The sequence below is a fragment of the Xiphophorus hellerii genome, chromosome 5, assembly GCF_003331165.1.
Source record: "Xiphophorus hellerii strain 12219 chromosome 5, Xiphophorus_hellerii-4.1, whole genome shotgun sequence".
Lineage (NCBI taxonomy): Eukaryota > Metazoa > Chordata > Actinopteri > Cyprinodontiformes > Poeciliidae > Xiphophorus > Xiphophorus hellerii.
The window spans coordinates 20,184,867-20,329,045 of NC_045676.1; the positions used below are offsets into that span (position 1 = coordinate 20,184,867).

The 144,179-nt window shown below is 39.1% G+C and overlaps 5 protein-coding genes and 1 non-coding gene across 14 annotated transcripts; 3 read left to right on the forward strand and 3 right to left on the reverse strand.

Annotated features, from left to right (window-relative positions):
- Window positions 1–1,128: 1,128 nt before the first annotated feature.
- htt (huntingtin) lies at window positions 1,129–40,428 on the reverse strand. Of its 7 annotated transcripts, none has more exons than XM_032563911.1 (67): window positions 40,022–40,428; window positions 39,099–39,182; window positions 38,054–38,174; window positions 37,160–37,219; window positions 36,967–37,046; window positions 36,071–36,209; window positions 35,823–35,964; window positions 34,918–35,096; window positions 34,639–34,843; window positions 34,259–34,306; window positions 33,976–34,053; window positions 32,040–32,422; window positions 29,837–29,963; window positions 29,650–29,765; window positions 29,460–29,571; window positions 28,257–28,394; window positions 27,108–27,266; window positions 26,925–27,022; window positions 26,709–26,848; window positions 26,564–26,627; window positions 26,356–26,456; window positions 26,105–26,251; window positions 25,897–26,017; window positions 25,284–25,429; window positions 25,001–25,185; window positions 24,646–24,863; window positions 23,722–23,848; window positions 22,904–23,028; window positions 22,696–22,806; window positions 22,477–22,554; window positions 21,894–22,117; window positions 21,421–21,499; window positions 21,149–21,310; window positions 21,004–21,059; window positions 20,774–20,922; window positions 20,466–20,602; window positions 20,260–20,376; window positions 19,962–20,084; window positions 19,522–19,781; window positions 19,226–19,368; window positions 18,711–18,936; window positions 18,411–18,555; window positions 18,036–18,215; window positions 17,746–17,922; window positions 17,535–17,611; window positions 17,305–17,440; window positions 17,083–17,205; window positions 16,745–16,952; window positions 15,953–16,098; window positions 15,130–15,307; window positions 14,917–15,015; window positions 14,648–14,832; window positions 14,221–14,347; window positions 13,984–14,087; window positions 12,732–12,886; window positions 12,501–12,640; window positions 12,339–12,421; window positions 12,127–12,257; window positions 11,875–12,007; window positions 11,060–11,215; window positions 10,785–10,975; window positions 10,370–10,484; window positions 7,606–7,819; window positions 5,418–5,628; window positions 5,090–5,252; window positions 4,691–4,851; window positions 1,129–3,112 (listed from the first exon to the last, which is right to left on the reverse strand). In XM_032563911.1, exons 1-67 carry the CDS (start codon window positions 40,117–40,119, stop codon window positions 2,899–2,901), a joined length of 9,558 nt encoding a protein of 3,185 aa, XP_032419802.1. In that variant the 5' UTR covers window positions 40,120–40,428; the 3' UTR covers window positions 1,129–2,898. The 7 variants fall into 7 exon arrangements, with proteins under 7 accessions (XP_032419802.1, XP_032419804.1, XP_032419806.1 ...); XM_032563913.1 differs by having other exon boundaries at window positions 5,418–5,526; window positions 22,904–23,031; XM_032563915.1 differs by having other exon boundaries at window positions 22,904–23,031; window positions 40,018–40,132.
- LOC116720865 (small Cajal body-specific RNA 14) lies at window positions 22,301–22,430 on the reverse strand. The gene has a single exon (XR_004339479.1).
- A 1,364-nt stretch (window positions 40,429–41,792) lies between the features above and the next one.
- Window positions 41,793–98,943, reverse strand: grk4 (G protein-coupled receptor kinase 4). 2 transcript variants are annotated; one of them, XM_032562310.1, is made up of 16 exons: window positions 98,608–98,943; window positions 74,696–74,791; window positions 65,145–65,257; window positions 63,391–63,468; window positions 62,351–62,451; window positions 58,171–58,263; window positions 57,686–57,749; window positions 57,443–57,583; window positions 51,195–51,385; window positions 50,409–50,446; window positions 49,914–50,003; window positions 49,507–49,715; window positions 47,909–48,046; window positions 46,667–46,804; window positions 46,363–46,494; window positions 41,793–45,342 (listed from the first exon to the last, which is right to left on the reverse strand). In XM_032562310.1, the coding sequence occupies exons 1-16, from the start codon at window positions 98,657–98,659 to the stop codon at window positions 45,286–45,288; spliced, it is 1,731 nt and encodes a 576-aa protein (XP_032418201.1). In that variant the 5' UTR covers window positions 98,660–98,943; the 3' UTR covers window positions 41,793–45,285. The 2 variants fall into 2 exon arrangements, with proteins under 2 accessions (XP_032418201.1, XP_032418202.1); XM_032562311.1 differs by having other exon boundaries at window positions 46,317–46,494.
- Window positions 98,944–107,195: 8,252 nt separating this feature from the next.
- LOC116720742 (target of Myb protein 1) lies at window positions 107,196–118,179 on the forward strand. Of its 2 annotated transcripts, none has more exons than XM_032564146.1 (15): window positions 107,196–107,412; window positions 111,814–111,898; window positions 112,099–112,177; window positions 112,404–112,553; window positions 113,307–113,441; window positions 113,531–113,683; window positions 114,873–114,989; window positions 115,559–115,692; window positions 115,783–115,825; window positions 115,954–116,089; window positions 116,318–116,384; window positions 116,870–116,945; window positions 117,032–117,091; window positions 117,179–117,218; window positions 117,314–118,179. In XM_032564146.1, exons 1-15 carry the CDS (start codon window positions 107,340–107,342, stop codon window positions 117,457–117,459), a joined length of 1,494 nt encoding a protein of 497 aa, XP_032420037.1. In that variant the 5' UTR covers window positions 107,196–107,339; the 3' UTR covers window positions 117,460–118,179. The 2 variants fall into 2 exon arrangements, with proteins under 2 accessions (XP_032420037.1, XP_032420036.1); XM_032564145.1 differs by having other exon boundaries at window positions 107,197–107,412; window positions 117,176–117,218.
- Window positions 118,180–127,946: 9,767 nt separating this feature from the next.
- Window positions 127,947–132,941, forward strand: get3 (guided entry of tail-anchored proteins factor 3, ATPase). The gene is made up of 7 exons (XM_032563809.1): window positions 127,947–128,139; window positions 129,204–129,351; window positions 129,999–130,147; window positions 130,245–130,395; window positions 130,522–130,629; window positions 130,949–131,146; window positions 131,677–132,941. The coding sequence occupies exons 1-7, from the start codon at window positions 127,997–127,999 to the stop codon at window positions 131,803–131,805; spliced, it is 1,026 nt and encodes a 341-aa protein (XP_032419700.1). The 5' UTR covers window positions 127,947–127,996; the 3' UTR covers window positions 131,806–132,941.
- Window positions 132,942–134,600: 1,659 nt separating this feature from the next.
- Window positions 134,601–142,568, forward strand: best2 (bestrophin 2). The gene is made up of 9 exons (XM_032562008.1): window positions 134,601–134,784; window positions 135,938–136,032; window positions 136,599–136,832; window positions 137,502–137,656; window positions 137,855–137,932; window positions 139,878–140,030; window positions 140,118–140,198; window positions 140,296–140,450; window positions 140,646–142,568. Exons 1-9 carry the CDS (start codon window positions 134,633–134,635, stop codon window positions 141,427–141,429), a joined length of 1,887 nt encoding a protein of 628 aa, XP_032417899.1. The 5' UTR covers window positions 134,601–134,632; the 3' UTR covers window positions 141,430–142,568.
- The last annotated feature ends 1,611 nt before the right edge of the window (window positions 142,569–144,179 follow it).

Here is a 144,179-nt window from a genome sequence, read left to right on the forward strand (position 1 = left end):
AACTCCTCTTTCTGAAACTCTGCCTTCAAGAAGTCATCACAACATGGCTCCTCCGTTAACTCTAACAATGTTTTTACCAGTGTTCACTGAGAAGTCACTCGTACAATGACCTCTGCTTGGTGTTTGCCAATTGCTGCTGGCTAGTCTGAAGGAGCTGAGTGGAGGAGTTGCGGACGCTTAGAAGTAGGAAACTGCAGCTCAAAAAAAGGAGCTGTACTTCAAAGGTGGCGGTAGGTCCACTCAGGCATTTTGCACCGCTGAATGGTTACCACTGGAGAGCAAAGGATTTCTCAAACATGCATGAAATAATCAATCAAAGGAACACTCCAGGTATGTTTTTGATTAGAATAACATAACATGATGCAAAGCTCAAGAATTTTTTTTTTTTACATAACACTGCCCCTTTAAAACAATTCTTCCAAAGACTAAGGAAATGGATGACAGCTTCAGAATTTGAAGAAAGCTACAAAATAAAACAAAAGAATAAATCTACATGTTGGTGTTAATCAAATAAGAATTTTGATAATCTTAACTGGCCTAAAGCAGGAAAGGTTTGGCCTGGTTTTATTTCAGGCAGCGATTTAAAAAAAAGACATACTTTTATCAAGCGTAGTTAAATATCTGGTTTCAAATCTATATTTTAAAAGGAGCGAGTAATAATTTTCTTTTAGTCATAATAATCAAATGGAATGGACAGAAAAAGTATGACTTGGCTTTTTTTCACCTCAGAAAAAAACAGGATAAAGTTTTCAATCAGTTCAATGGGGTAGTTCATCCACAGACCAAAAACCAAACTCAGAAAAGATTTGTGGGTAATCGCATTACCCCCCCTGCAGGGGTCCTTTACACCTCTTACGCAAAAGTCAGATAACAAAATACAAGCTGTATAAAAGAACATACTGACGTTCATCCTAATACTTTCATTAGAAATGAGTAGTTTTGAATACAAATACATCATTTGCATTCTTATAACCCCAGAGGCTGAAAAAGACACTGAAAACAGGACGTAGACAGCTTCAATCTCCTATAGAGAGGCCTCGCATTGGAATTTACCCAACAGCTGCAGCAGACTCCTTTACTGTCTGAATACATTATTTTAACTTGACCAGAGGAAACCAGTCATAGCTGTCAAGGTTGGAAATGGCTAGGATCTTTTATTAAGTGCATAAGGGGGGGGAAAAAAGCACTGAACATGTACACAACTTCAAGTTTTTTCCGTAACGGTCGAGTGTGGTTGATATTGGTGTAATATTTATGTCAGAGACAAAATATTTAAAGCTTGAAAAATAAAGAAAACTGTGTTCATGTGGCATTGCTACACTTTTCTTTTGATTTGTCGAAGCTGCTGTCGGCCTCTGAGGTCCCCTTTGGATTGTGTTGCATCTCTTCCACTCAACGGTATCCACAAAAATACAACATTAAACACAGCAGTAACGTTAGCATGCAGTCAGTGTACAGGACACGTTGAGTCTCGTCTAAGGCAAGTGTATCTACAGAGCACAGTCACAGGCAGCTTGAAGTCTTTAATAAGCTTGTATGTTTTCTGCATTCACTGACTTTTACATTATATTTTGTGTGCTGTGTTGAGACAGTGTGGACACACATCTTTACATAGTTCTTATTTTTTATCATGCACCATGGCTTTCAGATTACTGTACAGTTGAATTTATTTTTTTTTTTTTACATATATCTTTTTTCTCTTTTTTTTTTTAACATAATAAGAAGATAGCTCCATGTAAGACTGGAAACTACTTCCAGTTTAATGACAATAATAAAGTCACACCCAACATCCTGAGACTTAAAAAAGTAGAAGTAATTGGGCAGGTGGAATCATTCAGATCTGCAGTTAATAAAAAAAAAGTTGATAGATTTGAGTGAATTCATAAAATCATAAGAAGAAATTCTTTACACCCACCTGCAACTGGATTTAAAAAAAAAAAAAAAGGCAAGAAAGGATTTTGGTATTTTTCTTACTGAACAGTTTGACGACATAAATTGGGGGGATTTAAACTGTTAAAATGATACAACTTTCACAAAACCTGACCTTAAATTATGCCCGGCATTTACCCGTTTCACTTTTTGACTCTATGTGAACCATCCAGAGTAGGTATGGCCTCTTGCTGAAATAAGTTACACTTTCTGCAGTGAGAAGTACGTCTCAAGTTCCCCGCTTCGATATAACGAGAGGGCGAGGGAGAACAGGACATAATGATTAGCAATCTTACATAGAAACTAGTTATCTTTTTGCTTTCTGCATGTCTGGATAAACACAAACACACAACTCAAATATAGAATTTTTAACAACATTAAGCAGACGTCTCTGACCCTTGTGTGTCAGCCTCATTTTCAAAGTCCCAACTAAGCACTTTTTACCAAAATTCACTGAAAAATAGATGCATTGAAACTTTAAATATAGCAAATACTTTGTCTCTATTTAACTTTACTGACATCACAATACTTAAGCAAGTCCTAAGAGCAAAGAAACAAAGCCGTTTTGTATTTGATTTACATTATCTTCTGTTTGTTTTTAAAGAAAAAGGTGCTGCTGTGTGGGGAGGAATCTGCCAGAGCTTCAACCCGCGTCCTTCACATCTAGTCAGGGGCTTCCTCTTCCAGAATTCAGCATTATGTACATTTAACAGACCTAAAGTCTCATTCTTCATTTTTACGCACCCGAACGCCACTGAGCTCGCACTTGTGGGTTCAGCGGTTTACATTTTTCAAAGCTGAAAGCGGGGAGAGAGAAATGAGGCTTCAGTAGCTCAGGTTGGATAAACATCCTGTTCTTTCCCACCACCGCAATTTATCAGGGAGCCGAACATGCAGATTCAATTACTCATCTCTCTAATTCACTTTGCCTACTCGGCCTTCTCTCTGCGCCTGACTGTCTGCTGCCCTTCAGAGCGATGCTTCCTGGTGGATGGACTGCAGACAGCCCAGCAGCTGGTGGTAGGGGCTCCCCGGCGATGCCACCGTCTCAAACACCGACTGAAAGGCCCTGCGGTCCAGCTCCTCGTCGATCTGGTGCCGATAGAAATCCATGGCGACCAGGCAGAACAGATTGACGTCCACCGTCTCACTGGACCCCATCCGGCTGATCACATGTGGAAGACTGGTTAAAGGAGCAGGAAGTTAAGGACGACAAATCACAACATTTGAACAGCAAGAGAGTTCAGACCGAGCTGCTTTAAACAGAAATCTGGGAGAGGGTTGTTTAACTCTTAACGCAGTTAGGAGGTGGAGAGTGTCCCAGTAGGACATTACGCTGCTAAACTAACCTTTTCCATAGTAATGAAATCAACAAATTACTGACTGAATGAAGAACTCGTGTGATTTGAGAAAATTGTTCATCTTGATATAAGATGAGCATCATGACAACAACTGTACTGGCCAATTACTGAGACTAAAAATTGCTGTCTAGTCCTTCTTGATGAAGAGAGAAACTTTAATTATTTCACGGCTGTATGAAGCAGAGAAGTGTTAAATAACCCTTCATCAGACTCCTGCTGCACACTGTTGGCCAGTACGCTGAAATAAGAAAGAAAATTTTCTTGTTACAATTTTAAAACCATGGGAACACTACCCATCGCACTTTGCTGCTATTCTTCTGACTCAACGGTTTGTCATCTCTTGTGACAATGTAGTGAAAATCATGCAACAATGTTTTCCAGCCGACTGTGAATTTCACAGAATCTCCTAAAGATGCTGAAAGTGGATGAGGTAAAAGATAAAGTTTTGATTTCCTTAAACAAAATAACAAGACAGCAAATTTACTTTGCTGTTTTGCTTGGAAGGCTCAATATCAAGCAACAAATTCTTTTTGCCAGGGCTCTTTGCTGCTCTGTATTATGGAAATTGTAATTTTGCCAGAGAGTCATAAAACAATTTCTAGTAGAACAAACTATTTCTGCCAGATAATTTCTTAAGTGAAAAAAAATACAAGAACTAAGATGAAAAATACTTTCAAATACTTCAAAAGTGATTATATTTCAAAATAAATCAAATGATTCTTTAAGAAAGCTAAATGGACTGAACTTATATAGTGCTTTTCCGGTCATTTTGACCACCTAAAGCATTTGATACGAGTCTATTTGCACACACACATACACACAGATCTGTACGCAACGTGGGGCAAAGTGTCTTACCCTGGATTTTTACTCAGGTATATCAAATAATAAAAGCTTCTATATAATTGTAGAAGTCAATGTTTAAAAAAGTGTATTATTCTGTTTTTTGTAAGTAATATGCTACTGGGAAGCTGTTATTTTTACTGACGGTGCTCATACTGTGAGAACCTCCCACCTGGTTAGCGTGTGTAACCCGCATCAAGTTTACAGGCAACATTAACTGAATCTTGTAGATTATTTGATCAACACCAAAGAAACCAAACAGAGACCAGAGTCCAGTTACGATATGAAGTTCCAGAAAAAGCCTAAAAGGATGAGTTTGAATTGATTGACTGGACCCAAGATGTACTCTTCTCCTTTCATGTTTTAAGGAGCTTTGATCTCTAATGGTCAGCCAGTCTTCCTCTCCATCTGTTTAAATACAAGATGGCTGATGATGTAAAAATTGATTATGAAAAATAGTCAGAATATTCCAGCAGTGGGCTGTAATAATTCCCCAGGACAAAATGGAAAAATAATCACTGTCTTATTCATTAGCTCTACCCCACATCATGTAAGGATACAGGGCAGAGATCCACTGGGAGGTGGAAGCAGAGACAAAGAAGCAGGACAGGCTCCACATGGCCATGGCTACTGGTGTCCTCTGAGTGAAGTTGGACAAAGACAGCAGCACCCAGTCGCGTACCATGGAAGACTGGCCAGTGGCGTGGAGCGTCTGGAAAACCTGGGCAGCGTCACAATGGAGACAGGAAAAAACAGATGAGAGTGAAACAAGAAAATGTACCAATGGGAGGAGGAGGAGTCCAACAACATGATACGATTATTTTTCTAATGTGTGTTAAAGAAATTGCTTTCTTTAAAGTGGATTTAAAGAAATATTAATCGTGAAAGAACCTTTGATTAATCCAGCTCTAGAAAAGAACATAATGGGTTTGATTTTATTCCTTTGCCTCGTTGCTGACCTTGTAGACAACAGTGGCCATGAATTGTGGGTACGGCTGCTGATTGGACAGGAACTCTCCAATGACTTTGTTCATGACGTCCTGTGGAGGGAAGAAGTCGTCCAGAAACTGGGGCAAAATCCTCGACACGACCCGAGCCTCACTGGGCAAACCCTTCCTGATCCTGCAGGAACGGGACAGAATAATATGGACAGAATATTATATAAAAACCAACAGGTGTCCTCTGGACACAATGTCCAATTATTGGCTATTTACTTTCTACTTACTTTTGTTTTAACAAATGCTGTGTATGTATTATACAGTAATTCGGAAAATGAAAAAGTTTTACCTGTCAAAGAGCACGGAGACCCTCTCCATGGCGACAATGACCGACTCGCTGTCCGGGGCCTGCGGGTCAGAGTGGGCGGGGCGGCTGGCAGGGCTGGCTTTCTCCTTGCCTGAGGAGAAACCAACATGACCCGCCGTGACGCCAACCGCCTCCGCAACAGAGTCAACCTGACCTCTAACCCCTGTCGCATCTGAACAGGACGCGAGCACCGCTGAGAGGGCGAGAGGGATGGGTGGCGCCGGTTGAAACCGGGAGGGGGAAAAGTTAGAGTGGGGCTTGCAACCGTGATCACACGACTCAGAATGTTGAACAGCAAAACCCAAAAGAAAAAACTGAGTTTCTGTGAGCGTTAATATTGGAGAGTTTCAGTAAGAGACTAGTCAGAAACTGCTTTGCTCATAAGATACGACTCATAACATACTTGCAAAAGTATTACTACCACTTGAACTTTAACATTTTGTGACATTATAACCACAAATTGTCAGTGTATTTTATTCAGACTTTACGTGATAGCCCTTTAAGAGTGCATTATTGAGAAGTGGATCGTAAAGAATGCATCGTTTTATTTATTCTTCCACAAATACAAATCTTAAAATATTTCAGTTCCCCCGAATCAAAACTTTGCACCACCTGAAGAATAACAGTGGCAGGTGTTTTAGGTGAGTTTTACCAGATACAGTTTAGGAAAAGTTTTGTTCATTCTTCTCCTCAAAATGGCAATAGTTCAGTCAGATTGGAGAGTATCAGTATCTGAATATCAGTTTTCTAGTCTTGGATCTATATAAAGTCCATTGGTTCTATATCTGGACTTTAACCGGGACTTTCTATCTAAGGACTAAACTCAAACCCTTCCTCAACAGCTCTGCTTGTTTAGGGTTGTTGTCCTTCAAAGTGGGGATGGTATTTTCAGGGTGATTCAGTGTTATTTTAATTACCACATAAAGCTTTTTGATTGTAAGCCAAATAGTCCTCTACATGCCATTTCTGTTAATAATGTTCTCCTTACCTGGCATGTTCAGCATACCTGGCATCTCTCAGTGTAATTTACTCACAAGTTTTTAGTTATTAAGTGAATTTGGAAGTCGATAGCTTCCACTGGGTTTTTATTGGGGGTATTAAAGAAGTCTGATTACTAAAAAAAGCCAAGAAATTTCAGGTTTAACATAGAAACATTAATTATTTTCTGTGTTGAACTATCACATAAAATCCCAATAAAATATATACAATTAGTGGTTTTCATGTTACAAAATGTAAAAAAAAAAAAAAAAAGTTAGTGGGTAAGAATATGAATACTTTTACAAGATACCGTAAAGCATAAAGGATATATGCAAAAATTAAGTCTGCATATGCAAAAGCGAGAACGTAATCTCAGAATCTGCGAGTTTGCGTTGAGCAAAGGAGAAATATTTGTGCCATTAGCACATATTAAAAAAATTATCTATGGTTAGTAGGGGCTACTGCAGGGGTTAGAGGTCAGACATACTTTAGATATACAATTGCTAAAACATGCAGGAAGCAAGAAGGTAAGAGTATGTGATGATTACTGATGATTACTACTGGTTGAGATAATTAAAGATCTTTTATAAAGAGATAAACATACAAAGACAATGGTGAAAACATGCAGAGATGGATGGTAGAAGTGGGGGCAGATGGACTGGAGCAGATTTGTGAAGTAGCCAAGTACAATAAATAAATAAATCACAAGTGTTTTCTCAATATTTGCGACCGTAAAACAGCTAATGCTGGATTCATTCCCTGGCTCATAAACTTCAACATCTGTCAACTGATATAATTTGCAAAGCTTGGCTGAAAATACAGTATTACGAATATATTTTATAGTTCAACAATAGACTGAAAATAATATCTGTGTTTTTAATTACCTAATGAAAAGAAATTGTCCAGCAGCTGCTTCACCGTGAGCTCTTTTATCTGTAAGAACATCTGGAGCTACAAAGAGAGCAACCTCAGTGAAGCGTTTTATTCCTATGCTGGATTTCTGCTCTTTATGTTCATATGTTCAACTCATAATTAGACTGTAATGGAAAATCATGTGCGTTAGAAGCAGTGGAGGGACATGCATGCTATTAGTTGGAGTTGAAATAAGAATGAATGCAGAGAATGAAACTGGTGGCATCAGCTCACAGCAATGAAGTGTTCAAGTTGGCGGTCATGTCAAAGCACGGCTTACCGGTGTACATGCAGGTGAGCATGAGGCCCAGGGCGGCCATGGCTCGGTGAGGTGACGGCATGTTGACTCGATCCACGCTGAGCTTGACCAGAGCTTCTCCATCGACGCGGGACAGCTGCTCCGACAGCAGGAGGCGCTCCAGTCCGCGCAGAACGCAGTGATAGATGATGGAGGGAGTGGAGTCCTCGCTGGCTGACACCATCACACCACAGAGCTGCAGAGGACAGGAGCAACAGATGATGCCAAGGGAATCCAATGCTTTGACGTTTTTCAGCGGCGGTCATGATTCCTGCATAATCTGCATAAACATTGAGCAGAGGTCCTTTTGACAATAACAGGAAATACAGTGAGGACATCCTACCGCCCTGGAAACACATTACAAACTCAAACGTCAGTGTATTTTATTGGGAGTTTGTGCAATAAAGTACAAACACAAAGAAGCACAAAGTTGTTTTTTTGGGGGGTTTTTTCAAAAATAAAGGTCTAAAAAGGGCATTAGCGCTATTGATGCTTTACCGCAGCATCATGCACTTTACACTTCAGGCCAAATAAGTAAAGTTTATTCCCATCTGTCTGACCAGAACACACACACTACCTCATGTTTGTTGTGTTTCTGTACAAGACTCATGGCAAACTGGAAATGGGACCACATATAGGGCTGCATGATACAAGAAAAATATATAATTGCCATATTACTGTTGTCAAGTGTATTGATATTGATTGTGAAAAGATTTAATATCACAAAGGATCTATGCTTTGTGATAGATGTTACATTTAAGCAGCAAGACTAACATTGAAATGATAACTGATGTGATATGTTGTGCTGCACAAATTCAGTTTTAATGTGATTTGAAAAAGGTGAGCTTTATTTGTGAATTTAGCGACTTCTGTACAAGATTTTAGGACTGCACTGACAGGGTAGGCCTGTCACGATAGCAAATTTTGCTGAGCGATTAATTGTCTCAAAAAATTATTGCGATAAACGATAATATTGTTTGAAGATCTTTTTACACTGATTTAATGGAAATGACGTAATAATGCATGTGATTTCCTGCCAAAGATAGATACACTTTATTTTCAAAAGAATATTTAACACTGGAGCTGATAAACAAAATAAACAAAGCAACCAAAAACAAAATGGATTCTCAGTCTCCATTAACAAAAAATGTACTTGATAAAAACTAAACAACATAAAGCCAAAGTGGAAATAAATACTGCATTCAACCAAAAGAGTGCAGATTATGAAGTCTGTATATTATGTTGCCCTTCAGTAATAATTAGATTTAAATAGAGAAGATGGGCACAACGACTACCTGATGCAATAGTTCACACTACATGATTTTTTGCTCCTATTTTTCCCTTTACAACAATCTTAAAACGTTGATCTTTCTAAGATTGTGTGGTGTGTTACGGTAGATCGTCGTTGCCGCTCCGATCTAAATCAGGGATTTTCCCCGACTGGGATCTTAACGCAGCCTGTTGAAAGTGACAGGCAGCCAATCAGAAAGCGCGGATTCTCCTCCGTGTTTTCTGAGGGGAAATTACGTCGGGGAATCCCAAACAGCTGACAGGCGCAACACGAAGTCCAGCCGACGTGGAAACAACATTAATGTTTATTCAACATGCAAAGAATATAGAAATGACAAGAGGAGGAGTTGGAGCGAAATTGCTGCCGCAGTTGATAAACCCGGTAACTTTTCAGCTGTTCTTCGTTAACGTGACGTAAATAGGTTCTAATGATTTTCATTCAGGCAGGACTTTACGCTGACACTAGCCACATGCATTGCAGGTAGATTGTAGTAAAGCATTGATTAATGCCTGGTTTTAAAATTAGTTAACTGGACTTGTAGCCATTATTTTGTGCCCATTGTTGGACACCACACGGCAGGAATGAACCCGATCGAACCGTTATACCTAGGATTTCTGTCGGCTCATGTGTGATCTGTCAGGTTTTGAAAATGGGCCGACAGCTCTAAGATCGTGTAGTCTGCGCTGGGCTTTACACTGAGGAAATGAGGAAGGGAGGAGTCAGTGGAGAGCACCGGAGTTGAGCCTTTTTTCATTCGGTGTCATTAACAGAAAGAGAAAAAGGTCGGGAGAGACGATATAATTGAAATGACGTCGATAGTTTTAATTTATTGTACGATTAATCGATTTATCGTTTATCGCGACAGGCCTATGACAGGGTTTCTGCAGGTTTTACACACTCACATTTTAAACATTTTAAGACATTTTCAAAATCAATATACATATAAATAGAATTTAAGACCTGTATCACAAGAGAAATGTACAAACTTCATTCAGCCAACTTGGGATAAATTTGCACTAACCCGTGATAGACGCATGGGTATATCACGCGTCTATCTAGCTTACCAAACTAGTTAGCTAGTTAGTTAGCCAGCGAGGGTATTAGCAGCTAGCCTCAAGAACGAGATGAAGATGACTGAGTGTGACGCAAACGTTTGAATGGCAGAAAAGTGAAAAAGAGAAAGAAAATACATACAATATACAAGATAAAATAATTCTGTCAAGACAAACTTTAAGACCTGTGATGAACATAAATGCCAACTTACTTTTAAAATTAAATTTAAGACCTTACTTTTAGATACATTGATATAAGACTTTTAAAGACTTTAAGGATAAGCGGACACTCTGTCTAAAAAAAAAAAAAACATTTAAAAAAAAGCATGAAATGTGTATCTTTGTTCACACTGAGGAAAATATTACGCTTATTCAATTTAACTTTATTCATCTTCCATCTTACTTGTATAACTGCAGCCATAAACTCAGCTCCAACATCCAGAGGGTAGTTCTCCATCATGTAGAAGGCCACTGCACACATCACCAACACATGCTGCTGGTTATGCAGGTTCACACAGCTGCAGAACAGAGACACAAAGCAAGCAGGCAGAAATTACAGAGATGTGAGTGAAATGTCAACAGCAGCATCTTGAGGAAAAAAGAAGCACCGATTTATTTCTTCTATTATGTTATTACGCTGGATTAAAAAGAAACTAATTGAATAATAGATCCTCTTATATTACAGGGGGAGGAGGATTAACACAGTGACATTAAACACTTTGGCTCCCCGAGAGTCTTTCATCACGGCTTAAAGTCATCAGAGATGAACTGAGGTCAGCGTCTGTGTGTGTGTGTTTTAGAAGGAGAGCAACACTCACTGAGCAATGGCCTTGAGGTTTGACAGAAGGTACTCAGAGACTGTGGGGATGAGCTGTTTAGCCGTGTCATCCAGCAGGTCACACTCCAACACATAGAGCACCCCGTGTAGAGCCCCCATGCGGCTGGGCAGGTGGGTGCTGCGCAGCGTCGTCTCCAGCAGGCGACACACCGGCTCGGCTATTGCTTTGTCCTGGAAATGTCCGAGCAGTTATCAGAGTCAGGGAGCAGTCGGCAGCAGCCTGAACGGCCTCCAGCGGCATCCCGACCCACTCACCATGCCCAGCACGGCAGCAGCCTTACAGATGGCGGGCACCAGGTACTGATTCAGGATCTCGTCTTCGGGCGGGTGAAGCTTCTGAAGCTCCAGCAGGGTGGAGAACATCATGTCAAACTGGTTCCTCTCTGTGAACAAGTCCGACACCGCCAGCAGCTGCAGAGAAAAACACAACACTGATTAAAGCCTGGAGAAGCATTTCTCCCAGGAGATGCAGATGCATCTTAGTACATTTAAATGTATAGATAGAAAAAAGGAATTTAACTTGTAGCATACATCTTTATTATTTCATTTCATCCTTTATTTGAACAATCAAAATGAAAATGGAATACATATATTGACGTAGAAAAAAAACAATGCAAGTTGTTCTACAGGAATAGGATGAAGTCTTATATTCCCTCCTACAATTAGGAATTATGCACAACACCGAACATTTCCCCTTATTTAGCAATGATCTTTTGTTTATTGTACATTTTTCTAAATCAGAAATCAGCCTTTTACTGGTATGTAATATCATAATTCTCTGAGAAACTACATCTTGAGTTTTTATTACCCGTTAGCCTCAATCAACAAAATTTACAAAACCAAACACATCAAACACATTACTCTGTGTGTGTTGAATACATAAGCAGGTTTGTACTTCAGATTTCTTGATATCCAGATAAACGCAGACTTTTGTTTTCACCATAGAGCAAAAATGGCTGTATAAGTTTCACCTTTAAATCAGAAACAATAGACTCTTCTTATTTAATTTAGTTGAACAGGTCTTTTAGCTGAGCTAATGAGAAGATATCTACTGGTGGTTTCCAGCTTACCGATCGGACCACTTCACTGAGGAGGATGGTGGGCGTCCTCCTGTTGCTGGGAGAGCCTGGGATCAACCACTGGCTGTAGAGCTCCAGAAGAAACTGGGAACATGAATGAATGTCTACACCTGCACGGTGCTTCCTGAAAGCACAAAACACGGGTTTAGAGTGTGGATGGTTCTCTGGAGAAGGACGTTTTATCTACACAACAATCCCTCAAAACAGAAAAATCAATAACAGATAGTAAAAACTCAAACGGACCTTGAATTTATAGGCGATACAGGTGGGGAGGTTGGCACTGGAGTGTCTGCTTCGTCTTCTTCATCCTCACCCCATTCTTCCTCCCTAAGAGGAGTGATGTTATTACCTAACCAGACTGAATGGATGGAGACCTGGAGAGGACACATGCCAAATAAAACACACATTAGCAACTGACATCGTATTCCTCAAGCATTACTATTTCCTCGTCATACCTGCCCCAGTTTGTAATCCATGTTGCCCAACTCCCTCTCTGTGTTGATCTGAAGCAGCAACTTCTCATGGCTGATCAGCGTGCCTGCCGAAAGCAATCAGGTGAAAAAAGGTATTCGGACATTTTCCAGAGCAGAACAGGGTCAGTCTGGAAGGAGGGCTACCTGCAGAAGCAGCTGAAAGTGAGGGCACAGGGTCCCAGGCGTGGTACGGGTGGTGTGTACTGACGTTGTCCCTCTTTGACACTAGAGCCTGAATTTCTCGCTCCACTTCACCTCGAATCACAGCGAGTTTCCTTCCAAACCTGGACAGGGAGAAAACGCCATCCATGAATGACCCTGTCTGATAGTTAAGACTCCCTGTGATCAGACAGATAGAAATGAGTACAAAGTTACCGTGTTTCCAGAGCTTTAAGACTTTTGTTTCGGGGCTGCTGTTCCAGACAGCTGACTGCAGGGTTGCCAGCAGTGGGCAGGGTCATGGCACTCAGCACCAAGCTGGTGATAGCCTGCACTGCTAACACGTTTAACTGGGTACGCTCCAGGTCCTCCTGGAAAACGGATGAAGAGGGAATAAAAGACAAATTCTTTACACCTCTCATTCTTGTCATATTAAAATCATACACGTTAAGAATTCTTTATTAAGATTTTATGTGACCAGACCAAAACAATTTACAGCCAACTGTTGGAAGGATGTGATACATGGTTTCAAATCCTCTGACTAATAAAAGTCTGAAAATGGTGGCATGCATTTGTATTTCACACCCTCTACTCCGACACCCATAGATACAATCCAGTGAATACAAATGCCTTCAGATGTAACTAAGTGTTTTAATCTCAGCTGTGAGATTAGAATACTTCTCGAGTTTCTCCTTGTAACGAGACGAGCTTTATATCTCGTTATGTCAAATGTCTTGTTTTAACAAAGATATAAAAATGCAGTCCTCTGACAGATTATGACTTGTTAAAAAGGCATAAAGAAGCTCGCTGTGACTCAAATTCTTCTCACCGTTTTGTCCAGATGACCTCTAAAATGTCCATGATGAGTTGCTGTTCTTTTTTTTTTTTTTTTTTTTTTTTTTTTTTTTTTTTTGTAACCCCTCCAGGGGGTCTTTTTGTGGGCTCTAGTGTCCCTTTTTATGAAGTAGGCTGACAGGAAAGGGGGAGGGAGAGGGGGGAAGACATGCGGTAAATGTCGCCGGGTCCGGGAGTCGAACCCGCGACCGCCGCGTCGAGGACTTGAGGCCTCCAAATGTGGGTCGCGCTAACCCCTACGCCACCACGGCACGCCCAATGAGTTGCTGTTCTACTATCTTTCCTATTAAAAGAGAAGATATTTTGCTCTTGAGAAATAAATGTTGCTATAGGTTTTTTTTTAACCTTTAAGTTTTGCACCTTTCTATAATGAGGAACTTTTACAAGATACTGCTCCTGAATTTATTTTTAGGTTTTGGCAGTTTAATGCCTCCGTAATAAACACACCCCATGAGAGTCGCAATAAAATTTGGATATGTAAATTTAGGCAAATCAAACCACATCAATATAAAGCACAACTCTGTGGTCGTCATTCCCCTAAAATTAGCCTGTCCATTTCCTTTCTATACATTACTGCTCAAAAAGAAAAGTTCTTGCTTCCAGCTGCATTGACCTCTTGTTGAGTCTCTTCCTCCTGGTCCATTGTGATTGGTTGAGTGACCAGCACCCCCAGCAGAGTGGCCCAGGTTTCCTCAAACTGAGTCCTATTGCTCCAGCCTGAAGAAAAATCCCAGGTTAGTTACAAAATGTACATTAAAATTCATTTAAAAAACATCAAAGTAAAAATTTTGTCATTATTGTTTTGGAAAGCCCCATATATCCAGTTAATTGTAACTATGCATATCTGTACCCAATGTGTTGATGCGATAAAGGAATTCCCTGAACACGTCCTTTTCCTGCAGGAAGTCAACAGGGATCTCAGGCAGCGTTGTGCCAAATTCTCCACCTGGTTGTGGGGACCAGCCCAGTTTCCAAACCTGAACATGAGTGCACATCGATAGAACAATATCAATTTATTTAAAACCGAAGTGCTGCACAGTATTTTTAAAACCACTGATAAAACATATAATACAAAACAATAAACTAAACAAAAAGGACAAGTAAATTACAACGTTAGGCCTTATGTAAATGCCAAAGAATAAAAATGAGTTTTAAGAAGTTATTTGAAGTGTTCAAGACTACGAGCAGTGACAGCACATGTCCGGTCTCAAACAATACATGCTATCCAGTTATGCATCTAAACTGCAAGACTCATTTTCTTTCTTTCAAACACCAACCAGTGGAGGTACTCTGGTGTAGCTGTTGACCAGAGGCAGGCGTGAAATACTGATGACGATGTTTCGCAACGTCGGCGTGAGGAAAACTGGAAACGCACAGTTCCTCGGGTGACCCAAGGAGAGGATGCTCTGCAGTCCTTCCACCAGTTCTGCCATGATCTCACATGCTTGCCACTCGCATTGGTCTGTAACAAACAGCTATCACTCAGCAGGACCAAAAGACAAAATGCACTAAAACGAAACTACATTATTTCTGAACCACTTCGTACTGTTGAGAAGAGCCGAGTCCAGCTGATCTTCACCGTCTTTTTCTCCTCGAGACTTTTTCTTCTCTGGATGCAGCAGCCGGTCACCAGGATGAACAGCCACTGAAAAGCAAAAATATAAATGTATATTTGTGTGATATATAAATGTGACTGCATATAGAGAGTATAGAAAAAAACAACAGTTGTACAAGAATGCTTTGCAAAAATGCTCCTCACCAGCAGCAATGATAAGGTGCAGACAGTAGATGAGGGAGCAGGTGTACGTCTTGTACTCCAATGTAGAGAGCTTGTTCCACACACAGGGCTGCTGCAGGGCCAGGCACAGGCAGGACAGAGCCCACTGCAGGTCCACGCTGAGGGGCAGCTGGTCCTGAAGCAGCCGCCACACAACCACCTGCACAAACACATTCACACGCACAAATAAAAGACAGGGTTTACTGAATATTTATATACTAATTAAGATTTCTCCAGGCTACACCAAACCAAATTCAAGACTTTTTAAGACCTTTTTTTGGTAGTATTATGAATGGAATTTAAGACCTGCATCAAGGCAGCAATGTACAAAAGAAAATCACAAATCATATGGGTTGGCAACAGAAGCGATTAAGTGGATGAGATGAACGTCGTCCAACCAACTATCAATAAATTTCCATCTAACCGCGATAGACGTAATAACATTTTTTTTTAAAAACAGCTAGCTCGCTTTACCCTGGCTAAAAACTAAATCGAAAACTATACAGAAAGTACAAGATTAAATAGTCCCACCACGACAAAATGTAAGACCTGTGATTAATGTATTTAAGGCCAAATTATTTTTTTTTATTTTTGATTAGGTTTTTTTAAGATCTTAGCTTTAGACAATTGAATTTAAGACTTATAAAGGATGCACAGACACCCCGACTGATATAAAAGGTTAGATTTTTTTTTAAATATAGTATCAGCAATGTCTGGTAGTGTTTCTCAAATCTAACTTCTAGTTAAATTACTCTGAAGTTTTTAAAAGGCTTTCAAACATCTATCATGTTTGTCCTTATTTTACCTCAGCCGCCATGCAGGTGAAAGAGGTGATGAGGTGCTCCTTGTCAGAGGGAATTTGTAGTGATGAAGGCAGCTGATTCACACTCAACAGATACTGGGACAAAGCTCTGCAGAGGGCCAGAACCCTGGGGTAGAAACCCAGCTCATCTGAGGAATAAAGGAACATACAAAGAAGAAACGTCAGAGGACAGTGAATGTTTTATTGTTTTTTTGACAATCAACTAAGATCCATCTTTATTATTTTCCTTATCATTACTAATATAACACAGCACTACATTTTTCTCATTTAATATTATTGTAACCATAATTATCATCATCTTCCAGATAAAAAATATTATGTATTTCCATAGCAAAAATTTTTACAATTATTTTCATATCATATTTAATGATTAGAATTTTTCTATCATTATTATTATTCGTAGTAGTATCAATGTTACTAATATTTTCCTTTTATAATAATTACCACTAATATTAATCATAGTTACTACATTACAGTATCATCATTATAACCATTATTCATCATTATAACCATTACTCATGATGGTTGTGATGATATTTGATGATGTGATATTAGTGATGGTATTTATATCATCACTATTATTTTTGTTAACATCACTGCCAATTCCTCCACAGGCAGTTGGGCTATGCTGTTCTGTAGCGGTGTAGATAATTTTACAACCAGCATTATTATTATTATCACCATTACTTTCAATATAATGGTCATTATTGTTATTATTAACAGTCTAATTTTTAAAGCCCTGCTTCATATTCTGGCTCCTCTCCCACGTCTCACCGTACACATCACCCAGCTGGTTCCAGTACGGCTGGGGGTGAGGTGGCGGCAGGAAGGACTGGTGTGGGGCAGGAAGTGACCCCGTAACCTCTTCTAGCTGATTGAGGGTCACCTGCAGGGCCGTTTCCAACAACAGAGATCCCTGACCCCTGGTTAACCTCTGCACCCCCAAACCCAGGCAGGGACACAACAAGCTGAGATTGAAATCCTGGAAAAACAAAAAGTTGAGATGAAATTAAATTCACTTCTGCAGATTAATATAAATATGAATAATTGCCACTATGATCCACTGGGTGTTTTAAGCCGGTGCTTTGGGTTAACGTAATTGTTTTATTTACCTTGCAGCTCATGACAGAGAAAAGATCAGCAGCAGGTAATTTAGTGAGGAGCTCTGTTGTTTCGAGCAGGGACACATCTCCATGGAGACAGCACTGCGACTTCACCAGAGCAACATACCACTCCTAGAAAAAAAGGAAACGGTTTCCAACAAGATTTTGTTTTTATTTTCCCCATTCTCAAGGACAATTCTGATGTCATTTACTTTCGATAACAATCATTACCTTGTCAGCAACAACCTTTTCAGGGGCTATAGGTGGGTCCCCATCCAGAGGGTGGGACGTGACTGGAGGTGCTGGGCTGCTGGTGTCGGCAACAGTGGCTCTGAACCTGTCCAGCAGGGAGTAGAACCTCTGATGCCTGCCGCGGGAAAACAGAGGAGACAACATTATTCTTAGATTTGTTTCTTTCCTTATTTAAAAACAATAAAACTGAACCACGTGTGAAAGAATACCTTTGAGCTAGTCCGCTGGTCTGGAGGTATTCCTGAATTCTCTCCAGTTCCTCCACAGGCAGCTGGGCTATGCTGTTCTGTAGAAGTGTAAATATGGAAACAATCAGGCCACTGCTCCATTATAACATTGTTTTAAATAAAAAAAGTTGACCTCTTAGTATTTATTTTCATTACACTTCTACAACACATTTCCTGCTGCTCTGGATCTTACCTGCAGCGTCTCAGCCAGCAACATTTCCACTCTTCGGCACGCCAGCGTGTCCACCATGCGAGCCAAAACCCTGAACGGCGTGTTGAGCAGCTTGTCCACATAAAGCATGAGCAGAGAACCAGACTGACTCAAGTGGATGCCTTCCAAACACTGTAAAGTCTTCTTTAACATGGTGGGCTATGGATTTAAGAAAAGCAAAGTAAATAAGGAAAACGGGGAAGTAGTAAATAAAATAATGTAGATTTTCAGCAGAGGAGAAGAAGGAGGAAAAAGGACGTTTTTAATCTTACAGTGGGGAGATTGTCGCATCGAGACTGGATCGCCTGAATGAAGAGGCCGCTGGCGGCAGAGTTGCGGTGGACAGCGCTGATGAAATCTTGTACTGGAGGCTCATGGGAAAGACCGATGAGGTCACGCACATGGTTGACGATCAGCCAGGTCAAATGCTCCGAGTCGTGGAGATTCTGACACTAAAAAGTAACGCAATTTAGCAAAAAAATTGGATCCACTTTCTGCCACAGACTCCAAGAGTCTAAAGGTGACATCTTATGCTTCCTTGAACAGATTAGGATGCAGGCTATACAAAAGACTTTTACTACTTACTCTTTTTTTTTGCACAAAAGCATACTTAGATAATGATATTTTAATAATAGTTGTATTCTCACCACGTAGTCACAGAAGAGAATCAGAGCTCCCCTGCGTACAATCTCCCTGTTGACCATTGCTAACCGGGACTCTGGTTTTTCTTCCTCTTGTCCTTCACCAGAGGAGTGTGGACTTAGCAGCTTTGTGCATGAGAGGCTGTGACCTCTGACAAGGAGGGGGGAAAATGCACAGCAAGAAAGTGTGTCTTTTAATAAATTCATACAATGAACCACAGCGTCATAGCTTTTAATCAGTTCATTTACAGAACATTTATGAGAGTGATACTATAAAGTAAAGGATCCCATCTTGTTTCTCCTCACCTGGGAGTCTGATGAACCTCGGCCCACCACGAATAGTTAGTGTAGTTAATGATGAGAAGCACCTGGCACCACAGCAGCACCAAAGGCGGGTGGGTGGTGACGAGGCTCTGCACCATGCTGTTCAGCCCCTCTAAAGGGTAGTAGAGGCCGGCCTCCTGACCCGGCTGTCCGCTGCCCTCGCCCTTCAGGAGCCGACTGGCTGCAGCCGTGATCCTGCGAAACATTCCTGGAAACACAAAAGTTGAGACGCACTTTGTGAATTTCATTGTAAAAACATGAGACATACTTTTTACAAACTTTAACTTTGTAAAGAACTCTCAACACTGGAACTGAGAGATCTTTTAAATATCCAAAATACAAACACAACACCAGAAACAATAAACAAAATAGGAAAAAAAAACACGGAAACAAAACCATAAATAAAATACATTATGATGGATTGCCTTTCAAAAAACATTAATTATCAGAATGGAAATGAACAAACTCATTTAAATTTTTGCGACAAGCTTACTCACCGCTTTTAAAAATATGAATGAAACACATGAGCAACGTTCCCAGCTGCTGGCAGTAAAAGGTGTGCTGTTGCTCCGTAATGTCCACTTTGACCCGTCTGCTAGAAATATCGTCAAGTAACACTCCGACCAGCTGTAGCAGGAACCTAGAGGGACGAGGAATTTTTTTTAAAGTTAAAAAAGCAAACCAAGAACAAACAGGTAGACAATTGAATTTAAAAAATGAAAGAAAATAATACGGTTTACTCATTATAAACAGTTTGTCATGTTGCTTTTAAGAAACTCAAGAGTTTACCCACCTTGCAAAGGTTTCTTCAGGTGGAACCTTCTGTGCATCTTCGTTGGCTTCCTGGTCACAGCTGGCGTCAGTGGCGGGTGGGTCGCTGGGGGACGGGTTCTGCTGATGCAGGCGGCGAATCGTGTGGCAGGACAGGAGGTGTGGGGAGAGAGACAGCTCGTGGACCCGAGACAAGACGATGTCCTCGGTGGACTGGGACACGAGTACTCTGAGCACTGCCAGGATTCCAGACACCCACAGCTGGACTGTAGCGACAGATGCCTACAGAGGTGTGGACATATTTTTATCATTTTCTAATCAACAGACGAACTGCAGATTTGTTATTGGAGCACAAGATGAGCGTTGGAAAGCAACGGCCAGGCCAGAGAGTGACCCATTTTTTCAGAAATGTTTGTAGATGCTTTCTGCACAACTAGACTACTTTTGGCAATGTATTCTCACCATGGTGATAGGGACAGTGAACATGCTCTTCAGCAGCATGTCAACTGGTCTGAGAGAGGAGGGGGCCACCGTCTCAAACAAGGTGTTCAACACTCCTAACGCCTCTGGAGAGTCCAGCAGCATCTGTGACGTAAGAAAAACAGGACACAGAACATCAGGATGATTAATCTTGCCTTATTTAAGATTAAGGCAAGATGGTGCAGTACCATCAGGTATGCAGTACCATCAGGAATCTATATACCTGATGGTACTGCACAAGTCTGAGAAGCAAGAGATGAATATTCTGCTCAACAATTACCTGCTGCTTCGCAATCATAGGAAGAATGACATCTGCGATCTGCCTGGACAGTCTCTTCCATTTGTCCTCATTCTCTTTGTGACACTGCTGCAGAACGAGAATGAACATCTCCAACACCTGGAACAAAAGGCATGACGGCACATTTAGGTATGAATACTAAAGAACCTAGGATAACGTTAGCCTGCTGTTGTTGCCTCTCTGCATACCTGATGGTACTGCACAAGTCTGAGAAGCATGGACACCACCACTTCCTTTTGAGTGTCCAGCTCTTTGCCTGCGTCTGCTTTATTTGAGCCTCTCAGCACAAAAAGATCATAAACTATAGGCTGCAAGGCGGGAATGGCTGTAAAAAAAAAAAAACAAATAAAAAAAAACACACACACAACCTGATTACTCATTAGATTTCTGGAGGATTACTTTCAAAAATACACACTGAAAGAACAAAAAGTTAAACTGTGCAGAAGAGATGTCAATAATTGTGGTACATGGCAAGCTTTCTTGCGTGCCCCCTCACCGTGGGTGACCGCTTTCCTGCCGCTCGCCATGATGCCGTCGCACAGCTGGATGATCTTGGGGATGCTGATAATCTGCTTGGAGTGGTAACGTTCGTAAGACAGCAGCACCAGGAAGAAAAAGATGTTTGGGATGATGGCTTCAGAATCCCTGAGCAGGAGGAGCAATGGTTAGATCAGTTGACAGATTCTGAGTTTCAGAGGAGGACAAGAAAAAAGAAAAGATTAAAACCTGAACTGGCCCACTTCAATATATTCAAACTGCTTCAGGACAAAGCCTATGAAAACCTGAAACATAGAAAAAAAATGGTTGCATTACGGAAAACGATGATGGTAGTTGAAGATACGAGTATGAAAAAAAAACAACTGTTTTTAACCTGATCCGAGTCCAGCAGGCAGTAATTGACTCTGAGCTGCACAAGCTGGGCCAGCAGGTCCAGAACCTGTCTCTGTAGAGCCACAGAGGTACTGGTGGTGTACTGCTTCAAAGCTTTGATCACAAGTGGCTCAAACAGACGGATGTGGTTGTGAATAGCATTCTGAGAGAAAACAAGGTATTAAATTAATTTCAGGGCAAAAATAGCATGCATCAATATATGAAAAATCTAAATCATGCTATCAACCGTCAAAAAGAATAATTTAGGTGCACCTTGTCTCCTCTGTGACGTGTAGCATTGGCGATGTTGGATCTCAGCTGATTGGATGCTTTTTGCATAACATCAAACCATCTAAACATAGAAGAGAGCAAAAATAAGTGAACTTGGCAGATTTTATAGTAGAAACATTCATACAACTTGAACTTTTTCACATTTTCTTTCTACATTTCATGTTGTTTAGCAACACAAAGGAGAATATAATGCATTTATATTAAGCCTTTGTAGAATAACTTTTCCATGCAATTGCAGCTGCAAGTCTTTTAGCAGCTGCAATTTAGAGGGTTTTTTTTCCCAGTGCAAATAAAAAGTACAGAAAATAAAAATAACCACAACATAACTTGTAGCATGTAGTTACAATGTGACAAAATGTGAAAACGTAGCTCTGGCATTTAAAGTCTATTGTTCTCTATGCAAACAAAAACAAATAATACGTGTCATACGATCAAAACGAGCAAGGCAACGTTACCCCGATGTATCTTGCTCCTGTTCAGCCTGCACCATGTTACGGAGGCTGGCATCAGCCAGAGCCTGGGTGAAGTGCGTGTACGGAGCCATGAAGCAGTAGTGGTAGAGGCCCGGGCGCAGGCTAGACGAGCCGAGGCGCAGAGCTTTGCCCTGGGAGCGGCTGGGTCCACTCAGCACACTTTCATACTGGGAAGCCAGGTTGGTCCCAAACAGCGTCTTCAACAGCTGCAGAGTAAATCCAAAACCTTTCAGAGCACAAATAAACTGAAAATCTGCAATATAACCAAAATATGAACATGATGTTTCACTTTAACCATCACCTTGACTTAAACAGTGATTTTTTTTTTTGCTTTTACCTACCTGACAAAGCAGCCAAATAAGGACTACATGAGTTAGTTCTTATAAAGCAGTGTATGGAACCATCGCACAGGGAGACCAATGCCTTTACAGGCCCTGTCGGCAGGAACCAGCCTCGCTCTGTGTGGAGGAGTACCGGATGTAGCGCACCGCTCAGTGCCACAACCATGAGGACCTCCACACACAGTTACTGTGAGAGAACCACATCTAAACTTAAGATTACAAACCTGCTGCACACAAACAGTGGCCATGGTCGGTTCTCTGGAGAAACAGGACTTCAGGTAGCCCAGAATTTCCTCTACACACTATGGAAAAACAAAAAGACAGATTATTACTTTCTTTAACAAAATAATCATCTCATTCTCTGCCTGTTTCTAGTTAAAAGAAGCATAACATTAACTTTTTCAATCATTTATACAACTGTTAGAATAAAAGACAGACTTGACCTTTCCGATGTCATGTAGTGTGGCCAGCTCCAGCAGCTGGGACAAAACATCCAAGGCAGCATGCAGAAAACCTCCAAACTTCTCCTGGCTACTGTAGAGATCCAACGTCACCTAGTAGGGAAAATATACAACACAAACAATTGTAACAACTTTTGCAACCTAACAAGAAACGCGCAGAGCTTGGCTAAAGCAGGACAAGAGGTCTGACCTTATAGTTGGCGTGTGTAGCTTTGAGGACATCGTAGAGCTTGAGATAGGGAGGCAGGTGGTAGAAGCTGCCCAGGGTGATGGATTTGTTCACAGCTGCTGAAGTGGTGCTGTCCGCCTGCCTGCCTGCTTTAAAATGACAACGCACAATTCATGGTTCGCACACCTTTCCCACAGTAAAATTCAAGGACTCTTCAAGCATCTTCAAGGTAGGACTCCAAACTTTTAAAGCACCACACTTTGAATATAAAAATAATACAAAAGACCTGAAAAAAACCCAGTTTCAATTCACTGTTTGATGACATTATTCATTACTGTTATTAATAATATATTGAGATAGTATTCTACATTCCCCAACCGGGAGAAATTAAACTAAACTAAATAATTTGTTTAATGTCTCTATAGCACCTGACCTGGTTCAAGAATGTTCTTCAAGAAAGATCTCTAAAAACATTTCTCACCAAGTTTTCTGGAAATTAGCAAATAGAAATAATTTTGGTAATTCTAACTAACCTAAAACAATTGAAGTTTGGTCGGATTTAGCTTCAAAAAATGAGAAAAAAAATGTGTAAGTGGCTTTTTATTATCCTTAAATATCTGGTTTAAACTGTAAAAGTTAGGCCGTAATCAAACGTTAGACTGAGCGCAATTACAAAACTGTGCAGGTTGAATATAAAGTACTTTTAAAGGACTTCATGCAGAAATCAAGAGCTTTTTAAATCTTTTTTACCTTTTCTAAACCTTGAAAACTTTAGTTTTTTAAACAATTTATAAACTATGAAAGTTTGCATGTTGGAGGACAATGATTTGTGGATGGACCTGTGTTGATCTCATTGCTCTTCTTTGGGCTCATGGGCGCAGCGGTGGCCTCGGTCGTCTCCTTCTCCTTCCCTTTTCTGCGGATAGGACTGAGGGACGGCGTGTTGCTCAGAGAGGGGAGAGCAGCCTAGAAAAAAAAAGATACAAAACAGAAAAAGGTTGTGTCTTCCTTGTTCCTAAAATCATTCCATTTTTCACATTTCTCAACAAACTTAGAGAATCCATGTTCAATGTAGGATAAAAATATTTTATATTTTGGAAATAAAGACAGTTGGTCAAGATTTTTTTTTAAACTGAATTAGCCCTTTACTTCACTGCTGAATCAGAAGCAAACATAAGCATGTTGTTGTTTTGTGATTTGTCAAATATGGAGCAATAATATAAAAATATATGAAATAATTTAAAATCAAATTTCTAAACTCTTGTAAGAAAATCAAAAATTTTGAAATTTTGAAATGGAGAATTTGTCTGAACCTCTTGATCTGATTTGTTGTTTGGTCTCTGATATACTGTATTTAGTTCATTTCAAAGTCAGTTTAAAAATCCCAATATTTGATTGGCATCTAAAAATAAAAACAACTTATTTCAAAAAACACTTGCCCAGGTTAACTCCATGATCCAGGAAGTATTTAGGGTGAAAAATGCAGTGAGATATCAATTATTTTTCTCTTAGTACTCAAATGATCACATAGTTGGAAAAAACCTTAAGTTATAATACAACTCTAATCATTTTCTTTAGTGTTGTTTTATTTCTTCATATTTTGTGCTAACCCTTTATCCAAGTTAAATTTAGAATAAAACTCAAAACCCATACTTTTCAAAACTTTGCCTAGGAATCTTATAGAATACTGCTAGCAAAATGGGGCCATAATACAGTTTTGACAAAACTCAAACTTAATATAAGCTGTTTTTCGTCGGGCTTGCCTTAGCTGCTGGTCCTGGCGGCGTGTCGTCCAGAACGTGCGCACAGATGTTGAGAACCTTTAGCAGATGAGAAAACAGCTGTTCCACCATGGCCACCAGGGAGCGCTCTGACAGGGCTGTCCAGGGTTCCTCTGTTTTATTTGGGCCTGCACCAGTGTTCCCAGCGCTTCCTTCCTCCTCTCCAGCCCAGGGGTTGCGTAAGCATTTAGGAGCCACAGCTGAGAACAGTGACATCTATTAAGAATCAATACTTTTCTCTTTATTTCAAAAGATTAAGCAAAAAGTGGCATAAGTTTTAATAATAAAAAGGACCAATTCTGCAAAACAAATGGAAAATTTAACACAAATTTCTCACATGCAAGCAGGTTCCCACAGAGCACAAGTGCATCTTGGTGTGCAGCGAGATCCAGAGGAAACCACGCAGAAGACAGCAAGGAGAGCACCATGTTGGCCGGTCCCACGGTCAGCGTCTTCCGCTCAGAATCCAGCGCAGACGAGGAGGTGGCCAAAGAGGCTGGAGCGTTGCTGCTCTGAGACAAACTATAACAGGATTATCAAAATTTTTGCTTAATGGTTTACTGATGAATGGAAAACAAAAACCATTAAGGGAGATTTTATTTTAACAAAGGTTCTCAAACCTGAGTGTCCTGCCTCTGCTGCGGTTGAGACTAGAACGAGAAGAAAAGTTGCTGCTAGAGCTAACGTAGCCACAGTGCCAGCCTGTACTCCAGGTACCAACAGGAAAATTTGATGCTAGAAGACACAAGGCCTCACAGCAGCCAAACTGCAGAGAAAGAAGGAGAATGTTTAAATACCTTAAATGGGTAGCAGTATGTATTTTCCAGGAACATAGTGCCATTTTACAGCACAATCAGGTTGCTGTTACTTTCAGTTGTAATAAAAACGCTATACATATATGACTTCAAAGAAATTTGACTTTGCAGTTTGACACCTTGAAATTCGCCTCTGTCTATTTAAGAAGCTCCTGCCTTCAGCAAGTCATCACAGCAATGCTCCTCTATTATGCCATTTATGTTTGTAAAGAGCATAATGGAATATTTCTTAACATGCATAAAAGAATCAAAGCAACACTCCAAATATGTTTCTGATGAGGGAATAACATTATAACATGATATAAAGCTAAAAAAAAAAAAAAAAAGATTACAAATAACATCCCCCCCCTTTAAAAAAACACCATCAGAAACTTGCAACAGAGATAATAAATGACTGAGCATTTTTCTGAAAACTTACAGTTAGCGCTCTGGAGGTGGAAGATGTGAAAGCATGGGAGACTGCAGTAACAACTCTGGACAGGTTGTTTTCCAATGAGACATCGGACACAGAATTAGAAAAGTTGTAGCCTCGATAAGTCCTTAAGGAAAGAGAAAAGTTTTCTCCCATTTACCTTGAAGCTAACTTCAACATACTTGACACTGTCCTTCAGTTTCATGAACAATACCTTGTGATTGTACTGACTGTGAACTGGGACGGGGGTTGTGTCTCATGCATAAGTAGCTGCAGGTAGACTGAACTCTGGTCCCGGGCGATCGCCACCACTGGATCTACCTGGCCTTGGTCACAGTCGAAGAACAATCTCGGAACGAGTCTAGAAGGAAGAGGCGCAGGAGAAAAAAAATAGAGATTTGGGTTAAGATCTTGGATTATATAGTGGTGTGGTCTTGTTGTTCAAATACAAAAGAGCTAGCATACCTGCTAACAACCGAGGCTGACACGTGTCGCACTCTTGGATCGTCGTCTCCCAACAGATAGATGACCACATTATTCAGGACTCTGTCCTGAATCCGTAATCGCTAAAAAAATTCAAACAAATTTAGGACCGCGACATGTTTCTCGGAATAAAATCTCTCAATGATCCACCTTTACTTTCAAACAAAGAAAAGCCAAGGTGGCAGCATACCCCAGTGAAGTGATGATCTCCTTTGTGCAAAGTTTCAGTTTTTCTCTCCAAGAAATTAATTAATCTAAAACAAGAAAAAAAACAACCAAATGTACAATGGAAGCAAAGACACATGTCGGTAGCAGTCAAAAGGAACAAATCTCACCTGAAGTCTAACTCGGACAGAGTTTCCAGGAGCTCAGTGCGAACGAGCCAGTAGGAAGAATCCCGCAGAGCAAAAAGGTCTATCACCAGCTGCAACCCGAGTTCACTCAGCGTACTGCTGCACAGCGTCATGATGCAGTGCTGGAACGCACCACAAACACAGACTCAGTAACACAAACGGACACAAACCACTGACGCTCCTGCAGGCCCATCCTACCCTGACTGCAGCACACGCCATCTTGCAGGTGACCGAGGATTCGTCTTTTAAAGTTTTCTGGAGCAAAGGCACCAAATCCACCAGGGACAGAGGGTTACCTGAAGAGCAGAGTCCAGGAATAACATTCAGCCTCGTATCAGCTCAGCAGTAAGTTCAACACAAAAAAACAAAAAAGACACAAACCTGTTGTACTTTGCACACCGGCCAGCCAGGTGTGAATATTGTAACGTGTTTTGGTAAGCGCAGCTTGGATGATGGCTCCACAGAGGATGGCTGTGGCTCCTCTGATCTGGGGGTCTCCGTGTTCAATGAGGCCCAGAACATCACTAATGTATTGCTGCTCTGCAATGGCACAGACCAAACAGCTGTCAGACTACAGCTGGCAGAAAAATGATCAAAACTGTTTTCCCTACTCAACAGTTTTGATAATTATCACTAGGGCTGAATTGTGATAATTATCACATTCAATCATCGATTAAATGTGATTAATCGATGATTGAAATAATCATTAACTAATTTAGTAATTGTTTCATTGTTAACGCAATTATATAGGCTCAAGAAAAAATCATTTTCTGAAAGAAGAACACAATCGTAGCAGTAATTAAGCCAAAACTGTACATAAAATATATATATATTGTAATTAAGATTAAAAAATCTTCTCTGTTAGCAGATACATTTTACCCAGAACTCCTCAAGCGGGATAGTTTTAGCTTCACTAAGTTCAAATTCTGTAAAAAAAAAAAAATCACCTTTTGCTACCCAATCATTAATAAGTTCATCTAAAAATAAACAGATCAACACCAAACTGTACTGATGTTAAGTTGAGCAGAAAGGTCTGAGCTTTTCACATGTTGATTAAAGAAGCATTTTTTAATGATCTACCATTTACTAAATGAATGCTACTTTGTTGCATTTTAGGCATTTTTCCTTATTTAAAAAGGAATTAAATCATTTATTTGCATCTTCTCACATCTTCTCTCTGTATCTAATATTTTATAAAAGAGGCTTAAATAAAAAATCTGCAGAATGTGCCAAATGTTTTATCCAATTAAATCACTAGAATAATTGATTGATTCATCAATATCTAAATCAATCGTTTCTTCTGTCTTTTGATGTATTTATTTATTTTTTTTACAGTTTCTATCAATACTTACACTTTTGCTGGCAAAGTCTGAAACTCCTCTGGCCTTACCTTCCCACCTGCATTAAACCAACTTCACATGTATTCACCTATTATGGGATTAGGACGACAGCCAACGTTCTTCAACAGATTATAATTTTTTAACCCAAACACAATCAAAAGAGTTTTGACAACTGAATTTGCCGTCACACCTGCAACTGGGACGCCATCCAGTGGCTCCAGGTAGAGAGAGTTAAAGAATGCTTCAGGATGCAGCGCTGCTGCAGCTCCTACGCAGCTGACCGCCAGCGCCTTCACGCTCACTCGAACCTCTTTATCAGGAATCAACCCTGAAGAAACAACAAACAAACACTTGTATGGATAGACATAAATTGACAAATATTAAAACTCATTTATTCAACCTTTTGCAAGTTAAAAGCACAAAATTGGTTTCATTGAAATTTTATGCAATCCATAAACTACACACCATCTACCATCTACATTTTCTGTGACACATTCATATTGTTTAGTTAATCATTTGTAAGTCATATTGTTACCACAATATTCATCAATAATCTCTGGCAGTCCTACGTAAAATAAATTGTGTAAAGTTAGGATTCTTAATCTTACAAAAATATAAAATCTCTTCTTTCCAGTCAACTCAGTTTTGTGTATCATCACAATGCAATGAAACCCACAAGGCTGAAACTGTAACATGACGATGTGTGAAAAGGCTTAGGAATAAGAGCATTTTAGGGCTGAAATGATTAATAGATTATGGGAATAACGCTCAACTAATTAAAAAAAACAACATTAATTATTAACTGAGTTAATTGTTAGCTGCATACTTTTTTTTTTGAGTATACAGACTAAAAAAAAGCCCATTTGATGAAACAACAGCCACAGGGAAGTAACTAAGCCAAAACTGTGCAATAAAATATAAACATTTTGCATATATGAAAACAAGAAGAAAAAAAAGTAAATGTTCTACCTAGAACACCTCAAATGGCATAGTTTTAGCTTCATCTGATTCAAATTGTGTAAAGAACAAAATGTCCTATTAAGCACCTTTTTCTATCTTCTAATGTATTTCTAATATTTTACAAAAAAGGCTGAAGCAGTTGAATGAAAAATCTTTAGAATGGGCCCATTTTTTAAAATCCTGATTTTCCAAATAATTGATGGAATAATCGATTACTAAAATCATTAGTTGCATCCCCAACGTATTTTACTTTGATAGACCGGCGTCATAAAAACTTTCATTATACTTAGATTTTTTTTTTTTTTAAATCCTAGGTTTATGTTAATAAACTCTTAAAATATTAGAAAAGATAAAATTGTAGTCTAGTATCCAGCCTAATTTTGCAAATATAAACATATTCAATTTCAAGCCGTGGCTTGAAGCAGCTGCTCACCATTCTTGTGTCCTGTGAGAAGAAAGGAAGCAGAAAGAAGTCGCACACAGTGAACCAGTGGCTCCGCCCCCTGGTCTGTGTAGTGTCCAATCGGACCCTTTATCCGTGACGGCTGCCAGACATTTAACAACATGATCAAAAACAAATCGTGATTTACTTCTTTGATCACTGACCACAGTCGTGGACGTACTTTATTGTCAGGCTCGGGTTCAGCAGGCTCATCCTTGGGAATGAAGCGGTCCACGCTGCTGTCTGAACCCTGCCGATTGTGACCTCGGCCATCAAACAGATGAGGCTTACTCAGAGCTGGACACAAAAACATCTTGGTTAGGATGACAGAGATCTACACGGGTTTTCATATTCAGCTGCCTGCCTACCGAGGGCCGACTGCAAGAACGGCTCTGAGGGTTCTTCTTGGGAGGAAGATGCTGCTCCTTCATCTTCTTCATCCTGTAGTGTTCCTATCTGCATGCCGGAGTACTGGCTCTCGCTGCCATCCAGGACCTTAGTTTGACACACAAAACGTCTTCATGAGAGAATTAAAAGTTCAGTTCACAAGCAAAACTCCAACAAAAGCCCAAGTTTCTCCCAGTAGGAAAAACACCAGCATGCAAAAGAAACACGTCAAATTTCAAACTACTGAATCCAATTTGCTGAAAATAAGAAGGGTACATGAGAGAGAATCCAAACTTTACATGAAACACGCATTTTGGAAAGGTCTACTCAATCATGCTTGAAAACACAATTTACAGCAAATCAAGTACATACAGTAGAAAGCAGGGGGCTGGTGACTTCACACAAATGCAGCTTCTATAATACAGGGAAAATCAAGCTTTTGCTTTTATTCTAACAGGAATAAGTTCTCATTAGAATATTTTAAGCTAAGCTTTATTTTTAAAAATGTTTGACCAGATGAAGGGACTTCAAATACATGTTGCTTTAATTTTGCTGTTCTCACTGGAGCAAAAGTCTTCTGCAGCATCTTCAAATAACAGAGAATCTGATCTAAGGATGAACAAAAGAAGGAAAAGCTCTTCATGCTTCATCTTTTACAACTCACTGCAAGCCAGTCACATCCTTGGTCATAACCGCAGTCTTTCAAAAGCATCTGCTTTTTGAGAGAGAGTCGTTCAAAATTAGGGAAAAGTAAAGGAGGCATAAGCTACCGTCCATGACAACAAGAGGAAAAGATGCCATCACAACCCAGGAAATTGAGTGCAGGGGTAGAAATGAACAAGCCAACGAAAGAAGAACGAAAGAGGGAAGCCAAAGATTTCAGAAACAAGCAGGCGCCTCTCTTTCTTTTCAAATCACCTGACCTTGTCACTAGTGCTAGAAGAGGAGGTGGCATAGAAGGAGGAAGAGGACGAGACAGATAGAGAAGACGACGAGGAGAAAGAAGCAGTGTAGACAGAGGAGCTGCTGCCTGGCGCGTCGGGACCTTCGGTGGGAGTCGGCGAGAGCGGAGGTGGCTCGACTACCTGCTGCAGGGAGGGCCGCGACTGCGGCAAGGTGTGGACAAGGATAAAGAAGGGGGAAGGCAAAACCATTAGAGAGGACAAGAGTTGGTTTGGGGTCTTGTTTTGCGGGAAGAAAATGTTGCTAACCAAAGACTTCAGTGATGACTGTATTAGAGGTGTTTTATGAGAAAACAGGCCTGAAAAGGAGAAAAACATTTCTGACAACTTGTTCCGGTTCTATTAAAATGTATTGTTTCTTGACCCTCACGCGGTCTCAGGAGGAGCACAGAAAATGTCATGGACAGCTGGAAAGCGTGGGGGTTGTCCCGTCAGACTGTCAATTTCCTGAACTACACACATACAAAAAAAAAAGCTTGTAAAAGAGCACACGCGGTCAGTGTGACCCCGCCGGACCTCGCACAGAGCAAAAAACTTTTGTGGTCTCTTAAGACCACGGGAGGGTTAAAGATGAACTTCATGGCTTTTTTCCAGGACTAAATCTTACATTGGTATTTACAGTTTGAACCATTTACTGAATTGCTGATTCCAGTCATTTACAGTTATGTAGCTAAAAAGTTACATTTTGATCTAGCCATTAGGGTTCCTAAACATTTGCTAAGTAAAAACTCTAGACTTTTTCAGACTGATCATCCCAAAGTTTTCTTCCACTTGACCATGGAGAGTCCCACATGCCTTTTGGCAAGCTGTTGTCAATTTGATCTGACTTTTAATCAACAGCGGCGTTCTCACTGCCTCTCTCCCATAAAGCTGTGACTGGTGAAGAACCCGGCCAACATTTGTTATCCGTCAGCCACTGAAGCTTGTCGCTCCATCAGTGTTCTGCTGATGTCTCTCCTAGTCTCCTTCTTGCTTATTTTAAATGTCATTGGTGAATACTGATGGAACCTGTTCAGAAGTATTTTTACCCAAATTCAGTTTTTTTATCTTTACCAAAAATGGTTTCACAGGGAAATAGTAAGATTGTGATTTTACTGAGCTAAAAACAAAAGCAGCTTCCCTCACATGTCAGAGTTAATCAGTGTAACTGTAGTTTCCTGTAAACACAAAAACACAGCAGATACATAAGAAAAGCATTTCATAGCAACAGAGTTCTACTGACCAGTTCTGCTACATCCGAAGGTGTCACGGCCGAATCCGGTCCCTCTGTGGTCGTCTGAGAGGAGTCGCTTGGTGGGAGCGATCGATCATTAGTGCCCAGCGCCATCCCGCCTTCGCCGAGCGGCCCCCCGCCTTCAGGGGTGGCGTTTTCTGGTGTTGTGTAGTCGGCTGTCTCCGGGGTGACGTTGGCGCCGCTGGAACTTCGACTCAGCATTTCCTCCTCGTTTTCATTGGGTGACTCGGGAGTGCCTGATGCGGATGTGCCGCCTCCGCCACCCTGCTCAGAGGAGGCGCTGAGGTCCACAGAGTCACCAGGCTGCAGCGTGTGCTGCGAAGAGCGAGGCTGCTCTGTGATGATGTCGACCTGAGCAGCAGACGAGCCGTCTGCCGAAAGAACACGGGAAGAAACTTTAAAAACAAAGGTCGTCTCAAAAACTTAGAAAGGAGAATTAACAGACTGTTATGTAAAAAGATAAATAAACAAACACTGGAGCACGTGACGATATGTTCTTTGCACATTCTCAAGTTTCTTAACAAGTTTACATGAGGTCCCTCAACACAAAATCATAACATCATATTTTAACATATTTTATTTAAAAATGTTCCACGTGTTGCTTTGCTTTAGTTTGGGTGTACAGGGTTTCCCCCAGAAAATTTGCTACGCCCGGTGGTCGGGGAACCGAGGCGGTCCACCGGTGGTCACCATGTTTTTGTATTAAAAGATGTTAAGTCGACAAGAAAAGTAAAAATATTACTGGATAGTTATAAGTTATGGGAAAACATCGCCAGCGAAACGCTATTTAAACCCACAACTAGTCTTAAAAACAACTAATCCAAAAATACAATTAAAATGAATATCAATTATTTGCACTCCTGTTTAATCCAAATTAAGTCAGAGGCTCCATCAGGCCCCCTAGAGCTTCAGGGGCCCCATAAAGACTAATATTTTAACACAAACCAGAGATACATAAATGTAACATTTGTTTATTGACATTATCAATGCTGCTAAATTTGATTTAATGGTTTCAGCATACATAAATTAAAATATTTAAAATTATTTAACATTTAAATTTAAGATGTTAAGGAGCTGGCAAGTTTACTTAGTAAAAGTTCAAAGAATAATCTTAACAGTTAGATTGTTTTGTTACCATAGCTACAATCTGATGCTGTGAGTTTAATCTTTGAGTTTGAGCTCTGTTTGTTCCCAAATACAAATTAGTAAACTGCAATTATAACTTATTGCTTTTTAGGTTGGCCAATTAATCTACTTCCCCTCCCTCTAACACAGGAGCTGTTAGAGGTGCTGATGTTTTTAGCAGGAAGAGGGGCCCCTAGGTCAAATTCTGCTCCAGGCCTCATACAGCGTAGGACCGGCCCTGCATGATGAGTCAAATGCGCTGCACTGCGCAGAAACAGAAACTGTTGTGGCTGCTCAAGTTTGTTGCTCAAGTTTTTCTGATCTCCGTGCGGCCGAGCGCATTAACTCTGTCTGACTAAGTGGACAAAGCATTTGATACGGTTTGATGCATCGTGTAACCGGAAAAATTATACTAAAAATAATTTTTAAATAATATAAAACCAGCGTGAAGCATGACATTGAGACGAGCCCAAAAGCTCCGCAAGTGAAAAATTGTGGTGCGCATTTTGAATCCCATCCAAACTAACACTACGCATCCTCTGTAGTGGTGGTGGTAGTATCATGCTACGGGGATGCTTTTTATGACAGGGAAGATGGATGGACCCAAACATAGAAAATCCTGTAAAAAACGCTGTTAGAGGCCAAAAAGAGTTTAACTTAAACTTTCAATTAATTACATCAAGGTTTGTGTGAATTTCTGCAATGCATCTTATTTATGTTCCTAGAGCACCTCCTTCTGTGTTTGCAGAATTTCATATTACAATTTTTTTTTTTTTTGCAGACAATGGAGATGTCTCACCTGTGAAGGCTCCAGCGTTGACTTCTGCTCTTTCGGGATCGTCTTCCAACCCATCCTCTTCTCCAGAAAGAATTTTACCTGGAAAGTTCAGATTTATTCTCAGGTAAAGAGTTTATGATGCATGCAGCAGGAAGATATGGTTGCATACTCTTTTTTGGAAGAATCGAAACACGTATGGAAATCTACGGCCTTAAGAGACTAAATTGAAGGTATGGTTGCCCAGGACCTCCATTAAACTAGAGAGTGTAAGTCGAGGTGAGCACAACATAAACAAACAAGTCACCTCTCTGTTTCCTGAGAAGAAGTGGACTGCAGGAAGACCCTCCCCCCGCTGCATAAGTCAGGAAAACAGCAAACAGAAACAAGACGTAAGAGAAAAAAGCAGCAAAAGCCGATGGAGTGTTGCAGGAAACAAAGATATTTATACATGGACAAAAGGAGGCGAGTTAAGGAGCAAAGACAGTGACAAAAAGTTATACCAAAGCAGAAGTTGGAATGGAGAACAGATTGACTAGATCAGTGTGCATGAATGAACTAAAGGTCACCTGAGACAGCCAGTCAACTGGTGCGCTAAGTGCTAGTTGACTGAGTAAATATTTGAAGGCCCATATCGCTAAGCATTAGAGGGATGAACCATCTGTCCCAATAGATTGATGGGATTACCGATGAACTCCAGGATGCTGCCCGAGCGTGCGCGGCTCTCCGTGTCCTGACGAAACACGGTGGCGTGAGGAATGCTGCCGGCCGTGATGAGCACGTGCAGAAGCTCCGGCGGGGGAGTCCTGAACATCTGCTGCAGGAGCTCCAGGGAGGCTGTGACCACGTTGTGATCCCAATGCTGCGTGTAGTGCAGCGTCAGTTCGTACACCTTCAGACACAGGAATTATTCAGCCAAAGAGAATGAAAACACAAATACATACAAATAAACACAACTGATCTGACCTGTAGGAGTTGCTCAGGTGTTGGCTGGACATCGGCCTCCTTCCTCATCACTCCAAAGCTCCCTTTGAGGCTGCTGGTGTTGACTTGGTGCTGCAGCAGGGGCATCAGGTAGCGAAAAGTTAGCAGCACCCCCAAAATAAGATGGCTAGGGTGTTCATCATCGACTGGAAGCAGCAGGCCTAAAGGAGAAGACGTGGCAGATTATGTGTGAGTTAGCTTATTTTTTCAAGTAAAGCAGGGCTGCAACTAACGATTGTTTTAGTTATTGATTCATCTATCAATTATTAAATTTTATTAAAAGATGCAAATAAGCAATTAAATTCCATTTTTAAATAAGAGAATAAACATTTCATTACCTAAAATGCAATAACATAGCACTCCCTAACATAACAAGTGTACACTTGATTATTTGTAGAAAAGAATGCTTCTGCAGATAACAAAAAATACTAACAACATATTGTTAGTATCTTACTAGCAGAAAGTTCAGCCCCTTCTGCTCAACTTATCAATAACATGTAGATGTGGTCTGTTGCTTATTTTCTGGATTAACCAATTCATAGTTATATATTTTCCTCATACAATTTGAACCACATGAAGCTAAAATTATGACACTTCAGGAGTTCCAGATAGAACATATTTACAGACAAAAATAGTTTTGGTTTTTGTTATCTTAAAAGCTAAATGCTATCTTAAATACAATACTGCTCTTACTGTATTGTTCTTTCAGCAATACTCCAGTTAACAATGAATCAATTACTAATTTTGATTACAATTATTTCAATGAATGATTCATCACGATCAATCGTTTCAGTTGCGCTGTAAATCAACAAAATTGATCCTTGTGATAGTAAAACAAAAGAAAATCACACATCAACTCTGTGTGTTTCAGTCTGTGTGTGACCTACCCAGCAGCACATTAAGGAGCCATGTGTAGAAGTAACTTGTGCGTCTGGAGTGTTGGCACACGCAGACGGCGCAGCTGGCCGCTGTCCGTCTGATGGTGGAAGAGCTGGACTTCAGGTTGGCAACAAATGACTTCAGCAGCACCTGAAAAAAACCACAAAGTTACAGTACTACAATGACACGTTTCAAAAGTGTGAGGATCACTAACAACAAACATCCAATGAGGAATAAGCTCATCTGAGTCGGATACCTTAATCTCGCCATCGTTAGCAAAGTTTCCCAACGCTGACATGATTTTGGGTATTGCTGCAGCCAGCGTCTCCTGCACGGTTTCCTCCTGACGCTTGGTGATCCGACTGAGGCATGGCAGCAGGTTGACCAGGTAAGGTCTGGACCACAGAAATACATGGAACAAACATGACAAAATTAAAAAGATTCACACGATGATGTTTTTCATCCTTACTTGTAAACAACATATTTCCTACAACAACATATTTCAACTCAAAAGAGCAAAATAATAATGGAAAACAAAAACAAGAAGGATAAAAATGTAGGTCAATAAAACTCTATAGTTGTTGATAATTGACACTGCAATTAACAACTATATGTTCTAATTATTTGTTTTCCTAATGCTAGCTTTATGCAAGTTTCTAAAACTGAAATTTAAGATCTTTTTTAACAATGAATGGAATTTAAGATCTCTGTCACAGCAAAAATGATACAAAAGAAAATTGCAAATAAATAAACCATATGGGTTCGCAATAGAACTGAGTCAATGGCAAAGACGAACACCATCCAGCCAACCGACAATAAATTTGCACTTTTCAAAAACAGCGAGCTGGCTTAAATCTTGTTAGCAACGGTATATTAGCAGCTAGTTACCAGTAGCCACAACCGCCTTGAGTCACAGAACACCGTACAGATGAGTGCACACGACTAAGTTATGCGTAATAGTAAAGTACTGCAAGAAAAAAAAAAAAACTACATAGAATGAGACAAAAGAGTTCTTTCAAAACAAAATTTAAGATCTGTGAATAATGTATTTAAGACCAACTTATTGTTTCTCAATTAATTTAAGGCCTTAATTTTAAATACATTAACTGAGAGTTTGGTGTCAAAATAAATATTAACATAAGGAAGCATTACCTGCATTTCTGGGGTCGGATGAGGTGGGCGAGTTCAGCAAACCTCCACAAAGCTGCCCTCAGACTCCGTGAGGCACCGTTCTGTTGAGGCATGAGAACCACATTAAACAAAGCACTGAACTTTTACATTTCTCTTTTGTGACTAAAATGAACTAAACAACAAAACATAACCAGGTCTGAGCCTTAATTAATACCTTTTTAATTTCTTTGTACAGCTCCAGCTGCAGTCTAGGCAAGTTCGAATCCATCAGAGCCTGGGGAGTAAAAAGAGTCTAGTAAGTAGCAGAAATGATTCAATAATTATTGCAATAATTATAGTTATTATCTTAATAACTGTTCTTCTAGTATAACAGTTATTAAGATATTCTGCACAATTACAATTGTATTTTTAGAACAAATGGAATTTACCATGGCTATTTTATTTTTTTTAGTTACAAGCAATTTTAAGATTAAAGACTAAAGTTCAACAAAAAGATCACAAATCTTTGGATGTTCTACTTTGTTACAGGCATGGCTATTCACAAATGTATGTGGAAAGATAAAGGTTCAAAACAGGAACAATTATCACATCAAGTTCTTCCAACCCCCTATACAACAAACTGCACACTTGCAATCAGGGAAACGTCTTTCTCCAGGCAACAGGCAAAGTCTATTACTATTCTATTCTATTGCCAAAGAGAAGCACATGATTTATCGCTCCAGAGAACATATCTCCTTTAATACTAAATGTCGCATGTAAATTATCCAAGTTTAGATACAATGTTCACACCTGGAAAAACAACACTAATATTTTAGCAGCAGTGGGAATAATTGTTGCTTTTCTGTTTTGAATAAAAGCTAATAGGTCAGGTTATCCGATTTTTGTTTCATATTTTTGTGCAACTGCATACTTTTTCCATATTATCTTATACAAGTTCAGTATGAGTTTCTCTCTTTTCATGTTAAATAAGAAGAGTTGGTCCAAAAAAGAAATTTGCTAGGTGTCAGATTTTCTCCAAGTGGAAACTAGTTAAAAGTGAACATGAACACAACAACAAAATCCAGCTTCAAAACTTGGACAATGACAAAATTAACAAAATATTACTCACTTTGATGATTTTGTTCAGGCACTCATCAGCCACCATACGGACATCTGATTCACTGTCATCGCTGCAGAGAAGAAACATCTCCATGGCGATCCCGAGCAGTTTCTGAAACTCTGGAGATGTTCTGTTTCCAGGCCCCAAAAAAACACAAACAGTCAGGCAATTATTAAGCATGAAGACTTTTATAAATGACTGACTGACATAAATTACTAGAAGTTGCCTCCATTCCTTCTACTGATCCACTAGTAACATAATTAGGAAGATTTGGTCAATGTTACACTAAGGATGCCTTTGCATGTCAAATATTGTAAATGCAGGAGTAAGCAAAAGCTGTCTATAAAAACAAAATGCAACAAAATTGTCTGGGGCTAGACACTTGAGTGCTGTCATGGTGTGCTTATAAAATAAACCAGTCAGTGCAGCGGTAACTAAATTCTTTAATTTGATCAGGACGGGGCCAATGTTTTTACAGAAATCTGTACAAATAACTAAAATCTTATCTTCAATTTCAAGTTTTTTAATTTTGTTTTTTTCAAGATTTTTTTTTATCACAACCCCTTACCACTGATTTTTGTTCCTGTACCAGTTTTGGCCACGCTACTCTTAAAACACATGACTGATTATTGTCGCTGATAACAAAAATGTAAAAAGTTGTGTAATATTAATAAAACTTTCTCCTTCTAAGGGAACTGGTTTGTTGTGGTCAAAAACGCATTTCCTAGCAGTAGTTATTTTCTCTGCCTTTGGTTCTAAAACAAATCTAACTCGAAGGCAGCTCTTCAAAATCTGAAAGAGTATTGTTCCTTCGTCACGTTGTCTTTAAAAAAAAAAAATCTCTTGATTTAGGCCATATTTTTGCATGTGTGTAGATATATACAAACATTTTAAATGAATACTGCCAAACAAAAGAATCTGGTTGAGCATTTACTTTCTATATTTAATCTGAAAACATAAACTACAAAAACATTGTAGTAGGATTTCTCCACTGTAGAGTGGATGAGAAAGGCCACTAATTAGAAGGCATTTTAGTCCTTTTATCAGGGCCTACCTCAGAGATTGAGCCACAATGTTTTCACATATCGTCAGGCAATGTGTCACTCTGTCCTTCTTTGTTGCAGCTTGCTCCTTTTTTCTGTAAAAGCATCACAAATTCACAATGTCAAAGAGAAGCAGAGAAGGACGGAAGAAAAGCAGTTATTAATTTCTTTGAACATGTCTTTACTTGCAACCCAACAGATTATAAAAAAAACTATGCAATAAAAAAATAAATGTTAATACATACAGTAAGAGACAAACAGAAGCAAGAAAAGGAAAGACAGTGTAATTCAAATAAAAATGGGATTAGAAATACAAATCTTAAATTTCTCACTAATTTTATTCTGCAGGACTACAAACTTTAATATTAAAATCTAAAATTAATGACTTTGCACCCATAGCTGTGGGCATGCTACTATAAGTCCAATTAACTTATATCATCCATCACAAAGAGCCAGAACAGAATCCTCCCAGCTCTCCATCAGGATGGTACCATTACATCACTCCAATGAGTGAACCTGCCCCCTTTTATGAAGCTACGTTGGTCTGCAGTCGTAGTTTGAAGAGTGTTATACATTTTAAACAGATCGTTCTAAAGCTTTCTGACAAATCTAGTTCACAACACAATCAAAGATGCTTTAAATTGGTCTTTCTGACCCCGCACAGGTGCGTGAGCGTCAGTGAATCGGCTTAAGCGTTGATCACAACACATATAAGCTTGGCTGTAACCATGATGAGAAATAGCCCCGCTAATATAATAAAGAAATATTCCTGAAATTTCTTATGAGATTAAACAGAAGATCAGATTATGTAGTAATATACAAACTATCCTGGGGAGGAGGGAGAGGAGGGGGGGCAGACACTGGCATCGCTAGCGAGCTAGGCTAACTGTAACGCAGCGGTGTCCGTTTTGTGGCATCTAAAAACCACACTTACTGTCTCTGAACGAGCTCCTCTGCTGTCGGTGGTCCCTGCTGTTGTTGAAATGACTTCAGAGACTCAAAGGCCTTCATTAGCTTCTCCATGGTGGCCATTTTAGCAATCCACAACGAGAAAGCTCGCCCGAGAAGCTAATATTTACTATTTGCGCTAACCAGCTAGCGCTGTGGAATAAGGTAGAGGGGGCAAGTTAGCGCTAAGAGAGCAGGAGGTGCGTAGCGCGACGAGGGTTAACGCTGCCCGCGGCAGCCGCCACCCGCTCTCCGCTTTCACTTCTGTCAACTTGCCGCTTATTTTCCTACAATGTTAACCCTGACAGAACCAAATACGTGCTGAGAATGTCCCATCTTTGATGCAGCAGCAAATGCGTTCTACCCAGCAGTCACACCAGGAAGTGGTGACAAGTTGCAGCGTCGGGGAGGGACGTAAAACTCAGTGGCCAATCAGTGTGCGGCTTTCTTTTGGCTGATTTGTCAGAGAGCCAATGAACTGCTGCGTTTTTCTGCCTCATGTTATTGTTGCTGTCATGGGACCGTTGAAATCAGGAGGCTGTTTCGCAAAACCCTAGATAGGATATTAAACTGTCAACTGTGATTTTTCTGATAGTCACATGCAGTTTCTTTTCTCGCTTTTTTGAAGGCAGCGCTTAACAAATACCTGAGATCATTGTTTAGAGCATAAGATTAGATTTTAGATTAGACTGACACTCCTTTCGCCTGTCACGCGGATCAAAAATGGCTTTTTGTACAGCCCTCTTATCTATTTCCTCTCTGTTTAAATCGTACACCTTGGCCTATAAACCTGAGTTTTACTGTCAACTTATTAAAGTTTTATAGGCTTACAATGACTGTAGTTATACTTAATGCACACAGTGATCAGAAGTTTACCGCTTATCACTTTTACCAGTGTAATTCTAAAAACAACTTTGAAGGACTTTAACAAGAAATAAGTGCACAAGGTTAAGTTTATTGTGACTTTTTTTCCCCCCGAAACCACCCGGACTCAAAATTATACAGGCAGATGTGCCTTAGCATAAATCAGAATTTTTTGTGTGTGTATGGACATCAACTATTCTGGCATAATTATGACTATAAATTTGACCTCTTATAATGTCAGGTACGTTTGGACTGCTTGTGGTTGTAGAATACTAGGTTGTAATAATTTATTTCAAAACTAGAAATCCCAGCTATTTCATTTTGGATTGGCATTCTTAAGAGTGTTGTCCTGGATGGTGTAGTGAACCCCTAATAGAATATTGTCTAAACCGGCTGCAGTTTACCAGACATTGTAAACTGCAGCCACCAGAAAACAGAGCGGGTGCAGTTTACCAGTGTGTTCATATACCACACATGCCAAGAATCGTATTGGAAGGATTTTGTTGCCATCCAGATGTCAGAATCATGCCTAATGCAGCTAATTTTCATACCAAATGCCTAACTTTACCACTATTTAACAGCCTCTGCCTTCAGAGTAATATTTTCACACTAACTGCTGTAATAAAAGCTTATGTTCCTGCAGGTGGCAGTGTTGTCTCCTCAGCTGAACAAATACAGAATAATGAGAGTTTAATTACATTAACATGCTGCATAACTTATTCGATTAACTGGTTAAAAAGACATACGGTGAATCCGTTGGTCTTATTTCTCTGCAACACCTCCAGTCAGATGAAGGAGTAATCTTTCCAACATCAGCTGATTAATTAACATAGTGCCACAGGTGAAAAGTTCATCTCTGGGAGAAAATAAAGAAAACTGTAAAGACAATCAGCTGACAGGAACAAATTAACTTTAATTTACAGTGAGCAGAAACTGTAAAGAAAGTTTCACTTCACCTCCGCCTTTCATTCACAAACAAGTCAACAGAAGAAAAACAAGTTAAGACACCTCTTTTAATACAAATGGCAGTGTATTATTTCATAATTACAAATGTCAGATATGGTACAACAACCAGTGATATAACTTGTACAAGAATTAACAATGACTGCAGTGGTTGAATAACATGACTGTACAGACTGAACAGGAAAAAAAAAAAAAAAAATCAACTCCCTGTTTGAATACCAAAAATCCATTTGTTCATCCTCCTTTTGCTGTAAATATTCCACGTTTCCTTTTTCCCCTACTACAGAAATAAAACTGCAGAAGATCTGAATTTGTACAGGTGCATTACCTATAAACTAATTCAAGTGATATTCCACTTTGTAGGTGCTTGCTGGCGAGCCTCATCCCAGTTTTGACTCGCCATCAACGCTCCGACAGAAAGGCAGGAACAAACCAGGAACATTTGTTATCCAACAGGCCAGCTCCGCTGGTCACTCCCGGCCATTCACAAAGTCGTCCTCCGATAACCAGCGACACATGTTGGCACAAGAAGGTCATCACTTACATACACAAGGATCCTGAAGTATTACAAATTGATACATGCTTGAGTAATAAAACATGTCTTTTTGTTTTGTTTTGTTTTTTTAAAACAGGCATTACAATGCACTTAGTGCGGACATTCAAAACAGTTGAGCTGATTTAAGTTTTTACGTTTTTTCTTTTCTATATGTATATGAAGAAATTTCAGTGGATGGGAAGTAAATGAGGTAAAAAAAATATATGAAGGCAGGATGTCAGAAACTAAATTGGTAATTGGCACATTTAATAAAGGCTGTTGGTTTTTTCTTGAGTAAATTCTTCTTGAAAAGGAAAATGTTTTAATCTGGAGAAGGTTGCTTTTGGTATCATTGTCTGAACAGTTAAAAGACACTTCTCAAAGTCATTGTCAAAACATATACAGTGCAATGGATCTGATAGAACATCTTCACTCCTATGTGGATTGATATGAAATACCTTACAAACAAAGATACAGGCATGGGTGATGGACGCAGTTAAGTTTTCACCTTGGATTTTTAGTTACATGTTAGAAATACAGAATTTACAAGTTTGCTTTGAGGCTAAAATCTACATGAATGAAACCAGCTTCAAAGTCTGCCTGAGAGCAAAGCAAATTATAGATTTCTTTTTAAAAGGACAACAAAGACAAATTCAAGAATCAAATAAATGAGAAACTACTAGATGTGATTTCTGGACAAAAGAAAAATTTCAGAGCACATCGGTTTAATAGACTGGGAACTCAATGCACACCTCATCAAACGTATGCAGCCTCAAAGTCTGAATGTATCTGGGAGATGTTCAAGTTCAAATATTTTTAAAAACTGCAATGAATAATTACAGACTGCTTTCATGTGAATTGAATTTCTCTTTAAAGTTGCTGAACTGTACAAAAGTAGAGCTAATGAAGTCTAATTCACAAAGTGGAGCAAAGCTGCGTCATCGAACGGTGAAATATACACAAATGTGCAGCCATCATGCTGAAGTGGGGGGTATTCACAGCATTAAAATGTGATGGGGCGGGGCTAAACGGCATCTGCTTCTACAGCAAAATCTAGAAATGAACATAAAAGAAAAAGTACCGGGAAGAAATTTTTTGATGGTTTACGAGGAAAAACGCTTCTTCAACAGTAAGAGAGAAATGTAGAAAAATCATCTTTAAACCTGCTCATCGCAATTGTAGTAAATAAGTACTCAATACATCTACTTTTTTTTTCCCGGTAGTGGAAACAACGCATTTTTACTATAAACTAGTCACGACCAGGCGCATTCCACGAGATTTCAGACAGCGGAGTCAAAGGAATAACCAGAAAGTGGTCCGAGAGTCAAGGCCCACTTACAGAGCGTTTCCAAAAGACCTGGAATGGGCAGGTACTGTTTTTCTAATAAAACAATAATTAATGTAACTTGGTAGCACGCATTACGCCACAGAAGAAAAAGCACATTTAAGCTAGCCTAAAGTTTTGTTGTTGAACATTTGGATAAGCCAGTGAAATATTGGGAGAATAGAGTCTGAAGACATAAGACCAAAATTTAACTGAAGGAAAAATGACACCGCACAACATCTCAAAAGCTTCTCACCAAAAGTTTAAAAGTGGAAAAATCATAATATGGAAACGTTTTTCAGGATATTTCACTAGCAGACTTCATGCGATTGAGGGAAGAATGTATGCAGAGATTTACTGAGTCTGAAGGTGGTGAATTCTTTTTGAAGTATTGCGCTCTAACACAAAAAGCGATGACTTATCAAAGTTACTTTTATTCAAAATCGTTCTTTGAGCTCTAAATGCAACTCTTATCAGCAGAACAAATTGTTTTTCCCTGTATTCCAAAAACAAGGGTAGCGAATTATTTAGCTTTCAAGGAAAAATGTTTCTACTTTGCTTCAGCCTAACAACAAAACAGCACGTGAAAGCGCAGTACTGAATTAAAAGGGGGGAAAGCATAAATCACTATAAAATAATCAGCTTGAGCAAAAATTGTAACAGATATGCAACTAGCAGGTGTGTTCTCGTTGGAAACAGTTGGGCATCACAAATTTTACGATTTGAACCTGCTGGAGCTTAGGGAAGATTTATTTGAAATTCCAGCATTAATTGTGGATTTCAGTGTTTGCGCTGTGTTTTATTAATACTGAGCTGCTGCACAGATTCCCAAAAATAAATACATGTGATCTTAAAATGACTTGGAACACGCGCCGCAAACTAGTCCCCGGACACACACATCTAGTTCATCCTATCCGGTCATACGGATTGTAGGCATGGTTTAAAAAGACTCACTGCTGCAGCTATTCCACTCCCGGGAAAAGTTCAAGCATCACAGCTCTAATAGTGATGAAAACCTGGATTAAGTTCCAACTGCATCCCTTGGGTCTAATTTGAGATCTGCCTACGATTTCAGGCGTTTAGCGACTAAAAGTTAGTTTGGTATAAAGTGGAGCTAATGTGCTAACAAAGATCAAGTTAAGGACAAACACGGCACATATAAAAAAAAATGGAAAAAAAAAAAAGGCCTGATGCTACATTGTGAAAAATAAAAGACTAATGAAACTAAAATGTGCTTCTTGAAAGAAACTGCCTAATGAACATTATTCATACTCATTCCAAATAATAATAATAAAAAAAACAAAATCAAAAGAAATTAAGGTAATGTATGCATTCAAGTGGTACTTTTATGGCTTTTTGTACAATACAACCTTTAGTGAAAATATACATCTAGACATAAATTCAAGTACAAATGTACAAAATCTTTAAAGTCATACTTTTTTCTTTAGCTATAATACACTTTTAATACAGCTCATAAATACAGGTCGACATTCACTGAGTTCCTAAGATTCTCGCGCTCGGTTGGAGATTGTGGTGAAGCTCTGCGGCGGAGGGACGGAGTGGTTTAAAGTCGTGAGGGCTCTTCTGTCTCGTCGTCACTGTAACCGCTCTTCAGACAGACCTGGGAACAGTAAAAAAAAAAAAAAACAGACAAACAACCATGCAAATTGACTAACAAGTTTCATCACTAAATTTGAACACATATTTAAGAAAATGTGACATTTTTTTTTAATGAAGAAATGTTTCCACAAGCTCCAAAAAACATGGAGTGAGAAAGTTTAGCAGGGATTTTGCAGCATCATTAAGAAGGAAAAGAAATAGTCTGAAAAGATTTAAATGAAAAAAAATCATCAAACTTGAGCTAATAATATTTTAAAGACAATTCATGCAAAAGACAAAAATATTTCACATATTTCAAGGTAAAAAAAAAAATGAAAGTAGTAGGAGATGATCCACTGGTTTGGAAAAGCAGGAGAAACTAAAGCTTGTTTTGCAAAATTCTTCTTATACCATCAACTTTTTAATCTTTTATGTCACAACCAAAAACTTCAGTGTTTTCATTTAGAGTTTATGTAATGCACCAACAAAAAGTAGTAAATAATTGTGACGTGAAGGGAAAATACAATAGAATATTTAGGTGAATCATGAAAGGTGGCTAAATGGTGGCTTTTATATGAAAATAAATAAATACATAAAGACAAAAACGATCCTTTCACTTTATAAAAAAAAGGAGAAGAATCACATAGTAACATGAAGTTTGTAGTTTAAATGTGACAAAAAGTGAAGCTGCTCCTGGAGTATGACCACATAGCACAGATAAGCACTGAAATTAATTTTTTCTAAAGCAATGTTTCCTGTTCTGCCTTCCTAGATGAAATGTCAGTTTTACAGTGAATACCAGAGAGGACATAAAAAGTAGTGAATCGGTCAACCCCAGAAAAAGGACAAAGACAAGAGACAGACCTTATTCCAACAAACTCACAAAGGTGCATTAATAAAACTTTCAGATTCCATGTGAAGTAATGTCCTTTCTGAGTTTGGACAAGGCCTGCGGAATGGACAACAAAAAAGGAAAGCCAGGAAAGCAGGAAGTACCTTAGCCCCCACCCCCTCGGACAGTCGCCGGAGCGCTAGCACTTGCCTCTCTTCTGAACAGGCGGTAGAAGAAGCCCCGCTTCGGTGGAGGGTTGGGCCGGTTCATGTCCAGGTCTGGGCACAGCATCCCGTCGGTCTCATAGATGTTGATTTCTTTGAAGCACTCCATCTCAATCATCTGAGAGCAAAATCAACAAATCCCACATTATATTTTTAAATACCTTACTTCTACTACAAGGCAACCAAGCACTCAGGAAACAGACTTTTTTCTATTCGGTAGCTATCAGACATTCCTGTGTGAGGTCATTGCTGTGGGATTTCAAGGATGACGTCATTTCAGGCTGCAGTACCTCGTTCTGCCACGGGATGGAGACACTGCCTGTGACAAACTTTGAGTAGAAGTCGTCATCTGTGGGGTCAAGGTTCACGCCTTTGACAGTGGAGAACTGCTCGATGTCCAGGACGTCTTTACAGTACACAGCTCGAGGCTGAGAGGGGGGACAGAAAGGAGCAAAACAAATGGAGGGGGGGGTTAACAACTGGAAGAACAATGAACAAGTGATGCGAAATCTGTAAAAAGTCTTTTAAATCTTACAGTAGCTTGAGTCATTAGAAAAATTGTTGAAGGAAAGCAATAAGAAGTGCTCTTTGCAGTTTGCTTAAATCCATGGGAGACTAACAAGCGTAAGGATGTGAAATTTGAACTGGATGGAGGTTCAACAATTAATCACATTAATCATGATCAATCAATTATCCACATAATCGTCAACTAATTTAGTCACTGAATAATCAAAAAAGTCCATATGCTGATAAACACTCTCCAAAGTGTGATTATGTCAAACCGTGCAAAGAATATATACATTAAGCATTTTAGATGAAAAACCTTTGTAAATATTTTCTACCCAGAACCTTTACACTGCCATAGTTTCAAATTCTGTAAAATTTTCTTATTAAACACCTTTTCATATCCATTTTTAAATTGAAAAAATAATCAACAGATCAGCTGTACAACATTGATGTTAAGTGAAGCAGAAAGAGTTTATTAAAGTATTTATTTTGTATGTTTTTAGCTGCATATGATCAAGTGTTCATTAGATATTGTATCAAATACGCTTAAGTGGTTAAATTTAAAAAATCAGCAGAATGTGCTACTTTTTTATTCAATTATGTGGCTAATTATCAAAATAATCATTCCTTGCAGCTCTAAATCTTGCACACACAGAAAATGGTTCTACAAAGCATCACTTCAGAGAGGCTATATACAAAGACATGTCACATTTTTTCATTTGATCATAAAAAACAAAAACAAATCAAAGACGATGTGAATGATTATGATTTGACTACCAACAAAGTCTCTCAAATGATCTAACGTTCATAACTGAAAAAAAACTACTGGTCCAGTTTATCTCATATAAACTGAGCTGTTGAGCTGAAATTAAACTACAATCACACATTGGTTCCACCACAGCCACTGGCTGCCATGATAAACTCATTTCCTTCTGACAATGGCATTTCCTGCATACGGACGGACTGCGCCTCAAACTGCCGTGTGTGCGCGCATGTGGGGGTGTGTGTGTGTCCATCTCTCTTACATCTGGTATGAAGGGAGGGTCCAGCATGTTGGCCTCCAGCCGTTTGAAGTTGATGTTTCTGAAGATGGGGTGCTGCTTGACCTCAGTGGCCCCGCAACCCCGACAGCCGAGCCTCTCCTTGGGGTCCTTGGCCAGGAGCTGAAACCCAGCAGGAGGAAGGAAAGACAGATTTAAACATCTGAACCTTCAAAAGGTCCGACTGAAGAGAGGCAGGCAAATGACGCGTTGGCTAGTAGGTTTCCTGTTACGGACGAGGGCAACAAAGAAACGGTTCGAGAAATTAAATTTTTCGCTTTTCTCAAAGACTTTTATGAGAGATAAATATTAAAAACACAAACCCCTGCTGCAAAGTGCTAATGCAGCGAGAGAGAGTAGTTAATACTAATAAAACCAAGCTTGCCTTTCTTTTTATATCTTTTGCGTAAATAACACAAAGTTTACTAGCAGATTTTAAATCTTGTCATCCACTCGGCTCATTCATCTATTTCTGGCGGTAGAAGTCGCCGCCTCTCTGGCGTCCCAGAGACCCACGGCCCTCCCTCTCCTGCTGCGCTCTCTCCTCTTCCATATTTACCTTCTACCCAGAGCCCCTTCTTCCCTGAGTCTCCCTGACTCCTCTTCTCACTGGGGAGACTTTAAAAATGCTGAACTCTGGGTCAAAATATTCCACTAAGTTTAAAAAAAATAATGTCCCAGTGCCCCTGCTCTCAGAAACACACACACTCAGTGGCTCACTCTTCAAATTTGTAACTAGGGGAAATAATACAACCATATGAAACACTAGGGGAAATGGTGACAGTAGGTAACAGTTTGTTAGACAAAATAATTATTTTAAATAATTACAAATGGTCAGTACTGTTATAAATGAGAATGTGTAATTTATATACATTTTCTTGATTTCTGTCTCTATGATGCGTTCAGAGAGTTTGCAGCAGCCTGTGGATCTCTACTACAGTCCATATGATATATAAATGAACAATATTTTTATATAAAATAGAATTAACAAATTCTTTAGGTTAGAAAATTCACTTTTCTACGTCCCAATTAAATATCTGCATAAAACCTCCACAATCAAATGACAGTAATGGCACGAGAAATCAGTTTTTGTTCAGAATGATTTGCTTTACTTATTTTCCTCTTCGATGGACACAGAAATTACAAAAATTTGCTTTTCTTTGCTCTAAATCCTAAACAGAAAACACAATTTTATTTTTTCATAAAAGATTTAGAAAACATAAGTTACCTTCCTTCTTAGCTTCATTCAATTCAATTGAAAAATACTTTATTGATTCCAAAGGGAAATTAAATGTTGCTGTGACTCATTAATTCAAGATTCTTCAAAGAGTTACTCTGGATGGTGATGGATGTGGGCAGGAAAGACCTCCTGTAGCGGTCTGTATTACAGTGCGTTTGAAGAAGCCTCTGACTGAAGACACTTTTCTATGACAGACTTATGTAGAAGATGCACGTTTTACAGCTCAAGAAAAATCTATTTATTGTTAGCTAAGGCTGCAAAGTTTCTTTGGGTTATAGAGGTTCTTTACCGTTGTCCTAATCTCACAGAGAGATATTTGTCCCTTCAGTCTCTTTCTCCTCACCTGCCTGCAGATGTCCTTCGCATCCTCTGAGAACTTATCAGAGTACTCCTCCTGGTCCTCACGCACCCGTCTGTCCACCTCCTCCCGCTTGACTCGCTCCTTGCGTTTCCGGAAAGGCGACTGGCCCTGGATCATCTCGAAGATCAGACAGCCCAGACCCCACCAGTCCGGGCTGAAGGTGTAGCTTTCGTTCTGGATCACCTCAGGAGCTGCGGAGTGGACGAGAAGCAGCGGGTGGACTGTGACGTGAAGCGGTTCGACAGCAGCAGGAAAGAGGACCGAGACTACATCTTCTTAATCTTTATGAGTTATTTTCTGGTTAAGTAAAGATCAAATAACAAAGTGTATACAGAAAGAGTCAAAATGGGAAGAAAGGAGCTGATGGACCAACATGTTGAAGTTCTTACCCATGTATCCAACTGTGCCCACTCTCCCTCGTATCGTCTCCCCTTCAGGGATCTGAACAGCGAGACCCAAGTCGGAGATCCGAATGTGCCCTGAGCAAAAGCAAAAGATTGTTTACCAGAAATGTTCTGAATACCAGTAATTTAACTTAACAGACGCCTGTAAGTAACATCTGCAGAAATACACACAGCTGGGGATGTGCTTGAGTTACACTGAAGCATGAAATAATTTCAGGGAAAAACCGGCCGAAAGAAAGGTGGGGTATTCTTTTACTTCAAGATGGATGTGGGCAAATTAATGTTAATGCAAGAAGGAGTGTAAGGAGAGAGTTAGGCAAACTTAAAACAGTGCCTCTGCAGCCAATGAAAACAGGCAGATACAGTGCAGCTTGTTTGATTTGGACATTGTAGACCAAATTTCTGAAATGAAAAATGAAGGACAAGAAGCACATTTTGAGCCAAAAATCGATGTAGTAAAAACTAAAAAAGGCGACATACCACGGTCATCCAGAAGGATGTTTTCAGGCTTCAAATCTCTGCAACAAACAACAAGTTAGGAGATGCTTCTGAAATTAGAGCTGGTCTCAAAAAACAATATTTTAGAAGAGTAAGAGCATAACGTCATAAGTGAAGAATAAATGCTCTCAAATGCAGTTTTGATCTTTACCAGAGGAGCAAATTAAGATGTTGGGAAATTTGACATTTAATGCAGAGCATGCAAGGTGATGTCTCAACTTTTTTTCTGAAATTACATTTATTTTACAAGTTAAATAGAAATATTTTCCTTAAACCTTCTCTCAATCCAATATGCCAATATTAAAATAAAAAAGAAATAAGACTTTGCTTATAATCCAGCCTAACATACAATAGTTAGATCTTTAGAAAAACACACATAAATTACACCAATTTTCAGCCTGACTGGGCTGAGCAGAAAATAATTCAATTTCAAAACCTGGTCAAACCAGAGATCTGAAAATGACCCCAAAACCTGAACTAAAGCAGTGCGAACTGAAACCACAGAGCCAGCTGTTTCCTCTGACACACGCAGAGATCAATGAACATGTTTTTGCGGTTATAGCTGCTTGTGGCCTGGAGATTTAGCAGCATCTTTTTCTTCTACGAGCACCTGTGTTTATGTTCCCATTTTGCACTGATTTTGGCAGATGTATTATGCCTTCCAAGAATCTGTACATAAATCAAATTGTCCTTCAGAAACAGTTTCTCTGAAACAACAGATTGCGTCCTCAGAATATCCCCGAAAACCTCCAGTAAGTAAAGCGTCACCTGTAGACTATCCTCTCACGGTGCAGATCCTCAAGGCCACAGCAGATCTCAGCAGCGTAGAAAAGGGCCCTTTGCTCGTCAAAGCCAGAGTTTCCCATGTTGTAGACGTGGAACTTTAAGTCACCACCATTCATTAAGGTCAAGACCAGGCACAGCGCGTCCTTGGTCTCATAGGCATAAGCTAAACTAACCTGGAGGAGGGAGGGAAAAGAAAAAAAAGAAAGAAATTTACGGAAGCGGTAGTGAACCTGGATCAGAGACCGGGTGGGAGGAGTTGGATAAAGAGAGAGAAATGAGAGGATGGGGTACAACTCTAATATCAGAATTGTTTAATGCTCCCCAAATATTCATCAATTATCCCAAATGGATTGTCAGGAATATACACAACGTGAAACCCAAAGAAGATGTATCCCAGAGATGGAAAATCCATCTTGCTGCTCTCCTTCCATCATCAATCACTCTCCTTTTTCCTTCTTTCCCACAAGCCTCCCCCCTTCTCCTCACTTCCCTGCTGTGGGTCAGTGACACACAGGGTACAGTGTGTGCATGTGCAGTTGTGTAAAATGTTGCTGCCATCAGGAGGGATCCCATCTGCTATGGAGCATGTAGAGAGAGAAAATACAAGGAGGGAAGGAAAATGGTCCTATGGGCCAAGTGAGCAACAAACAACCAGCATATAGAATTTTATTGTGATATTTTATGGTACAGTTGTGACAACAATAAAAATACAGATAAAAAATAAATTATCACTACTCTTTTAGGCAACTGTACGGCTGTGACTGCATGGCTCAGCATTCACAAACACAAATACTACTTTTGAGAAACATACCCATTCGAAAAAAGAAACTTTTTTTATTTATTTATTCAAATTTATTGATGCTCTTCTGGGACAAATAGTAAAAACAAAATTTCTGACAATACTGTCAGTTTTGTTTTGTATTTGACATGATTAATAGAAATTTATCAAAGCAACAATAAATCACAAATACTTACTGTGATAAGAAATTTTTCACGATAAATAATAAGCGATACAATAAATGCCCACCACAAGGATGTAGTGTAATTTCACTATAAAAACATTAAATGCCCCGAAAACCTGAGACTTTCTAATCTGATTTTGATTTTTCACCGCCAATTGTCGTTTTTATTCCATTCGCATTTTCCAATTTTGACTAAAGGATTCTGATAAGGATTTGAACAAAAAAAATGAAGAATTAAAGCTAGACAAAATGAACAAAATTCATCCATTCATCATCTACACCTATTTGAGTTTCAAACACAAGGCAACAATGCTATCAACTACTCTACCTTGCAGCCTGAAAGTAAAACATTTTTAAATAAATAAAAATTAATCAAATTACATATTTTTTAAAAAAAAAAATCTATATCTGCAGTATTTATTGAACCACCTTTGAAATCCACAAGTATAAAAAATATTTTTACCAATTAAATCTAAGCAAAACTCTTACTACTGCTATTTTCCTTTATACTGCTGTCTATTTTGTGCTTGCATCAACACTGATAGAGATATTAGAGTAAAGCACAAGTCAAAAAGATGGGAAACAAACTGCACCACAGTGCAGTAGCGCTACCTCACTTCCCCTGCTACAGACATCAGAGCAGAATCACCCCTGTGGCTCAAATTCCCATGTATCCTCCCACACTGAAAGCACACGGGCGGCTCATTGTGTAAAACATGCAGCAGGCTAATGGTATGCATTGACTAATAGTATGCACCAATCACAAAAAGGTAAAAAACAATACTGAGAGAGAGGAACGAGGACTTGGAGAGAGCACTTGACTCTTCTCCTCGCTGCTGCTGTTTGGTCAGCGTTTCCAGGCAACTGTACTGCTCTTGTAGGTAGAGAGGCACATCAAGAGTCATCAGTTCTGCCTGCAGCACCCAGAACCAACACACACATATACACACACACACACGTGTAATAAAAAAAACAAAAAAAAACATGTGCCAATCCCAGGTGACTGGAGCTGCAAGTCTGAGGTTCGGCAACATACCCACTTCAGCCTCTGTGTGTGTGTGTGTGTGTGTGTAGGGGTGAGCATGCCTCTATCATGACTCACTCAAATCAAGGGCGCACAACATAACTCACGCTGCATCAGAAATCGACTAATCCAACACCCTGCACAACCTCGACACAGCCGTTGGCTACAAGTGGAGAGAACGAAGAGGCTTCGAGGCACAGCGCTACCGAGCGAAACATCAATACCATCGTTCTGCGACAGTCTGTACGCGTTTCCACAGGGGACGGTCAAAATGATTTCCACAGCAATCTAAATCCGTATCAGAATCCTTTTTCAATCGCAATTCTTGTAGGATTGTTGTGAAAAAAGGACTCCAACATTGTAAAGGCACAAAATCTTACCAAATATTTTTGGTCTAGTTTGTAGTGAAAATATTTTAGTACACTCACAATAAGACAAAACTAATTTACAAGTAGTGTTTCAGCAACAAATAGGAGTTTGTTTTAAGTCAATAATTCAATATTGAAGAAAAACTACTTGTTGGTGTAATCTGCCAGTGGAACTATATCTTGCTGAAAAGCTACTTGTAAGACAAAACTAAGATATCTGCACAAGAAACTAGACCAAAAATATTTGGTAAGATTTTGTGTCTAGGAGTGAAGCTGTTGCAAATGTCAAAGCTCCCATCTTTGTTCCACTACAGTCCTACTGAAGTGCAAATCTTTACACCAAAATAATATGTGATCATTATTGAGAATAAATCTGAAAAAGGCCATCTAGCAGTCCGAGTCATAAGACCACATTTCAACACAGACACAATTCAACACAACATTATGTAATCCACAGCAATGATGTCAATAACCACACACACACACACACAGCCAGCTATTGCTTAGGCTATTGTGAACATGACTTCTGCAGGACATGCAGCATCGCCCTTTGATAAGCAATGCTGCATGTCTTCTAATTCAATGTTTTTGTTTTTAATGTGATTTTTATGTCCAATGTTAGTTGAACAAGCTAATTTATTAGTTATCTTTATCAATATAGATATATTGATAAAGATCAATATTGGACTACATTTTTGCTCTATTATTATCTCAGAATGGTCTGTTCATCCATCTCGTCTGAGATTTAAAAGAATTATAAAAACGTCAAACTTCCAACATTCATTGATTTATTTAACAGAAGTAAATCGTAGCAAAAGTACACGTTCTTCTTCTGCAGTGATGTATGTTTGTGTAAACACCTGGAGCAAATGGAAAGAGAAACACACATTCCTGGTTGTGCAGCTGAGCTTGAGAGCTGATATCGACATACAGCAGGGTAACTATATAAATCTAGGTATTTCCATTTCTTTTTTGATTGTTTCATTGGGAAAGAACAAGTAAAAGGCTGACACTGGTAAAAAAAAAACAACTTGTGCATTAGCTAGAGCTTATAAACAGCAAGAGAAAAGAGAGCATTCAGAAACTGGACTTCATTTGATTTTTCTCCCCACAAAAAGTATGCAGCTGAGACCAAATATTTGCACACATTGTATGAGAAGAGGACCATCACTTCTCTCTTTGACATTTAATCAAAATACAACTTTTCTGTTTTTAGGTCAGTTAAGATTACTGAAGTTGTCTGCATCTACTAAAAGCCAGAATAAAAGAAAGAGAAGTTTTATTATTTCAAACACATCCCTTAATTATTTGATAGCTCTATGAACTTAGGCTTGCAGTCTACCCTCTCTCTCACAGACACAAACTTCTTCAGCTCTGACCAGATTTTTCTAAATGCCTGACGTCAGGACTTTGTGATGGCTCCTCTAAAATATTGGTTCTATTGTCCTTAAGGCTACTTTGTTAATAACTTGGTAGTATGCTTATGAAAACTGTTTGTTTTATGCCTAAGCTTCAACTTCCTAGCTGAGAAAATGTTCCTTCATCATGAGGCCATCTATTTTGTGAAATGTTCTGTCCACACATCATGATGCTGCCAACACTGTGCTTTACAGTTGGAATGATGTTCTCTGGTTTGTAAGCCTCTCCATTATTCTTCCAATCAAGAAAAACAATGTCCCACGGTTCAACTTTAGTTTCATCAGACCATCGGACATAGCTCCAAAACTGAAGGTTTTTGTCCCTGTGTGCATTTGTAAACTGTAATCTGGCTTTCTTTGTTGTTTTTGGAGCAATGGCTTCTTCCTCGCTGAGTGGTCTTTCAGCCCAAACCGGTACAGGTCTCGTTTCACGATTGACAACGACGCTGTCGGGAAGATTCTGGCTAAATCTAGTCCAAGATGTCTGGATGTTTTTATGGGGTTTATACAAACAAAGACAGGTTTATCTCTGGGCCTTTCCTGGGCAGAATGATGGCAGGACATGCTGTTTATGCTTGCATTGAATTGTTTGAACAAATGAACAAATGGAAATAAAATATAAATCTAAAGAATGGAGTCATTATTCTGGCATTTAGCAAATAGAAATAATTTTATTAATCCTAACCGACTCACTTCATGTCAGATACTGAGAATATACACTGCCTGGCCAAAAAAAAAGTCGCCACCTGGATTTAACTAAGCAAATAGGTACAAGCCTCCTATTGGATAAGCACTGCATAGGCGATTATCTTTCAGATGGCAACAAGTTATTTAACCCCAGCTGATGCAATGAGTAACTCCTCATTTCTTAAACAACCATGGCAAAAGACACATCCTGTGGTCGTGGAAAAGACATTAGTCTGTTTAAGAAGGGTCAAATCATTGGCATGCATCAAGCAGAGAAAACATCTAAGGAGATTGTAGAAACTACTAGAATTGGGTTAAGAACTGTCCAACGCATCATTAAAAACTGGAAGGATGGTGGGGAACCATCGTCTTCCAGGAAGAAATGTGGTCGGAAAAAAATCCTGAATGATCGTGATCGGCGATTACTTAAACGTTTGGTCAAATCAAATCGAAGAAAAACAGCAGAACTCAGGAGTATGTTTAATTGTGAACGCAAAAGCATTTCCACACGCACAATGCGAAGGGAACTCAAGGGGTTGGGATTGAACAGCTGTGTAGCCCTAAGAAAACCTCTAATCAGTAAGGCTAACCAGAAAAAAAGGCTTCAGTTTGCTAGGGAGCATAAAGATTGGACTCTGGAGGAATGGAAGAGGGTCATGTGGTCTGATGAGTCCAGATTTACCCTGTTCCAGAGTGATGGCCACATCAGGGTAAGAAGAGAGGCAGGTGAAGTGATGCACCCATCATGCCTAGTGCCTACTGTACAAGCCTGTGGGGGCAGTGCTATGATCTGGGGTTGCTGCAGTTGGTCAGGTCTAGGTTCAGCAACATTGTGTGCCCAAAGAATGAGGTCAGCTGACAACCTGAATATACTGAATGACCAGGTTATTCCATCAATGGATTTTGTCTTCCCAAATGGAACAGGCATATTCCAAGATGACAATGCCAGGATTTATCGGGCTCACATTGTGAAAGAGTGGTTCAGAGAGCATGAGACATCTTTTTCACACATGGATTGGCCACCACAGAGTCCAGACCTTAACCCCATTGAGAATCTTTGGGATGTGCTGGAGAAGGCTTTGCGCAGTGGTCAGACTCTCCCATCATCAATACAAGATCTTGGTGAAAGATTAATGCAACACTGGATGGAAATAAATCTTGTGACACTGCAGAAGCTTATTGAAACAATGCCACAGCGAATGCGGGCTGTAATCAAAGCTAAAGGCGGTCCAACAAAATATTAGAGAGTGTGACCATTTTTTGGTGGCGACTTTTTTTTTGGCCAGGCAGTGTATTTGGTTTTAAGTGTTGTGTTTACAGTCTGACTTGCAGACAATAACATAAAACCATGACAATTTGTTGGCAAGAATAAATATCCAATCAGTTTCAAGGAAATACTGAAACATTTGAGGCTGACGGCATGCTGCAAATAAACCCAAATTTCAGATGTTTGCATCCTCTAAATAAAATACTGAATGGCTTTGATTCAATGCATTCATGCAACATAAGTGGTCAGAATGTTTACATTTTCCTGAAATCATTCAAGACAATATTTTTGTGGTTTCATTGTAATAAATTTCTCTCCTCAAAACCAAACAAGCAGAACTCTTTTTTCCTGCATCTAACTTTTAGCAGGTGACGATTAAAGGATTTGCAAACATGTCATTTGCTTTAATTTGCAGGATCCTGCAGCCAAAAGCACCAGGCATGCATGCATACAACACAGATGCAATTCAGGGAAAGGTTGAATAAGAAAAAAAGTCGTACTTACTACAAAACTACTGTTAACTTTTTCTAATATGCGTTTTTCGTTTAGTGCCATTGCTTCACCTTTTCTCTTCTTCACCCGTTTCTTTTCCAGCTTTTTACAGGCGTACATCTTACCGGTGGCACGTACTTGGCAGGCACAAACCTGAGAAAACCAGCAAAATGAGCTCATGTGAATCTGAACAACTTGGTCTTCCTATTTGATATTAAATATAACACAATTACACAACAGACAACCTGATCTTACCTCGCCAAATCCACCTTTTCCTAGTACTCTGTAATGTCTGAAGGTATTTTTGGTTACAGGTTGCCTGCAGGGATAAAAAAGAAAAAACAAACAAACAAACAAGAAGATGATGTTAAAAACAGGAGAATAATGTTAAAGGAGAAAAAAGGGCTTAATATACTAGCTGATGTCACTCTGACACACCATGTGATGTTGTAGACAGATTAATGGTCTAATTTATTATTAATCCACTCTGATGACTGCTGTTTCCATCCTGCTCTTTTCCACCAACCATTATGCAAAGTATAAATTATTAACCACTCGCAGAGACAGACTGATTGGCAGCCCCACCTTTATGTATTAGAGCAAACATTGCTGCTGCTACTTATATGACTAATAGGTTCTGGTATCAGCCATTTTCTAAGACCAAGAGAAAGCAGTACAGTCTAAATGTTCTCCATAAACAATATCACAGTAGATGCTTTGCGTTTGCTGGCTCTACCCACCTTTCCAACCATTTCCACTGCAGGAAGCGAGAAAAGTACATGGACTCCTGGTAGGAGGAAAATGGAGCTCCACTCAGATAATCGCGAACTATTCTGGAGGAGGGAGGGAGAACAGAAAGAGGGGTTGTGATTATTCTGATAAGACGAACTTCTCACCAGGCTGCATTCAGGCAGAGCAACATTAAATCACGATCTCCTCCCCAACATGTGTTTACATTTGTGCAGCCCTGTAATTTTGTGCATTGCTGGCTGAGTTGCTGTTCACAGCACCTTTCAGTGGAAAGATAAAAAAAACAACAACCAGGTTTTAACACTGTGAAAAATACAAATTGCCTTTGAATTGGGTTGAGATATGATTTCACACAGAACAGTAGATCTAATGCGACTATGAATGGGGAAGTGAGTTGTGTTGTTTGATCACATCAAACAAAAAAATATTAAAAAAGGCTTTGTGGATTTCACACTTAAAACTTAAAGTAGCACCGCCTCTTGGGGAAATCTCAGAAAACTGAAAATCTGAGAAGTTTTTTTTTTTTGAGAAGATGAGTATGACTGTCGGCTCCTTTCTTTGACTTCTGTAACACCCCCTTTATATATAAGCAATAAGCTTTGCTTTCCAGACAAGGCTGTACAGTGACCTCAGAGTTTGAGATAACACATTATAATGCTTCAGAATAAAAGCAGCGCCAGGTTAGAGCAGAAGTCTGGGTTGTGGATGACAAAGCACACTTTAAAAATGTAACTCCTCTTCTACTGCCATATGAATAGACCTGTCACAATCAATTTTCCTGGACGATTAATTGTCTCAGAAGTTATTGCGATAAAAGATATTGTTATTTTGAGATCATTTTCGAAAAATATAATGGTAATGGAATAATACTGCAAGTACAGCCTCTCTCAGACCAATAAACTTTTAATTTCTAACAATCACTTAACATTGTAACCGGAAAACACTTTAACCATCCAAACTAAAAGAAAATACAAATTTGCTGAAGTCTCTGTAAACACAATCACCCTTGAAAAATGGGGATAGTTGAGAGCAGTGCTCCAGGCTGAAGCCATTTGTCATCCAGTCTTTGGTAGAAAGAGAGACATGAGAAAAACAAAATCATGCAAATAGGAATTATCAAGCTCATTTTAATTTATTATGTGATTAATTGAGTTGTTGCTTATCGTAACATACTTACATCACAATCATTTGAACTAAATAAATAAAAAATGTGAACTAAATAAGTTAAGTAGAACTAGAAAAAAAATCTAAAATAGAAATAAAGTAAAATAAAGGTGTCACGAGATGGGAGATATTTCAGTACCGTCAAACTATGCAATGGCATTTATGACATATTAATACAATCCAAAGATTAGCTGTAAAATACAGAAGATTTGTAACAAATAAGTAAAATAAATGCAAAAAGCTTTAACCATAATAAATAAAATTACTTGGACAAGTGGACAGTCCATTACAACACCAGAGAGAGAGGACGGACCAGCATACATGTCTAAGTAAGGAAGAAAATTAACCTCACATGTTTGTTTTGGCACTGCTGGAGGAAGCCGGAGCACCTGGCGAGAACCCATGTATGCTTTGGGGAACATGAAGTCTCCGCATAGATATGCTGTGTGGAATTTGAATCTAGAACCTTCCTGTTGTGTAGCTTTAACCACCAACACACTGCTCCCCACTCAGAGGCATCAAAATCAAAACCTTAATTACAGCAAAAATACAGTTTATTCTGCAAAATTATGTATTATTTAATAAGATAAATCATCCAGATAATTTACACTCAAACTGCATGTTTACATTTCTTTAAAGTTTTTGCCCGAGATCATGATATTTCTAAAATCTTGAAATAGCTTCAGATCTTCCACAACTGTGGTTTGAGCAACTGCTGTCATCTCATCAACAACAAGCACATTTCTGCAGGTACAGAAAGCCGTAACACTCCTCTGTTCACAAAACCTGCGAGTTAAAGAAAAACGCTCTCTTAGCTCGCTACTCACAGACAGAAACTAAAGTCAGAGCAAATATCCGACCTCTGTAACCAAAATGATGACGTGATGCTGATGTTGGGTTCAAAATTTTTTCCCAAACCATAATTTGAAAATACTTTAACACTAAGCAAGGCAAGTAAAGCTGCCTGTGGTCACCGCTCGCTGCTTTTGCCAAAACCCTTCAGAGTTTCCACAAGGAAAGCCCCCCTGCTGAGACAGAAAGAAACAAATGCTATGTCTCTGTGCAACACAGATTCTCTGTATATGAGAATAATATACATACAAGCTGTCAACAGGATTTCAGGAACACAATGACACCGATTAACATCTTTCCTCTTCAAATCTTCCTGGTTTAAAATTTAAAGAGCCAAGCTGTGTCCAAGCTGAGCTGGATCATGGTCTATGTGGCACGAACGGAGTGAGAAGAGAAACAAGAGGATGAGGAAAAAACTGCACTGAAGGGTGACACTATGCTCAGGCTATGACATAACACTACAGTATGTTGGACCGCAACACAGGAAGGAATATCCAGGAGTGAGCAAATGTTCTGCCAGAAGTCACGTTTCCTACAGCTGAGGCACGACACTTAATTTAAAAACATGGAGGGAATCTAAAAGCAGAATGATCATGAGAAATGGATCAAAGACTAAACTTAAGGAAATCTTTTGTTCAAATCCATGTTCTCCAGTCATTTCAGGTTTACACATTTATGATAACCTGAGGAAGCGCATCTACTGTGGAAACGCCAATGAAAAAATGCCAAGCTGAAATCAATCTACTGAAAGCTTAAGAAATAGTAACCTATATGAGAAAAACAGAATTATTGATGTAGAAGAAAGTGGATTTATGCTTCATTTTTTTGTAAACCAAAATCCTTCAGAATTCACATATTAGTAAATTGAGTCCACCTGTGTGCAGTTCAACCCCAGTGTAAATCCAGAGGTTCTCAGGGGTTTGTTGCAGAAATATTAATAAAAAAAAACTGTATCATGCAGACCAAGGAGCAGGAGAGAGGTGTGGGGGAAGCTGAAGAGAGGTTTAAAGTGGAGCAACGTTCAATCCATCGCCTGAGAGAATTCATAAAAATCTTTCCTTTATGGAACAGAGTTTAGAAGGAATTCCTGAGTTTACGGTCAGTGTGACTAAAAGCCATCGGGAGTGAAAATTACCACTGTAGTGGTGGCTGCATCATGCTGTGAGGATGTTTTTCTTCAGCAGGGATATGGAAGCTGGATGGCACCAAATATAGGTGCACAGACACCTATTTCAGGTTTCCTGGAAGAAAACCTGAAAGGCCTGTTTATCCAGCTTAGCCATGATTCTTTCTTGTTTGCTTTGCGCCGTCTCCTTTTTTCTATCTGATGTAAGTCATCAGATAGAAAAGTGTTTAAGAAAAGTGCTCCATTTGATGCTAAAGGAAGATTTTTTTCAAAGGTTATATGATTATACCAAGCCCACCAGTTCCCATGCCAAATTTCTGGTAATTTATTCAAGCAAACCAGTGATACACCTGGAATATACTGTATATCACCTGTAACTTAATTGTCCTCAGTTTTCAGCTTTAACTGCATTTATCAGAGAACAAACATAGCAAACGATATAAGAATTACTGATGACCTTGACGTCATTTATCACTACCACGTACATGATACAACTACAATGTACAAGGAAAGTCATGGTTTTTCCGGCATCACTTATTGAGGTAAAACAAAGTTAGACAGCAGTATGCGAGAAACCATGCGTGTGTGTGTGTGTGTGGGGGGGGGGGGGGGGTGCATGTGTGTGTGTGTGCAGTAAAATAGAGCCAGTCTGTTTGCTTCCTCTGGCTCTCAGAGGAGGAAGCACAAACACCTGCACCGGCGTGCGTGTTTGTCAACCTGCGCGTACGAGGAAGACTGAGGTGGCTGTTGTTTCCATGCCAGCCATCCGGATGCTTTCTCTGCCCAGCACTGCATTTGTGCGTGCGTGTTTACGAGTGTTACATAACCCCAGGTGTCAGCTGTCCCGCCATTACCAAAGGCGGGACGGTGCCGCGAGAACACAAACCGTTCCCAATGGAGCTACTGGCGCCGTACGCTGACGGCAACAATCGATGGCAGAGGTAACTCGCAAGCAATCTATGCAAGTTTTGTTGCTGCGCGCGTGTCCGATCGCAGCTGGAGGAGGAGGTTTGAGTTTCAAGACTTACTTGGTGCAGTCGTTGAAGAGCTCCTTGCATGGACTCTGCTCCAGCCTCTCCCGGCACCGAGCGATAACGTCCTGGGGAATGTCGGGTAGATGGGCTGCCGACTGGAAGGAGATAAACAAACACAAGATGAGGGGGGAAAAAAGGATTCACTCAAAAATAAAATGGGTTTTAAAGTACTTTGTAACAGTAATGTATGATGGGATTTTTACACATTTCTTTATAAAAAAAAAATTTCCACTCTCAAATTATCAAAGTTTTCAGTCATGTTTAAAATAAAATACAAGTTGCCTGTGAACCTCTGTGGACAGGCTTTAATCACTAAAGCTGAAAAAAACTCAGGGAAGGACAGAACACAGGTGTACAAGGAAGGGAGAAAGAGAAAGAAAGACAGAAAGTCAGAAAAAGAAAGGAACACGAGGAAGGAAGAGAAGAAGCAAGGAAGAAAGAGAGCAAGTAAAGAAGGAAGGAAGGTCAGAAGGAATGAATGAAGGACTATATAAATATAAATAAAACATTTTTTCATTGTCTGTTTTTCTCTTTCACTCTATAATCCAGATCAGGGAAATACTGAAATCAAACATCATTGAATCCTGGGCACAATTTGATCAATAGAGAATGACAAAGATAATTTAGTCCCACCAAAGTTCACTTTGGATATGGATTACAGTTAACCCGCATCATCCCTAGCACTGTTTCCTAAGTGATCTGAAATTAGCTGTAGTCATAATGGGCAGTGAAATCCATCAAAGTGATCAAACACATTACTGAAAATCTTAAGTTTTGATGGACATCACTGCAATGACAATTGCAAGAACACAAAGTTGTGTTTCTCACAGCACAGTAATATCATCACCTGCTGATCCTTACAAACGGAGAAAAAAAATGTCTTGCATCTATACGATGTGAAGCCATAAGGGCAAACCTGCATGTTCAGATATGAATTACTTAACACTGATTCTTACAATGCCTCCCTGGAAGTTTAAGATCTCAAAATGTTTCAACTGGTTCTGAATCAGAGTAAACATGTCCATGCGTCTTACCCCGTTATTAAAGTATGTGTCTAATACATTCAGTCCACAGTCCCTCCTCTTCTCGTCGGGAGCTAGCTGGTACATGGCCTGTACGAGGAAAAACAGACACGTGAGCAGCGACGCCAGGCTAAGCCACGCTCGTTCAGCCATCTTTAATACTTCTCCAAATAAGGGGAGAGAGAGAGAGACGGGCAGAATGGAAGGCCCTGAATCCAGAAAAAAATAACGGGTTAAGAAGAGACAAAAGGAGAAAGTAATGAAAGGAGCTCTGCGAAACAACAACTTTATTCATCTTCACGCTTCATTCGTTACAATTGTTGCCCAACAGGATCACGGACTGTACAGGTTCTCAGACTGTGCCTCTGGTCAAATATGGCTGTACGTGGGGAAATGGTCTGGAGTTTGACCACCTTCGGCCGTCTGTTTTGTTTGAAAACAAGCTCTGCAGAGAGGAAGAGGACTGAGCGCTGCAAATATGCATCACAGCAACAACGTGACACTCCGGAGGGGAAACGGCAGAACACATATAACCCTAGAGATTTATTCAATCGTTTTAAATTTAAATCCATCACTGTAAATAGGTGCCTTTTTAGTACTTGCAATGAAAAGACTTACCAAGTATTTTTTATGCTAGTTTCTAGTATAACTATACTACTACACTTGAAATAAAACAAAACAAATTGTTCAGCAACACATAAGAGCTTGGTTAAAGTCAGTAATTCCTTAATATTGATGAAAAGTACTAGTCTGCCAATGGAACAAGACATTTTTTCTATATTATAAGTGGAAAAAATCTGGCACTAGTACTTTTTCATTTCATATGACACCATTTCTTGCTGAAAAGTTACTAGTTAGTTTTGTCTGATTTTACAATATTTGCGCTCAAAACTAGACCAAATACACTTGGTGACATTTTTGTGTTTTTGCAGTGTGCCTGCATACCGTGAAAACCCCCAACATAGGTCCTCATTAAACAGGCACGACCCCCCTCACCTCCTGTGTTTCCTTTCTTGCATTCCACCAGGGGCCTAGACACAAGCTCGGGCCTGTGTTTGCTTACTCACCCAGGGGAACTGCCTCTGACGTGGGACTGACCTCATGGAGGAGTGCAGAGAGGAAGAGGAGGGGTCTGCTCTTTAACAACCAAAGTCACTAATCACCCACCCACCCATGCAGGCAAAGCACCGGTTTACCACTCCCATTTCTCGTTCTGCACAGCCTGATGTAGGCCGAGACCCAGCTGACAGATGGACGATATGAGGAAAAACACGACAAGCAAGAGAGCATCTGGGTCACGAAGGAAAGACATCTGTGATGTCATCACAGACTGCGAAGGGTAATTGTTAAAAAATAAGTATTTTGTAAAAATTACCTCAGACAGACCAAAACAACGTTATGTGGGAACTTTGAAGAACAAAATGAAAATAATTTATATAGACAGCATAATTACAAAATAATAAAATCAAGCAAGAGAAACATTTTTCCACATTTGTTTGTTTCAATATAAAACTTATGAAAGTGAAGGTGTTTGTCTGTGTCTGGTGAAATTTTGCTCAAAACTAGCTTGTTCTTCATTCAGTGAAGCTGCTCAAAGTGCGTAGAGTATCCAGAAATTTCATTAAAGAGTAGCCAAACTCCATATTACAAAGTAAAAAAAGTACAATGTAGTAAAAATACTCCTAAAAGTTCCCCCCCCCCAAGACGTTACTAAAGTAAATTCAACTGAGTAAACATAACTACATGCTATCAAACTCTGCTCTTACCACAGCGTCCATGAAGTCGATGCAGCGCTTCAGCTCTGGCCGGGTGTCACAGTATTGACGGAACAGCAGCCGACCGATGGGCTGCTTCTCACATAAACTGGTGAAGTCTCTCTCTGCCAGGAGAAACACATGGAAATGAAATGTAGCGGCTGTCCTCTAGCTTGGTTCAGGTTACCTCTGAGGGAAATGACAATCACTACGTTTCTGCTGCGTAGCCATCATCACGCTTTTGCTCCCCTCAATATCGCTGGCAGATTGCCATCTTGTCGTTCATGCGTACTAACACAGTTTTGAAATAAGTCTTACTTCACGTTTGTCTTCTGAGGATGCAGACCTTTATGTAATCGCATAAAGTGGGCGTGAGCAGCAATTTACCCAGCTTACTAAAAGAAAACTAACTTCCAAATTACTTATTTTCAGCCTTAGACCTTCCAGCAACCAATAATCTAACAGAGACTAAAGTTAAAAATGTTAAATTTAATAAGGACATTTTGTAATAACCTCCCAATAAGATTATAAGATTATTATGTTATGTCATTGGCAAAGCATTGCAAATCATTTGAAAATCAAAAATTTCAACCTTTTACATATAAATGTATATGTTTGACAACTGGGACAATTTACCAACACCAAAACTCTGTCAAGTTCATCTTAATTGATCTCTTTGAGGAACGCAGAAGGCAGAACATATTCTGAATATTCTGATCTCAAGACATTCTCAGGCTAAAGTGGGAAGTGATGGTCTCTCCAGCAGGTGGTGAGTGTTCGCTGTGGCCTCCTGTCCAGCAGAACGCCTCGGAAAAACCTCCAAGGAAGACGGCCGGGAAGCATCCCGATCAGATGACCAAACCATCTGGACCGACTCCTTTTTAATTTGAGGAACCGCAGCCCCACTCTGGTACTCCTCATGCTGTCTCTAAAGCTGAGCTCATTTCAGCCGCTTGCAGCCTTGTTCTTTCACTCCTGATCCACATCTCAGGATCATAGATGAAAGAGGGGAAAAAAACAAAACCAAAGCGAGAGCCTTTCCGTCTTGGCTTAGGTTTTTTATTCCCCACCACCACTAAAGGCTGGTGCACCTCCCACATTGCTGCAATCAAAGCTCCAATCTGTCATCAATCTCCTGCTCCAACCTAAAATCCCTTGGGACTAAGACACCAGGACAAGCATGGAGCATTTTGTATGAATTATCAAACCACATGATGCATGCATAACTTTTACCATGACTCAAAATATATTACCTGTTTCAATTTTTATATTTTTATTTAAAAAATGATCAAATACACGTGGAAACTTATTTACAGCAGTTTGTTTGAGGACAGTATAAACTTATACCATCATGATGGGAGAATATAACTCAAATATCACTGAGACAAACTAGGAAGTTAGAATCATCCACCATAGCATTATGCAGTGGAAATATTATTACTATAGTTTAGTGTTTAATCTGTACTTATCTGAATTTATTTGTTTATGAACTTTATGACGTCTCATTTTTGATCTGTGGTGTTTAATGTTGTAATGGGCCACAGTTCACAGCTTTACAAGTCTCAATCTCCTTTAAAGGTTTTCTACAATATGGTTGCATTTGTGTCATTTCAAGACCCATGACCGTGTTTCGGGAATATTTGACCATTCTTCCGTAAGCCCATTTGTGAGCTCAGGCACTACTGGTGGATGAAAAAGTTTTTGCTTCCAGTTTCCACTCTAACTAATCCAGAAATTGTTATATAGAGATAAAGTTTGAACTTTATGAAGGCTAGTCAACTTCTTCCTCACCAAACTCTCACGTCCATGACTTTAAGAAATAACTTTGTGCTCTGCCACATAAAGAGACTATCTCTAACTGTTCCCATAGAGTTGGGGTTATGAAATTGTCCAAAACGTCTTATTACACATAATCTCCACTCAAACTTTACATTTGACACAATGCCATCTTGGTAGACATCATACTACTCAGACTCATCCTATTGCACATCAGTCTTCTGAAAGTGACCCATTCGCTCACTAATATTTGCAGAAGCTGTCTGCATGCCCACCTGTGGCCCTGGAAGAGGCCTACAGAAAAAGACTAATATGCAAGTTAGTATTTTCAACAAGCCTTAGAAACAAATCAGACCGATTGCATTGATGTTTTCTGTTGGCATGTCAGTCTGTTTTTTCCTGTAAAGCTGGTCACATCTTATTAGAACTGTCTCCATTTGACTCATATTTCCTCTTTTACCAAACGAGGAAGAAGACCCAGGTCGCTCTCTAGCATTGGCTGACGGTCAGGACAGATCCACACTCACATAGAGACACACACAAAGCAAACACAAAAACACAAACATGCGTGTATTTGTAGAAACAAGGGGAGGAAGAAAGACAGTTGCAACAAATAAAAGATAAAAAATAATTTAAAAAAACAACACTAAATCTTTACAGTAGTTCTTTTATTTTAAAAGCTTCATGTCCTCTTCTTTGTAGCTCACAGCGCCACTTTAGACCTCATCACTGTGGGAATTCCAATATTCTCAAAAGACTGAATAAAAAAAAAAGATCATTTGAGATTTTTATTACTTCCCTTAAAGCAGTACGGCCATAACATTTTAAATCTGATCGCAAAAGTTCTCGACCAACACATCTTTAAATCCACGAACAACACTTTATGCTTACCTTTAACCCTTTACCACAATTCTTTGGAGGCATGTGCCCTTCTGCATAAAATGAGCATTCCCTCTCAGATTATTAGAGGGAATCTGAACAATAATAAAAATTGGGGCCATTTGTTTAAACAATACAGCACTTCCTCTAAGTGTGCATGTGAAAAAAAATTATGTATGACATTTATAAATGATCGTCTAATAGATAAGCAGCATGAGAAACCTGTTTCTGGTCAGACTGTTTGCTGTGAAACTATGTACAAAATGAGGCAAGATTTGTGGTTGTGAAAAGATGGAGTCAGTGTATGTGTGGGGTTTTTGTGTTCAGAAATATTTTCTTCTCATCCTGGCTTCACTCAGCATCTAACCTAATGTGCACCGATTCTCAGATGTGAAGCAGATCTTACTGGTTGCACTAACATGCTGCAGACTGGAGCAAATTACTGTTGAAAAAGAAAATCACTCACTACTGCAGTTAAATGCTTTAAAAGAACAAAAAGGGAAAAACAGAGAGGTAACTATTTACCCAAAACAGAGACCGCTTTAATCACAAAGGTTTATACTTGGTGAACGTACTGGGCCTGACAGCGGTGACAGCTGGAAACCAAATATTTACCATTCAGATATTCATTTGTTCAGTCTTTTGAAGAGCAAACTGCAGCGCTTTGCTCACAGTACTTGCAAGAAAAGTTTCAGTAATGACTTTATTGTACTTATGGGGATGGAACTGTACGATACACAGCTATTCAACATTAAATGAGCCTACAATTTTTATGTTTTAGATCAGATTTTGTTGCTTCCTAATATTTTGAAATTTAAGTACAGGCCTGAACAGCAAGGCAGAAGGCAGAACCATTGCTTTGCAGCAAGAAGGTCCTGATTTTGAATCCTGGCCCGAGGATTTCTGGAAGGAGTTTCCATGTTCTACCTGTGCATGCGTGGGTTCTTTCCAGGCATTCTAGATATAATTTCAAGCTCAAATAGTCATACACAATTTTAAACATCTTGAGGATGTTCAGCCACTATATTGTTTAGGAAGTTGATGAATTCAGTGTTCAGGAGAGGAACATGTTTTGGTGGGCATCAACTCCAGAGCAAAAGCAAAAGATCGTAAAATGCTGGCTAAAGAGGGTAGGATGGGGTCATTGTCCACAAAGAAACAAGAGCTATACTGACAAGAACTCGGAGATAAAAAAAAAAAAAAAAAAAAAAAGTTAATCCGGGAACAGGATCAAGTAAAAATCCACGTTTTACTTTGATATAAACTCAGAGACAAAGAACATAAATCTCCAGAGACAGATTAAGGCGTAAGGAAACTAAAATTGGAGTATTTGTGACCATAATGGCCACTGTAATATGAGGAGGATAAATTAGGAAATTTGCACCATTCCAGCTAACGTTCAGAGGTGGCAGCATCATGTTGATGCAGTGTTTTTACACTTTCAAGGGGGGACTGGAGAATTTTATCAAATAGATGGAATCATTAGGAAAAACATTATGTGGAAATATTGAAGCAACAACATTAAACATCAGTCAGAAAATTAAAGCTTGGACACAAGTGGGTCATTAAATGGACAATGGCCCAAAATCACACAGATTAGTTACAAAGTGTATTGAACACAGAAAAATTAAATCCAATCTGAGTAATAAGAAGTCTTTAGTGTTAATATTCAGTAGCTACTCTGCTGAATACTAATTAAATGCATGCCACATCTGAATTGAAATACATTTTTAAAGATTTTATCTTCAAATACTTTTACATTATTCAAACATTTAGCAAACACAGCTAACTTTGGTAATCCATTCAGATCTAAACAGTGAAAGTTTACTCTGATTAAAAATGTTAAACCAGCATTTATTTATAATCAGAAAATATTTACTTCTCAGCCTCTACATCATGTGCGCTGTCTTCCACCATTGTCTTACCTATGAAGCTTATTGTACAACCATTGCAATTTTGTAATGTTTTTTTTCCTTTTAGCCGGTAGACGGAGAACTGGAACCTGGCAACAATTACACTGGAGGACACACAAATGATTTTAGTATGAATGTTTTCATAACTTCTTCTACAAACAAGTCATTTCTCTAAAAGCCACCCACTAACACATTTTGGCATTGACACAGAGAATGTTGATGTTGAATGAGAAACTTCTGCTGAAAATATTGCTGAATAAATTCTTGGCCTAATACTTACATGCAATCACTTAAATAGCCAGAAACTGCAAAAGATTTTAGACTGGGATGGACATGTACAGTACAGACCAAAAGTTTGGACACACCTTTTAATTCAATGAGTTTCCTTTATTTTCATGACTATTGACATTGTAGATTCACACTGAAGGCATCAAAACTATGAATAACACATGTGGAAATATGCACTAAACAAAAAAGTGTAAAACAACTGAAAATACCCCTTATATTCTAGTTTCTTCAAAGTAGCAACCTTTTGCTGTGATTACTGCTTTGCACACACTCTGCATTTTCTTGATGAGCTTCAAGAGGTAGTCACCTGAAATGGTTTTCACTTCATAGGTGTGCCCTGTCAGGTTAATAAGTGGGATTTCTTGCCTTATAAATAAGTCATGAAAATAAAGAAAACCCATTGAATTAGAAAGGTGTGTCCAAACTTTTGGTCTGTACTGTACATTATGTTTATCTGTCACATATGAATTACAATCAAATATATTTATATTTTTGGTTGTAATGTGACAAACTGTGCAAACATTCAATCAAAATGAATCATTTTGCAATGCACTGTGTTATATATGAATATTATTATTTTGTGATCTAAGACCTTAAAGAAAAATCTCGGCTTCTCTCTCGTTTTCAATTAGCCAGTTGAATTTTAACTCTACGGTCAATATTTCTCAAAAAATAACAAAAATCTCTGTGTGTAATAGAGACTTCTCCCAAGTCCTCACTAAGCTGCGAGACACACACAGGAAAATGAGAAGGAAGCATTACATGGTTGGGCAATCACAGGCAAGGCTGCGTAATTGTCTTTACCACTGAATTAAGCGGCAATTTTAACTTAATTAAAACTCCAGTTTAGTTCAAAATGAAGTGGGTTAGTCAGATGATGAATGGCAGTCAAGCGTGCACAGTTCTTTGAGCATCATTTTAAACCTGTTATTACAGATCTTGGTTTTAAGGTGGACAGTGATTTTAAATTGGATAGCCAAATCAGAGCCGTGGTTAAGTCCAGCTTTTATCATTTAAGGCGATTGGCGTCAGTGAAATCTTTTCTTTCCAGGCAGCATTTTGAAACAGTGATCCATGCTTTTATTTCAACTCGATTGGATTACTGTAACGCACTTTATCTGGGAGTTAGTCAGTCGCTGCTCTCACGTCTGCAGCTAGTACAGAATGCTGCTGCACGACTGCTGACAGGAACTCGAAAGAGGGAACACGTGACCCCTGTCCTGGCCTCACTTCACTGGCTGCCGGTATATTTTAGGATTCATTTTAAAATTCTTATGTTTGTTTTTAAATCACTACATAATCTTGCCCCGGCTTACCTCTCTGAGCTTCTTCACCCATACATACCATATCGGTCTCTTAGGTCCGCAGATCAGCTGCTTTTGGAGGTACCGAGATCAAGAAGGAAGCTCAGAGGGGACAGGGCTTTCTCTGTCATGGGCCCCAAATTATGGAACAACTTGCCTTTGCAGGTCAGGGAGGCCCCTTCACTGTCCACTTTTAAAGCTCGTCTTAAAACCCATCTATTTTATTTGGCTTTTAACTCTAGCGGGATCTAGTTTTAAATTGTATGTTTTTTTGTTTTTAAACTGTAAGTTTTTATTTTATGTTTTTTTTTTTATTGTTATGTTGTGTTTTGATGTACAGCACTTTGTATCAGCTGTGGTTGTTTTAAAGTGCTTTATAAATAAAGTTGGTATGGTATGGTATGGTATGGTACATGCTAAAGTGTTCATACCCCCCAACATTTTACACCCACAATCAGTGTCTTTTATTGAGTCTGTTATAAAGTAATGCAAAGTAGCAAATTTTCCATCTACTTTGAGAAGTAGATGGAAAATTAAGAATCTTTTTTTTTATTTGTTTTTTTACAAAAAATCTGGCAAGTGTGCATTGTAGCTCCGATACTCTGATAAGATCCAAAGTCATCAATTTAGATAACACTACTGTGTATTTTTTCTCAGTAAAGCTCCAGCTGTTCTCTGACGGCCTTCGAGGTTTGTTAGATAACATTAGTGAACAAACGGCATCATGGTGGCCAAGGAGAACATCAGACAGGTCAGGGATTTACAGTTAAAGCAGGACTAGGTTTTAAAGCTATATATCTGAAGCCTTGAACGTCTCACTGAGCACTGCTCTATCCATCACCTGGAAAAGGAGAGTATGGGACAGCTGCAAAGCCAAGATATGGCCGCCCACATAAGCTGCATAAGACAAGGTCAGTATTATCAGAGAAGCAGCCAAGAGGCCCATAGTGACTCTGGAGGAGCAGCAGAAACCCACAGCTCAGGCAGGAAAACATGTCAACAGCACAGCTACTACTTATCAAGTCCAGAAATCTGGCCGTTATTAAAGAATGGACCAGCCAGCCAGGACGAGCCTAAACCGAAAGCCAGAGTTACAGTGAAATACTTCGGATCAATGCAAATTAGCATGCTAAAATTGACCAGTAAAAGTTGAGAACAATTGACAATCTGTGGCAAGACTTAAAAAATGTGAATTGAAGATAACTGATATAGCCTGAGCTATTCTGTAAAGGAGAATGTCGGAAATCCAAGTGTCTAGGTGTTTTATGCTGACAGACGTACACCAAAAGCATGCTGCACTTTGTCATAAAAAAAGCACTACTTTTTGTGTTGGTGCATCAAATAAGATCACAGTCAAATTAAGGCGTGCGGTTGCAACGTGACAGAATGCGGAAAAAGATCAAAGCCTGCGAACACTTTGTGCAAGGCGCCATTTTGAGCTAAGCAACGACCACGTCTCTGAACTGCTATGTGAAAAAGAAACTTCTAAAACTGGTTTCTCAAAACATTACATGAGCCATCTGGAATGTAAATTAGAAGAAGGATGTGGGGCTTGTCACAATAAAAAAAAAATTGCTGGACAATAAATTGTCCCAGAAGTTATTGCAATAAACAATAATATTGTTCTTTTTGAGACCATTTTCAAATACTACAATGGTAATGGCATAATAATGGAAGTAAGCCATCTCAAAGATCAATAAATTCTCAATTTTATTGATTATTTAACAGTGGAACTGGAAGACATTTTAAATATCCAAAATAAATAAGTAAACAAAACAACGGAGACAACAAATAAAAATGAATTATGAAGTTTCTGTATACAAATAATTCTTCAAAAAAAGGCGCTAGTTAAGGCCAATATACCAGACTGAAGTTTTGGTAGAAAGAGAGTGAGAAAAGAGAAAAACAATAAATCTCGCAAAAGGAAATTATTGAGCTTTCAGTTTTACTTATCACGCGATTAATTGATTTATTGTTTATTGTGACAGGCCTATGTGTGCTCAGTTGTGGCTTTTCATGTGGCCCATATGGGCAGCTGCCCGAGAAAGCAGTAAAGAGAGGGGCACACCAGGAACTAGATGATAACATTTATCTTATCTGTCAGGTGGGCCCTGAACACCTTCACTACTACCTGTATGCCTGTTCAGCGGAGTAAGTTTCCCCAGCGTCAGTGAGTACTGGGAGACTACGTTACCCGTTTTCTACAGGAAGAACAATTGCTGGCATTTTAATTGGTTGGCAGCACAAATATATCTACTGTATAAAACTGAATGGTGGACAAATAAAAGCTGGATGGATGGAGATAACGAAGCACAGAGGTCTGAGGCTGGCAGACAAAGAGGCAGCAGCACGTATAGTGGAATCTGGATTTACCAAAACTACCAGTCGCTTGTCAAGGTTAAGGTCAATTGCCTGACATTATCGAGACACAACAAAGACACTGCTATCAGTCGCTTTACTGTATCCTTGCACATAGCTACACGTCTGCCAGCTAGATTACACAAGGGGGAATATTTTGATCTCGTGCTCCGCGCGATAGGGAAATTACACAACAGCATGTATGAAATGCTGACATATGTATATTCTTACAGCTGGGGAGCACACACCCACACCTCCAATCCAAATCTGGATTGCAAAGTTCTAGTTCTAATGGAAACAAGGTCTGCCTTTAAGGTGTCTGAGAGCGGACAGATTCAGGGGGTTGTGTGAGTTATTTTGTGAGGGTTGTGTGAACAAGCTGACAAGAAGCACAATCAGTGCTGAGTAAGATACCACCAAAGGGAGTGTATATACACCTACATCCCTTTCACTCGGGCCCGCTCTTATCCATCCTGTCCTCAAAAGATCTCTTCTGCTGCTGTAAATGGTCTCTCCATCCACGACTCTCCTCTTAAGCCCCTCTCTGAAGTGGCTAAAAGATTGAAGGAGAGAGAAGAAGAGAGAGATGCAGATAGTGGTGGAGGTACGCATGGAGATAGAGAAGAGGGAGGGCATGAGAGCATGTGGGGGAGGGTAGCCCTGCAATCTTTGGCAGCGAGAGCTGTGACGCACAACTACACACGCACTCTGGGGCAGTGTGGCATCCACAGAACCACCACAATGGCTGCACTGTAATCTAACCCAACGGGGCCGGCCGGACCACAAATTCACCTGTGGTGTTAAAAGTAGGAAGAGGGGTGCATGTTCTGATTTAACTTGTGAGCAGTCATCTCGACATTGATAGTCTCCCACCTCAGACGTTCACACTCGCACACGCCCAGTTTCCTGCCCTCCGCCGCCCCTACCCGCCTGTAACCATGGGTGGAGACGAAGAGAAACAGGAAGGAAGTCCAACATGAACTTCTCCCCGAAGTCAGACACACCCCGACAACCCAACGACACTGCGGGCGCCCGCCACTCATACCGATAGTTCGTCGAAGCTCCTCGCATTGGCTGATGTGAGGGAGTTTAAGCATCTCCTTCCATTTCTTACTGCGGCCATTCCTCTTGCCTCCTCCACCTGGAAGACAGAAAAAAAAAGGAGGAGAGATTAATGTCAGATAGTCAGAGCACCCAACAAGTAGCATTTTCAGCACAGGAGCAATGAAAGCATTCCTCCAAATGTGTCTCTGTGTGTGTTGTGAATGTTTATGTTTGCTCTTGCATGCATGTCTTCAAGCACGCTGACCTTGGTGTGACCAGAAACAGGGACAGCTGCTTCATCTCACCAGTCGCCTCTGTGCAATATGACGGAGCATGTGATGAAGAACGCTGACAGCTTCAAACATCACGAGTCTCACACATACACACGCACACACACACACACCAAGTGGATCCCAGTCAAACATTAGCCAAACTAAATCGTCATTCACAGATTACCTCCATCACACACACACAGAGGTGGTGAGTATTGTTCTCAGAAAGTCTGGGAACCTTTATGTAGGGCCTGATTGCCCACAACAGCAGATGCAGTGTGTGTGTGTGCGTGTGTGGGGGTGTTTGCATCTACAGTTGAAGCCAATCATTTACCTTCACTAAAACATACACACACCCTTTTTGTCCTTACTGTCTGCAAGCTTCTCAATACTTTGCTGGGGGTTTGAACCCATTTACTTTATAATTAATCTGGTGGTGCGATTAGGGTCATTGTGTATTTTAAACACCAATTTGTGCCTGATATGTAGCTACAATATTTCCATTTAATGTTCTTTCCACATAATTCCAATCATTTTGAGAAGTGCAGCTTTTCTTCCTGAAGCAGAATACCCACAGATGCTGATGCTGCCACCACCCTTTTATTCTCTTGTTAAATTACACAGTTCAAACCAAAACATCTCAATCAAATCACCGAATGCACCTCATTTACCAAACAGTATAAAGGGCTTTAACTAACGATTACTTTAGAATCGATTATTGTATCGTTTAGTCTGATGATTAATCATATAAATAAATTGTCACATTCTTCAGATCATTCATGAAACCACTCAAGCCAGTATTAGAAATACATTTTAAAAAATGCAGATAACCAAATATTTCAATTACTTTTTTGAGTAAGAAAAAAAAATGGGATTGCCTAAAATGCAACAATACAGCATTCCTTTAGTGTTCGCTTGATCATGTGTAGCAAAAGATGGATCTGCAGATAAAAAAATACGGGCTATTAACCCATTGATTATTCTTTGGATTAATAAATGGATAGCAAAAGATACTCAAAGGGGGATTTTTTTCAGATTTCAAACCAGGTGAAACTAAAACTATTGCATTTGAGGAGTTATATGCAGAACATATTTACAAAAAAAAAAACAATTTTCCATCTAAAATGCAAAATTAAAATATTTTTGTACAGTTTTGAATTAATTACTGCTCTGATCGTTTTGTCCATTCAGCAAATGGCCTTTTTTGAGTCTGTATACTCCATTTAACGATTAGTCGATTTCTAAATTGGTTGACGATTATTTCAATTATCAATCACGAGTAATTTGATTACTTGTTTCAGCCCTAACAGTATGGTGGCTGAGGAGCCTCATTGTGTTTTCACTTTCATATCACTGTTTGAATAGATTAATGTGGCAACTTAAGGCATCTGGAATTTGTATCCATTTTCCATGATGTCATGCATCATGCAAGGACATCATGGAAAATGCTCCTTGTGATACAAGGACCATTTTTTGAGGTAATGCCTCAAAGTGTTGTTTTTTTTTTTTTTTTTTGAGGCAAACCCTTACAACACATTAAGAAGTCTGCCTCCATTTGTGACTTCAGAGGAGAACAATGCATTATCATTATCTGACCTTACCAAACAGTTTAAAGGTGCATTAGGTGCATTTTTATTACTTTGTTTACATGCACTAATAATACTATTAGTATTATGAATACTAATAGTATTATTAGTATAGTACTAATAATAGTGCATGTATTATTAGTTTACATGAACTAATAATACTATTAGTGCATGTAAACAAAGTAATAAAAAATCTCTAAATATTCTGACATCTAGCAAATATAAATACATCTGTTAAACACAGGAAAAATTACTTTCTCTGTGCATTTTTGGATGCAAGAATATACATTCATTATAAACAAAAAGGCAAATTTGATGTTTTTGAACCTATAATATATGATATACTGACTCCACAAGATAAAAAAAACTCGATAAATCGGATGACATTATAGCATCAAAACTGAAGACCCAAACGTCAATAAAAAATAAACTGAGAATAAACTGGTTTAAGTTAACAATCCAGCTCCAATAGAAACTAGATCAATCCCATTTTGTATTTTTTATGTGAGAATTACTTTCTTTTATTTATTTATTTTTTAATTGGGTTGTCCAGAGAATCCCAAAGCTCTTCACACTACATTCAGTCATTCACACGTTAATGGTGGTGAGCTACATTGTAGCCACAGCTGCCCTGGGTCAGACTGACAGAAGAGAGACTTGATACAATCGGCGCCACTGGGCCCCCTGACCAGCGGGGAAGGCGGGTGAAGTGTCTTGCCCAAGGACAACGACTGAGATGGACAGAGTGGGTGTTTGAACAGTCAACCCGGTTTAGGTCAAACTTTTTCCTCCCACTGCCCGGATTCTATCAGATGATCAGTGAATGCACCATACCTAAGCACAACAATAATCGTCAGTGTTGACGTTGTTCCTGAAACTTTCTGCTATTCATCCATAAAAGGTAAGATAGACACTTGTTGTAACAACAAGGAGTTTCACATTTTGGAGAATACAAGACGTCAATCCGTAACCGACTCTAGAGGAATTTAGCAATGGCTTATTTTGGCGGGGCAAAGGTTTGTAATTTAATATATTTAGATAAACAAAGGCTTTTGTAAGCCTTCAAATAAATAACCATGTTTATTAACACAAAATAAACTTTGATGTAAAGAGTGACATGTAAAAAATGCTGAGTAATTATTCTCAGGTTTGCATAAACAGAGTCCTAAGAGTCTAATATTTCCGATCTCTCAAAATATAACTAATGCAGCTACTATGTGCAATTTAGTGATAAAAATCACACTTAATTATACAAGCGATCTCCGTCTATTAAAAATGGGTATGTTTATAAAAGCACTATTTCTCTTTGTGGGTCTATGATACTGTCCTATTTCTCTGACATGCAATCCTAGCCATACTGTCACCTAAAAAAAAGACTGCAAAGAAATAAATAGTTTTTATTACTTTTATTCTACCACAACAGTAACACTACATATCTTGATAAAATCTAAAGTCTGAGGGAAGCCAAGGGAAGTCTATTGAAAAATCTCAAAATTAGGGTAAAAGACTACACTCTCTAGGGAACACACACAGACTAATATATAGAGTTAGTGAAGCTTTTAACAATCTGGCACCAGACCCAACTAAATGAACTCTTTAATCTATCATTTTAAGCTTGGGTTTTATTTTGATTATTTGAGTATTATTTTTCATGCAGATTAGGATAAAAGGAAATAATCATCTGATTCTATCATAATCCTGCATGGAGTTTGATGATAAGTTCAACCTACATTCATGTTGCCTCACATCAGTCCTTGAACGCCCCTCAATAGCTCAGCTCTCATCTATTTTGGGCAATTCTGGCACCATCTGTTGGGCCCCTTTTGCCTTTGGATTAAGACTACAACACAATGTGAAAAATCTGCCAGAATGCAGATGATCTTGGCAGGTTTTCATGGAGTTCTTCAAGAAAGCTGTGTGTTTCACATCTAACAAGTGAAGACTTGTTAGAAAGTCTGGAGCATGTACAAAGCTGCTATGGTGGGATTCAGCATATCAGGAGCGTGTAGGTGTCTACTATCAGGAGCGTTACCTTATCCATGACATGTGGCACACGAGCAACAAAATAGATCATCAGAGATTTGAAAGCATGACTTCCAACACTGGCCTCAGCCTAAGCATACAACTTCTTCATGGCCACATTGGACTGGCTGCTATTCATATTAAGTCCCAACATTGTTCCAGTTGCAAGCAAAAGGAGTTTACTAAGCAACCAGAATGAACAGTCCACAATTTTCCATGATAATGCATAGAAATCAATATATGCTGGACTACCAGCAGGGGGAAAGGCACATACTCCTCCAAATCGTAAATATAGGCTGGTTGTAGCTTAACTGTTTATTTTATGATGTCAAACAGAAGTCCTAGCATTATACTAAGACGATGAGGAAGGAGCAATTGTAGGAAATACCAGAATTAAAGCATGCACCAGTGAGAAAATTTGGGTCAATACCAATATGGCTGTTATGTCTGATAGTTGACATTTACCAATGTCATATTGTACTACTCTTGACATCTTGAAAAATAAAAAATTGGCTTTACTACTGCTTTCTGCTTCAGGTAAACTCCCCACAGTCCTGCGCTGCCTCACTATCACTGTCACATGACCAAACAAATACCACATGACCAACTTCCTCCCATCATCCTCCAGAAACAAAATGGAAATAAATATCGGTCAATAATATAGACCCAATTTTATTTATCGGACCGATACGGTAAAAAATGACTAATATCATCCCATACCAATGTTAGTGCTGATATATGTAATTAAAAAAAAAAACAATGTATCAAATCACAAGGGCCCACAAAAAACAGCTATAGACCTCAAATTCCCCAAGAGAAGAGGAAACAGACATTGAATCTCATGTGTTTGAGTTCTCCTGACTGCTCTAGAGAAGATATGCTTACACAGAGCTAAAGCAGCTTAAAATTATAATGCCGCACTAAGTGCAGAAAACAGTAAATCCTTTCATGTCTCTTTTTTTTTTTTTGCCAAGCAGCCAACAGAAAACTTGTGAACGGTCTTTTTGCTTTCAGAAGGATCGAGAAATAAACCTTGTATTATTTCACTTCGCTGGTTAATAGTCATGGAAGTCTGTTTTACAAAGAGTAGAAAAATGTCAGCCACCTCTTCATATATGGCTTTCAAAGGCAAAATAAGAGGGATTTATTGTCATTCACTCCTGCATCAACCGTCACTGTGGTATTCACAGGTATTTATCATTTTTGCCTCGGATAAGCAGTCAAAGGTGGGCAGAGAACCATTTCTCGCCTCAGAAGAACACATTTAACCACACTTACATCTCACATGGATACACTAAAACCAACAGCATCATGTCTGCCAGAAACAGAAGACTTCAGATGAGTGGGATGAGTCAAAGTTTATTAAACTTCATAAATAAAATAATTATTTTAGTTCTTTGTACCTTTTGTCCTCAGGGGACAGAAGGAAAATATGCAACTACTGTCAGGGGAAATGGATTAATAGTCCGTTTAACAGATATGATTTTATTTCAAAAGTCATTAAACATTCTGCGGTTTAGTGTAAGAAGAGCCATTCTCACTTACTACTCCTGGATTCAGTTAAGTTGCTTGTTGTACTTCCGACAAAAACCACAACCCTTTTTCCACACTGCATGTGCTATCAGGACTTCCTGGCCTATTGTTATCCTGTTTGTAAAGTACAGTGGTTGAGTGGGGAATGAGGTCAAAGTTGAAGCCTTCCTAGGATGACAAGGAAAGTCCTGAGAGCTGGACAGACGTCAATCTGTCGAAAGGACGGCCATCATTCAACGTGTTTCTTTATCAGCTTCTTTATTGGGGATCGGCTGATTTAAGAGAAGGTAGTGAAACAGCCAGGAAACATTCCTGTGTAGTCAGAATGGAAGACCAAATACTATGAGAAAAACCACACCCGTCTGTTTGCAGTAATAATTTGCTGAAGCAAAACCTGATAAGGACAGTGCTGACTGCACAGCATTTTCAAAATACAGCTTTCTATTCTCCAAAAGCAGCGACCTTCACTTTCACTGGCATCCCTGGTGAAAATGTAGAAAAGATAAGTCTCACAAAAAATTTAGAGAAATCTAAACCTTTATTTAAATACAAAGATTCAATTGGGGAGGCAGGGGGAATCCTGTTTTAAGAAATAACATTTTTCATTAACTAAAATCAATGGGTAGCTTTAGAGAAGCACCAATAAATGAACCGTTAAACGGATGTGGATGATTTTCAGCTTGATCAGCACTAGTGACCAGCTGGTTGGAAGCTGAAAACAATCTTTTTTTTAGGATCAGTGAACACACCAGTTATGCTGACATCAACAATCTCTGTTGCAAGCGATGCCAATGTGTGAATGAAGTCAGGGAAAAGAGATGCAAGAAGATGACCAAAATAAAACTTTTGTATTGGAGAGAGCATGACTTGCAGCAGAAAAGAAGATGACTGAAAGATTTACACAGCAAGGTTCCTTTTTTATTTGACATAAAAAAGGAACCTTTTTATTTATCAGTGTTTAAAAAAACAGCAAGAATATTGTCTAATATTTAATGGTATCTTGTTCCATAATTGTGAAAAAGGTCAAATCGCCTGAGGTTCAACCAAGTATTAGGTACAACCAACAGAAGCTGATCAGCTGAACTAAAGCGCAGTAATGAAACATAAGGCTGAAGCAAGTCACAGAAGTACAGAGGTTACAGTCATTCTCTTAAAACAGCAATTCAAGGGATGTAGTTCATGTGTAATTTCTCTGCTTCATAGGGAATGTGCAACCCAGCACAGAGGTTTGCTATTGGTTCGCCCTCCTGAGTCGACTTCCATTGCTTTAGTAATTATTTCTGCTACCACCCTTTAAAACGCACGTTTTTCAGTTCAGCCAGCTAGTCTATGGGGAGAAGAAGGTTTGGGACCACAAGGACATCACTTTCTCAGTGGTGTTACCTGTGCTTACCTCACTGTCATCCATAGAAGACGCTAAAATACATAATCAATTGGTCTCTGCTTAGAAATCTTTGTAAAGCGACTGCTTTCACAAATATCGCCTCCACTCCCAGTGTGAATAATTGATGAAAAATCAAGACTAGAAGTAGAAAAGGTGTGTTTTTATGCATTTTTGTATTATTAGTTGTTAAATAAAAACTTCAATCAGCTAAAATTAGTGTCAGGAAGTCAAAGTGTCACTAAACACATTCTCTAAAACACAGATTCAGCTGGCTGAAACCCAACAGGATCTATGGTGAAGCACGTTGTTTTTCAGTAGATAGTGGACACAAGCTCTTGCTGATGGAGAGCGTGTAGCTCAACAGCATCAGAGGAAAATCCTCTGCCCCGAAGTTCATGAGACACCAGCTGTCCCACCAACGACATCTGACAGTTTCAACAAGAACATGAGCCGAGCAGGATCAGTAAAACATGTGCAAAACCACAAATTGACATGCAAGATTATGTTTATGCAGTATGCATGCTTCTGCAATACACTTTTCCCCTCTATTTTTGTAAGATAATAAAGAAATTATTTTCACAATGTAAAAAAAAATACTTCTGCTTTTAGCATCATCTGATCCCATGGTTTAATGGCATAAAAACTGAGAAAATGCCATTTGTTGATCAGTTTAAGTATCCACTGAGATCAATTCATCTGGGGGAAAATAGTTATTGTGTGATTTTGACTCTTGACATTCTGGATGAAGAATAAACAAGTATCTCTGTCGAAGGCACTTAAATTGTAAGTTAAACTGTTGGGTTTTTTTCACAAGATGTGTCAAAATTATAGTTCCAAAAGTTCACGAAAACAGCTTGATTCAGTTAATCTTTTTGTTCTATTAGGCCAACACTCAAATAATGCCTCATGTTTACAAAATGCAGCTTTTAGAAGTTTTACTCAAGGACACGTCATGCGGTTGCGTAAGCAGAAATAATGAGACAGTTTGGTTTGAAATTAAAACTGGCTGTTTTTTATAAACTAAATTGTTTTCATTTTAATTAGGAAGGGAGGATTGAAACGGGTACATTCCTGCTAAACTAAGTTTTTGAATCTAAACGGAAAGCGATGCTACTATTCTTGGGACCAAAACACAAAGGTTTAACTAACTCAAGACAGTACTTGGTGTCTAGGACAACTTTTTGACATTTACTCTGCATCAATCTTTTTTTAAAGTTTGTTTTGGTGTAGAGTCGGTGAAAGTTCATGCATGTGGAGAACTTTAAATTATCTAAATACAAAACAGGCTCCAAACCAATTGTTTAAACTACAAGACATCTTTAGTGCTTTGCTTTTGTCCCGCATCTGACAGTTCACTAACATTCCAGCTAATGTTTCAGGGAAGAGAAGATGGTGTTCCTTCTTATCTGATATCCCCCTCTTCTTTGGACTCTCAGTCAACGTTCTCCAATGTAAAATGCTTTCTGGGTGGTAGCATTAAAAAAAACAACAAAAAAAAAAACACTGAGGAAATTTATTTACCGTATTTTCCGGACAATAGAGCGCACCATACTATAAGCCGCACCTACAAATTTTTAGAAACAAAATCTGGAAATGTGGTATCTCTGCCGCTCTCGGTTTTCCATAAATCTGCTGGATTTATTAAGGACGCAGCCCTGCATCTCCAACGCTGAACCATGGATTCGTTCACGCCGAGTTTACGTGCAGCGGCTCTATTTCCCTCCTGTACTGCCAGATCGACAGCCCTCAACTTAAAAGCTGCATCATATGAGTTTGAAAACATTTCTCCGTCATACCTGCTGCTAGCATGTGCTTGTTCTAAATAAAAATCAGCACTTTCTTCCTTGATTTCCAATTTTGACTTCCAATGATTCACTTCCTGCTAATGAGCCCCCTGGCGGTTGAAGAAAAATACACAGAAAAGCCGAACCGGGCTATAGGCGTGGGGGAAAAAGTAGTGGCTTATAGTAATAAAAGTACTGTAATTTAACATAATTACTTTTTAAATTTGAATTCCAATACAAAGACAGAAAAGTACACTGTGGTCCTGTGAGTCAGAGTACGAGTCACAGTGAGAAACAGTCTGGCTAATTATTCAGTCCATCTGCACAGGTGGGGCCTGCAGTCAGTTGCTTAACAAACACATCGGACTTGGATTAGTTTAAAACAGCCTACAGTTGAGTACCGTACCGTAAAACTATTAAATCAACCCTCTTATTTCATTAATGTAGCCATGCATGTCCGATGAACGGCTGCATTAAAGACAAAACAAAGAGAGCTACACTGATCCCATATTGAAGCCACAGCAGCCTTCTTTCAGCTCAGTGAACGACAGTCCACAGCAACAGGTGGGGGAGGGTCAGCACAGTTTTACTCTGTGGTTCATAAAGACAGAAAAAACTATTTGACATTTTCTCTGGCATCTCAAAATGGTAACAGTATGAAATATTTGCATTTTTACAACCACAGCTTCCTAAAATCCCAGTACTCCTCGATGGCAGTACTGTACCAGGAGAACTGGTGAGTGTGAGTGAACCAGATGGTTTGGGTTTGATCTTTTAGTTAAAAATCTGCACATCACAAGTGAGAATGATAAAACTGATAATTCTTTAATTACGTGATGATATTGATTTGGATAATTAGATAAAACTGACTGAAAGCTGTAAGTTTTTTTTTGAAAAGAAGGCAGTCAGACAAAACTTCAAAAGAATCCATATTGAGGCCAAAACCTGAATGAGCAGAATGGAGAGATTACAAACAACAACTAATCATGTTGCTCTGACGAAGCTCTGAAGAGCTCATCCAACTGATATTCCTGAGGGTTGGTATGCTGACAGACCAGTTGTGGGACTGGAGGGCAAATACAAAAGCAAATTCAGACTAGTTTTGCGCACAAACAGAAAATCTACTGCTGTTGTGAAAAAAACGGGACATGCAAAAGGAGGGCAGCTCTCACTGAGTAGAGTATGGGATAACAGTGAAATAATGTTTTACTCTGACGGAGCAGAAAATAACTAAAGCAAGAAGGATGGATAAAACCAGATGTGCAAAAAAAACCAAAAAAAAAAGACCCAGGCTAATTGTGACGTTCTTGGTCTTATGCCTCAAAACTGGCAGTATTTATGCATTATTCCAGCATGAAAAGTTGTCGATTTCAGTTTGGATTAAATAAATTGGACTGCACTGAAATGCTGAAGGAAATGACAAAACAGGTCAAGGTTCCCGAGAAGAAAAGACGGAGAAGGCAAGCTGTGTGGGAGTGGGGGAGCATGTGCACATACGTCTGTCACAGCCAGCTGGGCCACCCCACCCTGTTTAATGTTACTCTGACGTCAAAGCCATGTGTGCAGGCCCTTAATGCAGACAGGATGGAGCGAGTATTTATTTAACTTTGGTTCTCTCCTCCGAGAGAGCAGGGGCCCTGCATAAACAGCGGCTTCAGGAAAGTTTTGCGCGTTCACAGCCGAGCCACAACCGGGGCTGAGATCATCCTCCAACATCCTGGGACAAGCCGCCGCATCGCTTTTAAGTGACAGAAGCGCTAAAAAAGATGACAGGTTGATGTCAAAAGATCAACCTGCTGCTCAAGTATGAAGATGCACTTTTGTTTACCTAAATGGCCAACATGTGTCAAGGTGTTTTTTGATTCGCCTTAGTTCATTGTTGCTGATTTTTCTGCCCGTCAACAGTTTAACAAAAGGACATGCAACAAAAGCTAAATAGGTATTTCTGCATCTTTTTAGGTTCTCATTATCAAAAACACAAACAGAAAATATCTTATCTTTTCAGAAATCACAACAGCAACTTTCCTTAGGAGCTGATTCACTGCAAACATGAACTGTGTGCTATTGCTAATGCCGTGATGACAGCTGTGTCAAAGTTTGTCAACCTGTGTGGAGAAAAGAAAAACAAAACTAACAGAAAGAAAGAGTGAGATTATTTCCATTTATATGAAACTTCTTTAAAAAAAACATTCAGTGTTCTTTGTTACTATTTTGTCTATTTTAGATTTTTAATGTGCCTTCACACACACTTAATTCTTCAGAAATCATCTGTAAAAAATCCAGATTGATGAATATTTGTTAACAATTTTGCACTTAAATCACTACTGAAGTTTGAATAACTTTAGTTTCGTTTATAAACGGATGAATGGCAGTATTAGGCTCTGACTGCTCTGGCTAAAATTCAAGTTTCAAGAAAGTGTTTCTTAGAAAATCAACTGAATGATGGATAGGTTGGTGAGTTTTTTCCTTTTCTATTGAAGGAACCTAGTTTTTCAGGAAATGGCATTGTGGAAATCTAACTACAATATATTATTTATTTTTTAAGTAAAATACTGGTATATGAGTGATGTCTGACAAGATGTCATTTATACGAGATACACTCATCATTAAAAACTTTTTTAAAAAGCATGTATATTCTGTTTTTAAAGTAGTAAAATGTCTTAAGATTTTACATAAACACCCAAAGCAATGGTCAATCTTTCTTTTTTCCCCGGCTTGTCTTTATTTCCGTCAAAAAAAAAATCTTCATGGAGCAAAAACTAAACTATTTTCCTGGAGCTAGAGGAGAAACGCCACATTTCCATGCATTCCTTCTCAAATTCTGGAGATTCTCTTCTAAATGAAGCAATGTTTGGTAAAAATAAAAACACTGACAAAGCCTCAATTATGGGAGTTAAAGAGAAATATAAACTGCATTTCAACAAATCCAAACATGTTGTGACGTAACTTAAATTACAAACTTAACTACTTTTCCAACTTTCCAAAAACACTGATAGCAGTGTTTACCAGCATGTTTTTTTTGCCAAGATATTCACAGTCACAACTCTGTGCCGGTGAGAGTTGCATTGTGGACTGAAGATAGAGGGAGGCTCGCAATTATTCATAACCCTGGCAGTTATTAGCTAAAGCTATTTTTATTCATCTAAGAAGTTAGTTTATGATTGGGAAGAAGACAGGAATTCCCCAAATGTTAACAGAGCAAAGTACAAGGAATATAAATATCGGAATGAAATGACTAGAATGTGAAATATGTTGAAAAAGTTACATATACTCCTTTCATAAAATTATTTTAAAAGTCTGTCTTGGTAATATAACAATCAAATAATTTTTTTGCAATAGCTGACCTCTTCTTTGCATGTATTAAACACATAATTGCAATAAGCTCAAAGTCTTTTAGGTTGGAAAGCCTCAATGTCATCACCCTAATCTTCAGCACTCACTACGTGATTCAAGTCAGGACTCTGTCTGGGCTGCTCTAAAGCTTCATTATCGATTCCAGCTAATGGAAACCTGTTACTTTAAAACAGGTAACAAACCCCTGACTTTATCTGTCAGGGGTATGAATAGTTCTGAGTCTGTAGGTGGAGATCCAACAGCTGCAGCACTCTCACAGAAACACAACGATAAAGTGGTAGGAAGCAAAGAGATGGTCAGCCACTGTTGGCTCCATGGTAAAATGAGCTTACACACACACACACACAGGAGTGTGGTGGTAACAAATGAACTCCTGGCTGCTTTTCCAGCCACGCCACCTTACAGTGAGTGATTGACTGGTGTAACCCCCTAATAGGAAAAACATTAGCTGCGTCGGACTTCGTCGCCTTTTCCAAGCCAAGGCCCAGTGTTTGCATAATATAATCCATCTGTAAATGTTCGCTCAAAGACGCACATCAGGAGAAATGTGCAACTGTAATCCTCACCTCCCTCTTGCTGCCCTTCTCCATTAAAAACTGCTCTCCTCTCGTCATGCCTTCATTAATTCTTTACAGACAGATTTTCCTCCAGCGCCATATGGTCATGGGAGAAAGTGTGGGTCACGCACCAAACTGTGAACAGCATTGCGGCACTGAGGAGAAAGGCAGGACAGGACATGGCGGTGGGTCTCACATGAGTTGGGACTCGCCGTTTTTCACATGAGCAGAAAGAGACACACACAGGGCATCGACACAAACGCGCTTTTGCTCATTTCCAGCAGTGCGCTGCTGTGTGGGTTTTGCAAGGCCTTCCTTCCTCCTCTCCATCTCTCTCTGAACTCAACATATTCCATCAAACAGAGGCGAGATCTTGCTTGAAAACCGACCCCTGTTTTCCCAGAGTCCTGGGGGAGACGGGGGAGGGACGGCTGGACGAGGGAACACTGTGAGACTAAACTTGAGACACAGACTGACTCTGTGGGTCTAATAGGGCAAAAATGAAAGAAGGATTGGATGCAAGTTATCTCCAGCTGTCCCTCTGATGAAGGGCCCTTCGGTCGATTTCATGGCCGGGCTGAAGGAGCAGGAAGACGATCACCGAGGCCTTGAGGCTGGAACACGCAGCACTTATTACGCACACGCAATTATCTCTGATAAGACAGGACGCCAGGTCACCCTGAAGGGTGGACTGACATGAAACACCAAGGGCAGACGCAAAAATGGTGATTCTGGGAATGTTACCAGAGGAAAAGTCAAAAAAGCAGGAGGAACCTCTGACATTTAACACATTTACAACAAGATTTCCATTAAAGAAAAACAACTTCAGCGTGGGGTAAACTTGTATTTTTAAAGCACTTGCAGAGTTTTTCACTTCCCTTGAACTTTGTCACACTTTGTCTTCTTGATGCCGTTTGTTCACTAAAGTTCTACGAACCGCTGAGACCGTCATAGAAAACATCTGCATTTATACCAAGTAGGGCTGAAACGATTCCTCGAATGATTGTAGTGCCTCGATTATCAAAATTCCGAGGAAAATTTACCTGCCTCAAAGCGTCGTTAATTTATGTTTTATTATTTAGCGCACCTTGTTCCGGCCCGAACATTATTTGCATTACGCGGAGCTCTGACTTCAGTTGTTGATGAAAGCTAAGTGTTAGCGGCATAACGTCCAATTTTCAAGTTTGGCCCGTGTGGATTTTATTGATTTATGATAATGCCCAGGATTTCATAGTTTTTGGGGGACCAATAGGCATCCTTAAAATGACTGGCTTGATGCCTGGAGTACGACAGCCTTTCTCCTCCGGGAGCTGCTAGTTCAAAGCGATTGGTGGTTCGTTTTGCCCAGGTCCCTCTTGAAAATGAGATCCAGATCTCAATGGGGTTTACCTGGTTAAATAAAAAAAATTTTTTTAAAGAGCACTGCGGGAGTATTTATACAGGTGAGCAGATAGACTGAAGACGGCGGGTGGCCGAGTAGCTGATGGTTACAGTGTTAGTGTAACTTTACGGACGAACAGCACAATAAATTTCATATTACCCCAGTCTCAACAAATGGGTGGTGGAAATCATCGTGGGTGGCAGTACATGACTGGTAGATGAGTTTCTGAATGTGATGAACGAAGGTGCCGTAAATATCCCATATTGCTCCCCCCCCGTTCTTACGTTCGTCCCCTGGATTACCGATCATCTGTCCCCTGGTCTATTTCCTCCCCTGCACCCCCATCTTACGTTCGTTCGTTCTCCTGCCCCCCACTCACCACCCCAAATCCCCCATTCCAGGCGACATTTCCTGTATTCTCAAACCCAAAGCCTGACAGGTATGGGGCAAGGTGAGAGTTCATCTATTAAACTGACTGAAGATGAATACATAAACTAAAAGCTGGAGCACAGACATTTTTTTATAAGTGTATTTGTGAGCCTGCCTCTTTATTATTAAATTTAATATAATTTCAGATCTTTGTATGACTTTTCTTCCGGTTAACTTAGAAAGCGAGCTGTTATTGTTACAGGTTAGTTTTCTAGACTTAGACTTAGACTTGTACTTTATTGATCCTTTGGGAAGACTCCCTCAGGAAATTGAAGTTACCAGCAGCTCCCAGGCAAAACACAAAGTTAACACACAGTAAGCAAAAGTGCAAAAGAATACAAAATACAAATTAAATACTAAGGTACACACCAAATGTGAGTAACCAAAACCTTAAATTATGCAAGAAAAACCTTAAATTATGCAAATTAAACTACAAAAAAGTAACTGTTAGAGACGCTCAAAAATGAAAAATTGGACTGATATTGATATCCGATAGTAACACCGGTGTTATGCCAAATTTATCATTATTTTATTTTATAAATTTTTTTATCAGATTACTCGATTAATCGTGAGAATGATCGATAGATTACTCAATTACTAAAATATTCGTTTACAACAGCCCTATTACCAAGATTAAATTACACACAGGTGGGGTTCTGTCTACTAATCAGGTAACTTCTGATGCTTTTTGTGTTATTATAAGAAATGAATGCAGGAATTCATTTAGTTCACGAAAGCAGATCAAGAAAGCTGAGGGCAGGCTCCAGACTTTTCCAGACTGTGGGAAAAATCTGTTGAAATCAGAATTTTTAAAAAAATAGTAAAGTTTGTAGTTGAAGAAAAATGTGTATGAATACTTTTGCAAGGCACTGTACATTGATAAAAACAGCTTCACGGCTGTCTTGTTAGGCGTTATTCTGCATTTAACAAGACAGCTGGTTTAACTATCCCTATATTCTTGTGGTGCTTCAAAAAAGTGCCTCGTCATGTTTTAACGATCCAGCTAAACACATACACAACGAGTGGCATGCAGCAGAGCTGAGCATGCAACACAGCCCGTCTCTCTCTCCCCACATGGCCCATTTGTGGGTGTTATAAATGTAAAATGAGTCCCACATCAAGGGACCGTCACAAAGCAATGCGTTTTATGAGCTTCAGCTGGAGGAAACACCCCAGAGTGATGACAACAAGTGTTTGCCCAGCGACAACCACAAAGCTAATAAAGCTACGCCGGCTAACGTCACACATGAACGCTCACCAGGGCTTTGAGAGACCTGCTAGCCTGCAATTTGAAGGCTGGTGGCCAAGAGGCAGGAGGCACAAAGGATTTATAGCACCAACAAAGAAAGGTGTGTCCCTTTAACACCTGCACTGTTCTTCTGTAAACATCCAGCTTCAATTACATAAAGAAATGTGTTGAATAAGGATTACCGGACTCAACTTTGCTGAGTTAGTGTAATTGATGGATTAACCACATTCCGGTTTTCATGAAGACAACTACAGCTGACAAAGATTTAATTTAATACAATGTGTAAAACAAATTATAGTGACGTAAAAGTATGAATATGTGCATGAATACTTGTTAATACCCTTAAAACAACTATGGGAGTACAGTCCACTGCTGTTTGACCTTTGCTTCATGTCCTCTAGAAAAACTTTTTAAATGAACCAATTTTTAAAGTCGTGCTAACAACAAAGTCAGATGCAAACAAGGTTTAAAGTATTCACGTTGAATTATTGGCCTTTTTATAATCACTTATAAGTTAAAATTTTTCCTTTCAGCCTGTGGCATTATTTGCTGCAGTGCAGCCTATTTGTACATAATAAAATGTCAGAGCTTAACTATTATTTTTTGATTGTTTTTTAATACAGCCTCACTTGTTGCTAAAACACTGCTTTATATTTACTTATATTTACCAGATGAGCTGCTATATACTTGGCATATGCTGCCGACAGTGTTTAATGTAATATGTGTGTAGTGAGTATAATGCCAAAAAAAACCCAGATAAGCTCATCCCTCTTATCAGATGTTTCCCCTGAGGTTTTAAAAACAAATGTTTTTATGCCACTGATAAAAAAAACAATCTCAACAATCTCCAACTTTGAATTATTTAGCAAAGTGACTGAAAAGCTGTTTTTCAACAGTTAAATGGTTTCTTAACAACGACCAACCACTGTGACGTCTTTTAGCCCAGTTTCTGTGCTCACCGCGGAACTGAGACTGCCCTCGTCAAAATTCAATAACATTCACATAAATACAGACTGTAGAAGAACCACAGTGTTGGTTCTGTTGGACCTCAGTGCAGCATTTGACACTTTTGACTGTGAAATATTACTGAAGCAACGGGAGAATTGGGTTGGACTCTAGCACAGTAATTCACTGGGTCTAGTCTTCCCTGAAAACTGGGAAATTTCTTGCATTGTACCAGAAAAACATTCTATGAGGGATACCTAAAGGTTTGGCCCTGGGGCCCTTCTTATTCAAAACCTACAGGCACTCACTAGCTCCGCCAACAATCAATAAACTAAGTTAGCATAGGAAAACAGATGATACACTGCTCTACATTACGATCTCAGCAGGTGACTCCAAACTCATCCAAGTACTAAGATGTTTAGAGCAAATCAATGTTCTATGTGCTGAACATAAACAAAGCTGAAGTTATTATCTTTGGAGCTCAGAAAATAGACTCTGAAATACTGTTGTGAGTTTATAAATCGCTGAACGTCACCTGGTGTCTGATCAACCAAAGAAATACTGAAGGACAAGTAGCTCGTGTTGTGTATATTTTCCATTTAATGCAGATTTTCATTAGTCAGTAAGTATGGCACCTTATAAGTGTCCAAATTTGAACCATTTTTTGAATTGTGGTTGGGGGTTACACAAGGTCATTTAAAGGCCTGCAAATGCCCCCCAGGCTGCACTTAGGACAGAAGGGGTATCTAATACAACTGAAGAATGATGGATCTGTCAGATTCTGCATCAGGTCTGTCCTGTTACTTTTGCTACTCTCCACCTGCTGCAGACAGATTTCTAGGCCAAACACTGCCGAGTTGGTCAGCCATTCAACTTTGTCCCTTGTGTCCAACTTCAAACGATCACAAAACCCACATCATGTCAAAATGTGCTTACAATTTCTAATATAACTGGTGTGGAGAAAAACTATTCACATTATTAGAATTAATGAAATATTTACCAATTTGTGTTGCACAATATATCAAGAGACAGTAATGAGGACACGTTTAATATCTGAAAGATCTGCTTGGATGCAATATTTGAGACACTAAAATATTTCAGGTGAAATATTACATCATATTTAAACAGATTTCAACTGTTGGACACAACTGAGTGAGGGGGAGATACCTGCAGCGTGGAATTAGAAGATGAATCTCATCAACAAAACTAATTCTAGTATATTATACTATATTCTCCAAGGTTGTGATCATTTCATTTAAACAAGGAAACTGCATTATAATAATGACTATAACCTACAGAAAAATTCAACACATAAAGACAAATCCTGAAGGAACAAAACCCATCAATAGCAGCTGCAGTAGCAGATCATCTCTCAAAACAAAGAAAAAGAAAATCTGTAAATCCACAGGCATCAGAACGTAAATAAAATCCTAAAATATCGCTTTGAATGAAGAAGTTACTCTATTCAGAGCAGACACTGATAATTCAAAACCTACAATAGTTAAAAGGAACAGAAAATATGAAATTACCATACTGTTGATCAATACAGGGGAAAAATGAGTGACAAGAACTGTGATTTATCATGATAATGACAAATTGTAATTCATGATGTTGTAAAACTTTCTAAACTACCAGGAATCCTAGGTTTACAAACAACAACAACAACAAAAAAGGTTTGTGTTCTTTTCTCATAGTTTGGTTGGGATTGTTACAATTACTTTTTCCTTGAGATCACCAATAAAATGTCAACTACATCAACACGCTCCATCCTGCCACAACACGTGTTCAGATTCCAACCAAATTTTTTTTTTTTCCATCGCCCGAACAGCTCGTACTTTCTCAAAAACCATGTCACTGCCATAAGTGGTCACAGCCTCTATATTTAAAACACTCATCCAAATTCAACTTGTGAACACCAGCTCTGAAAGGACTGGCTTTTTTTCTGAACTTCAACAAAAACAGACTAATTCACACCCACACACACACACACACCCCAACAGGACATCTAAGATACCACTCAAAAGTCACCAAATTCACAGAAGATGTTATTCTAAGCTTTATTAAGAGGTCTGAGATCAAGTTTCCTGAAAAGCAAACACACACGATCCTCGGCTTTGCTTTGTTTGATTCCATGATGATGAAAAAGCGAGCAGAAAACCGTGTCACTGGAACCAGTGCAAGCTATTTTGAAGTTAATGGACAGATTGAAATATGCAAACATATTGTCAGGAAGCCTGGTGTTAAATTAAAAATAGTTTTGCATATTATATGATTATTTTAAACTAATCATGAATATTAATTTAAAGGGCAATATCTGCTTGAATTGCTCATTAGTTTTTTAAAGTTTTCTGTCATTGTTGACAAAAGGGTTAGCATACGTTTACTTTTCCAGGCCATGTTAGAGGAAGGCATGTCTCGAACTTTCCTGCATATGAAAGTTCTGCTTAATTTCCTCGCAGGCACACAACAGCATTTTTAGTTAAAACAATATACGGTAATTGGCTGGTTTGTAAGTTTCCTACCTTACATAAGCAATAGATGTGATTTTAGAAACGGTCTCAGACAAGGCAGAGGGAAAAGGTCTGAATAAAAGCAATTAATGTAATGTAGGCCCAGTGTTTTACAGCCCATGAGTAAACACAATTTTTCAGCACACTTAACATGACCATCTGCTCCAGAACGACTCTTTAACAGGGTACTCTGCCAACTAATATGCTATGAAGTGTTGTAAACAGTGGAGCTTGCAGGATAGGTTCTGATAACGTTGTCTCCAAATGATTAAGTGCTTTTTAAATAGCGTTTACTGTGAAGAGCTGCTAACGAATGCATTAGCACTGCCAGTACGCTATAAAGTCACAAACATTTTTTAACTAGTAAATGAGCACTAAACACAACATGGTTTATAATGAGATATCGCTGTTATTTTGCTGACTCAGACAATACCTGATGAGTTCTGAGTATGTGCAGGGAAACAGTATTCATACAACCTAAGACTTTGTGTCATGCTACATCTACAAAGTTCAATGCACTTTGAGGTTTTGGGTGGCCCATATATATATATACAAACGAACGCGCACACCCACACATTTATATTCCCCTGGTTAAAAATAATTTTAAAAAACCTGACATATTTATACTCATACCACCCTCAGTGCAGTTAACGCTGAAAGCTTCATCTCAACCAGCTTTGATCACTGATGGAAAGTTTCACCCATTCTTCACATAAATAGATTTTGGAAAGAGAAAATCGATGATTATCCATTTTCACGTTTTCCACAGAATATCAGCTGGACTTGGATCTGGACTTTGACTGGACCACTCCACCATATCGATATGTGTTGATCCAAATCCTTTCATTGTAGAACTGGATGCATATTAAAGGGTTTTGGACTTATGCCACAGTACCACATATTTTGCACCTAGGATTGCCTTATGGTCTTGTGGCTTCCTTTCAACAATGGAATTATTCTTATTATTCTTCCATAGAGGTCAAGTTTGCAAAGTTCATCTTGTCAACAGGTTCTCCCACCTGAACTCTGGGTTTCATTGGGCAGCCGCTCCTTGGTATATTATTTAAAGCTCTCCAGATCTAAGGCCTTCAGTGAACAGTTTTATTTATACTGAGATTATATTAGCCAGATGTGAAATGTATTTACCAATTAGAAAACCTCAAGGGCAGCTGGTTATGCTGAATTTTATTAATATGCATCAGAGTAAAGGAGGATGAACAAAAAAAAACCAAACATGAATTAATGTCTCTCCACTTCAATATTGTGGTTGCAACATACAAAAATCTGTTCAAAGGGTAGGAGGACATTTGCCACGCAATACTGAAGCGGAGAGTTCTTCTGTGTTTACAGAAATGTGAACATTGTTTTAACTTTTGGTCCATAACAGAAATGTCCTGGAAAACAAAACAAAAAAACTGCCACATCAAGTAATGTCAAGCTTGCAGTCATAGCAAGTCTGCATTTAAATGACGTAGTTCCAGTCCCACTTTCTGTCGGCATTTCAAGTTACATTCTGAGACTGAGATGCTCATTGAAACCAACTGGGCTGTGAGGATGTTTTAGAACAAACAAACTAACGTTTTATGCTTTTAATGACGTCTGAGAGTTGACTTGCTCAAGGACACATCTGCATGTTAAACTGCTGCGTACTTTTGGACCCACTGCTCGCAGCTTAAAAAAAAAAAGAGTCTGTTTAGCCAAGATGTGTTGCTGTAAATTATGAAGGTGAAGAACCAGAAGCCTTTTAATCCTTGAATGAACCAGAGAGACAGTCTTTCCTGCATGAAGTCATATTTAAGGAGCGCAGATGGCCCTGATGTCGGTGACCATTTGAACACTTCTGATTCAACAAGTAAAGATGCAACAGAGATCATTGTCTGATTTCTAGTTTCTGCTACTTTGACCAGAATAATAATGGCAGAGACCCAGACTATCCATTAAGTAAATAAGTAGTTCTAGTAATCCCATTAAACAGAGATTACAATATAACCAAAATAGTATTAAAAATATATATATTTTTTTATTTTCAATAAAAAAATGAACATATTTTACTATTACTTGTTTACTTTGATTTCTGATGCGAATGACGCCTCCCCACAAATCCAACTAGGGAACAACTAAACCAGTGATGTTCAAACTTTGTGTCATATGGGATAAAAAAAATTAAAAGAAAAATATAATTTTGTTAAAAACCATAATGACAAAATTATACATATTTTCAATAAACTAAGCATGCAATATTTTAATTAATCAAAGAAGTCAGGTTTTTTTTTTACAAGAAAGAGATGTTTAATTTAGATCCTTAACTTAAGAGTTTGCACATTTTCCTTGTTATAAAAAAGGAAGATTTTTGTGGACTTGAGCAAAAAATGTCTGAAGTCTGCTTTTGAGTAAATATCTCTAGATAGATGTAGTTATATTTACATCAAATTAAAGAAAGTGACAAAAGATTGGTTGTTAAAAAACACATCATTAGTGCTGCACCAAGCATGTTTCATTCTAAGATGACTTTGATTGTTTCATATAATAAACATAAAAAGTCTCATTTAACTTGCTGTTCTGGTTGTAAAATTCAGTCCAAGGGTGAAACTTTGGGCAGGAGTGAAACTTAAACCTCAAAGATTTTTTTGTAAAGACTGCAAACACTCCTGAATCTAGCAAGCTCCACAACCAGAGGTCTAAAGCTCAAAGGAACAAACTGCAGCCAATTCGTTCAGAGTCATACATTCAGCCTTCCTGTTAGCTGCTTAGGGCGACTCTCTTCATAACTAAAGGAAACACACCCAAGATGGGTACAAACTGACTTTCTGTGATGGATGGCTCTCTTTTCAATCCAAAAGGTCAGGTATGATCAAAATCACAAAACTACAAATTGGTGAAGGAGCAGAATGACCTATTCCCTCAAAGTGCCACTATACAAATTGTAGCAACTTGAAAGAACAATCGACTTGAATCTGTATCAAACACATTCACATTATTGGGGAAAAAAAAAAAACTAACTCCGAGTCTTCTTCCAACACTGAAAACGTCCACACCGAAGTGGGTTGTTCTACCTCTTAAGGTATTGATAAACCTGTCTGTCCATGAGAGTGAGCCGCTTGAACCTGATGAACTAGCACATCCGCCTATTCATACTATTTTGCAGCTAGGCTAAACACCTGTGCTCCACTCACATATATATTGTTTTCACTACAGCCTCTTCAAAAATATTAGTGTGCTGGTTTAAGCACTGCTTTCTCGGAAGAGAAAAAGAAAAAAGTATTTAAAAGAAAAAATAAAGTGATATCCCGGGAGTGCGTCAATGAAGTTTAGGTATCCTTGTTACTAATGAGAGATAAATTACCCATATTTGAAAAACAGCAGATTTCTCAATAATGAATGTCTTAAGAAACAACAAAAAAAAAACCACTTGAATGTAACTTCTCTTTTTTTAAGGTCTGCTGTTAGTCTGGTGCCACCCTTGTACTGGGAGTATTGCTGCCACTGATGGCAGGAGTAATTATAAATAATGCCATTTTTGCCATTTACCTAAAACTGTGCAGCTATAGCAGAGTGTAATTAACATTATATACCACATGTGGTTGAGAAGACTGAGATATATTAATTAGACAATTATGGTGGGTTCAGTGATCAGAAAAAAGTGTGATTATTCAGTTCCTGACGGGGCAGTCAAGCTGAAAAATCGGCCAGTTTTGGTCATCAGCCAATTTCTAGGTGCAGCTAAAGAAAACAAAATTTTTTTAAAAAAACAAGGCTTTTAAAAACCTGATTATGATCTTGAGCAACCTTAATAGTGTCAAACCTTAACTGATTAAAATGATGATTGGTAATGTCAAAACAGAACATAGCAGGTTCTGTAACATGCATGTTATTAAATACCATCAGCCAAACATTTACATCTTCCAGCTTTACCTGCATTACATTACGGTCCAATCTCTCAATACACTCACTTTTATCCCTGAAAGGCCTTTCGAGAGCCACTACTGATAGAAGATTGTGTTCTCTGGCAAGTATTGAGCCACTGATGTCAGGTCCAAGCAGCGTTTAACGACATGGGGAAAAAAGAGAAGAAGAAAAAAAAAACTGCTCCCATGTGAAGAAAACAGGGCCGAGTTAAAACCTATCCACTGCTACTGTGGGTAATCCATTTTAACAGCGCTGTTTGCGTTTGGTCGTGAAATCATGACAAGGTAAATGAAGCACTGAAGGCCTCTGAATATGCACACGAAGGCCACTGGGACACCTTACAGTCCAGTGAAACGGTCCCCTGTGAAAACAGTCGGATTTTTTGCTTACAGATAAGGTGCTGCACCACCGAAGTCCTCTTTCCTCTGCGTGGAAAGTTCTCGCTGTATTCCTATTTCCTAATCAGCAGCATTGCAGCGAAATATATGTCTGCGGCAAAAACACCCCTTCGTTCACCCCGGCTTCCTAATTAAGGTTTAAACAATAAACTCAGGTAAGGCAGGCAGCTCACAGTGCAGCCAAATGTCTCCACACCCTGCAACCTTTCATTTGAGCACCATTGCATAGGGTTATGTCATCGTAAATAAGAACAGGTCCTTGAGTGAAAATATTTGCTCGACACCCTCCAATGCAACGCGATGCTGCAAAACACTCCCTGCGCTGTTCATCTCCAGCCTTTCTGGGCCTTATGTTCAATAACCTGGCTGACAAAACACAAAGTGCTTCCCCCGGTGCACAAGCAGATGATTTCATCTGAAGAGGTTTGCCTGGAGACAGAGCACTGCGCAGTGATGGGGGGGGGGGGACAGAGAAAGCACAAATTCTACAAGGAGGACAGCCTTGTGGAAGGCTCTGGCTCTCCTCATGTCGTACATGTTCGGGTGGGGGGGAAAAAATAGATTCAGGTTTATTTGAGGGGGAGTTCCGTTTCGGGCACTTACCTTCCCTCGCCTTCAGGAGAACCGTGTTGGCCACGATATTTTCAATCTCCATTGTCAGAACGTGAATCCCGTGCGATCTCGATACATTTCACTCAGCAGGAGAAAAAAGAAAAGACGGTTTTTCCAGATCAAAGGTGCCGACGGCCGCGAGGCTGTTGCACGCGCACAGGGCGAACGCGGCACTGGCGCATATTAGGACTCAATTAGCGCTCGTCGGTCCTTTTCAATCCCATATGTTTGGTCAAACCCGAGCCTACGGAGCTTTATGGTTACAGCGGAGCTTGTTAGCATTCACCGCCTGCCCGTCTTCCTTCCTGCTCCGGTTCCCTCCTCCTCCTCCTCCTCCTATTTCTCCTCCTCCTCCTCACCCCTCCTCTGCGCAGCGAACCAGGGGAGAGTAGGAGGGATCAATTTACAACCACCGCAGCCACCACACATTCAATCACAAGTGCATTCATACATAAATGCATGCATTTCCTAAGCTCTGTTTCTGAAATGAGTGTTAATGGACAGTCATGTCTAAATCTGAACACAAACTCATATTCCGCACTTCCATAGGCTCCGTTATGTTCCGTCCAGGGCCCTCCGGTTTTAAACAGAGTTGGTTGGATTAGCTCTGCCTTCTGTCATTTTAGAAGTTACACATTTGAGCTAAGACCTTTGCCTGGGATTCCTCAAGGTTAACCTTCTATGGCATGGCGTTGCCCTCAGGCAACAAACCACATACAGTATCTGTACCTCATGTTGCTCCTTTATTTTGTTTTTTGTGTTTTTGGGGGGGGGAGGGGGAGGGGGGTAATTTAAAGTACCACCAGACACATTTTTGTCCAAATAAAAGAGGTATTGAGGTTGATGTGACCATTTACTTGGAAGAGGGGCAGTCCTTTTTATGAACCAGAGTTGCATGCTACACCTTGCCTCCTACTTGTAAGTTATAGATCACTTTTCTTCATGTTTAAATTTTGGGTAACTCTAACTAACAACATTTTAATGTCTGTGAGTATGTAAAGAAGCATTGTATTTTATAATTTATATGCTGAAACTGTGCATTTTTTGTTTGTTGCCTCAGGGCAACATTGTGCAGTTGGGGCCCTTTTGTTCAGACAATATTATTATAGTGCGTTGAGTTGCAGTTGGTTACACAATAATTATAAAGCCAATTTTTTAACTTTATTAATAACTAACAGCAACAGGAGATGGACGCAAGATCATTTCATGGACAAAAGGTGCATGGTTCATAAGTTGGGGTAATTCCTGATGAAAACATGAGGATCCCCTGTACCACCATTATTTCATTGTTTGTTTATCCTCAAAACTAACTTCAGTCCAAAGGGGCGATAAGCTGGTCATCAACGAACAAATGGCCGTATTCCAAGGCAGGCAATAACTGAAGCAATACCTGCCAAAACCAAAACTATGGGGCTGCAGGGTCATTCATATGGCTGGTGAAGATAGTATCCGTACAACTTGAAAACCTACACAGGGCGAGTTGTGCCACCACCAAATCTACCAGACATGGGAGCTGGTGGAAATGTTGTCCTTTGCTCGACTCAAATTCTACCAAGGAATCATAACTACAAACTCTTAAAAAAAGAACCTGGAGCCCTAACTATGGTCACTGATGTGAATCTGGTCACTACAACCCATAGATAATCAAATAAACAGATGGTGATTCACAGATATATCAATAATCAAGTATCAGAAATGTGATATACACTCTTTTTCACATCAGCAAGCTATTCCTTCCTCGTGTTTTACACATAATAGGGAAAAAGACTGATGGCAACATCCTTAGTGATGCTAACTCTGCCAAACACACAAACACACAAATGCTCGTTTTAGTACTTTTCTTAAATGTACTATTCATTAATGAAAGTTAGTTGTTTATTTTATATTTGGTGAGCTGGAACCATGTCTGATTTATTTTTGTCAACAAAAAGTTTTTTTTATGAATTTAGTTTTTGTTTGATTTGTATTTCACTTCTCATAATCGCTGTAGAAAACCTTGGTGTTCGAGACCCCTGATAGCACAATGTTGCCCTGAGGCGACAAACCCAAATCTGGTTCCGGGAGGTGTCAAGGTCCAATTTTATGATTGATGGGTAATTAAGGAATCCCAAAGAATGCAGGAAAATATTTTTTCCCCCAAAAAATAAAAAGTCATGCCATAGAGGGTTAAGTTCTCAGAGCACTTTTATTCAACATCTAAATACTGCCCCTGTCTTGATTACATCTTTGACAAAACCTGTGCTGATGACACACAACATTTGTTCTCCATTACCAATTGTCCACAGTCCCTTACAGTGGTGGTGGTTGTTTCTAGTAAGGTCATGTCACACTTTTTCTGTCTTTTTTTGGCACAATATGATGCCATCCTCTGTGGGAGTGAAAACCCATGCGTCAGTTCACCCACAAACAGAATGTTTCGCACCCACTGTGAAAGAACAATGGAGTATTTAATGACAGTCTACTGTAAGAAGAAAGAGCTGGGGTGCCAATAAATAATAACAGATAGAAAACATCTACAAGGAGATACCTCCAATTTGCCGTATTTGTTAAGAATCTTCTTGTCCTTAACGAGAATCAAAGTTTGTAAAAAAATAATAAAATTGGTACGACTGAATTATAATATGCATGAATATTATTATTTTTATGACCTTTTATCTCCCTAATTAATACAATTACAAAGTTACAACCAAAAACACACTGATTAGTAATGGCTTGGGTGCACTGATACAAAGTGGTTTGTTTGCAAGTACAAGATTAATAGGAAGAGATGAAAAGGTGACATATAGTTACAAATCCACTAGAGGCAGGGTTTAAATTGTTTCATAACCTGGAAAAGGCCACATCATTTACATGTTAAGCCACTTGAATTAATATAGAGTGTAGTTTCTTTTCACCATGATATTGTGAGTAGGTTTGAACTTGGATCTACATTTTTAACAGTAACATAACGTTCACTGCTTATTCAGACTGCTACTGCCTTAAAAACTATTCAAGAAATACAGGATTCAATTGGTGACAGAAAAAGTACAGGATGCTTTTATTCTCAGTAGATTATTGCTGTCTGTTGTCCCAGTGTAAGGAGACCTCAGGGCGAACACAGAACTTGTTGGAGGTAAAGTACACTCACTAGACATTTAGTACCAGGTTGAACCCCTTCAACTTTCAGAACCACCTTAACTTTTTGTGGCACATTTAAAAGGGTTTCATAAATATTATGAACATTCTACAAATTAATCAGCTGATTATGAGAATCTGCTGTTTCCATCGCTCAAGAAACCATTTTGAGATGATTGCCGCATATGGTCCTGATGAAAGTAGCCATAAGAAGATGGCTACATGGTGGTTATAAAAACAACAATGCTCAGGTAGGCTGTAGCATTTAAACAATGGTTGACTGGTTCTGAGGAGTCCAAACCAGCAAATTATCTGCCACACCATTACACCAACAGCACCAATCTGGGCTGTTAAGACAAGGAAAATGGATCTGTTCCTTTATGTTGTCTATGGCTTGTTCTGAGCCTACGACCTGTTTCTTTGCAGCTGAAAATGATGCTCATGAGAGTAGGTGCCATTTCTCCAGTTGGTTATTGTCCAATTTTCTGGAGTCAGTTTGGTGTTTGTGGCTTGTGCTATTGTCACGGTGTCACCACCTTGTGGTCTTCTCTTGCTGTAGCTCGACTGTGTGTTTTACATGTTGTATTTGTCTTACCTTGCTTGCAAAAAGGGGGTAATTTAAGCTTATGTTATGTTTTTAGATTTTAAATCTGTCTGGTCATTCTCCTTTGATTTCTGAAATCAACATGTTTTATCCACATTTCTGCCTCTCTATGGACATATACTGTATATTTGTTTCTATTTGAATCTTCTGTGACTGGAAACCCTGTATATGTACAGTTCCTGAAATACTCAGACCCAGAGGTGGGGACTCGAGTCACATGACTTGGACTCGAGTCAGACTCGAGTCGTTAAAATCACGACTTGAGACTTGACTTGAAAAAATGCTCAAAGACTCGGACTTGACTTTGACTTTCATGCCATTGACTTGGGACTTGACTCGACTTGAAGCTGTTTACTTGAAAAGACTTGATATTTTTTACTCAAAGTCTTAAAATTTAAAACACATTATTTATAAAGTGGCGTCATTAATTAATTTCACTCATTCCGTATCAATATGCGCAGACCGTCACTATGTTTTTCCTCTCTCCTTATGTATGTATGTGTACGTAGCTGCAGCACAACCAATCAAATTAACAGGATTTGGACGTTTAAAAAAACGCGGCAAAGCTGCAGAGCTCAGGGAACGAAATACGAAATAACCGCTCGAATATGCTTCCGCGAGTAATTTCTTTTGGCTAGTAGGTTATGAACTTTCGACTAAAAAACGAACTGCAACTTGTAAAACATGCAAGAAGAGAATATCGGATGGAGATGCCACGACGTCCAACTTTGTCCGGCATTTGAAGCTTCACAGAGATCGGTAGGTGGCGCTTTTCTTTTGCTGTAAGATAGTTGACTTTAGCTAACTTCGTGTTAGCATGTGTACTCCGGGTTAAATTGGTGATGATTTACCATAAATCCGGTCCTTCAAATGCCTCCACAAATAATGTGCACCGTGTTAGCTCAGGAAGCCGGTGGATAGTGAGCGGGGCTCCGGAACAGAAAGCAGATTCTGGACCTGAACACAGGGAACAGAGTCTCTCTGTCCCATCATGATGATGAGCCGGGTCTAGTATCATCTAAGGATGGTTGGTGTATTTGAAGACATCTACGTTGGGAAATTATATTGACAATATATTGTTTTGACAGGTCAGAGAAAAGAGGAAAAAACTGCTGTTATGGTTCTTTGTATTGTGCTGTGGAAATGTCAGCATTTTCGTCTTTTTTTATTGAATATCAAGTTTAACAGAACTGGGCAATAAAGTGGTCCAATTTAAAAATGTTTTTTATACTTTGTGTTCAGCTACACATGTTCTATCATTTGAGATAAATACATATTTTAAAACGAACAAATGGTCTATTATTTGAATTTTATGTATAATTGCAAATTATAAAAAAAATATAAAATAAAAACGACTCGAAATGACTTGAAATTAAAGGTTCCTGACTTGAGACTTGACTCGACTTTTGCCTGTCTTTACTTGAGACTTGACTCGGACTTGAGGACAAAGACTTGAGACTTACTTGAGACTTGCAACACAGTGACTTGGTCACACCTCTGCTCAGACCCACCTGGGACAAGCAACCACACCAAAAAGATTTTGGAAATGATTTTCACACTGATATATATTTTTCCTCTTAGACATAAATTCCTGCTACTATGCTAATGAAAAGATCAAGCAGGAATTCATAACCAAGGAAAATCTGTCAACAATACACTTTATGTTTAACTTTAATTTGTATGCAACTTTTGGTCATATTACAGGGATCAAGAGCAAAATTCATTGATCCCATAAGGGAAAATAATAACTTAAGATGCAGTAATTTAAAAATGATTTGCTAACAAAAGACCGAGGTACTTAACAAAGGTCTTAATGAAGCTTCTGGAAAATTTGTGGAAGTGTCAATGGAGCTTTATTATACAAACTGTCCAAAGACTTTATATAAAATAAAGAAATGTAGTTCTACATAAAGATTACAAAATGCATGCAAGGAGAAAATATGCTTTGTTGAAATTCCTTAACATAAAAAACTAGAGGAGCCGATTATAAATAAAGAAATGCAAAAATAACTGAATCAGTATTTTAAGAATATGTAAAAAATAATATTACAAGAAAATATTTAGTGAAAATAAGCACATCATTAAGAAAATTTAGAATATCATGAATTGTATTATTTAAAAATACCGTAGATATGTTTGAGTATCCAAAATATTCAATCATTTATATAAATATCACAACAGCAGATCCCTGCATTTAATGTCAATAGCAAGATTTTTAATTATTTATTTAAAATTTAATTCTTTCCTTTACTTTTCATGTCAGTTTTTTATTGTCCATTTTATGTGAAAACATTTGAATAATCCATTTTTTTTTATAGCATGAACATTATAAAAATAAACTTGTGCTTTATATTGGCAAGACACACAAATGACGTCATGCACAAGATACATGTTGAACAACACTGGCTGAGCTGTTTTACTTGTGGTTTTTGTGCATCCTGTGGAAAAGAGATACACAGAGTTTGGTTCCAGTTCACATTTCTGCATCCTCTGGACTTAAAATTTCCCATCCATCTCCTGTTGAATGCCTCCACCTTGTGGTGATAATGCAAAAACACAAAAAGTCAACACGCATTGTAGTCCTCCAACATTATTACAGTTTTACTGAACTTTATGGAAAAATGGCTCCTAAAGTGTTTATATGGATATATGGAATATAAATATGAAGACAATGTTTCAGTGACAGAGTAAATGTCAGACTTTGTTTGACCCACCGTCTCTAGGGAACAGTATGATACTGTATTATCTGCAGGTCTAGTCAACAAAATGCTCAACCTTCAAGATTTGATAATTAGTTTTACTCTATGATTTTATATGATGTGCTCATTGGAAACCTGGTAATTTGGTTGAATTAAAGGTGCAGTGCTATGTGTGCTACGCAGCATTTCTATAACAACTGAAGGCAACATTGATCTATAAAATCACCGGAAAATACATAATAAAACATTGGATAACATTTTTCCTTCAAAAGAGGAATTTATTTAAAAACTGCTTTTTAAAAATTTTACTTAGGATGTTCTTGTCTGATATCTAAATTGACATTATCCTAAACAAGTAATAATGACAACATGCAAAAACAGAAGAAATCTTTAAATAAACGCGTTTTTGCTGCACTCTTGTTCACTCTGTAAGCAATGGTTGCATATAACATCTCTGACAAAGCATTAGAGGTCACTTTAGTCAAAGTAATATAATCTGTAGAAGCCCACCAGCTAGTTGTAGCTTGACTTAATGTTCAAACAAAATATAATCTTTTAAAATCTGAAGTGTTTCATATCGAGCGTTGTCAAACTGGTTCAGCTGGTTTCATTTCTGTCTTGAGTGAGACAAGAAACTACATGCATCTTAATAGAAAACTTAATGACTTGCAGATTTCATTATTCTTGTTAGACGGTTTGGCTTTTTTTTTTTTTTTTACACACGTACACGTAATTGCAAAAGTATCTCATTATCACATTACAATTGCAAATGTATTGTATTTTACTAGCAATTTGCATGACATACCCATGGAAAGCAGTACAGAGCTGTGAAATGGTATGATTTTTAAAAAATATATTTTACAAATAATATCTGAAAGAGCCCTCGTTGCTCCTTAGACAGCAGCAATCACTCCTTCACTGACAAGTTATCTGACCAATGCATTGCCGTGTACATAGTGATGAAGTGTTTAAAGATAACTAATCATCATTGTGACCACATAGTGACTTACTACAGTGGCTGACAGTAGGAGAAGCATCATGCTGTGGACATTTATTCAGGAGGGACAGAGAAATGTGTCAGAGCTGAGAGGAAGATGGATGAAGGTAAATAAATGGTAATAAGAAAACCAGTTAGGAGCTCCAAAAGACTTGAGGCTGGGATGAAAAATCATCTTCCAGCAGAACAGGAACTCTAAGCACACATGCTTTAGATTAAAGCATCTCCATAAAGCCCAGTTAAAGTCCACACATAAATATGATTAAGAATCCTTGGCAGAACTTTAAAAATAGTATTCACAAACTTTTTTCATCAATTCTGACTGAATTTTGGCTAATTTGCAAAAAGGAATGGGGGAAACAATTCAATCTGATGTGCAAATGAAAGACATACCCAAACAGACTTGCAGCTTCAACGGTGGTTATACAAAATACAAACTAAGGCTGAAAACTAATTCATGTCACACATTTCAAATGTTCTTTAAAAAAATATAAACCTTTGTATACTTTTTTCTTTTACTTCACAAACATGTGCAACTTTGTGCTGACATAAAATCTCATACATTGAATGTTTTGGTTGTAGTCACAAAATATGAAAAGCTTTGTGTAGTACGTCCATCCATCCATCCATCCATCCATCCATCCATCCATCCATTTTCTAACACCCTTGTACCTAGCTGGTCGGGAGTGTAGCATATCCAAGGAACCATAAACAGGAAAAGAGTGTGGCAAGTATCTGCCAGTATAACTTAACACTCCTGATATATTTATAAGAAATTACAACAAACAACCATAATAAAATTAAGAACACAAGAAAAAATCGGATTGTGAAAAATATGCTGTAAATTACAGCAGGTGCTGCACCACACTTGCTGTATTTAAACCATTATTTTACTTAAAAACCCCAAAATATATAATAAGGTATTTATAAAGAATATTGATTTATATTTTGGAAAAAATATCGTTTATGTTTAATTAAAAAGTATATAAACAGAATACTTCTTCCTCAAGTTTGTAATTAATTGTTCATGAATGATTCTACACTTCTTCAAAATAATAGAGGGTTGTTCAGAGAAACCTTGTTGGACTGTAAACTGATGATGTGATCAGAGGTGTGTTAGTGCTTGTGGGTGTGTGTTGGTGTGTGTGTGTGTGCTTCCGTGTGAGTTTACACGTGACCTCCCACAGAGCTAGTGCACCTCTGCAAGCAGTGGCTGCTTCTGAAAGCAAAAGGAAACACGGCGGTCAGCGAGTCTTGAAACCTGTTTACATTTGTTTTAACGGTGAACAACCAGCTGTAGATTCCCAGGATGTTTTCTCTCGGGGAGACCATGGAGTTTCTCCTCGGAAATCCATTTTCAACGCCCGTCGGACAGAGAATCGGTGAGCTTTTTTTTTTTTTTTTAAACATATTAACAGCTGTGCTTTTTGTAGTCATTTGTGTCATTAGAGATTTGTTTCGACATGTTTCGAGATTTCGGTGGTTAACACAAACGTCTCCTGGGTTGTATTGGTGTAAAAGGCGGTTTTTATGTTCGCGACTTGCACCGAAATTGTCCAAATTTGTACAAAAATAACAAATAAGTTTAAGAGGCAGTGACTCAGACGGAGGTGAGACCGTTTTTTAATTCTCGTGTACGATTGGTCAGTGCGCATTGAGTGACGGCTAGCGTAGCCAATCAGCATTCATCTTATTGTTTCCACCCACTTCCGCAGTCTCTGAAGCATTTCCATAAAGCTGCAGCTTCACATCGTTCACGCCGAAAGTAACGGATTTGTTTCAACATATTTTCTTTTTGTTCAGATTTAAACCACATATTTAATCTTTAGCTCTGCGAGCCGCTTTCACATTCATTCATTCAGCCGCTGGTGGCTGGAGAATGGCGCAGTATCAGATCTGTCATGAGTAGCACCCGCACACCCATCTGAACCCTTCCTTCCTCCTTTTTAATCCTCTCACTTTCCTGCACATAGATGTGAGCTGGTTCTGAGACAAATGTGAACACAAGCAGCTGACAGTCACATGAAGCGGAGGAGGCCAGAGCAAGGGAGAGGGAGGGAACCCGAAGGAGTTGCCCACATGTGGATTGAGCAAAGCGAGGTTGAGGGTTTGGTGAGGTGTTTCTGGTGGAAAGGAATGGGATTTAGAGACTTATGAGAAGAGTGGAGTGCAAGAAAGCTGGCCTTGATTATACTGCAAAGGAAAGAAGTTAAAGGTTGACCTTGTTGGCTGAATAATTTGAGTTTCTACAGGCAATTCTTATAAAAGACGTCTTCAATATGGCGACGATTCACCTTCCAAAACACATTTTCAAATGATACCAAAATTACCTTAGTAGGTAAAAAAAATTAGGGAAGTTACAGTAGATTAAAAACTGAATTTCTGGGGTGATTTATGTCCTTCAGATTATGTTGACAACCACTGAACCCTTTTTTTAAAAAACTGGTTATAGTGAATGTGAGTTCGTTGATTTGCAGCTGTGCTTTCATTCAGCCAAAATGTCCCATCCATTACTGTAAAATACTGTATTTTCATTATTAAAGTCAGCGAGAGACAATAAAAATGTCTTAGGCCTTGTTCAGCCAGCTGGCCGGCAGTTCAGTTTAAAAAGACTTTAAACATGATGGAAAAACCTCAGCGGTTTTGAAACTGTAATTGAACTGGCCCAGGCCTAATGTAGACAGGGTTGGTGAATGAGCAGCTCAGGTGACACTACGAGTGGAAATTCAGTCAAAAGTTTACAAGCAGTTAACACCTTACTGCACCACAGGTTCAATAGATCTCTAGGACTAAATCCAGATCAGTTTGTGCCAGAGGCTGGAGCTAACAGCAGGTCCAACTTTCACAAAACAATCACAAAACACCACAGCAGTTTGTGGAAACATTATGTTACACATTTTTGAATTGTCTTCAGCTTTACATTAGATGATGGTCATTTACAGCTCAGCAATTTTTATACAGGAAATGGAGGTGAGAGGTGGCACATGAATACATGTCTTCATCAAACATGTATTCAGAGTGGAACATGTAACCTAGAAAAACAAAGCAGAGTAAAAATCAATAAAGTAATTTACATTTTGCATTTTATACCAACTTTTAGATCAGAAGTTACTTTGACCAGAAACACTTCATATGTCGAATTCTCAGTACGTGTGCCACACAGGAAGTGATGCAATTTACACAGTAAATGAGGAAAATTGACTTATTAGCCACTTTGGTCTTGACCCTTCTTGGACAAGCTGCTATCATTACCTAAGTAACCTGGATTTATTGTAAATGAGGACTCCTACAGTTTTATCTTCCTCAGATAAGAGGTAAACTGTTAAAGCTTCTAACCGGCCACTTGCACAATCCTGAACTAAACAAAGTTTACCTTGTTTGCTGACGATTGTGTAAGCTCCTGTCAACATTTCATGGTTCAGAAGTTGATTTTACTTAAGTACTGGATCCACTCCACTGTAGAAATTATGATACAACTGAAAGGAAGTCCACACAAGGTTTCTGAAAGAGCAGATCTCCAGGTCATTAAAGGGGCAGTATTATGTAAAGTCGACTCTTTTGAGCTTATTTTGATATAATGTCATCCCCTCAACAAAAACATACCTGGAGTGTTGCTTTGATTCTTTCATGCATAATTCAGAAATCCTTTAATGTCACATGGCAGCTATTTGGGGTGCCTAAACGCTTGGTCTCACAGAGCGTCATCTTTTCCACGCATCTGCTTCAGTTTCCAAGCTGAGCTTCCGCCTCATGGCACACCCCTCCCCCACTCAGCTCCACATGACTAGTGGCAGCAGCAATTAGCAAACAAACACCAAATGGAATTGCACATCTGCTGAGATTGTCATACAAACTCATTCTCATTCCAACTCTCCTCAAAACAATTGTTTAAGGCTTAATAGAGAAAGTAAAGGTTATTGTTTGAGTTATGCAGCATTTTTATAACTACTGTAGTTACTTGATTGTGCTATGAAATGGCACTGTGTGTCTGGGAAATACATAATAGTGTCTCTCTTTATAATCTCATGTGTTAGGTCATCTTGTAATAAGGCCACTGAGGCTAAATAAAATAAAAAAGCAACAAGCATTCCTGTTGTTCAGTGTTGTGCAGCCTGGAGCTCCAGAGTCGCATGTGGCCCTCAGACGCTTTACAATGGCTCTTGATAAGTGAATAAGAATGAGCAATAACCTTGCATTCAAAGGCAATGGGAACAGCTGTGTTCTTTAGTAGATCTTTAGCTGCTTTCATGATGTTTCAGGAAACAATAGCAACAACAAAATGACGCTAAGGACAGAAGAATAATTTTTTTTATGTTCTTGATTTACCATACAATTGGAAAGGCTTCAGTTGGCCAAGTTCTAATCAAGAAAGAATATTTTAACCTTCATTGTAAAAGCATATTCTATTCATGCAAGGATTATGCAATTGTAGAAAATATGGATAAATGTAAAACTCGAAGCCTGACCTTGGTTTTATCAAGGTTCTTAACCAATTTTATCTAGGTGGAGCTATTGCAGAAATGGCTCTTTCTCTTTCTTTCATGGTTTCCCTACGTGACGATACAAATTTCAGTTTTCTCTTTATCCTGAAAACATTGGGCAAAGTGGAGAAAATGCATACATTTTAATTAAAACCTCCTTTACGGAACAATTCCTACAATGATGTGCCTGTTTATGTCCTGCTATCAAACTACAGGTGGCTGTAACCCAGATTTAACCTCAAATCTGGGTTAATGCAGGTCCTCTGTGTGTCTGCAGGCTGTATTTGACATTTCCATGTGGACAACTTTTTAGAAAAAATTGCAAGCGTTCATATTGGAGGAATCAAGAGGAATCATTAGCTAAATTCAGACTCAGGATAAAGCAAATTTTTAAAAATGCATGCAACAAGGTTTATAAAAGTTTGTTATATGTGACAGTTTTTCTTTGTACCTCATGAAATTGCGTTGGTGTGTAGAAGCAATGCATGACATCATTTCTTTTAAGAGAAACTAATGGTTGGTATTATAGTTTAGCATGGGGTGAAAAGAGATTTTCACAATATCATAACTATAAGCAACAAATTCTTATGTATACACCACCACATGTAAGAATATACAACATGATCTAATTGTTTGTGTTTAAAACAGAAAGTTAACAACTACCCCCATTGATGCTAAAATATCACATTTATTTCTAACTTTTATTTGTTGTTTTTTAATTCTGACTTTGACACGTATTCTTAAGCAAAGATATAGACTAACATCAGGTACTTATTTTGCAGAATATAGTTTTATCATCTTATTCTCTATTATGGCATACCACAAATCTAAACTGATATGAGTTAATTAGTCGGATTATCTGGTTGGACAGTCAGCTTGTTGTTGACTGTGAAAAACACGAGCTACTTTAAGCTGGCTCACTGTATTTATATGAAATTATGGTTGGTCCTATTTTAGTTTTCATACCGTATCTGCCTTTGTTTTTCACTGCCATAAATTTATAAAAATGGTATCATTAGTCTTTCTTTTAAGAAAGGAAAATGTGTAGCAGCCCTCTTTCAGCCAGCTGACAGACAGCATGCAGTATTCTCCTCCTGTTATTCTCCTCAAATGCAGGAGAAAGTGCAGATCATTCTGCACTTTCAAATCCAAATGATATGATGGAATATTTTAGCAGTTTTGTTAACTTGGCTACTTTTGTATTGGAGGCCCAGCTGTAATCATAAAATAGCATCTCTAAATTGGTGCTTCAGTTAATATTTAATTAACTGAATTAATTAAATATTAATTATTTGTTTACAGATCGAGCAACCAGCGGCTCTCTGGAGTCGGAGGACTGGGGACTCAACATGGAGATATGTGACATCATCAATGAGACGGATGAGGGGTAGGTATTGTTTGTTTTGTTTTTTTAAAGACCACAATCAACTCAACTCAATGCCCTTGATTGATTTAAAAAAAACTGCCTGGATTCTGATCTCTGACCAGCTGATATCTGCTTGTGCAGCAATTTATTCTTTGTTTTTAAATTTCAAGATAATAAACCAATAAACAAAGATCAGCTGATGCAAATATTTCTTCCCTCAGGCCCAGAGATGCCGTCAAAGCCATTAAGAAAAGAATTGTTGGAAACAAGAACTTCAGAGAGATTATGCTGGCTCTCACTGTGAGTAATAATTACATGCTTCTGCACTAAGTGTGCGGTCACAGACTGAGGAATGTGAGGATGTCAGGGAATCTTTCAAACACCAGAATCATCATCAGAGATTGAATGTTTGCGTCACTATTTCTCCCAGTGGTTAAATAAACATTTAACCGCTTAGTGAACGTATCAATAGTAGCTTAATGAATGGTACATGTCATAATTTTAGCTTTATGTTTTGCTCTCGCAGGTTCTTGAGACCTGTGTAAAGAACTGTGGCCATCGCTTCCATGTTTTGGTGGCCTCACAGGAGTTTGTTGAAGGGGTTCTGGTCCGTTCCATTTTGCCCAAATACAACCCCCCCACAGCCCTGCATGACCGTGTTCTCAGCCTCATACAGGTTTGTTTCAGACAGAAACTGTGTCCAATTAACTCATCTTGTTATCAAGCGTCTTTACTTTCTTTGTTGAATCAGTCAGTTGAAATGTGACAAACAGGAGCTTTTATATTCATTATAAATCTATTTATTATAAAAAATGTCTGGATTTTTATTTTCTTCAGAAGGAGTTTTTTTCCCCAAGTGATCAGCTTTGTTCCAAGAATTGAAGTCATAAAAGGTTGAAAGTATTCAATTTAATATTTACAAAAGCATCCTTTATGTTTTTGATTGGTTTAGTTTATGGAAATTCAGTCTTTTATTTTGAGCAGATGGTAGATTCACTACTTTACCACCATTCCCTCCTGATTCTCCAAACTAACATCATCTCAGATCTCTTTTTAGTGGTGGCATAATTATGAACGGTTTTAATTATAAAAGTGTTTTCAGCCTGAAACCGTTTTAAGACCGTCTGGTTCATAAAGTTTACTCAACAGTCACTTGATTATGGCTAAATTTGGTTTATCTCTTACTGTATTTGAGATTTCTATAGCTCTTTATTCCTTGCTATATAGTAATTGTAACTTTTGTGCTGATTGGAAGATATGATTACATTAAAAATGAGTTGCAAAACAATTCCTTTCTGCTCTTGCTCAAAGTTGCCTCACTTATTGCTTGTTCCTTTATTGCTTGTTCCCGTCATCTGGAGGCTCTAACTGCATGCAGCTCTAGGAGTCAGTCATCTCTTCATAACTACTCCTATATCTTTATCTTTAGTCATGGGCTGATGCATTTCGCAGCTCTCCCTCCCTGGTGGGGGTGGTGCATGTGTATGATGACCTAAGGCGGCGAGGTCTGGAGTTTCCTATGACAGACCTGGACGCGCTCTCACCCATTCATACTCCAAACAGGGTGAGCCTGGCTGTTAACTGGAAGGTTATCACACATGAATTCTTTTATGAACGTCTGCGTATATTTTACCTCTTCTTTGTGTTCTGCAGAGTATCCCCGAGAACGGGACACCTGAGGAGACCTCTGTCGCTGCTCCCACACGTCCGTCACCAGAGCAAGTTCCTGCCGCCGCCCCCGCCAGTCAAAATACCTCATCTCCAGTCCAAGTCAGTAATGGACCAGTCCCGCTCACTCCCGAACAGGTAGGTCGCCCTGAGACTGCCTTGAAATTACATTTTAAGTACTTGCTCTTATGGTCAGAATTACTGAGTTTTAACTATCATAAAGATCATACTGGGAGATCTGCACCCACCTGTCAAATAAACTCCTCAAATAACTATAATACTGAGTCCAAATTACTACGATACTAAGATTTTTTTAAAAACAGGCCACTGTGACTCTCAAAGCTAGTCAAAACTTTGTTAAAATTCCGGGTTTCGAGATGTAAAAATAAAGTTCATGATAAATCATTTTAAAATGTTGCCCACTTTCTATATGGTAAATGTACAGTTAAACTAAAAATATAAACATGTTTGAGGAGGAAATGTAAAAAATAAAAGTGCTTCTACATAAGCATTTGTTGAAGCAGTTTTTGATTTAAAATTAGCATCAAGTCTTCTTGAGTTCACACCTGCCATCAATTATAGTAAATGTGATGAGTCGCATATAAAGTTCAGCTTTCATGGTTGTATTTATTTTTATTACATTTCCTTGTTTTCATGATAACTGCAAACTAACTAGTTTAGATAGCATCAGAATTTACTTTTCAGTTGCAGAGAAAATGTATGTCACATTAAAGCTGCGCAAAGTTTGAAAATCATGCATATTAAAGTCTCAAAACCTGGAAAATACCAGTGTTGTGTTGGAGCGCCACTACGCTCTGCCCCCATGTGGCGACATGTAGCTACTACAAGAATTTGTAGCAGCAGAAAATCACTGTAAACATCGTTTCAACAACAGATCTACTGAAGTAGGCAGGGCAGACTGTAATGGAAAGCAGTCAGCAACTCTTAATCCTTCAGGATCAAATATCCTCGCATCTACCCACACCTCAGGTGTACCCACCCACTTTATAATTACTCAAAAGTTGGAGTTGCTACACTGTTGGAAAACATTCATTTATGTTGGCAAATTCACAGATGGAATCCAAGTCAAAGCAATAGAAATAGTTTTGCAATAGTTTAATGACTCACTCCAGGGAAGCCAAGTTTGATGTTGAGCTCTTTGCCATCCTGCAGGCTCTTATTCTGAAAATAAAAGGTCTCAATCTTGGCTCAGATATTAAGATGTGCCCTTTATTTGTACCAGGTATTGATAAAGGTAAAGCAAAAATGTGCCTAATTTTGTGACTTGTTTTTAATTCTTGCTTTTTGTTATCTTGTTAAATTTCAGGAGCAGAAGCTGCGGAGCGAGCTGGCCTTGGTTAAAGGAAACCTGGCAGTAATGTCTCAAATGTTAAACGAACTAAAGCCTGGACAGAGCACAGCAGACGATGCAGAGCTGCTGCAGGTGGGTTTATTTGTTTCTCATCTGTTCTGTCTGTCACTCAAACTCTAACTAAATACTTATGTCTATTCTTTGCAGTTCCAGTTTACAATAACGTGTCTATCTTTTGTTTTTTTTAATTTGGGTGTACATTTATTTATCAACAACAAATTTTATTTTAACTTTATTAATACAGCTGAAATGTCACAGTCTAATGTTTGATTTGGAAACGGTTCCTTCTCACTTATGGAGCTACTTATTATTATAGATCTTATCAAACAAATTTTCTGTCAACCTTATAGTAAAAACTACCAGGAAAAGCATAAAACAATGGAGGGTTTTATGCTCCATTATGCTCCAAACAGAGAAAATTTTTCTTAGTTTAGTCGTTAAATGTCTTCAGACATTTTACGAAACATGTAGGAAATATTTTTATTTCAAATTAAAAATTATACAGTTAAAAATCTGTCCGGAAAAGACAGATGTAAATTAAATCATATGCTCCTTAAAGCTCCTGGAATCATATTTTCTGTTGCATAAACGTTTTAATTAGCTACAGCACTTAATCTCTCTCTGCTGGTCTGCTCAAGCAGCAGCTCTTCTCGGTGTGTAAGAAGATGCAGAGTCGTGTGGTTGAACTGATCCCACAGCTGGTGGATGAAGGATTTATGGAGGAGCTTCTCGTGGTGAACGACGACCTCAACAACACCTTCATTCGCTTCGAGAGGTGGGCTGCCGCAGGTCAGGCTGGATTGTTAGACATTAGATGAAAAATTTGCAGCACTTAACCTTCTACTGCATTTTTTTTTTTTGTCAGGTTTGAGCGACTGAGCAAGGCTCAAAGTACAAATACGCAACAGGTAAAAATAATCAGAAGTTGCCTGATGTGTTTAAAATAATAAAAGGTGTATTGAAACTAGTTTCAAATGTTTTTCTTCATTCTTCCTGTGCTCACTCTGTTATTAAATATGACACAACTGCCTTCCAGAGCTCTGCAAGTAGCCCAAATCTCATCGACGTCGGTCCTGAAAGTCCGAACAAAAAACAGCCCGCCACGATCACAGCGACCAGCCAACCAGCCGTCAGCACCCAGACCACCAATCACCAATCACCAGCCAATCACAGTGAGTAATCTTTTTATAACTTATGTTAAAACAAAAGTTCCCAAAAATAAAGTTTCTAAAACTTTATTTCTGGGAGGAAAAGGGAATCACATGTTTCGAAAATACTTTCTGCATCTGAACAAATGTCTCAGTGAATAAAGCTGAGCATTGAAAACAGAAATTTATCTGTACTATTTGAAATGAAGCAGGATATTATATGTTTTTATCATCTGAAATTCTGTTTTGCAGAAGTAGAAGAGGAGTTTGACATGTTTGCCCAGACGAGAGGCAGCTCTTTGGCTGAACAGAGGAAAAGGTGAGCAGCGCTACATAATTTTCTCTCAAATGCTTCTCATAAATCGACGTGATTTACATAACTGAAAATATCTGCAGGGGGTTAACTTGATTCATTGGTAGTGCTATTTTGTAATAGAGCAAACAGCAGTTCAGACACAATATGCCATATTGATAGTTTTGACATATCCACACAAATATATCTTTTTATGTGATCTATTTGTATGGATGAATAAGTGTTTGCTTCTTCTTGCTCCTTTTCAAGCAGAAAAATAGTGGCAAGCTGATTGTTTTGTTCTTGATTGTGTATGCACATGTTTTCTCTCTCCTACCGATTACTTGTTTATAAAAACCTGTTTAAAATGAATAAATAAATGAAATGAAAAATACACTGAAATATTTGCATGCATTGATTTTTTCCACGCTTGTGATGAAAACCAATTTAAGCGTTGCACAATTTAAAACAAGGCTGCATTTTCATAATGAAGTTTCTGTGTTTGCGTCTAGCGTCAAGTATGAAGATCCTGAGACGGTGGAAGGCCTTGCTGAAGCTCTGGACTCCAGGCTGCAGGTCACAGGAGGGGTGTGTACTCCACAACAACATTCATCGAGTTTACCTTGAATTAAAAACAATATCTGAGTCATTCCGTTTTTTGCGTTTCATTTTAGATGGTGCCAGAGAAAAACGCTTCGCAGAATGACATTGACAAATGGTTATCTTCAGATCTGGTAGGCTGGAGCTCTTGCTACTTGTTTAGCATAAGCGGGTGATGAACGTAGAGCGCAGTATTTAATGTTTGCGTTTTAAAATAGCAGGAGGGTGAGTCGTCGGTTTGCGAAGGAGTCTCCAGTGAAGGTATGTTTTCGTCTCCTTAGCTGTTCTAATAAAATATTTCCCAACATTTAACCTGCTGTTCTAAAGAGGAGTTCATAAAACGTACATTTCTTTAGAGTTTGACAAGTTTCTGGACGATCGGGCGTTGGCGGCGGACCACAGTAACCTTTCAATTCGCAACGTGCCGCCCTCCACACCAAGACCTCAGGCGCAACCCGCAAAGCAGCAGGACGCCACGCATGACCAGCTCTTCTCTCTTTAAAGAAAACCTCATCAACGGGTTCAGAGCAACAAAGTGATACATGAATGTACACAAACCGCATAATCAACTAATTTTATACAGTAAATGCTTTATTTCCTTATAAATCTGATGTTGTCATGTACATACACACAACTTTATGTAACTCTATTTAAAGTTTACTATAATGTCAATGTGAACAAAAAACCTTAGCCTGTATAGTTAAGTAATTGCAAATAATGATGTATAAAATCTATGTGATGATGTGCCTTCAAACCGGAGACTTGATTTAGTGGGATCAAAAATAAATGGGGAGCTGTTCCCCAAACATGTAGAGCTTTTTATTTGAAAGTATTTTTCTGGTTTGAGAAAAAGAAAAAAGAAAGCATGACCCCTGCCTTTCATCCTTGTTGGAGATTAGCACATGATTTTTTTTTTTTTTTATCAAAAATTAAACTTAAGAATTGACAGATATAAGTAAAATAGAAAAGACAGTGGGTTGTCAGAACAAGTTTATCTTTAATTATGTTTTTTTTGTTTAATTGGGACATTTCATTAAGCTGCACTGATTTAGTGATTAATATAAAAAGTATATCGGCATACTCTGGTAGCCCAATATTTCTGTGATTGAAGATACATAACTTCAATTATGTTCTTGTTTTCTGAGATCTGTTTATTCATTCTCTACTAGCTGTATTAGCAGAATAAATGAAAAATAAACACGTTATAAGTTGAACTTTTTAATTACTGTAATAACCTTTTTTGTCTTTTTTTTTTTACTTCATCCAGATTGATTTATAAATAAAGTCCAACAATATTTATATTAAAAACCAAAGTAGAATCTCAAAATCCAAGATAAATGCATGACACTCTGGGTAAGAAAATGAGTGAAGGCATCTGTATTCTTAAAAAAACAAAACAAAAAAATATTTAGAATTAGCAACTTTCATTTTAAGCAAATACATACAATCACAACACAATTACAACCTTTTGGTCAGAAGTTAAGATTTAGTTTTATCTTTCTCAATTTCTCCAGCTCCACTCACGTACTTGACATTGCAACTCACACAAATTACTTTAAATACTTTACTGTGGAATTAGAGATGGATAAAAAGAGTTGAATTAAGCAAGTGGACAAAAATGATGCAAAAGTGAGAGACAAGATTTTGCCCAAGAATTTCCGTTTGGAATATTGGAGGCTTAAATGAGGTGTGGGAACTTGTACTCTGAACACACTCAATAACAAGTTTGTAAATTTGGCATGTTATTGTTTAAAAGCTCAAGGATGTCTGGTGTTGGGTACTCAAACCCATTGTGGATGTCTGTGGATCAGCCTTCAGAATCAGCCTCTGGAAGTGAGTCGTTCTCAGACTCTCAGCTCACCGCCTTGGCAAAAGAGTTAAGCCATAGTTCTCCAAAGTTCAAAAAGGCTGAAGCAATCCATCTACAGAAACTGGAGAAAGATGCTGCAGACCTGAATCTCAGTTCTCTTCCCTTTGAATTGCAGAAACATTCAGAGGTTGGCCGGTGAACTTGGCAACGTGTAAACTACACCACCGGTGGGTAGACCTGGCCCCAGCTTTCTGGCCACGCTGGCTGCGACAGACTGACTGTGAAAGGCCTGAGAAGGAGAGAAGCTGCTCTTTTCCCAAAGGGATGAAGTGTGTGCGAGCTCAGACTGCGCAAATTAAGATTCTGGCTTGGAACTGCCTGGAAATTAGAGAAGGATCAAAGAACCTTAAAGGAGAAAAGTGTGAACACACTGAGATTGAGACAAGCGGAGAAGTCAAAAGATGCTTATGGAGACAAGTGTCTCATCCTGTGGTCACCTCATGGATCTGTTCGCGTAAATAGATGTTTTTTTATTACTCCCCTGTTTACCTTTGTCTACAGAAATTTATTTATTTATTTTTTTTACGTTTTAGTAGCGTTCGGTTGTGAATAAAGCTGACTAACAAAATGTAATTATGCTGCTTAATGTCACTGCCTAAAGGAGTTTAATGTCTTTTAAATCTGCATTGCTTTAATGATCACTGCTTTCAAACTTGGTGTTATAATAAAGATTATAAATTATCATGAAGCACTTGGTAATACTTTGTTGGTTAGTTTAGTTCAAAATTAAGAAAATTGTGTCTTAAAGCAATGGAAGAAGTCAATGTGTTTTTACTTAGCTGATCACATTGACTGATCCTCTGAGTCTTTGTAAATGGCTTATCAGCTTATTGATTATTGATTTCACACAACTCCTAGATGAATAGTAAACATTTAATTATTCTTTAGATGGGGAATTGATTTTGAACCTGTATGAAAATAAAAAATTTGATTAACATATAATAGATTATAGATGTTGAAATAATATTAACACTGCACAGTTTTCAAAAAAACAACAAAAAAACCCTCCCTGCTACATATCAGGGAAAGTTTCCGAGGCAAAAAAAAAAATCCTTATAGGTTGTTAGTAACATAAATTTCAATCATCGAGCAAGAGTGTTTTCAGGCTTACCAGCTGTGACACCAATAGTGATGTGCATGTGAATGTATCAGCAAACGCAGCACCAACCTGAGATGAAGTGTTCTCTACATCACGTCTTTGCGGTCAGGGGTTGCTCCAGTGGGGTTTTCTGTTCGCACAATTAACCATGACAACAACTGACGGACATTTTGCTTTTTTACAATTGTAAATGCAGTTGTTATTACTACTATTACTTAAAGCGGCGGTTTTCAAAGTGTGAGGCGCGCCTCCCCTAGGGGGCGCCAGAGCACTTTAGGGGAGGCGCGGTGCGAGGGAAAAAATAAACCGGAAAAGAAGCTATCTGCTTGCTGTCTACTGATGTGAGAGAAAGAATGGACACATTTTTAGTAAAGAAAAAGGCAGGGGAGACAAGCTCTGGCGTAAGTAGAAAAAAGAGGAAGTATGACAACGACTACTTAAAGTTTGGATTTTCCTGGACTGCAACCCCGCATTAACCAGATTCGCGCATCAAAAGCACAAGCACATTGTTCCCACTAAAACTAAGGTGAGCTGAACAGTAATGTTGCCAATGTGTTGCCATGTTGCCAATTTAGTTAAAATCATAAATAAAACTAGAAAATTTCTGAAGAAATTTAACCGGGGCCTGCCAAAGCATGCCCATCGGTTTGGGCCCAGCGTTGTCATGCTAGAAATTAGCATCAATGCTAAAGAACGCTGCAATGTAATCAATAGCATGTGGAAAATCACAAGAACGTTAAGTAAGGTGGACGTGCACCATTCAGTATGATTTAAAATTTGTCAAGGCTTTTATTTTGGAATTTTTGTTAAACTTCATTTCAAAGGGCCAACCTAATCCCATGTATAACACTCATTCTATTAAATCAGTTGTATAATGCTCAAAACACAAGTAGTTGATTTAAAAATATTAAAGGCTTTTATTTTGAAATTTTTGTTAAGCTTCATTTCAAAGCGCCAATCTAATCCTATGTGTATCAGTGCTTTGGATAAAAAAGTCACATAATGCCCAAAAGAGCAAATACCTGATCTAAAAATTGTCAAGGGTTTTAATTTGAAATTTTCAGTATGCTTCATTTGAAAGGGCCAACCTAATACCATGTATAACAGCCATTGGATAAAATCAGTTATATAATGCTCAAAAGAGCAATAATCTCATGTAAAAATTGTCAAGGCTTTTATTTTGAAATTTTTGTTGAGCTTCATTTCAAAGCGCCAATCTAATCCTATGTGTATCAGTGCTTTTGATAAAAAAGTCACATAATGCCCAAAAGAGCAAATACCTGATCTAAAAATTGTCAAGGCTTTTAATTTGAAATTTTCACTATGCTTCATTTGAAAGGGCCAAACTAATGCCATGTATAACAGTCATTGGATAAAATCAGTTATATAATGCTCAAAAGAGCAATAATCTCATGTAAAAATTGTCAAGGCTTTTATTTTGAAATTTTTTGTTGAGCTTCATTTCAAAGGTCCAAACTAATCCCATGTATAACAGTCATTGGGTTAAATCAGTTATATAATGCTCAACAGAGCAATTACCTGATTTAAAAATATTCAAGGCTTTTATTTTGAAATTATTATGCTTCATTTTAAAGTTCCGAACTAATCCCATGTGTAACAGTTACTGAGTTAAATCAGTTATATACAGCCCATAGCAGCAAGTAGTTCTAAAGGCCAGTTCAGTCAACCTCTGTTTCAACTGAGTGTTCCACTATAGATAGAACTACAGTGATGCGTATTTGTAGTCCTAATCAGCAGCCAATAGCCTCTTGAGTTCCGTTGCTATGGTAAATAATTTTCTCACCAAAGTGTGAACTGTTAGTGAGAGAGGCTGGGGCAGAGAATACTCTATTTGAGCCAACAAGTTTTACTGAAAAAAAGCATTGGGAACAAATCCTTTCCGTTCGGGAACCGTAATACATATTCGAAAACCGTTTGAAGCGTATGAGAGGGCTATGTGTCTTCTGCGATATTCCCGAGATTCATATCTCTACGTCACTCACAGCAATAACAGCGATGAGAGAAAGAAATGGTGTGCACAGATCTGAAATTCTAGTCAAATACATGGGAGAGAGCCTGAGACAGCCTCAGAAAATCCTGTCGCATGACTTTGCTCTGAAGCACCGTGAAAGAAAACCGTACGGTCTAGATAAATTTCGAAAACATTTTACCGGAGCAGACATGCGTATCAATGTCAGGACCGATTTTGATACCAATTGTGCGATATTTGTGGGCGTGATGGCGATTTCAAAATTATTTTGGGGTGAAAAATTCTCTTCATTTCTCACTCTAGCAGAGGGGCAATCAGGAAGACTCACACTCTAATTTTAGGAAAAATGAAAAACTTTGGGTCGCTTAGAGACAAATTGTGGACAAACCGTAACTGGTATCGACGAGCCGTCTTCACTTTCGAAGACATCACAGACGTATCTACAAAATGAAATTTGAATGGCATTTCTACGTGAATTCGTGACGACACAGAAAATCCTCAAAAATAGGGTATTTGTAGGATTTTTCCCATTGACTTATAATGGGGTTTTTTTCGTAGTTTTTGCGAATTATGTCGCCATGTTAACCCCAAATCCCACCAAAAGTAATAGCTCCAATGGCGTGAATTTTCTGCACGTTTTGATACCTCATTTGTAGGTGTGCACGCAGCGGTATGAGCCGCATTAACGGTTACGGATGAAAAATAAAGAATTGGGAGAATAGTAATAGGTTCCTGCCATTGCTTTGCATGGCAGGCCCCAAATACCAATTGTGGTAATCCTTTCTTGGACTCTTACGAGTGGAGGATTCTTGCCTCTGCATCCACAATTGGTTTGCTCCTTCCAAACCCGCTACTTTAAATGAGATAAAATACCTAAAGGTGTTTATACCTCCAATCACACTTCAGTTCCGGAGCTGAAGCGTCTTCACGCAGGACTCCGCCGCCCTGTTTTTTTACGGAATGAAACTTTTAAGACGGATTTAAGCGGCTGCTCGCTGGACTCCGCCATCCAATTATCACCACAACAGCATTAAGTTAAAGCCGTTTAGTTTCAGCTGTTAGAGCCCAGGATTCACAGCGTTTCTTACACAGGATTTCTTTTAACACGAACGCCCTCAACTCATTCACGCTTTTCTTTTAAAAGACAATTTACTCTCAGTAAACGGAGTCCCGTCAAGCGTCAGATTCCAGCTGGTAAACCAAATACCAGTCCCGGAAAAGGATCTAAACTCATTCTGAAGAGTTTAGCCGTGCGCACGGTCCTTCTGGATTCGGTCTCACCCGCTGAAATCCTTCAGGATCTTGGGATCCGGCTTGGAAGGACCAAATTAATGTCAGGTTCATCTACCTAAGCATTCTCAAACTGAAAAAGAAGAGAGAGACAAGTGAGTTTTAGATTTACTTGCAAGGAGAACGGACAGCAGCGTGCTTTAGTTACAATCTACCCGCTCTAAAACAGCTCCTCCCAGAGAATTTCTTTTTATTTCCTTAGGGCGGTCCTAGTTACAGAGCCTATTCAGGGGTCTCAAACTCCAGTTCTCGAGGGCCGCAGTCCTGCAACTTTTAGATGTGCCTCTGCTGCACCACACCTGAACAGAATAATTAGGTCATTAAGGCTCTGGAGAACTGATCTACACAAGGAGGAGGTCATTAAGTCATTTCAATCCAGTGTTTTGTACCTGTGGCACATCTAAAAACTGCAGGACTGCGGCCCTCGAGGCCTGGAGTTTGAGACCCCTGGATTTGGTTATCTTGAGTTAATCACATAGCAGCTGCTTCTTCTGTTCTCTTGAGTCACAGGTGTGTTGCACCTGCAAGCTGCCGTAATGTAGAATGCAAAATTCAGAGTTCTTGTTTATTTCCTTCTGTAGAAACGATGCAGGAACTGATGAACCCACAGAACAAGGAGGCGTCTTGTGCATCCCTGTCTCATGTACAGTTCCTCTGTTTCTGGTCCATAAACTTCGACCCTTAATCATCCGTCAGTCATCACTCTTGCTGCAGACCATCTGGTGTCAGCTTCCAGTTTGACCCGTTTAGATGTCTTCCTGCAAGCATCTCTCACTAGGCACAAATTCCAAAAGCAAACAAGAGTATTTATATTTGTAATTAATTTAAACGCATCACTATCCCACAAACATCCTGTTTCCAGCAACCCAAAATACCCTTTTCTCTTAAAAAAAAACCCAGGGTGGCACCCAATACGCCAACGTTCTTGAATCATACATATGCATGAAAATTCTCCCTACTTTCTGACATGCTGAAAGTTCCTCTTCCTGGATATTTTCCCTGACTGTTTCTTCCCTTTGCTGGACATCTTTGCTTTTTTCCGCCACCCTGGATTTGATCCTGTCATTTTTAATCTTCAGAGATACAATCTCTTTATTTAACTCTCCATTTTCTCTCTCTAGCCACTCGAGTTTTTCTGTTTTTGCTCTTAATTTGTCCGCTGCAGTGTTTCTCTGTTTTATCCGTTCCTCTTCCAGTTTATGTTTTATTCTTAATTTGGCTTCATAATCACATCTTAGTTGGCGTATAGTTGCATTTTCTTCCTCCAGGTCCAGATGAATTTTTCTGATTTGTTTTTTGTAAAATGCATTTGACTTTATAAGTAAATTATTTTCCTCTTGCCAGTTGTGTGTCTTGTCCGTTCTGTTTAGTCTCTCTATTTTAATCTTCAGACTTTCCACAGTTTTCTGAAGCTCTTGGTTCTCCTCCTGCAGCTTGCTGCGGTTCTTCTGTAAATTGTTTATTTTTGTCAACAAAAAATTATCCTCTTCCATCTTTGCTCTCTGGTTCAAACTGCAAATGAATTTCTCTGTGGAATCTGGCAATACAAAGGCAGCCGCCAGTGATGTCATAGACAGGATGAGTGACATCACTATGACATCAAAGCCACAAGAAGTCTGTTGGGTGTGGGGGAGGGGGGGGTGTTTTTTTTTTAAACTTTATTCACAGACACACTGTACAACGACAGAGTGAAACATTTGTTCTGCCTCCAGAAAAAAAACAAATACAGATAAATATATTCAAGATGAAGAAAAAGCTACGGGGCTTCGGTTCCCAACTGTTCATTCAAAGCAGTACAGAGTTCAATTGTTTTAATAGCTATTTTCTGTCTTTGATAGTCTGGATATAAAACTGAAGTTCATTGTAAAATGCAGCAAAGCATGGCTTCCCCTACCTGGAACAATGAATATGATATTTAAATAGTGACAATAAAGGATTTATGAGAAACTCTGAACTGTTGGGCTCTTTGCACCTCAGCTTCCGCGTTCGGGGCAAAGCGGCTCAATCTTTTCCGATCTATTGAAAAAGGCTCTTTACACTGGGCGTCTGCAGGGCTTGTCCAAGGTAACAATTAATGATGAACATCGATCTGAAGCCCCAACAAGTAGCTGGAGAAAGGTTTTAAGATGTTCGCCTCGTTATATACAGATACGAAGGTGAGTTTTACTTCCTTTAAACTTTGTGGCTAACATTAGCTTTAGCTTATGCTAGACATTTTTCTTGTAAAAATGTGCTATTTAAGTAACATTTTTCATCCATTCTAACGGACAATGTTTTTACCTTGTTTTCAAGTATATTACCTGCGTTTATTGTCGTTAGTGTCAGAGACCAAGTAACGGTCTAGAGTACTATAATGTCCCCTCCAGTTCTCCCCGGTTCCTACGCCTACGGCTCTGACTGTAATCCTGGACCTGTGCTTCTGTCTGCTCTGTCCTCTCAACCCTCAGCCGATCACAGTACAGTCACAACGCTCATACTGCTGTTCCTTCCTGTTGAAAGGGAGTTGTTCTCCACCACAGTCGCCCCGTGCTTTAGATGTAGAAATTGTTGGTAAATCAACAATCAGATGGGCTTAATTTATATCCACTAATCAGTTTGTAACAGTGATGAACTAAAATTGTGACTGGATCTGAATCTAAGTATTTTTTGTTCAAATGAATTGAATTGATTTAAACTGAATTTAGACCAAACCAGACAAAAACTGGTTTGGATGAATTTGACCTGGTTGAATTATAAAGTGGACTAAGCTGACAGCAGTGCAGTAAATTCCCTGGTAGATGGCTTTGCTGACTTTATATTTGATAAAAACAAAGTGGACATGAACAGCAGATGGCGTTGCTGTCCAAATCCTCTCTGACTGTGGAATAAACTTCACACTGGACTTCAAGCACGGTCGATTCTGTGCCTCCACACTTTTCCTTTAGGTTCTGGGACCTTAATTCCCAAATTAAAGTCAAAATGTATTTTCGTCTATAAAGGCAACTGGGCAACTTTATATCCCAAGTATGACGCTCATGATGTTGTCAGATTACTTTACGACTAAGAGTCTTCAGTCAGAGGCTTCATCAAGTTTGCTGTAATGCAGACTGCTACAAGAGATCCTTCCTAACAACCATTTGAAGAACCTTGAATAACATGATATTTAACCATATTTTACTTAATTTTAGGGTCAATAATGTATTCTTGAATTCAAATTGAATTTAACTTTGTATGTCTCTTGAGACTCCAGTGGTTGTCTACACCTTCTGAATCTCTCCCAAATTCTTTACTGGGCTTCGTTTCACAATCCTGACAAAACTGTGATTGTCCTAGACCGGCGGTTTTCAAAGTGTGAGGCGCGCCTCCCCTAGGGGGCGCCAGAGCACCTTAGGGGAGGCGCGGTGCGAGGGAAAAAATAAACCGGAAAAGAAGCTATCTGCTTGCTGTCTACTGATGTGAGAGAAAGAATGGACACATTTTTAGTAAAGAAAAAGGCAGGGGAGACAAGCTCTGGCGTAAGTAGAAAAAAGAGGAAGTATGACAACGACTACTTAAAGTTTGGATTTTCCTGGACTGCAACCCCGCATTAACCGGATTCAAAAGCACAAGCACATTGTTCCCACTAAAACTAAGGTGAGCTGAACAGTAATGTTGCCAATGTGTTGCCATGTTGCCAATTTAGTTAAAATCACAAATAAAATGAGTTACACATGATTCAGGACCGTGATAGAAAAAGAAAGGGTGCGCATGGCGTGCGTAATTGTTTTTTCCTTCGTATGCCTCCGCTCTTTCATACAGCACGCTCTTTTAGCTCGAGATAAATTGTTTAGATGAGCCACAAAAAGAGCTCCACGATTTTGCAACTGTTTAGGTTTTTGATTTATTTTTTAATTTCAAGGAAATGTGCAACATTTACAGATGTGTTCCAAAGATCTGATCAAAATGTTTTTGTTAAGATGTGAAAACACTGTTGGTATCTCAAACATTAAACTCAGAATCTCAGATGTAACGTTTGTTTGAGAAAACGGTTGAAAAATGAGTTTGGGGTTGTTCTTATCATTAGAAAAATGAAAAAAGGGCGTATTTGCCATACAAAGGCCCTGATAAAATAATTCAAATGGGAGGAAATGTTTTAAAATGTTCATGTGTTAAATTTCATTCAGGTAAAGTGTCATTTTAAAAGATGAGATGGTTCTAAAATAAAAGCAATTAGAAGGTGTTTTGTAGTGGCATTTGTTTGTGTGTGGGTTGATTATTGGGGGGGGCGCAGCAGGCATTGTGCTCCTTTGAGGGGGGCTCACCCTTTCATACTTTGAAAACCCCTGACTTAAAGTATACAATTGTTTCACCATTCTAAACTGGCGGCTTGCTTTTGTTTACCGGAAGTACGTCAGACCTATTTCTGGTCTCGCGAGTTAGATTAACCAAATGCACGTTTCTTTGTTTTTCTTTGCTTGTTTTTATTTTTTGCTATTATTGTTTTTGAGTATTACTGGCACCATCAGACTTGGCTTGTTTAATCAGGTTTATGGTCAGTGAGATTAATGTAGATTAAACATCTAATGGTGTGTTGACCGAAAACACAACAATTCCCTGTGTAAATTAGTTTGTTTCCTTACATTTAAGAATAGGATTTAATAAGCAACATTGACATGATTAGTGCACTTTACGCATCCCAATGTATTTGCAGACTCACTTCAAGTGCTCCGTGCAAACATCCGCAGGAAAAATTTGCTCTTATAATTTAGAATTCCGGGAGTTCTTGAACGCAGCAGTCTGCCTCAGCTGAACGGTGACTGTACACATTCAAGATGGCCGCTGCGATGGACGACGAATTTGAAGACGCACCTGATGTGGAGCCTTTAGAACCGACTCTGAAGAACATAATCGAACAGAAATCCCTGAAATGGATCTTCGTTGGTGGGAAAGGTGGTGTCGGCAAAACCACCTGCAGGTAAGTCGAAGGAAATACTCTTAGCGACTCGAGCTAGCTGAAATAATTACCTCAAGCTAGCTTTTAATACACGTTAAAGGGTTTTTTTTTGATTAGATAATGAACAAGTTATGTTAGTTTTATTGATAGGAATAATTAAACGTAATCAGAACACCCTTACTTGTATTTTTTTTGTGAGTAAATTAGTGTTACCTGTCGTTTATCGGGTTGCTAAATACTGTCTAGCACAGTCAGCAGCTAAAGTTAGCCTGCTGCCAGTGCCACAATTCATTAATTTCTGTTCTTGAAATTAAATCATGACTTTCTCGTCTCCATGTCGCTCTGTTTTAACTACGGATTGTCCTGCTGTACGTTTATTGATCTTTAAAAAATAATATAAAATCAATTGGACAACTACGTAAAACGACAATCAGGAAAGGTCAGCGTTAGCCACCAGACTTGAAGGACGGACTAAACATGTCAAAAAATTTCAGAAAAATGAATCAAATACAGATCCGTCTGCATGAGAGAGTTCTACAAATTGGTCAGTTTTCTTTCTTAAAGTTATGTTATTTTTAATTGGGATTTTTTCCCCCCAACCTATTTTCTTTTCTAATTTGGACTTTGCTAAATTTATATTTGAGTTAACTTAACATTTTGCACGGTAGGCACCAGATTTCACTTTGATTTGGTTAAATGAAAAAAAACAACAACTACTGTTTGCTTATATAAAAAAGAAACATGCATTATCAAAAAAGGCAAAAGCACATACTTACAATTTTGTGCATTCTTACAATAATGTTTGGTCCCAATATTGAACAGGGCTTAGTGGGGTTGCTTTAATTAAGGATGGCTCAGAATCACACATACATGAGGAAATCTGCAAAACAAAGCTCCTGCTAATCATTTATTATCTATACTGAGTTACGTGGCTATTACTAAGCATCATTAACTTATTAAACATAAAGATTTGCAGTGCAATTTTTTAATTCCACCTTTCTGAAGTTTTATTCACATTCTGCAAAATTCTAGAAATTAAGTATCTAAAACTTATCTGATTTTTTTTTGTGTGTGTGTGCATTTAGCTGTAGTTTGGCCGTCCAGCTGGCTGCCGTCAGAGAGAGCGTCCTCATCATATCCACAGATCCTGCCCATAACATCTCTGATGCTTTTGACCAGAAATTCTCAAAGGTGCCTACTAAAGTTAAGGGCTACGACAACCTCTTCGCAATGGTAAGTCATAATGAATAATAAAAGAAATAAAAATCTTTTGAACAAATATTTTTTAGAATCCGAATTTTGATCAGTAACATATGTAGCAAGGTTCAAGAGTTTGAGTTAGTAGGTAGGTTAATAGTATTAGAAACTATTGGCCCTTTATATTTTGTGCAAACCAGTCGGCTTCTTGCACGTGCAAGTTGTTTTTTTTTTTTGTGCAACAAATTGTACAGTGGCTGGTGATTTTATTATTTTTTTTCCTACATAGTTCTTGTGTGACAAAATTAAAACAGCGCTGAGATTTGAAGATATACTGACAAAATTATATAAACAACTTTAATCACAAGAACTATAATTATTCAAGTTTTTTATTTGATCAATTTAGTCAAATTCAGTTCGTGATATAATGTTATTTTAAGACGCCTGAGCTTAGTCCTTCATTTATTTATTTATTTTTTTATCTATGACACTGTTGTCAGAATGTCTCATCTGATCCAGCATTTGGAAATTGGAGTCAGCCATTAAGAAAACCACAAAGAGGTTTATTTGTCCTGTTTTTGGAAAGCTTTTTGCATTAGTTCACCACTTGTCAGTATCTCAAGGGCAGGAAACAACAGGCCACTTGTATATTTTTTTCCATCTTTCATATTTGTTTTATACAGGAGATTGACCCGAGCTTGGGCGTCGCCGAACTGCCTGATGAATTCTTTGAGGAGGACAACATGCTCAGCATGGGCAAGAAAATGATGCAGGAAGCCATGAGTGCTTTCCCTGGCATTGACGAGGCTATGAGCTACGCAGAGGTCATGAGGTGAAAAATAAATGCAGAAATAAAAATTAGAAATGTAAAATGATGTGGTTGGTGATGTTTTATTTAACTTGGTGTGCTTAATTACCTGTTTAAACAGGTTAGTGAAAGGAATGAACTTCTCAGTTGTGGTGTTTGACACTGCGCCGACTGGCCACACGCTGCGTCTGCTCAACTTCCCCACCATCGTGGAGCGAGGGCTGGGTCGCCTCATGAAAATAAAGAACCAGATCAGCCCCTTCATTTCTCAGGTGCACTGGATTTTTCTACCAGAGTCTAAATAGCTGTGTGAGGAAATAATTTTCAGCGAGGCTTTAATTTCATCTCTTTATTATTATTATTATTGTTGTTATTATCATTATTATTATTATTCCCAGATGTGTAACATGCTTGGTCTGGGTGACATGAATGCAGACCAGCTGGCGTCCAAACTGGAGGAAACTCTACCAGTCATTCGCTCCGTTAGTGAGCAGTTCAAAGATCCTGTAAGTGTCATTCATTTAATAGTGTCACTCTTTACAAGTCACCTTCTGACTGGAGTCACTCAAGGTGACTCAAGGAGTCACTAAAATGTGACCTGCCTGCCCACTCTCCGTCTATTTATCTTTCTGTTCTTCCGTCTGTCCATCAGTCTTTCCTTTTGTTCATGAATCCAGGAATAACTTGGTTGTTTTGAATACATGGGATAATATTAGAAAGTGGTGAAATACTTTGTATCTTATGACAACTGTTGTCCATCTGAATGTGCTTTGAAAAGCACGTGCTTTTTCTAACTCCTCTGTTGTCTCTGCGAATGTTTTCCAGGAACAGACGACCTTCATCTGTGTTTGTATCGCAGAGTTCCTGTCGCTGTACGAGACAGAGCGGCTGATCCAGGAACTAGCCAAGTGTCGCATCGACACACACAACATCATTGTCAACCAGCTGGTTTTCCCCGAAGCAGAGAAGCCTTGTAAAATGTGTGAAGCCCGTCACAAAATTCAGTCCAAATATTTAGACCAGGTACGGCCTGCAAGTGTTTTCTGTCTTTGAAGAGTTTTAACTGCTTAAGTCACTAATGTCAGAACTACCGGTCATTTGTTGACTCTTTTGGCTCTTTATCGCCAACAGCCACTTCCCCCAAAATTATGCAAAAGGGCTAAATAAAAATGTAAAATGAATGTGACCCAATGTTTTGAAATATTGTCTTAATCACATAAAGTATTACGTTTCGCCCTCAAGAGCCTTTATTTGGAAAAAAAAAGAGAAGACATTTCAAAAGTCATAGTCCAAATAGATGCACACAGACATCCACTGTTAAAGGAGCCTGCAGTTTACAAGAATGCAACCTGAACATCTGTAAAGACTAAATAGAAAATATAAATCATAACATTTACATCCATATTGGTATAAATATGGATGTAAAGTGGATTACGGAAACATTAGTAGCAAAAGTATCAGGACTTATTTCACCGATGTGTAATTATCCAATATTTAAAGCAGTGATTGCTATTTTCCCATGTATTCATCATTGGTGTGCCTTGTCCCTGCAGATGGAGGATCTTTATGAAGATTTCCACATAGTTAAGTTACCGCTGCTGCCTCATGAAGTTCGAGGTGCCGACAAGGTCAACACATTCTCGAAGCAGCTTCTGGAACCATACAAACCCCCAAATAAGTGATCTCTCACTTGTCGGACCTCTTCTCAACCGCCCCCCGTGTCTTCCTCTCTTCCCTCTAAGTCTGTAGATAAAACACTTCAACGGTCTGAACGCGCCTGCGCCGAGTTTTCCCACCCCACCTCGTCTTAAACCTTGCAGCAACAGTCTCATAATGATCCACTCTGTCCTCTGAAGCAGAACACTCCTACATCAACAACACACTCACATTCCCAAACTGAAGGGGAGCTGATGAGAACACACACATACACACAACCTCATTGTGAGATGGGGCGGTGCGTATATGCAGTCTAACTCTCGGTTTATTCTCGTGTTCATATCCTTTGTGGCAGTTGTTCTAGTCTTACTGCATTCAACTTGGTCTCAACAGAACCATCCTGTCTCGGGTCAGAGTTCAGTTCTAACCGTTTCCTTTGACAGTTCTGTTCGTTTAACAGATTTCAGATGGTTGATGTCAACACCTCGGCTTCTCTGTGATTTTGGTGCTTGTGTCTTTTTTTTCCAGTCGAGGTTCTGACTGAACTTGCAACCAAATTCACGTCTTGTATATTTTTCAGTTTCATTTAAGTTACTACAACTTCAGAGTTAAATGACAGGTTGTTGGCAAAAAGGAATAAAAAGAGAAATGTTATCATTCTTTTAGTTTCAGTTCTTGTGGGTTATTTGTATTCCAATAAAAGTGCAGGAATGGCTTGTTTACTGTTTGGCATCATTGGTTTGTTTTAAGATATGAATCCACATGTTTCATAAGACCAAAGTGTGACATTTCAGTAAGTTGAAGCTGAAAGGTCACTAAATCTTCCCCTCCAAGCCCCTTAAACACATCAACCCACTTCTCTCTAACATTGATTACATTATGGGAAGAATCAGGATAACTATTCTGATTGTAGTCATTTAGAATATAACCTATCACTGAAGTTTTGAGCTAATGATTGTATGCATTCTTACTGCTGTGAATGAAACAAAGGTTCTGGTTCAATTGAAGCTTTCCCAATTGGAAAATAAGTATAAGGTCAATACTTCCACCTGTCAACATCTTTTGTTTTCTGTCACTGATTGCTTCAAGAATCTGTTTTCTATAGATTTTATTTAAATTATATTTCAATTGTGAATTAAAACAAACTTTCCTCAGCTAAAAATTGTTCCTGGTCTTGTGTTTTTTTTGTCCTATGCTTCCATAAGGTTAATTGTCTTTTTAGAGTGCTTTAAAATAGCTCTTTAATCACATATTTAGGGGCATCGAGTTAAAGAGGGTGGACATACATGCTTGCAACACCTTTCAGTTCTATCCAGCGTTGATCAATCAAATAAAAGTTCAAGTAAAAGAGTTTGAAGGTAACATGAGGGCTCAGATGACCTTTAAATAAAACATCTCAAGAGGATATACGGATTTGTTTAAACTTCATTTTAGATAATTGTTGAAATGTACAACAGTCTGCAGCTTCATAACCAGCCAGCAAGGTTCTTGTTTGTCATTTTACTGAGCAGGAAAGTTTGCACGGTCCGATTGCTGCTGTTTAATAATTCCCTGCTATTCTCGGCCCTGCGCGCTCCTCCGGCCGCGGCGCTGCGGCCTGTCGCTTGTGGTTCATCACTGAGCATCGCTCGCCCGGTTGGGGGCCGTGCTAACGAGCCTCCCCCTCTTTATTTTGTTGGAGGGGATTTGCCCCGGGGCGCGCTGACCACTGGACACCGCCGAGGATTATAACCACGCAGCCGACGAGCGGAGCTGACGCCAGAGGATATCAGGGCGGTGAGCTCCTTCGGAGAGAGCGGCACTGCTGAACGCAGAGCGGAACGCGTGCCAATTACGCATGGAGATGCGCTGAGGAGATCAGCTGAACGACGCACCTCTGAAAGGTAGGACGATGCATTTAGTTAAATAATGAATCAACATTCATGATTTGTGAAGAAATCTCTGTCTCAGTCTTGTTTCAAAACGGTAACTTCGCTTTTAGATACATTCCTCCTTTAATTAAGATTTAATTTGTTTTCATCAATAATTATATTATGAGTTATAAACGCTGTTTGTCAAGATTAAATTAAACTGTCAATTATTTTATGACAGGGGTTCCCACGTCTACGTAAAAATTTAATGCATTTTCATTAAAATGTTAAATCTCGACGTTCATATTTATCACAGAATTTTTTGTTGGCTTAGAAGAATGATGGAAAGAAATGAAAAACACAAGGAAAGAGGGGAGGAAGGAGGTCACAAAATAGGAAGGAAGGTAAAGTAAGGAGATAGAGGAGACAAATAAGGATGGAAGGACAAAAAGGAGGGAACTAACGCTCAGGAAACCAACAATTACAAAAGGGGAAGCAAAGAAGGAGCCGAGCTACGAAAAAGTTTGTTTGTAGGGAAGGTAGGAGACACGGAAGGAAGGCTTGAGGAAAGGATACAGTTGAGGAAGAAAGCGAGGTAAAGAGAGGAGAAGTGGACACTGAAAGAATGAGGGACAGCACGGAGGCAACTAGGACGCGAGGAACGAAGATGGTAAAAGTTAAAAGGAAGGAGAGGGTGTACTACAGTATGTCAGGAAGGCAGGTAGGGCAAGAAAAAGAGTACATAATAAAGAAATAAAGAAAGAAAGAAAGAAAAAGGCAGAAAGCATACAAAGGAGGTACAAGGTACTCTACATTTAGACAATGGAATATGGGAGTAATGGGTTCGGTGTATTCCAAACCTGGAAAATACTGAAATCAAATTTCAAACTTTCCTGAAGGTACAGGAACTCTGATGAGGACATATGAAACTGATTAAATTAGAAACTGTATCTTTCCCCAAACAGCGCTTTCATTCTGGAAACCTGGAAATCCTCTGCTCCTGATGACGGTCACCTACACCGCCAGAGTTGCAAATGCCAAATTCTGTGGCTTTTCCAAGCTGCTCTTGGCCTGGAAAGGCAGCATCTACAAGGTTCTTTACAAAGAGTTTCTGGCTTTCTTCGCCATGTACACAGCCACCAGCGTCACTTACAGGTGAGGGAGGAACCGCTGTTATGACAAGTTTACACACACACTCATCAAGAGTGTTAATGTCATGCTTAATTTGGGGCTTCTAGTGATTTATTTAAGCCACAAAAATGTCCAAATGTGCATTTATTAGATTTTTTGTAATTAGATGCTGGACAAAAAGTAGAAAGTATTCCTGAGGCGGCCTTTGGAAGATCTTTTAAATGGACAAGGCTGACTAATTTCATGCTGGTTGCCATGACTGACTGCAGTTGGCAAATCCCAAAATTATCATTTCAAACAACTATGTGTGAATGCAACTTTTTTAGATGTGATGATGAGATTAAAGGAGACTGGTTAGGATTTTTAGAAACAAAAGAGGAACCATTGTGACCCACTGCTGTCATATGCTAGAAGCCCAGCGTCACGGTCCAGTCAGACAAGTTTTACTTCACCGTGGACTAAGAGGGTAGCAAGTGAGAAAGAAGCATTTTCTCCAAAAGTGATGCCTTTAATCTTGACTGAGACATTCAGTTGTCCACATGAAGAAGCTTAATAACTTTTGAGAAAAGTTTCATGTTCACGAGACAAAGACCAAGCTGGTCAAACCAACAAACACTGCACCAGTTATTCAGCACAGTGGAGGTAGCATCATGCTATTGGTCTGTTTTTCTGATAATGGTATTTGTTTAGTTCACAAAGTCGATATAATTATGAAGCTGGATAACCACTCCAGAGTTCTTCAACTTCACCACCAATCAACAACTAGATAATTGAAATTCTAACACATCATAGAGTTCCAACAGGAACATCTTACATAATCTGGTTCTGTTATGGATAAAACAGGCTAACATGCTTTAAATCCAGGTCTCTGCAAAGAAAAACAAACTATTTGGTCAAAATAAGAGGTCAAATGACTCCAGTAGCAGAAAGTGTGTGATTTAGTTTTACCTTCTGAAGGGGTATTTATATCAAATTTTACTGTGGGTTGGAATGTAACGTTTTTAACCTTTGAAATTGTTTTTCAATGGACTGAGACAGAACAGTCAAAGGAATCCTTAAAAGTCTGACATTACCCCAAAGTTCTTGCTCACGATGGGTGAATCTAATTGCACCTGTAGATAATCATCATCTCCATGATACCTTATATAACACATTCTGGATTATTCTACCGTTTCAGATTTTTTCTGGATGACGATCAGAAGAGGTATTTTGAAAAGCTGGCAATTTACTGCAACCACTATGCCAGTCTCATCCCCATGTCCTTTGTACTGGGTAAGCTTTGAGTCTTTTGGCATTTTCAGACTTGGGGTTAGTTATGATTAGTGTGGCTCTAGCAACATGACACAAGACCTTTTTTATGATTACATAAAACATATTGAATATGCAGCTTATGAGCTATTCAGGATGTTCAATGGTGTGACGTTTTCAGTGATCAATGTATGCTGACTTTATTAACCAGTAATTAAAAGCCAGTTAACATTTTCCTAATAAATACACATGAAAAAGGTGCAAGAAATGAATCTGATGGACTCATTTCCTTATTTAACCAGTGTTAAAGTATATAAAGCACCCATGAATAATCCTTAGTTGATAAATAATTCAGCACAAACTGAATACATAAATAATTCACCAGTCTGTTCTGCTACATCATGATAGTGCTTCATTCTGTTGAATGTTTTTCTGGGGCTAAAAATCTAACTCTAAATTCAGAATTTAATTTATTGGAAACTCTACAGTGTATGCAACAAAGTGACCTGTTAATAATAATAATAATAATAATAATAATAATAATAATAATAATAAATCACAGTTTTAAATCTCTGTGCTGCTGTTTGCAGGTTTCTATGTGACCCTGGTGGTGAACCGCTGGTGGAATCAGTACACCAGCATCCCGTTGCCCGACAGGCTCATGTGCGTCCTGTCCGGGGGCCTGCAGGGGAACGACGAGCGAGGCCGCTTGCTGAGACGCACCATGATGCGCTACGCCAGTCTCTCAGCCCTGCTCATCCTCCGCTCTGTCAGCACGGCCGTCTTCAAACGGTTCCCCACCATGGACCACGTGGTGGAGGCTGGTGAGAGCAGGGCGACGCTGGGAATGGTCGCCCTGCACAGCACATATTTACAAAATTTGACTTATTTCTCTCAGGGTTTGTGATTAACACCACGTAGCATAGATACATTTTTATCAGACTACCAGAAAGTGGTCAGAGGTGTTTCTGATGGTAATACACACAATGATTGTGAAGCGTTTGCTTCTGCATTCACTAAACTCACGAGAGGACACGTAAGGAGATTTACTGATTAAAAAAACAAGCAATAAATTACTATTTTTGGGTCATTTTATATATTCAAAAACACTCACGTTAACTATCCCTTATCACGTCTTTTGACACACAAGCAGCAGGGGGAGTTGCCTAGAAAACCAGCTTCTTCTTGGTCCACCAACCTGTGTTCAGTCTCCATAGTAACCAAATTGGCCCATAGGTGTTTAAAATCTGCACTACTTCTATTAATGCTTTGGGTTTTAACACAGATATTCTCCACAGCATTGATATATAAATTTTTTTTTTTTTTTTTTCATTTGCAAAATGAAAAAAAGCTTACATAGTTTGAGAGACTGTGTAAGAATACATTAAAGTATTATTTTACCACCAACACGGTGATTCATAAAAAGCCACTATGTTTTAATAGATCTTTATAGAAGATATACAAACCAATGACTCCTGTTGTTTTCTGTGCAGGATTTATGACAAGAGAGGAGAGAAAGAAGTTTGAGGGTCTCCACTCTCCTTACAACAAATACTGGATCCCGTGCGTTTGGTTCACCAACCTGGCAGCTGTGGCTCGCTGTGAAGGCAGAATCAAAGATGATCACACACTCAAACTTCTCCTGCAGGTGCAGCACAGCCAGAACATGCAGAAACCTTCACGCAAGCTGGCTAATAGTGTTGAGCTGCAGAGTTTCTTTACTCTTTTGAATGGAGATTTAGATTGTGGATTGACAGCTGCTGTGTGTGTGTGTGTGTGTGTGGGTGTGTGGGTGTGTGGGTGGGTGTGTGTGTGTGTTGGTGGGTGTGTGTGTGTGTGTGGGCAGGAACTGAACGGTTTCAGAGGGAAGTGCAGCATGCTGTTTCATTATGACATGATCAGCGTGCCTCTAGTGTACACTCAGGTAAGATCATTCACAGACTTGGTAAATCTTGGGTTTTTATTTAATACACCTTATCAGGGGTGTCAAACTCCAGTCCTCAAGGGCCGCTGTCCTGCAACTTTTAGATGTGCCTCTGCTGCACCACACCTGAATAGAATAATTAGGTCATTAGCAAGACTCTGGATAACCTATCTACACATGGAGGAGGTAATTAAGCCATTTCATTCCAGCGTTTTGTACCGGTGGTACATCTAGAAACTGCAGGACACCGGCCCTTGAGGACTGGAGTTTGACACCTGTGCCTTAGGTATTTTAATCAGGACTTTTGGTCAAAACATTCATAACTCTTCAGCCTTTTTGCATTTTCTCACATTACAACTCCAATCTTCCATATTTTATGGGAATTTTCTGTGATAGACCAACATATAGGCTGAATTTGTTTGCCCATTCCACTTTGCAAAGCTGTCATTAAATTTCAAGCCTCGCCACAGATTGGGTTTAGGTCTGAATTTTGACTAGGCCATTCTAGACCACAAATAAACTCAAACATGTAACTGAAGCTCTGGCTATAGGTTTAATGTCTGTTTCCTACAAGGTGAACCTTGCATTCTCACAGCATCATCATGTTTTATGGTGGGTGTGGCTGCAGGGAATTTTTCATGTGTATATAATATTTTGCATGTAGACCAAAAGGTTCAGCTTTGGTCTCATCTGAATGGAGCTCCTCCTTCTCCATGTTTGATGTGCCCCTTCCTGGCTTGTGGCAACATAAAATTTCTTACGGCTTTCTTTCAATACAGTTTTCCTCTCGTCACTCTTCCATGAAGATCAGATTTGTGAATCCATGACTTATAGTTGTCAACACTTATTCCGACTTGATCTCTGTGGTTTAAAGCTGGACTGGGACAGGACTAGGATTGGACTGGGACTGGACTGGGACTTCCCCCAGTGGGTTGGTCTGATGTTCGGACTGCAAAGGCACATTTTCTCTCTCCTTTTTTTTTTTTTTTGGAAGGCCAAGAGCTACTGCAGTCCCTAGTATGGGTATGGCAGGCAGTTTTGACATAAAATCAGTTTTATCTGACAATTTTAATTATATTTCAGATGTCTAAAAATGAGCTTTGACTAGACACATCTACATTTGGGATATCCTGAATGATAACCTAAGGTAATTAGAGATATATTAATTAACTAATATGTCTAGTCAAAAACCAATTTAAGATATCTGGAACGTAAGTGTGGTGAAGCCAATTTTATATTAGAACAGCCTGCCAAAGACAGCACACACTGGCAGCTCTCGCTGTGTTTAGTTTTTGGAGATGGTCAATCAAAAATACTCTCTTATGGAGAGGTTGCTGTGTCTGACAAAGAAGGAGCTGTTTTCTATGTTTCTCTACAAGTTTTAATCATTTAGCTCACCAGGCTGTGCACATGATGACTGGGAAGATTAACCAAAGAAATGCTAAGGATGTTACTTATGAACACACAAAAACTTTCTTTATTTTTGAGACTTTTAACAAAATACCCAATTTCTGGAAAAAAATCTATAAAATATCTTCTTGTTTCAGAACAGAAACTTTTGTAACGTTATTAAGTTAATACAAACACAAGATATTTTTACTTTAGTTAAATGTGTAACTTCTTCATTTGAGCTGAGATTGTCAGTTCACTAGAGTTACCACCAGTGGCCATGAGAGGGCGCCACAAGAAAATAAAACAGAAGGAGCTTTCCAGAAATAAAAACAACGGGAACAAAACCAAGGCATTAAATACATTTATCTTAATGCTGCACAATTCCTTTTACAAAGAGGTGGAATAATAAGTGAAAGTAATTACATTTTACGACGATACAATTTTACAAAATTTGTTTAAAATGATTCAAATAAAGAAATACAGTGAAAAAGTCAGTAATAATAAATACAACTTTTGCATTAGCACAGATCAGATGCATCTGTTTGTCTCTCAGGTGGTGACTCTGGCAGTGTACAGTTTTTTCCTCGTGTGTCTGATTGGCCGTCAGTTTCTGGACCCCAGTCAGGGTTACCCTGGTCATGACCTGGACCTCTATGTGCCCATCTTCACACTGCTGCAGTTCTTCTTTTACGCAGGGTGGCTCAAGGTCAGACTGAGGCTCCCTTGATGTTTTGCTCCAACTTGATGTCAGGAGAAATTGGAGACATTCAATCTTTTGTTGTTACTCTTGAAGGTTGCAGAGCAGCTGATTAACCCCTTTGGAGAAGATGATGATGATTTTGAGACCAACTGGCTAATTGACAGAAACTTTCAGGTTTTTTTTTTTTAAAAAAAAGCTTGATTTAAAACCTTTTAGACTTTGAGTTATGTTCTGTTTTTTCTGGCTTCTCTGTTTTACATTTTGTGTGCAGGTGTCCATGATGGCCGTGGATGAGATGTACGGCGATCTCCCGATGATGGAGCGAGACCGTTACTGGAACGACTCCAATCCCCGACCGCCCTACACGGCAGCTACACTCTTCGTCCTCCGTAAACCGTCCTTTCAAGGGTCCACCTTCGACATGGCGTGAGTTTCTCTGTGTGTCCTCTTGGGGACATTGAGGGCCCGAGTGAGAATCCCCCTTGCCTAGTGTTTGAAACATAGAATGTTTTCTCCTTTTAGGCTTAAGAAAGAGTTCAAGAAAAAACACTTTCAACAAATATAACAAATGTTTTTTTTTCAGTAGCCTAAAATATAAATAATCCTGACTTCCATTTGCAGGATCCCGAAGGAGGAGATGCACTTCCAACCTCTGGAGGACATTGCTGAGAATCTGGAGGAATCCGGCACTCGCCACCCCAACATGGCTCTGTTTAACCGCCTCCTTCACGCGGCTCCATCCCCAACTGGCTTCATGGGAGGAGCTCTACGCCGCACTTCGGCTCAGCTCCAGAGGCTGTACCACTCTCCCAGCAACGACAGATGCTCCAGCGAAGACGAGGAGGACGAGGAGGAGAAAAGTTGTAAAATTGGCAAAGGAGGGTCGCTGCCATCAGGGCTGGGCCAGGACATCCAGAGCACCGTGTGCAGCTTCAGGGAGGACAAGAGTCCCAGGACGCCGCTGGTGGATGTTCAGTTTGGGGAGGAGCTGGGAAGACGAGGAGGAAACTTCTCAGCCGGCGGGAGCAGGGATGTAAAAAGAGTTGAAGGAGTTCAGAGGGATGAAGATGGATTTGAAGCAGAGTCAGAGGAGACTTCTGTAGCTCCTGTGTCATTGCTTCCTCCTCCTCCTCCTCCTCCATTCTCCAGAGAGACATCTACCCGCCCAGCCTCTGCCACTCCTATCACGTCCCGCCACCGTTCTGCCTTCCTGTTTCCCCCGACCGCCCAGTCCAGTCTGGAGCACTGCAGCTCCCAGCCAGTGATCAGCCATCCCAGGGCAATGCCTCCCATTCCCAAACCACCGTCCACTGGGAACAAAATGTCCCTCCTCACCGTGCCGTCTTACATCGAGCCTCAGCGTTTTCGCAGTGTGAGCATGGGGTCAGAGTTCACAGGGTCCTGAAGTCAGCAACAAGGTGTAAACGTCTGGTTTTGTGAACGCTGAGAGGTTTAATTCTTTAAGTAAAGCTGAAGTGGGACTTAGAGTTGTTCCTGATTCCTGATTGCCCTTTTAGGATCACATTGTAGTTTAAAGAAATTAAATGCACAGCATAACAGAATCCATGATTTCCTCCTAGTATTATCTCTTATTTATACAATAAACACTTAATCTCCTGTAAACTTTAAAAACAAAGAGAGGAGTTCATGTTGGATTTTTGCACGTTGACCAGTGGAGATTTATTAACCAGTAACTTTTGCAAAGTCCACCTGATTGTTGTTTGCGTGCAACGGAAAAATTAAATTTTAATCTGTGCATGCTTACTGCTAAAGGAAGCAAAAATAAAAACACATGGATTTGAAATTTTGACAAATTAAAATGGGCATTTGTACTCAGCATTATCTAAAACCACCAGATTGGAAACTGTCCTCATAAGTCATCTAATTAGTCACATGTATTTAATATAGTGTATATAAATCCAGATGTTCCATGAAGGTTTCAGAGTTTTCTTAGAGAACATTATGAACAAACCAGACATGTCAGAGATAAAGATGTAAAGAGTTTAAAGCAGAGTTAGTTTATAAAACAACATCCCGGGATTTGAATGTTTCACGCACATGAGAACATGATATCACCCAACTGCAAACCTCCCAACACATGGCCGACCACATAGCTGCATCAAGCAGCCAGCGTGCTTATGGTAACTTTGGAGGAGCTGCAGAGAACCATGGCTCAGGTGGGAGTAAATGTCAAAAGGTGAGCTATTACCTCAATGGAAGGGAGGCGAGGCTTAAGAAAGCCTTTGGAAGACGATTAACACAAAGCGGCGTGTTTATTGGTCACATAAAATCCCAATAATGAAATATGAATGTTTTTTGCAAGTCACTTTATGTTTCAGTTGGTCAAAAATGTCAAGTTTTGATTGAAAAGTTTTTATTTTATTTTATTGCTTATGATTCATAAAAGATTTTCGGTTTTACTGTCCCATGTACTTTACTGATGTGATTCAAGCAATTACAGAATAAAAAATAATAAAAATTTTTTTAGCAATGACAAACGATGCTCCACTTGATTTTATTGTCTTTTTTCATATTTTTCAGCACTTCAAGCAACAATCTGAAAAAAAAAAAAATCAATTTTTTTTTTACATGTGATGCTAGACCCAGGCGCCTGTGGATACAAACAGTTTGTTTCTGATTGATATCTCCAGCAGGGGGGGATAACAGCCCACCAAAAACTGGCATGCCTTCCTTCTTCTTTAGCACAGAGACGCGCTCAGTTCAAGAGGCTCTTACTGGGGCTCCTTACGGGTGGAGCGGGCCCTCCTAGCCTGGGTGGAGCGCCTCTGCTTGGCCAGGAAAGACTGAGGAAGACCTGGAGCTGCAAGGTCCTTCTCAGACAGGCTCTGCTGCTGCAGGTGCAAAGTACAAATACTAAAACTTGCCTGGTCCAGTTTTTTTTTTTTTTTAACCAGTAGAGCAAACACAAATGTCAAGAGTCTTGCTGCTAATTTATTACATCATACGTCATCTTTTTACCCATATCTAATCCCTGGCTTAGAGCCATGCCAGCCCTATGACTAAACTGGTTGTATGATAAACTTGAGAAAACACAAGAAGGAGCACAAAAAGTGGTGCACGTGTAACAAAAATGTACGACAAGACCAAACCAAGACAAGAAAAAAAACAAAAAAAACAGGATGTAAGAAAAGTTAGCAGAACATTTAGAGGCCATAAAGGGAGAAGTGGGATTGTTCGATTACGAACAGTAAAATGAGAACCTTTGCTTGACTCAATCACAACAGAGCTGTAAAACAATCGCAAAGAGAGGGATTAATATGACTAAAACATATTAAATTCACACACCCACATGTTTGATTCATAGAAACACAGCAGAGCATAGCGTTACACTCCCACACACCTTTTCAACTTTTATGGTCTGTCTAGAAACATTATCACATAGCACTGCTTGAAAGCTTTGTGTGTTTGTTATTATCTGACTTTTCTCTCACCATGGTTCGCCACGCAGCTAGGATCAGTTTTTCCTCTTGCTCCTGTCTGGACCGGGTTGTCTCACCCTGAGAGTCAAGTGGCTGCAAAAGTTTGGAAAAATCATCTAAACCTAACACAAGCTGCCATTTTAACTCACGTTGCACCAACTCACCTGTGAGGCTGCGGCCTGCAGGGCATCAGACCGACAGGCTTCACTGTCGCTGCTCATTTTTCTACTCAAATCTGAGCAGAACGGGGCCCAACAACAGCAAAAAGAAACATTTGCGTGACTGACCAGCTTGCACAGCAGCACCCCTCTGACCTGCCCCAACTGTCCGCCGATCAGTGCTGCTCCTGGCTGCGTTTTGCAGCAGAGCCCTCTTTTTGTTGTGCCGCTGATAGAGAACAATATGGAGAGGTGCTGCAGGCCTGAACGCCTCCTTGTCGCAGTCAAACGCACCATCCTGCTGACTCTGGCACATTCACTGTTGGGCAGCCAGTCACCAGGCAGGAGATTAGTGGTTAAGTTCCATGATACAATACAATTATCTTGACAGCAGATACTGCTAATTATATTCTTGTTGAAATGCAGGGCAGGGCAGCGTGCGTGCAGCAAATTCTGGAATTTTCTTATAAATAAATGAGCTGTGTTATATAAAACGATATATATATACATATACAAATCTCTCAAAAGTTTTCTTTTTGAGCAGTAAATTTTTTTGC

Bases quoted from the DNA above. Each gene is read 5' to 3' on its own strand.
- htt (XM_032563909.1), bottom strand. From the start codon at position 40,119: ATGGCCACCATGGAGAAGCTAATGAAGGCCTTTGAGTCTCTGAAGTCA. The intron at 28,395-29,459 runs GTGAGCAGCTGC...TTGTTTCTTCAG, and splicing joins TCTCACAGGACACAAGAATG to GGTTGATTCCTGATAAAGAG. The intron at 17,441-17,534 runs GTATTCTTTCAC...TTCCCGCGGCAG, and splicing joins ACCAGCGGACTAGCTCAAAG to GCATCAGAGGTTCTACTCCC.
- grk4 (XM_032562310.1), bottom strand. From the start codon at position 98,659: ATGGAGATTGAAAATATCGTGGCCAACACGGTTCTCCTGAAGGCGAGG. The intron at 62,452-63,390 runs GTAAGACGCATG...ATCTCCTTCCAG, and splicing joins ACACATACTTTAATAACGGG to TCGGCAGCCCATCTACCCGA. The intron at 46,805-47,908 runs GTAAGAGAGATG...CCCCCCTCTCAG, and splicing joins ACCCTCCCTTCATACCAGAT to CCTCGAGCTGTGTACTGTAA.
- LOC116720742 (XM_032564145.1), top strand. From the start codon at position 107,340: ATGTTTTCTCTCGGGGAGACCATGGAGTTTCTCCTCGGAAATCCATTT. The intron at 113,684-114,872 runs GTAGGTCGCCCT...GTTAAATTTCAG, and splicing joins TCCCGCTCACTCCCGAACAG to GAGCAGAAGCTGCGGAGCGA. The intron at 117,219-117,313 runs GTATGTTTTCGT...ACATTTCTTTAG, and splicing joins CGAAGGAGTCTCCAGTGAAG to AGTTTGACAAGTTTCTGGAC.
- get3 (XM_032563809.1), top strand. From the start codon at position 127,997: ATGGCCGCTGCGATGGACGACGAATTTGAAGACGCACCTGATGTGGAG. The intron at 128,140-129,203 runs GTAAGTCGAAGG...GTGTGCATTTAG, and splicing joins GTCGGCAAAACCACCTGCAG to CTGTAGTTTGGCCGTCCAGC. The intron at 130,630-130,948 runs GTAAGTGTCATT...AATGTTTTCCAG, and splicing joins GTGAGCAGTTCAAAGATCCT to GAACAGACGACCTTCATCTG.
- best2 (XM_032562008.1), top strand. From the start codon at position 134,633: ATGACGGTCACCTACACCGCCAGAGTTGCAAATGCCAAATTCTGTGGC. The intron at 140,031-140,117 runs GTCAGACTGAGG...TTACTCTTGAAG, and splicing joins TTTACGCAGGGTGGCTCAAG to GTTGCAGAGCAGCTGATTAA. The intron at 140,451-140,645 runs GTGAGTTTCTCT...TTCCATTTGCAG, and splicing joins GGGTCCACCTTCGACATGGC to GATCCCGAAGGAGGAGATGC.